This window comes from Manis pentadactyla, chromosome 6, assembly GCF_030020395.1.
Source record: "Manis pentadactyla isolate mManPen7 chromosome 6, mManPen7.hap1, whole genome shotgun sequence".
NCBI classification, from domain to species: domain Eukaryota; kingdom Metazoa; phylum Chordata; class Mammalia; order Pholidota; family Manidae; genus Manis; species Manis pentadactyla.
The window spans coordinates 5,075,546-5,218,910 of record NC_080024.1 but is presented as its reverse complement, the minus strand read 5'-3'; the positions used below and the strand labels follow the sequence as shown (position 1 = coordinate 5,218,910).

Genomic DNA, 143,365 nt, shown 5'->3' with positions numbered 1-143,365 from the left:
TCTCACGGTTCTGGGGGCTGGGAAGTCCAAGATCAGGGCACCCACATGATCAAGTGGTGCTCACAGCCAGCGCCTTCTCTGCGTCCTACCTAACATGGCAGAAGGGGCAGGGGGCTCTGTGCGGCCTCTTTCATAAGGGCACTAATCCAATGCATGGGGGCTCCAGCCTCATGACCTGACCCCCTCCCAAAGGCCCCCCTCCTAATATCATCACTTTGGGGGCTAGGATTTCAACATATGAATTTTGGTGGATGCAAACATTCAGTCTGCAGCAGTGGGTATTACTAGACACTTCAGACTTGCCATGTCTGAAATAAGATTCCTAATTCTCCCCTCAGTGTATACACAGGGTTCTCATGTTGGCGGAAAGGAGCAGGAAGGCTCTTGGCCTCTCCGTTGTCTCATTCCTCTTGCCCATGTCCACTGATGGACAGAACCTCGGGGTCCCTGAGCGCCTCTCAGCTGTGGGCCCTGCCCTGTCCCTTTCCTCCCCTGCTAAGAATGTTTTGGGAGAGAAGTGCCCTGTATTATGGCCTGACTACTCTCCCTGGTAGACTGTGGGGGTGTAAATACAGAACAAACCCCAAGGAGAGGTGCTTTCATAAGCACCAGAAATTTAAATGTTTGTTCTTTGCAAACCTCAAAACTACCACTCACCGTTTGGGTTTTTCACTTTCATTTTACTTTTGGAATCAAACATTGCTCCTTCTCATCCTAGTGGGAGGCCCCTGGCTTTTAAACGTGACCCCATGCTTTTCTTTTCCATGGAGATCCAAACATCAGAACTGTAACTGCTGGCATTTCAACCATGACCTCATTTTGAAATTCAAGTCATCTGGTTTGGACCCAGTGCTCAACATTATTTAGCTACCTGCAGGGGTTGGTGACAGATTTTACACGGAAGAAATGAAAGAAGCATTTGCCAAAACCCGGTTGAAGGGTTGCTCCCCAACCTCTACTCAGGAGGTGTTATTCTATACCCAGCGGCCAAAATTCTTCAATGGCTCTCAAAACTTGCAGGGTCACAGTCAAGATCTTGGGTCCCCACACAAAGATGCCGCCTGCATGGCTGCAATCTTTATTCCTACAGCCGAAGTTCCCAGTACTGGAAATAACAAACCCCTGTCACAGTGGTGTACAGCCTGCTGAGGGGTCTTCGGGTCTTTAAAAATCATTTCATTAATTTTCCAGGGTATTTGATAAAGAAAAAGCTTAAGGAATGAAAGTAATTCCACTTTATTTTAGACAAGTATATTACTGAAGATTTATTATGGGTCTACAAGTCCCTACCCACAATTGCAAAATCCAAAAAGCTCTGAAAAATAGTTATTTTCTACGTTTGGCCTAAATTTGTCTTCAAATCTGACCTTAACTGACATGAAGTCTTTTTCTCCTACATGGTATGAATATTCAGAGGTTTCAGTATAGAAATATTAATGTGCTTAATTACAGCTGCTGCCCAAACCTCCCTAGGGGGGAGTTTACACAACACATGACACAGTGTATTACTTCTTTAAAATCCCAAGAATTCTGAAAACTAAAACACTTTTTTGTTAATATTTCTAGCTAAGGGGTTTGGGACCAATAAAAATGTATTGCAATACAACTCCAATTCTATTTGAAATATGCTTTTAAAAATCTATAGAATCATCCTATGTGAAGTAATGCCAACCCCAACCATCCCTCCTTGTGGTAGCTCAAGTAATATACCCCCAAATCCTCTGCTACTCTTCCCTCCAAAAGAAGGAGATAATTCTCCTCTCCTTGAATGAGGAATGAAATAAGAGTCCCTTCTAATGAATAGAGTAGAGGGATGGCATGGCCTGTGTCAGTTTAGATTATAAAAGGCTGTGCCTTCATCTGGGAGGCACATTATCCCTCTCTCAGGCCACTAGCTCTGGGGGGAGGGCAGCTGTTAGGTTATAAGCTGCCCATGGAGGGGATCCAATGTTGAGTAATTATGGGTGGGGCATCCTTCAGTCAACATCTAGCGAGGAACTGAGGCCCTCCGTGCAACAACTCATGAAAATCTGGGGCCTGTCAGCAACCAGAGGACTGAGCTTGGAATGATCGGATCCTTCAGCCCCAGTGGAGCCTTAACATGAGATCTCAGCCCAGGGCAAGAGTTTGGCTAAAGCTTCATGACAGCCCCTGAGACACAACTACTCAGCTAAGCTGCTCCCAGAATCTCGCCGAGTATGAGAAATGGATGTTTATTGCTTTAAGCTGCTAAGTTGGGATAATTTGTTACACAGCCATAGATAGCTGATAACATCCCCAACCTTTCCACCATAGCACCCTATTTCTTTACTCATTACACTTGATCACAAGCTGAAGTTTTATTTAGTTTTAATTTATTTGTGGTTTATCTTCTTGTCCTATAAGGGATGGGCCAATAGGCATATCCAAGGTCATACTGACACACTTAACACAAGGCCTGGCTCGCAGATGCTGAAGGATGGAAACAGAAGGAGGAAGGAAATCATTCTGGGGAAAGACCAGGGAGGCAATGAGGATTTAGGCTTGAATAACTTTATAATAAGTTTAAAGGTCCAACTCCCAGAGAGTGATGTCCCCTCCCTTCTCCCTTCCCCTGGTCCAGGTGGTCCCCAGGCCCTGTAGACCCTGCCCCTCACTCTCCTTCTGGCATGTCCCCTCCCCTCTGTCCTTCTTCACCAGTCTCCTTATGGGGCCCCCTGTCCCCATCCACCCACCCCATTAACCCATTCTAAACAATGAATTGTGCACTGGTGTGGGGAGGGCAGAGTAAAGGGGAGCTGAGGGTCCATCTCTTTCTCCAGGATCTTAAATGAACCTATAACCACCTCCCCACCAAAAATAAGAGCCAGTGGTCCAGAATGTGATTACCAGTTCTATTGACCCCCTTCAGCAAGGTGACAAGGAGAACATGAAGCAAAGTATTTTCAGTTCTGAGAGTGAAGGCAGCTCCCATCATGCTCAGGAGGGTAAGTCATATAATCCTCCCAAAAAGCAAGGGAAGATTATTTAGCCATCGGTTCAAAAGGACTTAGAACTCTGCCACCCAGTAATTCCACTCCTAAGACTCTAGCCCGAAGGTGCATCCTGGGACTGCAGCAGAGATTTGAATAAAGATCCGCCTACAAAGATGTGCAGTATGATTTGTGTTTACTAAATTAAAGCGACCTAGATACCCAGCAACAGAAGAAGGCTTAATAAATGTAATGAATAAAACCATTAAACGAGTATTATTCACTCAGTAAAACTATCTGTTCACATTTTTTAATGACAGGAGGAAATATTCACAATATAATATAATGAGCTATTCCATTCCATACATGTTATCCAATACATACGCATACGGTGATTTAAAAAATATACATCAAACTGTTGCCAGTGATTATCTTTAAGGAAGTAATGGAATGATTTTTGTTTCCATCTTTATAATTCTATGCCTGGTCTACATTTCTCACACTGAACATAAATTGCTTTTATATTCAGCTAAGAATTATAATTTTCTGAAGTGAAGAACAGGGAGGCATATGGAGGAAAATAATCTGAAACATCATCTAAGACCCTTGTTAGCATTCTCCTTGACACGCACGTGGAGTGGTGTCACCATGACAGGCAGTAACCAAAACCCAGGTGAAGGGGGTTCCACCTGGTTCCACCCGCCCTGTCCTTCAAGCTCGGAGGCAGCCCATTGGTGCTGTGATCATCAGGAGGCTGGCTGGTGGGAGGAGCAATACTGCAACCTCATTGGCTAATGTGCAAAGGTTTATTTCAGCTCAGTCTTTGGTTGGAGAATTGTGGGGCAACACAGGGAACTAGATTCCACACCTCCCTTCATGGGCCAGTTTGCCCATCTTTGGAGTGTGCCATCTTCACCACCAGGCTCACTCCTCAGGGAATGGGGGTGGGGGACATCATGCAGGGGAGATGTTGTGCACCTGGCCCAGAAGCGAGGTTTGCCCTCCTGCCCACAGTCCATCGGTCCCATCTCAGTTATGTCCCTCCTGCAGGGCGGTTAGCCACACGCCCTGAAGGAAGAGAGCACAGCTTTCTATGAGTGTGCTCTTTCTGTACCTAAAGATCCTCATGCAGAGTGGCACCTTCCCCAGGGCCTGCAGAGTTCCATGCTGGGAAAGGGAAGCCAGAGAGCCCAGCGCCGTCACTCACCACCTCCCAGCTAGATACTGCACAGAATCTGCAATCTACGGGGCAGACCATGTCTACTTCTAGGTCCATGGCTTCCGGCAGCCTGGCCCCAGGCCCCTGTCTGGCTCCACCCTGCCAGGGATCCTCTGCTGCAAAGCCAGTCTCCATCTACTGATCTAATATTCAACGCTTCTTGTTGCTGGAAGTGAAGGTGGATTTGGATGGCCTCCCAACAGCAAGGAAGATAGATGACTGGACCTTTCTCACTGCAGCATGCTGCAGGCCATTTCGGGAAGTGAGAAACCTTGCACCACCATCCCAGAGCCCACCTGCCCCCGCCTGTACGTCCCTCCCCATGGAGACAGGAAGATAAGGCACAGGCATTGGGCCCCACTGCTGCTGGCCATCTCATCTGCACACAGAATGAAATGAGCACAATCTTCCCAACCACACAGGCATCAGCCAAGTGAAATCCCAACTGAAACTGATGAAAGAGAAGGAATGTGATGTGGTGAATTAATGCTGAGCCTATAGCAGACTCTTAGGCAGGAACTGGTATCACATTTAAAAACACTTATTGTTTAAACCTTGCTGGAGGAACCTAACATTCCTTCCTAAAGAGAAAGGCTTTAGAAGCCAAGTCTCTCTTTAAAATCTAACTGGGTCCTCAGAGGATGCAGATCTGCTCCACAGAGGAGAGTCAGTGAATGTTCCTCAGGCTCTGAAAGTGATTCCCAGGGCACACGGCTCTCATGGGAGCACAGAGCTCCAGCCCAGGGCAGAACAACCGGAGACCCTGCAGAAAGGGCCACGTTCACAGGACACGGACCCTGAGAAGCCTCACGGCAGCAGCCAGGGCTGGGCTTCCCAAGCAAGCAGGCACGCAAATGCCCAGGAGCGGCCACTGTCAGGCTTTCCCCTGGGCACTCAATGGCAGGAGGCTGGGCACGTGCACAGGGGTGTGCAGCTGAAGCCCTGCAGAGCTGGCCTAAAGTAGATGTCACTATTTTCACTTAACATTCATGGGAATCCTTCATCCAGTTCTGTATTTTATATATTCATATGTATAATAAATATAATATATAAATAATAAGTATATGTATATTTGTTTAATAACACCCAAAAAATTACCATCCAGCACAACAAATGTGCTGTATGTTTGCGACTCCATCTCATACCTTAGCCTAGTGTGAGCCCGGCTGCAAGAAATGCAGACCCCCGGGCCCATCCCAGCCCCAAGAATCAGAATCTGCATTTCACCCAGAGCCTGGAGTGACTCACTTGCACATCAGAATGTGAGAAGTGCTGCTCTGCCGCGTGCTACAAGGAGCTTGAACACCCTCGTCTGAGAAGCGCAGCTGCAGAGGATTTTTGGGAAGTGCTGTTTGTGGTTCTCCATCCTACAGCTCAGTTTAATTTTCTCCAGAGCACTTACATCTGTTTGTGTGCTTAGACTACAAGCTTCATGAGACAGGGTATGTTGCAGACTCGTGCACAGAGAATCTTGACTATGGTAAGTGCTCAATAAAAGAAGCTACCTGGTGGGGGGTGGGGGTGAGGGACTGGATTATAAAGAGTAAATCAGGTGTCAATCTTTTTATGGGAATTTCCATATAAAGAATTATTTTTTTTCTCTTCTGAAAATCAGAAACAAAAAGTCACCCTGAAATGTCCACACAAAAGCCTGTTCCTAAATGTTCACAGCCGCTTTATTCATAATAGCCAAAAATTGGAAACCACCCAGATGTCCTTCAGGAGGTGAACAACTAAACACACAGTGGTACATCCCAACCACAGAATGGTACTCATATAAAAAGGGAAGAACTACTGATACACACAACAGCTTGGATAGATCTTAAGGCAATTCCACTGAATGAAAAAAGCTAGCTTCCAAAAGGATATTGCTCTAAGTAAAATGTTTGTGTTTCCCTGAAAATTAGTATGTTGAAATCTTAACTCCCAAGATGATGATATTAGGAGGTGGGGCATTTGGGAGGTGATTAGGTCATTAGGGCAAAGCTCTGATGAATGGCATTAGTGTCCTTGTAAAGAGACCTCAGGGAGCTCCGTCCCCCCTTCCACCCAGTGAGGACATAGCAGGAAGACAGCCGTGCACGAACCAGGAGGAGGGTCCTCGCCAGACACTGAAGCGGCCAGAACTCAATCTTGGACTTCCAGCCTCCAGAACTGTAAGAAATAAATTTTCGTCTTTATAAGCCCCCCTCACCCCCAGTCCCCAGTTTATGGTATTTTGTTACAGCACCCCTCACACACTAAAACAGGTACATGCTATTTGATTCCATTTACAGCCCAGCAGTTGCATGGGATGGGAAGGAAAGATGGGTGTGACTGTAAGGGGGCAGCACAGGGACTTTTGGGAGGACAGGACAGCTCTGTATCTCGACTGGGGTGGTGGCTACACAGTCTACACAAGTGATATGTTGTATGGAACCACACACACACACACACACACACACACACGAGTGTATATAAAACTGACAAATTCTGAATAAGGTCTGTGGATTACACCTATGTCAATTCCTGATTTGACATCGTACCATAAACATACAAGATGTTATGTTGGAGAGGGCTGGGTGAAGGGTGCAGGGACCTCTACTATTTTTGGAACTTCCTTTAACTCTATAATTATTGCAAAATAAAAAGTTAAGAAGATCACATTGAAGTGTTTATGGTTTAGAGACTATGTCTTGTTTTAAAACATTGAATTAATAAGAGATCATTTTATTCTGCTCGGCATGACCTAACCACAGAAGTGTTTTGATTGCTACTGTACAAAACACATCTCCCTAAACAAGAGAGAGCAATTGAGCTGAAAGTAATTAAGCGTCTATGTTCACGTAGACTTAGAAGTAAATAACCCCCCTGAAGGCTTAGCCTCCTGTTCTCATGCGCCAGCGTTGGGCCAAGAACCTGCAGGGAACTGCCCTGCTCAGGGGGAGGATGGCTGAGCACAGCAGCGGAGGAGGCCGCGCCTGGCCTGGGCGACAGGGCCGCTGCTGCTGTCATCTGGTGGTGTTTGAGCCCCACCGCCAGCCCTGTGACTCAAGCCACGGAAAACGGCCTCCAGGACATCCATCTCCCAGTCTGAGGCGGAGTGGGGAAGGCAGAGGAGGGGTGGTGGGCCTCGGACAGGCTCCACCCTGGAGAATAAAAGTGATGCACCTCCACAGAACGTATCAACACTTGAGTGTTTCTAGCCTCTGTCTCCCCTCATCCTTCCAGTCCAACAGGCAAGGACCCCGCAGGCTGAGGCCTGGGACAAGCTCGGGGAGGGGAGGAATGGGGCAGAGAAGTGTGGGAAGAGGGAAAGTGTTGGGGGGAGGGCAACGTGGGGGAGGGCGGACAGAGCTGGGGAGAGGAGTGTGGGGAGGGAGCAGGGGGGAGGGTAGGGGGGTGCAGGTGGGTGCAGCACCCCTGGGTGAAGAAGCCAGAAGGCCTTGGGGAGATGTTGTCAGGGATTGAGGTGGGACGGTCCTCACTGTCCCTCAGGAGGCTCAGGAAAGTCAGGACTGAGTTTCTGCCACTGTAGGGTGCATGTGCTGAGGCTGGGCCAGTGGGCTAAGGGATCAGTCTGTGTCCCGTGTAGAAAATCCTTCTAAGAATGGAAGGCAAGGCTTTTCCCCAAAGTCTGCAAGTCTAGGGGCTTTTTCTCTAAGATTTCAGCCCCTGGGACCTGCCTGCGGTTCCCAGTGGTGACAGTCTTATAAGTGATGATGTCATTTAGGACCATGGAGGCCAAGAGGAGGCAGGGCATCTGGCCCCTTCCCAGTCTGGGCAGGAGAGGACGTCCTGATGAGTTTAAGGACAGAAGACTGGTGTCGGGAGGGGACACAGCCCAAGGACAAGCTGAACTCACGCTGGCGTGGGCACCATCAGGGCCCGCCCGGAAAATGGTAGGAGCGCCTGCAGAAGCCTATTTTGAGAAGATCTTGCTGAAGAGCCTCTTTGGAGAGAATTTTCCCAAAAGAGATCCCGGAGGGACGGTCAGGCCAGCACAAAGGCTTAGTTATCAGAGGATGACAGATTCCTAGCCCAGATGGCCCTGGTCCAGCCGGCGGACACCCACACGGAATCCTGGGGCAGAGGTTCTGAGCCGAGACAGGAAGAGGGGTCGTCATCACAAGCCAGCCAGCCAGACCTGGGGGGTCAGAGAGGGGAGGGCTTGGCCTCCACTTCTCCCAGAGCAGCGCTGGCTGTGCCTGCACAGGAACGGCCCCCTGGAAGGGGCTGAGGGCGGGGGGTCAGCAGAAGGGACTGTGGGAGAGTAAGGGCCGGGGAAGCATCTGGGTGACCACCGAGGGCAGAGCCACAGGCCCTGAAGTGCGATGAGACCTCTCCTAGGGACTCCCAGAGTCCTTGCGGGGAGGGAGCGCTGCACCGCCAGATAAAGAACGAGGATGAAAGAATGTAGGTTTAAGTGTGAAAATTTCACCCGCTTTCACTTCAGTCTTGGGGCCAAGAAAGCACAGAATGCAGGAATATCCAGATGTTTCACAGTGGCAATCTGGATCATAATGGCCTCCTCTGAGGTTGTAGGCTCGCTGTCCCCCTTTATTGAAGGTTCTCTCCGAGGACTAGGCAAGGGCCCGCTATGTAGTCATGCCAATACTTACCAGTGGAGTAAGTTTCCCGTAGAGTTTCACCACCACAGACTTTAACAGCCATTCTTAACCCGCTCTCTCAGCAGACCACTTTCTGGACACCGAACATCAAGTGGAAGCAAAAAACACAACAGATGAGCCAGGAGCTGCTCTGACTGAAGAGGAGATGGTTCTTGTGCTTGGCCCTGCAATTCCTAAGGCTGCAGACAGCGCGGCTGGACATGCAAATAAGGTCATGCCGTAAAAAGGGAGGCTGACAAGGATGCCCAGGTGACTTACCCCTCAGGTGGCACCTGAAAACCTTAGGAAGAGAGGAGACCCATGGGGAGGCATTAATGGAAGCCTGGCATACAGATGGATGGAGAAGTTACGGTCAGGGTGACCTTTAGTTCATTACACAGTGAGGACGAAGAGCCGAGCAACCGAGGCCAAGACCCGGACCTTCCTGCCTCCGAGAACCCTTTGGCAGGCACAGACTGACACCTCATGAATATTAATGGCCGTGGGCTCAGCATTTCCTGAATATTCCTGTTTGAGCTCAGCATTCATACTTCAGGGGACAAGGAGCTGGTTGAATTAAGATGCAGCTCTTGCTCTTTTATAAAATGTTGCATTTAATTCTATTATTATTCCCTCCTTCCCACCAAACCCCCAAATTCTGCATTTATATTGAGCGATTGATTCCTCACAAGGTCTGCTGACAATGTCACAATGTCACTTCCCCAGCAGCGAGATGAATCTCTTGCTTCCTCACATCAGCATCTCCGACATGTGCCAAATCTAATTCCAGGGAGAAAGAAAATGATGTGAGGTGCTGATGGAGAACAAGCCCCCTCCAGCTGGGCGGGGAAGACCCTGGCGTCGTGCACCTGGGCCAGAATTCTGCTGTCATTTTTGCTGGGACTGCTGCTGATCTGAGCACGTTCCATGGTTTCTCTAAGTGTCACTTTGACATCTCTAAAGTGTGGGAAATAACAAGCCAGTTTCCTATGGCCACTGTAACAAACTATCACAAACATTGTGGGTTACAACCACCCAAGTATTAGCTTACAGTTCTGGCGATCAGAAGGCTTCAATCGGTGAGCAGCAGGGCTGCGTTCCTTCTGGAGGCCCCGGGAGGAATCCGTTTCCTTGCCTTTTCCAGCTGCTCACATTCCTTGACTCGTGGCCCCTTCTTCCCTCTGCAGAGCCAGCAGTGGCTGCCTGAGTCTTTCTCGTGTCATATTGGCTTCTGCCTGATGCCTCCCTGTACAAGGACCCTTGTGGTTACACTGGGCCCTCCTGGGTAATCTAGGCTGAGCTCTCTATTTTAAAATAAACTGACTTGCAATCTTAATTCCCCTTTGCCAAGTCACAAGCTCTGAGGATTAGGATGCGGCATCTTTAGGGGGCCGTCACAGCAGACCACAGCTCCTACCTGATGGCGTGGTGGTGAGGTTGACATGTGGACAGGCAGCACAGTGATCCCATGGAGTGGCTTTCTCCAGAAGCTGCTATGCTGGGCACATAAATACCAGGAACCTGGAAGACAGGCACCTTCCTGCATGGTCTTCAGGACCCGCTTGTCCTGGTAAAGGCTGCAAGCCAACCTTTCCCACCCACCCTGCCAGTCTTAGGACAAAGTAATGATCCATCATGGTGTAGCCAACCCCCTGCAGCCTTGGCTTTCCTAGAATCAAAACAAATACCCTCGCCCGTCCCACCCCTACCCACCAGCAGCAAAGACACTAAGCAGGATCCCCCCTGGAACTCCAGGGTACACAGGACCATACGTCCGTGAACCTCCCCTCCTGGTATTTGGGGACAAAGCCCCAGGATCCCATCTGGAGCCAACACGCCCCTTTTTTGCTCTTGAAGTAACTAAACCCTTGTGCGTGGCCAGTCTCTTCCCCGACACAGCGGGACCCAGGAAGCCAGTCCCCGTTCTCCCTGAGCCTTTCCCCACATCCTCTTCCTTTAAAGCCTGAACCACGATTCCTAGCTGACAGGACGTCCTCACTTCCAGGTGGCCTGTCTGCTTCATATGTGCACCACTCGGCACGCTAACAGCCCGGGCGCTCCCCAGGTGGCGAAAGCTCCCGCTAAAGCTCTCCACTGAAGAGTCTGTGGAAATGGGTAAATGGTAGCAGTCTTAATTATTGTACCCACACAACTTGGAGGGCACAAAGGAAAGAAGAGGCCCATCCACAATCACATTAAGTGGTTGAATTAGAACCGGCTGAGTGTATTTCCGCACGCAGTGTGGTCCAGGTGGAAGGCATGAGTTTGGGCTACGTCTGTGCTGGGTTTGAATCATCAGGCCATCCCTCTAGAACTACGTGATCCTGAGCTAATTACACTCGCTGAACCTGTTTCCTCATCTGTAAATTGTTGAGAAGAACCTACTTTGCAGTATTATCCTTAGGAAGGAAACACAGACACCAACCCAACTTACCACAGCTGGTCCCGAATGCTGTTCTGATTACCTACTGCTGCAGCTCCAACTGTCCCAAAACACAGTGGATTAAAGAGTGATCGTTTTATTGTATCTTAGAATCTGTGAGCTGGGAATTCAGGCTGGGCTTCAGCAGGACATTCCTCTGCTGCTTGCGGTTGGCTGATGACAGATACACTTGCTGGGGAGGGGCTGGCCCGGGGCGTGCAGGACAGCTTCACTGGTAGGTATTGACTCTCCTTATTCACATCAGTTATGTTCTGTAGAATGGTCATGAACCCTGACCTAGCGAATACAGAGCCATTGCTCACAGGGGATGTCAGGGTGAGGTCCTCAAGAGCTTCTGGCCCCCATACTTCTGTCAGCTGGTCAATATGTAACCTTGTTTTATGGGTGTTGCTGTTTAAACAAATGTTAATATATATTTCTTCAAAATAATCAGTGAGATTGGCAGTATTTCTTTATACTAAACACTAAAACGCCAGCTGAGGAAGACATAGGCCCCTGACCCCGAGGAATGTGCCGGTGAATGTCTTGGGCTTTGAGCCTCACCACAGTGCCGTCCACGACGCTTGAGTATTTGTTCTTAATCAGTCATCGTCTCACGAATCCACACATTCAGCCACTTCCATTGCCTCATCACGTCCTGCACGTGTTACCGTAGCACTTTCTGGAGTGGCCTCCCGAACAGGCTGGCAGACTTCCTCTTCCTTCTCTGGGATGTACCAAATGTTGATTCATTTATGTTGAACTCGCGGCCGGCAGCACTAAAACTCACGCCTGAACGAAGCTTCCCTGGCACAGCTGTTTCCTCTGAAAGGCATGTCACAGCCTCTTGAGGTAGGCGCCCCAGACAGCCCTTCAGCGCTATGCCAGGCGGCCGCTCTAGATAACAAAATCGCCAAGAAAAACACAAAAATGTGGAAAAAGTGGCCCAAAATGGACCTGGAGAAGGACACCTACTACATACAAGACAGCTGAAGTGAGAGAGCCGAGCATTGCCTTGTGCAGCCTCGGCTGGGAACGTGTGAGGTTGGGAGACTCGGATTCTTTTGCCCCTCCAGGCAAGTCCATGAACGACTGCAAAGGTACCGCCAGTGTGGATTCTGGGGTGAGCGGGAGAATCACAAATTCCAAGTCTGTGAATAAGGAGGACCATGTGGGATTTTTGTGGGGATGGTGGGGGGCTGCCCACCTGGGCATCTCCACACGGCCTCTGCAACATGTGGGCCCCGAGGTCACTGGCTTCTTAGGCGCCGCTGGCTCCCCCAGAGGGGGCATCCTGAGGACCATGGGGAAGCCGCGTGGCCCTCCTGACCCAGCCTTGGGAGTCACAGCGCCACCCTCTGTTGGTTCCCAGTGGGCCTGGCCTCAAGGAAAGGAGAACCGGTGTCCACATGCAGGTGGGGAGGTGTCGTTATGGCCATCTTTGGAAAATACACTCTGCCGGAGCACGGGAAAACAACCGCTATTATCTGATACAAAACAACAACCACAGAGATGTTTCGACCAAACACCCACAAGGGTAGAAGTGATCATTCGGAAGGGTTGCTTTTGGAATCACTAGTGTACTTTCAGCCCTGGCTACATCTTTAAGGAAAATACAGACAGGAGCTAAGGAAAGTGATAAGGCAGCCTGTCACATGATCCAGGATTTTGAAAAAACTCAGACATGTTTTCATCCAATTAGGACAGAGTCTGGTCCCAGCTAAGTGCCAGGAATTTGCATCTGAACCACTGTGATCTAGAACATACTCAGAAACAAGCTCCTGAAAAGCCTGTTAAAAACACAGATTTACTCAACCCTGCCTTAAATATATGAATCGGTAGGTCTGCAGTATTTTTGACAAATATTCCCAAGCGATCCTAGTGAATAATCCTGGAACAGGCACCCTGCTCCAACCTAGGGACTTTGGGGAAATGGTCAGTGCCGCTCAGCCCCTTTGGGAGATACCACAATCATACATAGGCAGGTGTAGGCCCACCTCACACTCCCAGGATACACTGGGGGTTGGCCAAGGCCCATTTCCCCAGTCGCTATAAAGTGCCCTGGGTGCTGTGACTCTGTGACATGGAACCAGAGAGCAAGACGCAACAGGCTCCCAGGGGACTCGGAAAGTTCTCGCGGGAAGCAGTGTGCTAGCAGACAGGCATTGAGGCCCCCAGTGTGATGCTCACTGCGAAGGATGTCTATGTCCCAGAACCTGGGACTTGTGAATATGCTGCCTTAATTGGCAACAGGGAATGCAGGTTGTGGATGGATTAAACCACACACCATATAGTATTGTCATTGATCTGTTGCGCTGAAAAAAAGACAACACTGTGTCTGGCACATCACAGGGTTCAATAAATGGCACAGCAAATGGCTGAAGGCTTCTTTGTTTTGCTTTACTTCTATCTTCCAATACCTGTAAATAAGCACTCACTTTACTTACTTATATAAAAGAGTAGTTAATGCAAGAGATCTTTAGAAAAAGCATGGAGTAAGGAAATTGACAGAGGGGTTGAGGGTTAATCCGGAGCTCTTCTGTAAACATCAGTGATCTGCCGTGAGCTCCCCCAGTTTCTACAATCACTCACAATCTTTACAGTGAAAAGCAATGGAAACGTATTCAAACATGCAACAAATATTTACAACTCAATATCACAGATCAAGGGCTAATCTCCAGACAATATATATCCAGTTCCTAGAAAGTTTTAGGAAAAATACTCTAAAAAATGATACAGAAACAAGGACTAATGACATGAAATGTATGAATAGATGCTTCATTGCAAAGAAAATACAAAGGGTTGTTGGTACAGTGAACATACACTGAACCTCACTCTTCATAAGAGAAAAGCAAATAAAAACAATACCAGAATCCATTTAATAGCACTCTGCTAGCAAGGTTCTCAAGGAACAAATGCTTCCATACACATCTGGTGAAAGTTCAAATTTGTACAGTCCTCCTTTAGAGGAATTTGACAAAATCTACCAAATAACAAATTAGTTACTTTTGTTCATCCATTCCATTTGCGGAATTTACCTGACAAACCTACAATGAGATAGTTCAGCTTTGTCTGCAATTAGCAAAATATTGGAAATAACCCAAATATTCTTCAGCAGAGGACTGGTCTTATAATGATATATCCATTTTGCAGGACACAACACAACTGTTTAAGAAAGAATAATAAAAATCAGTAGGTGTGATGTGGAAACTCTCCAAAATATATTGTTAAGTGGAAAAAGCAAGAGGAGCAATGTGCATAATATGTCACCTTTGGGGTAAAAATGAGGGGATAGGAAACAAGACTAGACGTTTGTATTCGCGGTATGTATGCAGGCAGGGTCTCTAAATGGAGCCGTGGCATTTGGAAATGAGGGTGGAAATGGGCTCAATGGCTGATGAGGATTGAAGGTATTTCCACTCTGTACCATTTTGGTTTCTAAAGTTAATGTTTGTCACTGCATTGCTCGTGAAAATTTTAGTTAGATCAAGAGCATTGTTCAGTAATTAAACTTTTAATGTTCCACATTGCAAACAATAGATGTCTCCACCGTAAGACACAGGAGCATGATGGAATGGCCGGTAGAGAAGCATCTTGCTCCTCCTGTAAAGTACTAGCCTGAAGCACAGCAGGCAGCTCGTTAGAGGAGAAGCCGGCAAAAAAGTCAAATGCAGTAACTGAAGTTTAGAAGCATAGCTTAAATCATGTCAGCTTTAATTCCTGTTTCTAAGTAAAGTAGATTTTGACTGCAGTATTGAGACATAATGTAAGTTTATTGATGGTTTTTTGTACTTGTTTTTCCTGATTTTTCCTCTTAGGAGAGTCTGTGCGCATCTCAAGTACTGTAAGTAAATTGATGATGTTCCTTTGTACCCACTATTTTCCCCATTTAGAAACAGTCTTTCCTGCTTAATTAATAAAAGGACCAAACAATTTATCATACACCTAGGACACTTTTCAAAAGAGCTGAAAAAGACACTCTTAACTCTGTGGGGACAAAGGCCTTAGCCAGGCCGCCAAGGCAAACAGAGACACTTTACCTGCCGTGGTTTCATAATAAATGTCAACTGCAGAATTTTTGTAAGGCTGGTGTGGTGACAATGACTTCTGTCTTTCCAGTTATGATGCAAATTGCTTCCAGGGGGCACCACTTGAACTCTTTTCTGTACAAACACATTGAACAGGCTTGAATCAGTTCACAAACCCCTCCAAACAATCTGAAAGATCTATCCACCGAAGCACCTCATTTTTGACAAAACTAATGATGTGACCACACGATGAATGACTGGCCTAACGAGTGTGCTGAGGCTTCACTAGTTACTCTTGCTGTGGTTTATTTGAATTCATTGCACATGAGTCTTCTCCTGATCTGGAATTCATGTGTACTTTTTAAGTATTGTATTATATTGCTTTCTAGGAGAATACCTTTAAATTTTAATTTCTCTACATTCAAGACGCAACGTATCTTACCAAATGTATGAAGGCAGTAATACTCTTGACCCTTGAATAACACAGATTTAAATTGTGCAGATCCACTTATATATGAATTTTTTCCCCACAAATATATTGGAAAAATTTTTGGAGATTTACAATTTTGAAAAAACATTTTCTTTTCTCTAGCTTACTTTAATGTAAAAATACAATATATAGTACAATAAGTACAATAACATACAAAGTATGTGTTCTTTGACTATGTTCTCAGTAAGGCTTCTGGTCAACAATAGGTGATCAGTAAAGTTTCAGGAGAGTCAAAAGTTTACGTGGATTTCAGCCATGCTGGGTCAGCAGCCCTCAGCCCCATGTTGGTTCAAGGATCAGACGTTCAGTTCTTACACTAGTATCTCCCAAAGCCAAGTCAATCCATGCCAGGAAAGATTCATTCCAGTTTGCGGTATATATACTAAAGCAATAGTTCTAATTATTTCACAGACTCCGTCAAACCATTCTGATCATGTGGACACACCCCAAATCTTCTCATTCTGTTTGTAAAGGGCAAACAGTATAGCTATCATTTTACTGTTAAGCATCTTACAGGGAGTCTTGGAAGAACTTAGGGCACCCATGAGTCCCTTGAAATTTTCTGCAGCATGTTTTATACTTGTGTGTGCGCATGTTTTTTTTTTCTCATGAAAATGGTTCATAACATTTATCAGAGGGCTTACCTGAGGGCCCAGGAAAGGTTAAAACAGACACACCAGAGTCAGAAGGGCATTTATTCTTCAGACATTTGTGTCCGCCTAGGTGGGACCTTTCTCACTAGGTCTTTCCATGAACGAAGTAGCCTGCGATCGCACACAGTCCCTGGGGCCCAGCACCAGGGGTTACCCCTCAGTGGGCATCCCCTGGCTCACCACCATCCTTAGGCTGTTCATAAATATCCTTAAATATACAGTGATCATTTTCCTCTTCATTTAAATGTTTGCATACTGACCCAGCGTGCGCTTGTATCCCTGACTTAACTGGTGAGATTGAGTCAAGACTTCTTCTCAGTGACCTTTTCTTCCTATGTTCACATTTCTCCTCTACACGAAAAGAAAATTCTCCCTCTCTACATCCCATCAATGCATTGCTAATGAATTGAAATAAACTTTTCCTGCCTATATTAGAAAACATAAGACTTATCCTAATATCTGTTTTGACAGAACATTCAGTAGAGAAAGAAAAAAACTGGCCATTTTACACAAGTGAAATGAAAACAAACTGAGAAATTACTCAGGGGTCTATGAAGTTCTAATCTTCCTTTAAACTTATTGTGGCCTCCGATATAAGTAAGTCTTTATAGGAGGACGCGAGGTAGCTCATTAGATGGGGCAATAAGGACCATCTGGGGACACTCAGGCCTCGGCTGGACTTCGCTAGAGATCTTGACTGACCATGTGCAGAGATTCTAAACTGCGGTGATCCTCTGCCTCCTTCAGAACAGATTCCAAGCCGTTTCCTCTCGTATTTCATTGAAAAGCTTAGACTAAATCATTTCTATGGGGGAGACCTCACTGCACGCCGTGTCCACTGTCTCAGGATGAGATTCCACGAGGCAGGCAGACGCAGCGCCGCCCTTCAGTTGTTCTGGGTCATCGTCTCATGGAGAATGTGCTCAGAAGAGCAAAAGGCCGTCCGCAGCTCTACTGATTCTTCCCCAGCCTTTGACCCTGCACACAGCACTGTTTGTTCTGCTCCATAAGGAAAGTGTCTGTGCATCGTGCAGTGTGACTGTCACCTCTGTCTTGGATTTGCGTGAATTAGGAATTAGAGGCTCAATGAAAGATGCCTCTTTTAGGCTCTGTCTCAAATCCATGGGAATTTGCCCCACTTTGCCTTGCAAGCATCACTTGGCCTTCTTTTTTTAAAAAAAAAAATGACTATAATCAGACCAGGCGTCAGAGCCCTGGAGCAGAGAAGGCTAATTGGTGCTGAAACCCCTTAGGAGCTCTTAGTCAAGAGCCAGCGACATCACCATAGGAGTTCATATCCACAGGCCTGACTTCACTCTGAGGACACAGTCTGTGTGGCTCAGAAGTTGTTTTCTAACAGTAGGATATGAAGAAATGTCTGCCTGAGTCTACGTGGAAAACCGTTCTTTTTATTTCTGGTTTAACTTGGCCATCTCTCAACTCCGCTGAGAGCCGAGGGTCAGAAATCCATCCTCATCTGCCTTTTCTTGTTTCTCATGTAGATGGCCACACACTTCAGCCTCCTATTTCAAAACCATCCTGGTTCCTGCCTCATAATGCCCAGCCATGTGTTGCCCTACATATATTCAATTTCTGTATCTTCTTAAAATATGAAATGTTTCAAAATCAACTGCCTAGATAAACCTCACAGGGTCCTATTTCAAATGGCATAAAAGACCAGGGAATAGTGTGTTTACCTTCTGAATCTGATTACACAAATCTATCAAGTAGGTAATTTGCCACTTTGGATTACCCATGACAACATCAGGGATATGTCTCAGAAAATGCAAATATAATAGTATTTGCCAAACACTATGGTGATTACTTCTGTCTTACAAATAATGATATTTTACAAATAGATAACAGTTTCACATCACAGCTGATCTGACTGTTTAAAGACGGAGGCTGATATCCCTGGGTCCCTGTATGAATGGCCACATTTTTGGTCCCTTTTAGTTCACAGCTAACCTAGAAGTTGGTATTACTATTTTCCTGTTAAAGATGTGGAAACTGAGGCTCAGAGAAGTTCCATACCTGGCCCGAGGTCACTCCAGCTAGCAGAGTCCAGATCTGAATCAGATTTTGCTCCCTGTGAGCCCATGTCCCTGAGTAAGGGACAAAGGACAGCCTCTTGGAACCAATAACTTTAAGAGGTAAACCAATTTGCTGTGGAATGATCTAGAACATGGCCTGGAGACTAGACTATTAAGTAGTCAAAAAGAAAGAATTAATTTTGTCTTGATTCTAATGAGCCTTTTCAATCTGAAAGTCTAATTCTTTCTTTAGCTCAAGAAAGAGCTAAAAAAGTCTATTTATGCTGCTTTTCCATTTGTTCTATACTTTTGACATTGTACATAGGGTCTCCTTGAACTGTCACCTGTGTCCCTTTTCCTCTTATCATTTCCACTTCCTCATCTTTTCATGTTCTTGACTTCCATTTTTTAGGTACAAGGAGAATTTTTCATATATATATCATCTCCTTACTAGATCTGATTTTCTGCAGCATTAAATCTGTTATCACTGCTTCTGTTTAGGATTTAAAATTCTGCTGTTGTGTTTTTTCATTGCAACATATTCTTGCCAGACCTCACGGGTCTTTCTCTATGGCTGCCTGATCACCTTTCACAGGTGCAGAATCTTTCTGAATGTTTTAAGGAACACACAGTAGAAAACTTGTAACAATTCCTCCTATTTCTTCCAGAACTCTGTTTCACTGGAAAACATTTTCTCTGGTTTATTTTGAAGCAGCCTGTTTCTGTAGTTAGTGATTTTTCTCGATAATATTGCTCTATAAAGCTATTAACTTTTTTCTGTCTTTGTTAATTCTTATGAAGGCTAGTTCCTGATTGTTTATTATCATGGATGAAGATGGATTCTGACACATCTTATCTGAATCCTTTCCAATTCTTTGGACTCAGTGAAATTTTAAAACATTTAGAGATTTAGTTAGCCAGATCAGGTATGCAGCACTGTACAGAGACTAAAAAGGGAGCCTGAAGCAGTGACTATAGCAACACAGAGCATCGCTTCAGCTCCAGAGAGCCTCTTCCCACATTCCTTCCGACACCCAGCAATTAATACTAGAGCATAAATCCTGAGACTTATGCTCTAAAAATATCCAAAATATCTTGACTTATCCAAAAATATCTTGTTACAAAAGCAAATTAAAGAATAGCACAATAGTCTACCATATAAACACACTAAAAAAGAAAAATTACATGCTTAAGTCAACAGATGCAAAAAATGTAGTTGACAATATATTTAACACATGTTCACAATGAAAACTCTCATTAAACTAGGAATAGGGGAACTTTCTCAACTTGGTAGACTATCTACAAAAAAACCTACAGCTAACACCACACCTAATGGTGAGAAGCTAGAAGCTTTCCAACTAAGATTAAGTACAAGACAAGTGTGGCCCCTTATACCACTGCTTTTCAACACCATACTGGAAGTCCTTGCTAACTCAATAAGGCAAGAAAAAGAAAAGGTATAGAAATCGGGAAGGAAGACATAAAACTGTCTTTGTTTATAGATGACATGATCATTTATGTAGAAAATCTGAAAGAAATCAACAAAAACTTCTGGAAACTAAGAAGCAATTATAGCAAGGCAGCAGGATACAAGGTTAGGAAACAGTATAGTGCACTGTACTACACTACACTCTAGAGCTATAAAGGGATAACACTGTATGTATGATTTTGTGACTTGCTTTTTTCAGTTAATGGCATACCTTAGATATCATTCCATTGCAGTACATGCAGTTCTCCTTCATCATTTTTTATGGATGTCTAGTATTCCATTAGATGCCGTCAAATTCACTCACCCAGTCCCACACTGGTGGCATTCCGGTTGCTTTGGGATTCATTGGTTGGCCAGTTGGGTTCTGCTTGCAGTCCATTTCACAGACTCTGCATTGCTTCAGTAGTCCCTTAAATCTTTTCAAAACACAAACTGAGGATTTTATAAAAATATCTCTGATATGCTCATTTTATGTCAATAAAATGTTTAAAATGATCCTGTTATCTGGTGGTTATCTCTGAGAAGTGTGATCCGAGAGAAGGGTCATGTGGTAGGAATGTTCTTACAAGTTTCACTTTACATCTGTCTTTACTATTAGAGTTTGTACAACTAAATGTCATGCTTTTCTAATTTTATTTAGAACATGTAAATAAAGAATTCTGTAATAACAGTTGCACAAGCTGCTTTTCTTTTTTGGAGCTATGTCTCCAGGGAAGTATCTAAAAGTTAGCTTCTTGGATTAAATGGCATGCTCTCAAAATTGTGCCAACTCTCATGGTGGAGGGATTTCAGAGATGCCACATTCTGTAGGTGGTTCCCACCATCAGGGAAAAACAGAAGCAACTGTGTACAACTGAGTTTTGTCTAATAGTGGAAGTTTCACTCATGCATTCTAGTGTGGAGGATTTGGTCTTAAAAATCCATTTTAAAAGATTCAGTTAGAAGAAATGCCAGAGCAGGTGCTCTCTGATAGGACTCCATTCTCGCCTAGTTGTAATTCTGCACCAAAGCCCCACGGTGAGTGCCAACGGCTAGCTCTTATGGAAGGGCACAGTAGTTGGTGCAATGAAGGAGGCGGAATGGTTGCATAACCAACAAGTCCAGCTTAGGCTTTATTCAAACAGAGCTCCCACCTATTTCTTGGAGACAGTCCCTGGTCCACTCTTTTCTGTCACTGGCTTTGTCCTATGTCAGGCCTCCCTCAAGGTCACAGAATAGCTTCCACAGCAGCTAAGGTTTCAGCAGCTTTGCTCACATCCACAAGAAGAAAGATTAACAGCTGAGCTTTCTGCTGATTGGGCCGACCCTGAACGTGTCATGGCCAGGTGGCCACCGTATGCTCATCAGCTTTGGCCAACAGTTTTCAGAACCAATCACACAGGCAGGAGGAGGAACAGGTAACCGTAATTAGCTGAGGCCAGTCAAAACCTGTCCCTAGAGCCCCAGAGGAGTCAGTCCCACCAAGGCTCAGTCCCTGTGCAGTGAGAGGGGGCCCGATGTGGGGCGAGAACCCCACTGTGTGCACCACATCAGTATTTTCCATGGATAGAAAGGAGAAAAAGGCCAACGTGTGCTGGGCCTGTATTGTGTACTAGGCACTGAACAAGGGGCTTTTATCATTTCATCTAATCCTCACAACAATTCTTAGAGATAAGCATTGCTATCCTTATTCCACAGGTGAGGAGACTTCAGCTCAGAGAGTTTGAATCATTTGCCTAAGATCTCACAGCCAATGAGCATTAAAGTTTACCTCACCAGTTTCATAGGCTGCTTGGCACAGTCTGCGAATCCACTGAAGCGCATCTGAGTTCAGTGTGATAAATACATTTTAGGTCCTTTTCCCTTGAGGTCTTTTTCTTTTTTTTTCTTTTTTGGTCATTGTTGTTTAAAGTCATATAGATGATTTGGAATATATATATCTGGTTAAAACTAAAGTCTGAAGGAAAAGCAAAGATTTTTTTTTTCCAGTTAAGAATTAAGCATCTTCTAGCAGTTGAAGTATTTGGTTTGTGTTATCAGATTCTGTCCAAGAACCAGATCATAGGAATGAATCACAGCTGATGTAATGCTTTTCTTATACAGCTATTATGTGTAACTAGGTGCACTGCCCTTTAAGATAGGAAATCAGATATCTGCCTTCTTCCCAGGAGAATACTTATGATGTCATGAACCAGGTGCCTGGATGCAGTTCAAAGAGCTGAGACCAAGTTATGAAACCCAGGAAAGCAAACTTATGGATTCCACAGAGGTCATAGTCTCCTCTAGTCTTGCAAAACTGCTAAATCAAGACTCCACAGAGCCTGGTAGGAAAAAGGCTGAATCCAGGTTTGCACCTCTCCCCTGAAATAGCAGGGGTTGTCAAGAGCTGTGTAGCCTCTGGGATGGTGAATCTTCCAGAACAATCTGTTCCCTGGGGTCTTCATAGAAGGGGACATCCCACTTCCCTCATTTCCCGCAGAGTTTGGGCTTTCCACTCTGTTACTAGCATGGGAGGGTGGAGCAGTAGTCCCTCACTACTATTCTGGCTGGGAAAGGGAGTGCATGTGCGGGTGGGCGGGTGGACAGACCACAGACATACACCCTGACATGGCTGGCCTGACTGCCCAGGTCCGGGGACTCCCGTGCAGCAACAGAGGGAAACAGCCAGAGAGGGAAGGTTTATGCATCCTTAATTCTCCGTGCTCAGAAAGCACTCAAGATGGGAATGGCTGCCCGTGGAAGAGTTATTTCACAGATCTGCACATCTAAATAAAAAAGACAAAAAAAAAAGAGAGAGAGAGAGACTTGAAGTCCTAACATTCCATTAAGACCCATTTTTCCTCAAATACATGGACATTCTGTTGTGGGAATAATTAATTGACTGGGTTTCACCTGAAATATTCAAATATCCTCAAACCATTTCATGTTTTGCCTTTACTCAAAAGAATCGGTTACTTCAAATTAATAGGAAAGGAGTTAAGCTGGGCCCAATAAAAAAGGGAAGCAACACCTGTTGTAACTTTTTCTCAGGAGCAGTTAAAAAAATGACACACTTAAGTTAAATAAGCTGAGGAAACATCATGCCCAAAACTTGCCATGATATTGTTCAAAGCAGAGAAAAGCAACAGGTGCCCCACCTGTTTTTGGGGGGAGTGGGGCAGGCAGGGAACGGCACAGCCAAACTACTATTGCTTAAAATAACTGCTTCCCTCCTCACCGAAACTCCCTGGGAACTTGCCCCAGGCTCAGCCAGAGGAGGCCATGGGAGTTATTTTGTATCACGTGATCATTGGCCCACAGGCTGATTGGAGCAGAGGAGGCCACGCCCCATGGGCTGATGGGAGCCAAGGTCAGCCCCCTGTAGTGGAAGCGCAAAAGCAAAATGGTCATGCGGGCTCTCTCCTTCCAGAGGCAGGGCAAAGGGCCGTTAGTATAATGAGATATAAAGTGTCTCCCTTTCTTCCACGGTGCCTCTCTCTCTCTGTCAACTTACCATGGTACTTCATATTTGCTATTTACTGTTGTTTTAAGTAAAGAAAGGATAAAATTAAAAATCTGTACCATTCCTCTGTATGTTGTGCAATTCTTGTTTAGAGTGCAAATACAAGAGTGTTTTAACTCATGCCAAATAGCCAAAATCACACAATTTGTATATTGTAGCTTGCACGTGCATTATATATTTCCTTCTTACCAGAACACTGGAAATACTGAAGAGCATTAACTCAACTGTTCTTATTTCACTTCCTGATATGTGCATTTTCTACAAAGCCTTCAGTTTGGACTTACTGATAGTGAGGAACCACTGAAAGGGGAAAGCAGGCTTCCCTGTTCTGGCCTTTCCTTCTACTTCGTCACTGTAAGCCTGAGCGGTTGGCTGATCCAGGGAAGTAACACAAGAAAGGGAATAATAGGTTCCCTGGCCGTGTGTGTTTCTCACACCGCCACTGACCCCTCCCTGCACGTGAAGCAAGTTCTGGATCTAATGGAAAGTATGGCCTCTTTGGGTCACCTTGTCTCCCTTCCCTTACTCAGCCATAGCTGTAGCAAGATTACCGCTCACCTTTCACTCATTTTGAGTCTTGCTGGATTTCCACACATCATGGGTCCCCCGGAATTCCATGTTCGTGGGACATGACAGATACTATATGTGAATGGGGACACATGTATTGCATGTATCTCCTCTGCTCACACATGTGCTCCATTGTCCCATTGGGTTTCACCTAACAGAACACAAGTTCAAAGGTAAAATTGTTAATAATTTCAAGTAGCAAAGCATTAAACCAAACCCACAGATGCTCTGGGTTCAGGGACCTGTATGGCTGCACAGGTCACCCATCCACAAAGTTGGCCCTGCAACTCGGCAACTACAATCAGAGTGATTAGGTCGGCCAACTCTCTGTTGGGGGTTTAAACAGAGATGTAACAATGAGAAGCATCCGTCACTAAGTTCTTAGAAAAGAAACAAGAAAATACCTGAGCCATACACACAAAGCATCATATTCATGCTCCTCCAGTACTGAGGTGTCTAGAACTGTCCTTAGCCACTGTCCACCTCCTACTCCCATCTCTGGGCTATCTGTGCTCTATCAGTTTCTGCATATCACGAGATGTCTGGACAAGAGGTTAAAATGTTACTTATTATCACACTTATTTTTACAAAGAGCCTCTCATTATTTAGAATAATTTGAATAATTCTATGTTTCTTGCAGCTGGGAGCCTGATAAACAATTGGTAAATGGTTGACAAAAGGAAGAAAGACAGCTGGAGTTTAGATAAATGAACCCCAAGAATGAGTATGTTAATGTCCATAACCCATTAGGTGGTGTGACACCTGTTCAAATAGCAAATTCCCTTCAAGGTAAATGGAGATGAAACAGTGACAGTAGTTCTTAGACAATCCAACTGACATATATATTTATACTTGTTACATATACAATACACATATATAACATATATGCACATACATACATATAGGATTGGCAAAATAGACTGTAGTATTTGCATGATTTTTTTTCAGGCAGTAAAAAGTATATTTTTAAAAGAATATTTAGCCGTGTACATGTCAAGATGATCATAATGCAATTGGAAAAGCAGAATAAATATGTGTACTTAGCTTTGCCAATTATATTGTGAAAGTATAAACAGTTATCTATTTATTTATTAAATGAATAGAACAAAGACCATTAAGTTGCAAGCTGTCTCTGGACTACGGGATGGAGTTTTTTCTATTTTCTGTTTTATTTTTAATTTTTTATATGTATTTTAGACTTTAATTTTAAAAAATTGAATACATTTCTCCAAAAATCCAATGAATTCCCATCAAACCAATTCTGCATTTAATAAATAACTTTTTATAATTGAGATTCGACCTCCCGGGCAGTGAAGTGTGGTGATTAAGAGGATGTGTTTCTGAAATCAAACAGGTCTTGGCTCCAGTTACAGGTCTGCAGCTTTCTAGCTTTCGACCTTGAGCAAAAAACCTCCCTCAGCCAGTTCCCTTATCTATAATATGAAGCTTTTGATAAACAACCACTTTCAGGGTTGTTACAAAAATTAAATGAGATGACTAATTCCCTTTGGCTTATTGTCCATTCTGTCATTTCATATCCAAGTGACTAAGGTGGTGGGCAGCACGTAGTAGTTGCTCAATAGGTCCTGAGCGAGCGACTGGGCATGTAAAGCACACGTGCACATGGCATGAAGGATAACAGAAATCAGAACAAAAATAGGCCCGTATGCTTTTATTTTTCTAGAGTCTTCGCTGATGTTTTGTGTAACTTGTGATACATAGAAATGAATTGTCAACTTTTAAATTGTTCAGCTTTTCTTATTAAAAAATCCTTGTGCTGCTTAATGCCTCATCTTTAGGTTCAGTTGTGTTGAAGAGCTCTGTTGGCATCATAACTGATAATACCTCTATTTTCTCATTTTTAGATTAAATGCATTTACTTACTATTTAAGAATTCACCAATTTATCGGGCTCAAAATTTATACATGGCTTAAAAATGACGTAGAAGCAAAATTCTCCCTTCCCTTCCTGCTGCCTTCTCCTCACTTCCTACCACTCTCTCCAAACAGATAAACCCTGTTCTCTGACAATTTTCCTGAGATTTTTAAATGCATATCTATAGTTGATTAAATTTTGGCCCCCCAAAATATGTCCAAGTCCTAATACCTGTGAGTGTGACCCTTATTTGGAAATAGGGTCTTTGCAGATGTAATTGCATTGAGCTAAAAATGAGAGCGTCGCGTATTTAGGGTGGCCCTGGAATCCCAGGACAGGTGTCCTTTCAAGAGAAGAGAAGGCAGAGGAAGATCTGAGACACAAAGCAAATGGCCATGCGGAGACACAGGCAGAGAGCGTTAGGGCCACAGGCAAGGACGCCTGGAGGCCCCGGAAGCTGGAAGAGGCCTGGGCGGATCCTCCCCTTCAGCCTTTGGAGGGAGCAGGGCTCTGTGGACGTCTTGATTCTGGACTTTCGGCCTCCGCAATTGTAGAAGAACATATTTCTGTTGTTTTTGAGCCATCAAGTTTTTGCTTATTTTTATAGCCGCTCTAGGAAACTAATATAACATCTAAGTGATAGAAGAATATTCGTTGACTTTGTTCATTATTTAACAGTTGCTCTTAGAGTTTTGATGTGTCAGCTACACTGCTGTCACAAGAGTCACAATGCGGAGTAGTTTTTAAACCCTAGGAAAGTTGGAAGAAAAAATTTTCTACTCTTTGATAACGCTGGGGCTTAATTATATGTTTCTTGAATTGCAGCTTCAGGGACTTTCAAAACACATAATTTAGCCTTTTTTACTGTACGAAATGTTTCATTGGCACAAACAAGATCAGGGCGATCACATCGGTTCGGCTTACCCAGAAGGTAGAAGCACTAATTCATACTTTCAGAGTCAGGGAGAGAGAATTTGCCTAAAGTGGCTAATTTTAGTTTCTGCATTTTCTTCTTTTTAACACTGAGGTTAAGCTCTAGTTAATGCTGAAAATAAATGTGTTTGCTTGGAGCCAAAGGCAGAAAATTGTGAGTCGCACGAAGAGTGCCAGGCATTAACCCTTTTGTCACTAGACAGTGGGAATGGAAAGGAAGGGGTAAACAGGGGTGGGGGCAGTCAGAGCAACAGGAGCCCGGGGGACTGGGAGGGGGCTTGGGAAGGCAGCTATTGACAAACAGAACGACTTCAATTATTTGAACAACATGTACTGCGTTCCAGGGCACGTCAGCTGGATACAGGTCCGGTGGTATTAGTATAAACTACACACCATGCCGAATACTTTCACACCCGTCATCCTATTTTGTCTACAGTAACGCTCTCAGATAACCGCTCTCCCCCTAGCACAGACGTGGACCCTGAATGCTCTGGAATGTAAAATGACTCCACCAGGGTGGCCCCAATAGAACGTTGTACACACTGGCCCTGAACCCGTTTTTGGGATTTCAAATTCAGCCCTCTTTTCATTAAACACCAGCCACTTTTAAATGACAGTAAACCTTCTCAGCCTAGGCACATGACCAAGCTGGTTCCATTTCAGGAGAGAGGACCGAAGAAAGGCGCACCAGGGCCAGAGAACAACGGGGGGAGACAAAGTCAAGGATGCGGTGGGAGTTTTCATGAGACCGGCTTTCCAAACGAAGAATTCTTGAGACTGTGTTACCGATGAGAGCTTAAAATCATGACTGGGGTGAATAAGGTGAGAGTCGAGCTCTCCTCGGTGAATTACCCAATAAAGGTCAACATCAGAATAAGGAATAGTGTCTACTTTACCCAATAAGTAGCAGAATGCGATAACCCAAAATGTCATACAAAAAATTTCAAAGGGAGTTTCTATTATTATTCAGATGGTGGCCAAAATAGAGTATTTTACAGGAGAATGGGATTAGGAAGGGCACATCCTTGCATTTGAAACTGACAACGAAGGACACAGTTTCCCTCTTTGGGGGGAACCAGGAGGCTGGCCAGACCCGAGGCCGCTTGGGAGGCAGGTCTGTGATCGCCGCCGCTGTGCCCCGATGCGGGCCTCTCTGAAGGTCAGGTCTGAAGACAAACAACGGGCCTGGCGCTCTGGCCATGGCTGAGGTTTGCGTCTCTTTCTATAGAAGTGCAGGCAGAGAAAATGAAACATCTCCCTCTTTCTAAAACTCCAGTGGGCCTAGAAGTTGCCAAAACTGAAGTATGCGGGGTGCTGCGTGTGCATCTGCGCGCCGCATTTGCGTATCTCATTCCTGTTTTTAAGGCTGAGTAAGAGATTCAGGTTCTGAGCGGTAAAAGCTCTGCGTAAATGATTAGCCAGGCTGCGCTCAGTTTTGTGCTGGGGTGAACCTTGCCCCACTTGGGTCGCTGCTGCTCAGCGAGGACAAACCCAGGCGCAGCCTCTGCGGCCTGAGACCTGGGGGCTCAGCGGGGGAGGGAGGTGGTCCAACCCGCAGGATGCTTTTCCCGATGGCCGGGGAGCGCGATGTCTGCGGAATGGTAAACAGCACGAGGCCGACGTTGCCCCGCTAAGCCTGTGTGTGAGTTTAAGGCCGCCGCGTGCTGGGAAGAACTGCCCATCCGTGTCACATGACACTAGGGTTTCCGTGACCTCCATGGGGCACACAGACAGCGGAGAGATGTAATCACGACAATTAGGAACAAATTAATTTGGAACCAGCTAAGTTTTAATGACATGCCTCGTGCTCTGCAGCACTTGAAGACTGGAGAGCTAAAAAGGGTTTCTATCATAACCAAGCAAAGTAAATTAATTATATGTTATTAAAGCTGATAAGAAAGTTAAATAAGTTGTCAGGACCCAAACCAGCATGAACAAGCCAATAGCGGAAGTGAAGTGAAATCCAGGATTTGCATGATAACAGTTGGACAGAGACGGGGGAGGGTGGGGGGGGGATTAGGTCGGGGAGAGAGGACGGGAGCTAGTCAGGAGTTAATAATTGTTGAAGTCTGGGATTGGCCGCATGACATTTCCCTTGGTCTCTCCAGTTATTTAGACTTTTGGAACTTTCCACTATAAAAAGTTTTTTTTCTTAAGTATCACATTTAGAATAGCAAAACCCATCAGACCATTAAATTGAAACTACCAAGAAATGGGCTCTACCTGAAGAGATCTATAACCTCTAACTGAAAAACCGAAAGTCCTGTATAAGCAAACAGAATAGTCCTGGGTGGGGATTTTTGTTATCATAATGACATCAGTCCTAATGCGTCTATAAATCCAAAGTCATCCCAATCAAAATTCCAGCAGGGATTTACTAGAACTTGATTCTCAAGTTCATATAGAAAAAGAGAATATGCAGGAATAGCAATGGAAGTTAAAAAATAAAAAGGAGAAAGAAATTCCCCTACCAAGTATCAAAACACAGTACAAAGCTGTAATTAAAATAGTGTGATAGTTGCATAAGAAAGGACATGTATTAATAAAACAAAAAGAGATTTCAGAAATAGACATGTGTACATATGAGAATCTGGTTTAATATGGAGACAGCATTTCAAATCCTTCCCCTCCTGATTTGGGACAATTCCAGTTTTTCATTTAGTAAAAATATATTTATGAATACTTATTTATATACCAACACATTTATATATCAATATGTCATGGATCTCCTAATTTGTATTTATATAGTTATACAAAATTTGTGTTTAAATACTTATTTTATATTTTTATGCATTTTCATTTGAGAAATATTTAATTAATACTTGTGTATCTATTCCATGTGGATAAATTTTATGAAGACTCAGGTAAACAACACTGCCTGTGTGGTGCTCACTGCATACATATATAAATGAGGACTATTTTATATATATATATATATGCATGTATAGACTTACATATGTATCCTACATACATGCATGTATATATATTTTTGAGTGTGTAATATACAAATACATATTTGTATGTATATATGACAGCAGGAAAGGAGCTGTGCAGACTCATCCTAACTTAAAGGGGAGCCTGCAAATGTGGGTGAAGGGAGGCTGGAGGGGGACACTCTGGTGGGTGTGGAAGAACCTCTGGAGGACAGCTTGGACATGTGGGGACTGGAGAGACACGCGGACACCTGGAGACCCCTGCAGTGGGTCTGATCAAGGCCAAGAGATTGGCAAGTAGGGAAGGACGCAAAGGCAAGTTCAGGTGAGGAGACTGGCACGCTGGCGGGAGGGGAGAGGAGGAGAGTGCAGACATTTAGGTGGGTCACAACGCTGGCGCCCAGGACACCCACCCTGGAGCTTTTCGGCACGCCAACTAAGCAGCGATGCAAAGACACGACTCTCTCTGTCAGAAGCTCCTCAGGTGAGGACACCAAACAGCTGGAGTTGGGAGCCACTGAGGCTTTGGACCGACGTGGCTGGAAGGGGCACCTACGGAGATAAAGAATCAGGAAGAAGAGGCACCTGAGGGATGCCTGCTGGTCTGAGTTTGCGATACCTGCAGAACATCCTTTCGTCCACGGTGCTGGGGAACCACCCACCCTGACCAAGAGGAGCTTCTGTCTAGGTGAGATGGCACCTGCCTGCGTGAGGTCAGGCCGCTCCAACCGAGTGCCACAGATGGGCAGCTTAAACAGCAGGCATTTACTTCCTTCAGTCGTGAAGTCTGGATGTCCAAGATCAAGGTGGTGGCAGGCTGGTTTCTGGTGAGACCCCTTCGTGGACTGGCAGGTGGGGCCTTCTCGCTGTGGCCTCGCGTGGTCTGCGCTCTGCGCACAGGCCACTTCTGAGTCTCCTGCTCTTCTTATCAGAGCACGTCAGGTCAGATTAGGGCTCACCCAAACAGCTGCCTTCCAGCTTTTACTTCTCTAAGGCCCCCTTTCTAAGTACAGTCACATTCTGAAGTATTAGGGCTTGAATTTGGGGGGAACATACTTCATCCAGTAACAGCATCACAGTGGCAGTGGACAGATTAACCAGGAGGTAGGTAGCTTTGTGCCCTCAGCCCTGGAGGGACCAGCTGCCAACAGGCCCCATGCCATTAAAAGTCAGTGACACTCAAATTTGGGGGCTTTGCAGGGCGTCCACCACTGGCCGCCCTGAGGTCCACCTGTCCAGGTGGGTGGGGAGAAGCTCCAGGAACTCGGCCTCATGAGGGAATAAAGAACATGCTCTCATATCCTGAAAGTCAAAACAAGAAGGAACACACCCCACTTTTACCGGGGGCGTCCTCTGTGCCAACACAGTGAGCCCGATGGGCCGTCCACTCCCTCCTCGCATCAGCCGACCTGCGGGAGGGCTGCCATCGCTGCCTTGGTGTCTGAGACGGAAAACAGGTTTGGCGTGGGGGCGTGAGCGACTGTGGCCGCTCGGCTGGGAGATGGTGGTGCCGGGCCCGGGTCCGGGCCCATCTAGCTGCAGAGCCGGGCCTGTAACGCCCACAGTGCCCTGCTTCTCCTCGAATTGTCTCCCCAACTCCTTTGCTGAGAAACGTTTCTAATTCTTTTAGAACTAAAAGTGCTTAAGGAAACTCAGATCAAGGGGGTGATCTTCGGTCAAGGTTTTTGAGTTGTTTCTTACCCCTGTGGCTCTGAAAGCCCCTGACAGTGTTCTGGGTGTGACTGCTGGGAGCCCCCCATTTTGGAGGTTCCCCGGGTACCCTATGGCCAGAATGTTTGCTGTCTTCTAACAAGGAGTTAGAAAGGAGAGGATAGGAGGGCCAGAGGTGGCACAGAAAGATGCCAATGGCCAGCGAAGGGCATTCTGAGTCCCATCTCCCAGCAAAACCCAGGGTGGGTTCCAGAGAACGGGCCAGGCTGAGGAAGTGATGCAGTCCAGGGGCTGCGAAAGCGGCCCATGCAGAGTGGTGCTGGAATAGACACCGAGCTGAGCAGAGAAGTCCTTCTGGACATCACAGCATGAGTGTCAGGAGAACACAGCACCGGAAGGATCCACATCCTTGCCCACCCGTGGCCGGACTCCGGCCACACTCGCCAGCAGAATTTCACCACTTGGGGCAAGATGGGTGGTTCGCCAACTTCACATAAAAAACACCAGCACCGTTGCACGATGAGAGCCCCCTCTGGGCTCCACTTGCCAAGGGAGGTGTGCAGTCAATATATTCCAGAGAGACTGATCACCTGGGGAGGTTGTTTTTAAAAAACAGTAAATATTATACAGAAATCTGTGCTGCTGATACTGGGCCTAGTAAACAATGATATGTGCAGGGTTTTTGCTGAGGGGAATGAAGTTCTTTAATTGCAAGTCTGTGATACATAAAGGGGGACATGCATACAGCCTATAAAGCTGTTTGCTGAGGAAATGTTATGTTGAATATAATTATTTTCTGAACATCCTGTTCTCGTCTCCAGCATGCAATAAGAAGGAAATGACCAGGTATCTTTGGAAATGATCTCTGAATTGGAAACTTTCGGGTATCACAGAAAATTGAAGGAATTCACTGAGGGGGAAAGTTACCTTACTTATCATATTTTGTCCAACCAGGACAAGTACATGCAAATAAAATAAATTTTCTCTCAGTGGCTGCCACAAGAATAGAAAAAATCTTCAGCTCCACCATAATAGAAATGTTTGTTTTTAAGGGCAAAAAATATGAACTAGGAAGAATAATCCTTATTGCTTAATAGATATGCTCCTTGCCCACACATGGCCTACATTATATGTTTTCTCAGCTTTGCGGATTGTCCATGGCCAAGTGACAGTCCCCTGAGGACTTTGCCTGGCCATCATGCACAAATGTGGTCAAGCACTAGTGTGGTTTCTAGTGGGCGGATGGACAGGGCAGACAAGGCCTGGAAGGCAGGGACAGCCACCCCCAACCTGGACAGCGGGTGTGGGAATGGAGGGAGGCATGCACTCCAGGTTCATTATAAATCAGTTTGAACTCATCTCTAGTTAGATAACACACATCTTTCCAAATGGAAAAGCACATAATACATGATGTAAGTATAGAGAAACATCATTTATCTTGAATTTCAAATAATCTCAGGACAAAAATGGACATATTTTCCTCATTCCTCATTCAAATATATTCTGGTCTTTTAGTTTGATAATTAATTTCTCACTCTGTGCTGACTCATTCTGTTTCCTGTAGTGTTTCTGATTTTCTCCTTCGGCAAGGACCCACTGAGAGCCTGGAATGGGAGATGTCTGGAGGGAGAAGAGGCCACGGAGAGAACACACACGCACACCAGTGGCTTCTTCCCAAGAGGCACTGCACGCTGCCTTCTGGGGCTCCAAGCATCTACAGAGGCCCAGCGACCCAGAGATCACACATCCTATGTCCTGTATCATATTTGTCCTTGTGCCACATTGGGTACTTCATCATTAATGTTTGAAAACTTGAGATCATGAGATGAATAATAATTAACCAAGACAAAAGGTTTGGAGTTTCCCCAGTTGAAACAGCTCAAGTGGAACCTGTAACATTGTCACAGGAGAAGGCAGCCCCTGGGAGGAGAACAGCTCTGCAAACTGGGGATGGACAGGGGGGTCCAGACATGCCAGTGTAGAGGGCTGAGCATTTACATCTCTTTAGCTGCTCCAGATAATAGCACCTAACATTTCAGCTCGACCATCTGAGATGTGCTGGCCAGCCAGCTAGGGAACAATTATTTATTATTTATTATTTATTAATATTATTAATCATCCTCATATGACAAATGAGGCAAAAGAGGGTGAGAAGATTTGGGAAACTTTGCAGAAGTCACTTGCAGGCACCAGAGGGAAGCTGGGACGTGGGCTCGGGTTTCCACAATGCACACGGACTGCTTCACCTGTGCACTAGAAAATACCTTCCCAGAGATCACGCCATGCCCCTCACTCTCCCTGCTGCATTCCCTGCATTTAGTGATGCTCGATAAAGAATGCTGAGTCAGTTGCAACCAATATAAAGACAGCAGCTCACCTGGCCCAGGTTGCTTGGAGTTGCCTTCAGTGTCAGAAAACTGCCAAAGGGAAAACAGAAAAATGCTGAGAAGCAAGCTTTCTTTGATATCCTTTCCCCTTCTCTGTCATTTTTTATATTATCCACAACTGATAACTGCTTCCTAAGCCACCTTTCTCCTCTCCACATCAGCCCCTTGAAAAACTTCTTCTGACACCCAGCCAGCATGACTCCTGACCGTCTCTCCTCCCCTCTGCTCTACCACAACCTGCAGTCTCTTCTGGATAGACACACTTTCTTTTGCAAAATCATGACTATTTTCTCTGGGCTCTGGTCTGTGAACACACACACACACACACACACACACACACACACACACACACACACACACACGTGCATGAACGCACACACAGGAGCCACATTGGAAAGAAGTAGTGGGATTGGCAATAATTTTTCTATGCAGAATGCCGTGGGTCTGCCCATGTGCCCTGCTCTGAGGACGTTATTTTGACCCAGGTCAACCTACCCCCTCTTGGCCCTCAGCCCTAAGGAACTGCTTTTGGGTATTAAATATGCCCATTGTTTTATTTATTTATTTTGTTCTGGATTTGCCTTCCAGAAAGGTTTTTTTGTTTGTTTGTTGTCATAAGAGAGTGTTCTTATGTTCACATAAGCGATTTCTGTTTAATATCTTAATTTTGAAAGTCTTATATCCACCTGTTACAGTATAATCTACATTTATGAGCTATGGCTCTCAAATGCTTTTTCTTAAATGATCTCTTTACTGTCCTGACTTTATCTTTATCTTCTTTATCATTGTTACAGGTTGAACTGTGTCCCCCCACAAAATTCATGCGTTGAAGTCCTTACCCCCAGTATGCCAGCATGTGACCCTATATGGCAGCAGGGCACTTAACAAATCTCGTTATTAAGATGAGGCCACACTGGACCCTATCCAATATGACCATGTCCTTATAAAAAGGGGGAGTTTTGACACAGAGACAGACTTGGGAAAGCTCACAGGCTGAGATTGAGGTGTGCGTCTACAAGCGAAGGAACACCAGGCATCACCAGAGAACACCATCTTTTGCCTCTGCTCCTCTCAATAATTTATCAGGTTGGCTTATTAACATTTGTCACTGTCAACATGATTTCTTCTCACACGGTAGGTTGGATGCAGTGCACAGGGCTGTGGCTATCACAGCATGCACCCCATAGGTGCAGGGGTGTGGATGGGGCTTCTCTCCTTTCTCTCTGCTCTTCAATGTCCCTTAATGGATCGTCTGCCTCCTTTAGTGCTGGTCTTCTAAATATTTTTAACTTTTTTTATCTTGAGACACTCAAGCCAATAAATTCCCCTGAGGATAATTACAATTCTTGCACAGATTGAGTATTTGATTACCAGAATGTGTTGCTTGCGTACTTCCTTTTGGAGAGAGAGCAGCGTCACACGGGGCCCCAGCTCGGCTTCATGCTCTGCCGTGGTGTCTTGAACTTCTTAGTTTCCACAGCAGGCCCTGAAAATTATGTAGCTGGTTCTGTCTAGAGAGGAACATTTTCTAAAATCCATACTCTTTTATCGTTAACCACTGGCTGCTGAGAAAGCTGCATACACTTTGTGCTGGACAACAGCAGGTCCATCAGGAAAGGACCACCTGTGCCAGGCTTGCTCGGGATGTCACTGATTTCCCGTGTCATCCCTCCAAAGCCAGCCAATGTATGAAAGAGCCTGCTTTGAAAGTGGTATGCTTCCAGCAGGACTGGAACTCAATATGCAAAAATATGTTTTTACAATCTCCAGTGTCTGAAAGAGAGAATTAAACAAAAAATAATTCTGAATAATTCTCTACTAGGTTGATGAGCTGTGGATCTCATTCCAGCTCTTACTGGGGCACCAGAAAGACCCACCAGGTCTGTAGCTGGCCTGCTGCTGTCCACACCCCTGTGCATCCCAGCCAGTGGTGCTTCCTCCTCAAGTTGTCTGCCCATTGATCTGGCTCGGCCACAACCACTGGTCCACAGCCCACCCTGGCTCCCTTCCTGCCCTAAGTGCCCCCCAAGATCAAGGCCCATCTTGACCTCTGGTTAGACCTCTCCCTCCCTCCTCACTCTTTCCAGACCCCTTCCCTGTGTGCACCCGCCACAGCCAGACAGACCCCAGAGACACAGCATCACCAGCTCCCCGGTCAGTGGTTTCCTCAGAGACTCTCCACTGCTCTGCTGGGGCTCCCCAGCTGGCTTCCCACTGCCATTGCCTGGAGCCAAGCCAGCCTCCCCGTCCTGATGAGAGTCCCTCAGCCTGGGCACAGGGCTTGACCCCTGACACGATCCCCAGAATGCCCCAGCATTTTCCTCTTATAAAGCAAAGCAGAACAGAACTCATCAAGATGCAAAAAAAAAAGAAAATATTTTTTAAGCCTAATGCTATCAGAACTGTCATGAATTTTCTTTTTCTCTTATTCCCCAAATTTTATAACTATTTTGTTCTTGTTTTAACAAAGAAGAAAACTGTGTTTCACTTGCTAAACACTGTAAAGTTCACCTGGGAAATAAGTTCTTAAGAATGTCTAATAAATTTTTGAGAAATAAGGATAACTAGATGAGACAGATACTAAAGAGTATTATAAAACAACAAACAATAACCAAAAAAAAAGAATTGAAACAGCTCCATGATGGCCCAGCAGCAATCAGACAGGACAGAAAGGACAAAAACACATTGTCAAGAACTGTAACAGATAAAGGAAAAATTATGAGTGAGGAAATGAGAAATTTTTCAGCAAAATCATATTTGTACCCTTGGCTAAGAATTTGGGAGGTACTTTTCATCTTAAACCAAAATGAATTCCAAATAGATTATGGGGTTAATGTAAAAAAAGCCATAAAAGTAATAGAAAGAAAATACCGGTGAAAAGCTTATATAATGTCAAGGTGAAATGGGGACTTAGGAGCTCAACACCAGCATGTCAACAGGAAAACTTTGACCAGGACGGCCAGACATTTACAAGGCCAGAAACACCAGCGTACAAATGGCAGCCTGCATATCACGTGTATAAATAGCCAACACGTTGTCAAATCAATGTTTTATCCTTCCAACTTGACAAACATTCTGTCATAACAAACAACAAAAACAAAATATTTGCATGAAGTTAAGGTTTTTATATGACTGGAAGTTGGCAAAATATCAAATTTAATAATAATTGTGCTATGCCTGGTCTCCTATTGCCAGGTCAGCAACATTCGGGTGAGTCACATAACAAATACACACATAACCAATAAAATGGGTTATACTTACTCTATAGAAATCATGCTTCTGCCTTCACTTAAGCAGAAATTACTATTTTAAAAAAATTTTCGGCATTGTTTGCAATTCATCAACACTAATGTTCCAAAGGATTAAAAAGTAAGATTTAATTGCATTCCATATGTACAAAATTTGAATTATTTTCATAATGGTCAAATAATATTTTTCTTCTAAAATATCCAAGATTATCTATTAAAATTAAAAGGCAAAGTTTTAACTAATAGCTATCTGAATTTTAAGTCACAATTACTTATGCAGAGCTGAGATTTTTTCCATTAAATATTACTAAATAGTTTAATTAAAATAGCACTATGTGCAAGTCCAATATTCACTATCTTTGTTGCCAATAAAAAGAAATGGAATCACACTTCACACCTTTTATGTTTACGCATAAGTGTGTGTCTGTGACATTAACCCTTGTGGAGTGACTAATGTGTATGTACACGTGTATATGGAGACACAGAGACTGAATTATTCACTGTTAGAATATGTTCCTTGGCCACTACGTGCAATTGTGTATGTTGTGATAATTTGGAAGGACCTCCAAATCCAAGAATTCGCACACACGAAGAATTAATAAAATCAGCACTCAATCCAGCCAAGAAATTGCATTTTAATATGAAGAATATATTTAATTCATACCCTTCGAATGGCAGGGTGTGACCAAACTTTTTCTCCACCCAGTTTTTCCCACTCAGGGACAACAGCCCTTCCCAGCTACAGCATCAACACAACCCACACATGATCCTACTGCTAGGACACAGTCACACAGTTTTGTTTTAAGGACTTGGAGAAGAGGTAACAAATATTTTTCCAGGTACCTGAATCACATTAGTCAAAACAGCTGTTAACCTTACCACTACTGGTAGAACCATGAGAGCCATTGGCTTTAACAACATGAAAAATTCATCTTCATATAAAACAAACAACAAAAAACAAAAAAATCCATGAATAAAATTAAAATGCAAACTAGAATATACATGTGCAATATACATGACAAACCATGGATTAATATCATTACTGTGTAAAAAAAAAAACAACACCCCTTATAGATGTTTTCACAAGTGCCCCCCAAAGTAAAATGTGTGAAAATAATGACACCAAACAATTCACAAAAGGAAAACTATAGACAGCAATCAATCGCTCAGTCGATCCATCCCTCCGTATTATTCGAACTTATTAATAGGCCTTATCTTCCAGGTCCAGGATGGAGACCCGGGGCAGCTTAAACACCCGCTCTTTGCAAACTTAGGAGATCCACCTTTTAAGACAGGCGGAATGGGAGCCCACAGGGAAGGGGATGAGGGAAGATGGGTGGGCAGCAGGGAGCCCAGGAGGCAGGGCCAGGTCCAGAGAGATCCAGGAGTGGAGGGACCTGCCTATTTCACCTCTGGAATCAGGGGATGAAGGAAAGGAGAGGCTCTGCTGTCCTCCGGGGTGCTAACTGCAGGGATGAATGACGAGAGCAGCCATCATTACTGCGGCTCGGAGGGTCTGTGTGTCACACGCATGCTCGGCACTTTCGGGGAGCACCCATTTGAAACCTGACAGCTTTTTTCTCAACTGCCCAGAGGCCAAATACAGTTCACGGCTCCGGAGAGGCCACCAGGGACCTCTGAAAGAGCAGCCAGTCAACAGAGGGCTTGGCCAAATGCAGATCTGCAAATCGGACCCTTTGTTATTTTAATGAGCCATGGCCTCTTCTAGCACAGAAATTAATATCACCAGCTTTTGCTTAGTTACTGGACACTACATCTAAAACATGTCTTCTTTTATAAAACACATACCTAAAAATTTTCTGCAGCCTTTACAAATTTAAAACAGCAATACACATTTAGCTGGAATTTCAGGACAAATAGTGAACAGAAAAAAATGTATTTTTATTTGCCATTAACTAAGCTAAGCTACTTTCTGTTTAACAAAGGACTTTATGAGTCATTACTAAGAGGAAATACTACAAGAGCCAAGTCTGGAAACCACCCAATTTGCCACCATATCATGGATTTATATATTAAATAATAAAGGCCCAGATAAAATTATAACACACTTTTTAAGCCTTCATTTTCATAGCCATGTTCTCACTGGAATACTGTGTTAAATAAAGTGGTATTAATTTTATCCTAGATTTAACTAAACTGATATAATTGCAACCCTAGATTTTGGTTTGAAAAAAAAAAAATGACTGTTCTCCATTGATCCGGTAGCTTATTGCATTCTGCTTTTCTCCTGGGCCTCCCACCTACAGACTTCCAGCTTTGCTTCCTAGAGAAGCTCTACCTGGAAAGAACTTTCTGTCCTGGAAATAGTAGACAAACTGCAAATGAAGGTATTCGTCCTTTATCACCTTCAAAGCTGGGCTCTGAAGCAGGATTTCTGGGTTATATCTGAAATTACATGTGTTTTGCTAACTAAGCATTACATAAAAGAACCGGGAAGGGTGCAAATTTATCCCTCACAGAGCAGTGACCTCTGGCCCAGGTCATTGTCCTCTGCTCCCCCAGAGCTTCATGGATAGAGCATCTGTGTCCCCTGTAAGCCACGCAGACTCAAAGGCCACAGAAGAACAACCTTCATTCGTCTGTTGCCCTTTTCTAACTATCATGTCAAGGTTGTATTTCTAGTATTGTATTATGTTGTTATTTGCACTGTTATTTGCCATTGATAAAAGGGATTGAAGAACTTTCATAGAAAGAGCTGGCGTAGTAGAGACATAGCCAGACTACCAAATACATGTAGACAAATGAATAATTTTAATTTCAGAAATTTCCCTAAGCTTACCAAAAAAATACTGAGAACTGGTCCACCACGGGTCACGTGGCTGATGTTCATGTGTGACTACACTTCAGCAATTAGTCTAAATTCCTATCTCATCCAACCCTCCCATTTTCTAAGGGTTAAGGATGATAAATCTAAGAATACAGGCACATAGTCGGCACTTGTTAAGTTGTATGTTTAGTGAATGTTAATGAAACGTACATCACTGGGGAACCTCTGTTTGTGTGACTCTGCCTAAGAAATTGCACAACCTACTTATGACATCTGGAACTGCTAACTGCGTATGGCTAGCTCTGCAGGAGAGAAGCCCTTGGCTTTGGCACGAGGCTGTGCACTGGGACAAGGTGGATGCTGGGGGACCCCCAATGTTGAAGGGATGCAAAGCTATCCGGACATGACTCAGGAAATATATGTCAGGATCAGAGAGGGAAGCTTGTTGATATGAGATGGAAAAGGGTCAGACATCAGGCAGGATGTTAAACACTGGTCTGGGGGGAGGGAAGGAAACACAAAGTCATGTTAAATCTTGGCCTCTGGGCTGGACACACAGCCCCAGTAAGGCAGGGGCCATAACGGAAGTGAGACAGACACCAGACCAGGAACAAAAATTAGGACGAAGGCCAAGGTCCAGGTGGAATTACTCAGACCTCAGTGAGTACAGTGTCTTGGGGCTCAGAAATAAAGGAGGGTTCATTTATAAAAGCCACCTAGTCAGAGTTCAGCTAATTACAAAGTAGAAACCATGCTAAGCCTCTCAGGGTTGTCTGGCCAAGTTTGGCTATATGTCCAAAAAGGAAAAGGGAGGAAGAGTGTCCCTGGGACCCTGGCCAAGGGTTTTTAAGGCTGCGCTACAGAAGTCAGAACAACATAGATAATTACACCAAAACTGAAATCATTCCAGCAAGGCTACAGAAATGATTTAATTTGACCCAACATGATTGTAAAAATACCTATTCTAAAAACATGGTGAAAGGGGAGGAGGCAAAAAAATAGCATTTGTCCCCAAACTTAATCGCTTTTAAAATCAGATTTCTGGTAAATAAGTGAACAATACATACACCAAGGGAAGACAATCAAGAGAAACATTTGCTTAAAAAACTGTTACTATAGACTCTTGATTCTTAAATCACCCCCATCAGTTCCAACTATTCTTAGGAAAAATTGTGAAAGACTTTGAAGTTGAAAAAAAAAAAAAGATACTATGTGTCCTGTCTAGCATACATTTCCTGGGTCCCTGTTCACTGTCTTTGAGCAACTTTACAACTCTGTAAGTCATAGAAAATTGATACCAAAGCAGTTTTCTTTTTGCCTATAAAAATGCAGATTGTTATGTCTGGTGAATACAATTGATTACTGACTGATTTGCATCTGTTTGTAATATCCTTTCTGTATTCCTTGTCTGCCTTTATAGGTGTAGTGCTTCAAACAGGTTGTAACATCTTACTGGTTCCCTCATTCATTAATAAGTTAAATAAAATCTTAGCCATGTGTTCGTTCTATGTCAGTATGTGAGTCATAATTAAACTCTCTTTTAAAGATTCTCTTTTAATACTATGAAAAGGTTGAGAATGCTCAGACTGTTGGAAAGACGTAAGCTTGTATTCAAGTGTACTGGAACAGGAACAAAGTCAAAAGAAACAGCCCCTGTGACAGAAGGTCTGTGATCTGGTCATTTGGAGACTGGGGCTCTAGTCCCAGTGCTGGCATTGATTGTGATGCACTGGGCAAGTACATACTTTCTCTGGGACTCAGTTTCCCCTCTGAGGAAATGAATTTGAACTATATGTGCTCTGATTTCTGTGAATCTATACCATCAAATTCAACTCAATTTGTCTTTGACCATGGGGCTCATAATCAAATATGAATGTAAGATCCTTTTGTACCTTAATACATGGATCGACATCATCAAATATTGAGTTGAAATATACTCAAATTTAATTTTCTAAATATAAAGCAAAAAATCTCTGTTTAACCACCCTAAACAGGAGTGCAGGGTGCTGCCAACAGCCAGACTTTGGTCTGATGCTCATGAAGAAGAGCTGGTTTGGCAGCTGAGAGCTGCCTGGATGACTTTGGTCACTTAAAAGGGCATGTGGGGGGGCAGGGCATGGCTGATGGACCACCTGGGCAGTGCCCAGGCCTGGACTTCAGTGGCTGGCAGTTATAATATCCAGAGGAGAGGTCTTAATGCAATTATCTTAGAGCAGAAAGAGCAGCTGTCCTGACCCACAAATTATCGTTAGCCAATCAAATAATCACAAGATGTGACGGTCCTTGCAAATTTTAATTTGAAATAAAGGAGAGGGCATAACTGAATTAACAAACTGAAGTCCATTAGTTTTGAATGTATATGTATGTACATAAGTGTGTATACATATTCATAATATATATCTCTTCATATATATGTATAAATAGAGTGGCTAACAGTGAAATCTTCCAAATATCTATAAAATTTTAAAAGCTATTCAGTTACAATTCTTTGTGAGCATTTATAGGCCCAGATTTGCCTCAGCAGGGAAGGAGGAGGTGGGATATAAAGAGCTAGTTACTAGCTGGTCACCATTTTGGGAAAAGCTGACTGCTTGTCTCAAAGGACAGCTTTGGAGAGACTCGCTGGGGTGACTGCAAATCCCCCCATCCTCTCAGAGGGAGCAGGGGCAAATGCACCCTCCAGTGTCCACTCCTATTGGTCAAAGCTTGCTCACCAGAGCGTCATGGCCCTGGACTTCTGCATGGGGACAGGCATGCTCCTGGTGCGCCACCTGGCCAATCCTCAGTGCACAGGGATGCTGAGAGGCAAGAGACAAGAGCCACGTATGAGGTGAGATGCTGTCCAGTTCTGCCTTCAGTCTGCACGAAGGACTAGGGCAGCCACTTCAGTAAGACCCCAAAATGTGGTGGCCTGGATCCCCGTCACTGCCAGGGCCACTGTGGTCAGGAAGGGAGGCAGGCACCCAGATGTGGGGAGGCGCCTGCAAGGGTCCGGACTCGCTGTGACAATCCCATGGTCTGCTTACATGACTTGATGTTGGCTTCATTTACCTTCCTCCTTTTTTTTCATAAGAAAAGTATCTGATCACACCTATATTCATGGTTCACATGAGAAGTCCAGATTTTTTAATTCCTTTCACTCTGCTTGAATCAACATGAAATACATTTTAAAACAACCCTTTAAGGAGAGTCACATCTTCAGCACATTCACAATCTAGGAAAAATCACATCTTATATAGGAAAGTTCACTGTCGTAAGTTTAAATCATCCCTAGAGCCAATAAAATCCTGGTCCTAGAACCTGTATAAATTTTACGACTCACTTCCTGTTAACAGGCCCTAAATCTTCCTTAAAGAAGGAGTCATTAAATAGAAGAATGCTAACCAGCAGATGGGTCTCATTTTCTAGTGCCTGGTGGAGTACATATTTCTACTTGGAGTAATGGCAGTCCCTCTGGCTCAGGGGCTCTCTTTCCAAGTTCCAGTTGACATAAGTCTGCAGCCACATGCAGTGGAGGCCTGGCCAAATTTCTGAGTTGTTCCCCATCAGCAATTTTCTTGTCCTTCTTTTGATGTTGTCTTTGGTCTCACATGAAATGTCATACTTATGACTCCTCATTGATGTAAAAAGTGTGTTGAGGAGCAAACGTGAGCTGTCTGGCACCCAGGCATTCATTGCAGTGTGGCAGATGATTCAATGACAAATAAATAGAACCTTGTAAAGTCTAAAGAGCTGAGCAAGGTAAGTGGTACAGGTAACACCACCTGGAGAGAAATTTAATACAATAAATCATTCGCTGGGTTTTGGGTTCCTTGTCACAGATTTCAACACCAACCAGCTGTCAAGAACCTCAAGCTTAGAGTCTTAAGTCACGTCTGAATTGTCAACAGGTCTGAGGATCCCTGAGAGAGGGCTGAGCCTCAGGAGAACAAGAAAGTTCAACCTATAGCCTGGGTCTGCACCAGAGTGAGCACTTTTCTTGATCTGCGTGGGTCATGTCCCAAACTGATTAATTCTGGGCAAACGAGCCAACTGGTCATCCTACCTGCATTTTATGTGTCCTTCCTCCCTGCTTCAGAGACCATGGGCTGATGGTGGGAGGCCTTTCCAACCTATTGTCCCAGAGGCATTAGAATATTCCAAGGAAAAAGTGTATCTTCCCTGGAACACCCTCATCTCCCATTTTAAATCAACATGCATGGCCCTACCACCATAGGAACTCTGTCCTTATACCCTCTTGCAACTTCTAACAAGACAGAAGCCTCCCTCTTCTGGTGGTGTTGCAAGGTATTGCAATAACCAAACTATAACTCTTCTTGGTTTGAAGGCACATTGGGTGTAGCCAAAATCACCTATGCCCCCATTACCCATCCCAAAATTAAGGTCAGTGGGGAAGGGAGATTCCTGCCCAAGCATCATCATAAGACATTGTAAATGACAGATGTAACTCTTGATCCCAACATATCAGCATCCTTCCACCTCAAGCCCTTTGCACTGGCTGTTCTTTCTATTTGAAATAGCTCCTCCCCCTTCAAATCTACATGGTTCACTTCTGCACTTCATTCAGATCTCTGCACGATGTCATCTTCTTACAAAGATCTTCCATAATTAACATGTCTAGAAGAACATGAAGTTCCTGTCTAGAAGTACACTTCTTAGAAGCTCCCCATTACTCTCCATATTCCTTCTCTGGTTTATTTGTCTTCATAGCTTTATTATTATCTGTACTTTGTACATCTGTTTACTTGGCCAGACATATGTCTTTTCCATTAAAATATAATCTGTATTACAAAAGAGACTTTGTTTTCTTCACTATTGTGACCCAATGCCTAGAACAGTGCTTGCAACATAGTAGATGCTCAATTTAAAAACACCAGTTTGATGTATAGAAGTTAGTGTCCCTTGGTTTCTGGGATTCCAGATAAGATTGATTAAATCACACTCCATATACAACAGTCCAGTGGCCTCCCCTCCAAGCCTTCTCCAAGTTCTAGGGATGTCCGGATATTTCATGGCAACTTCTGGTTCTTACCATCTGGGATTTCCAACAGTTCAATTCAGGTACCTTGTCTTCATGCTACTTGGGCTGCTCCTCTTCCAAATGCATTGAGATCCAGCCTTTTAAACTGGTTTAATCTATTGAACATTCAGAAAAGTCATTTAGTCTTCAGGAAACAGAGACTTAACATGGTAGCAGTGCTAGCAACTAAAAAGTGATACTGAAAGGACAATAGGCAGGAGATCAGTAAGCTATAGCAGACCTGAACATGATAGACCAACTTAGCATAACTGATACGGGTAGAACACAATACTCAACAACAGCAAAATACACATTCTTTACAAGTGCATACAGACCACTCACTAAGAAAAGCATTGCATCCATAAAGCAAGTCTTAACACATATAGAAAGAATGAAATAAGATAGATTATATTTTCTAAGCACAATGGAATTAAATTAGAAAAAGAAACCTGGAAAATCTGTGAACTTGGAAATTAAATAACACATTTCTAAATAATCCATGGGTTCAAGAAAAAAGAAAATATCCAAGAAAATATTTCAGAATGAATGATAATAAAAGTACATTAGTATATCAAAATCAGTGGAATGCAGTAAAATTGGGCTTAGAAAAATTTGTATCCTAAGTGCTTATATTACAAAAGTTGAAAAAAATCTACTAACAATGATGTAACCCTCCAACTTAAGGTAAAAAATGAAGAGCATTAGAACCAAAGTAAGTAGAAGGAAGTAAATAATAAATATGAGTGAGAATTAATAAAATTGCAAACAGGTCAGTAACAGGGAATACTAATAAGACCAAAAGCTAATTTTTGAAAAAATTATTAAAATTGATAAACTAAAGTCATTAAAAAAATGAAAACATAAAAATTACCAATACCAGAAATAACAAACAGGACATTGCTAAGGTATTAAAGATAGCAAAAGCATAAAAAGAAATATTATGAACAATTTTATACCAATAATGACAACATAGATAAATTCCTTGAAAGACAGACAAGATTGACAAAAGAAAAAACAGAAAATCTGAATATCTCCAAATCTACTAATGAAATTGAAAAGAGAAAAAAAGAAACTGACTTGGTAATAAAAAAAATTTCCATATGGAAAACTCCAGATAGGGATGGCTTTATTGGTGAATGTCAGCAATACTTCAAGAAATTTTACCAATTCTACAGATTATTTTGGAAAATAGAAAAAGAGGAAACAGTCCCCAAGTTACTTTATGAGGCCTGTATTACTGTCAAATCAAAACCAGACAAAGGCATTACAGGAAATCAAAACTGCAGACATGCCTCCTTCATGAACAGACATACAAAAATCTTTTTTAGAGCATCAAAACCACTATTAATATAAAAAAAAGGAAATTATATCATGATCAGTTGGGTTTATTCCAGAAATGAAAGCTTGAATTTAATATTTAAAAATCAGTCCATTTAATTTACCATTAATACAATAAAGGAAAAAACCATTTGACAATTTAATTAGATATAACAAATAAAAATTATCTAGAAAATTCAATACCCATTAATTATTTTTGTAAAAACTCTCTCAAGAAACTAGGAATAGTGTCCCTCCCAAAGTTGATAAAAGACATCCAGGAAAAAAAAGTACTATTTTGTTTTATAGACCATACATAGAGAAAATCCACAGGATCTTATATTAAAGTTATTGGAACTACTAAGGGAATTAAGCAAGATGATAGGATAAACAAACAACATATGAATATCAATTGTATTTCTATATACTAGCAACAAATAATTGGAAAATTAAATTCAAAACAAAAACACTATAAAAGTACCAAAAAAATGAAATTTGAAAAACATGAAATACTAAAGGAAAAATTACAAGCTCTATGCAAGATTTATATGTTGGAAACTATAAAATGGTGCTGACATAATTAAAAGAGACCTAAGTAAATTAAGAGATATATCAAGTTAATGGACTGGATAATTTAATATTGTAAAAATGTCAGCTCTCTCCATATGATGTATAGATTTAGTGCAATCCCAGTCAAAACCCAAAAAGCTTCTAGAGTAATGTAAAAGCTGATTCTACAATTTATTTGGAAATGCAAAGAACCTAAAATAGCCAAAATAAAATTGAAAAAGAGGAACAAGTAGGAGAACCAGCACTGCCTGGTTTCAAGACTTCAAGTTTTCTATATGTGTGTTATATTTCAAAATTTTTAATTAAATCTTAAAAATTTAATGGCCAATATTCCAGTTCTTAGAAGTCCTTTTACCTGTTTTCACAACTCAAAGTCTAGCAGCATTGCTCTGAATTGCCCATCTCCGATATTCCTCCACCCATTTTCCTGAATATTATAAATTATTATAAAGACCACATGCAAGAGAGTGTGATTTTGGCACTGAGAAACCACTCCACACTCACTGAAATACCTAAAATTAAAAAGACTGACAACACCAAGTGCTGGAGAGGATGTAGAGTGACTGACATGAGTGTAAATGATACAATCTCTTTGGGAAATTATTTAGCAGTTTCCTGAAAAGTTGAACATATACCTACTCAATGGCCCCAGAATTCCACTCCTAGGTATTTATCCAAGGAAAAGGAAAGTATATCCACAAAAAGATGTATATAAGAATATTTATAGCACCTTTACTCAAAATTGCCAAAACAGACACACAACAGTCAAATATCCACTAATATGAGAACTGAAAAAAAGAAAAAGAAAACTACAGTGTGTATACAATGACTATGACTTGGAAATAACATGCAACTGAGTCATATAACATGGATAAATCTCAAAATAGGTTGAACCCAGTTACAAAAGAGTATGTGTTGTATGATTCACTTAGATGAACTTGAGGAACTGGGAAATAATCCAATTATAGAAATCAGAGCTGCAGTGCCTCTGTTAGGTGGAACATTGACCAAAACGTGGTGAGAGGGAAATTTCTGGGGTGATTGAAATATTTTATATCTTGATGGGGATATTGGTTATACATTTGTCAAGCTCATCTTAGGAGGTCAGTGTTGCATCATACATAGATTTTTCCAGAAGAGACTAAGTTATATTTTTAGGGATGCAAAAGTCAAAAACAAGGAAAAGAACTTACCACAAAAGGAAGGTAGTGGGTGTGCTAGAAGAGACACATGGGTGGGTCTTGGGATCCTGGAACATTCTATTGATCAACCTTGGACTTTTGGTTTCATGATTAGTTGTTAAAACACTCAATCATGTTTTATGCTATTTTCTGTATGTATGTCACCTTTCACAGAATCAAATAACTTTTTTAAAGTATTATGGTCAGTGCTACAGTTCTTAGAAATCCTTCATCATTTCTACAATTCACAGACTGAAGCAGCATGGATCTACACCCCACCTCCTTTTATTCTTCTCCCCCATTTTCCTGCATATTTCTTTAAAATGAAGCAGATTACCTATGTTTTTGTCTCTCTGTACCTTACCATTCAACACACTCCGGGGTTAGGTTTTCATCAGGTAGCTTACCACAGTATTTCTTTAATAAAGACGGCTTCCTTTCTAAGACTAATTCTAGTTCAAGTCGTTAAGCTCATAAAATTTACATCTTCCTACACACATGGAAGAGATAGGTGATGGGTAGATAGTGATAAACATAGACATTCCTTAAGAACACTGAATTTTCAGGATTCCAGGATAACATGATCCTAACTATTTCACTCTCTGTTGGAAGCTTCTCATTTCTATGGTGATGCGCCACCTCCAGCCAGACCTGCCTTTTTGTGAGATCCCTGATAATTGGACTATGGCACTTGCTATCAAATCCTTGATGCACAGCTGAGTGAATATAGAACATCATTTTGACAATGCATTTCACAGTAAAATACAAATTGCTATGCATTCAGATTGTACATCAAACACATTTGTGGGGTGCTAAATATTCAGAAAAAGGGAATGCAGGTGAGCACTGTTCAGAGCTGGCTCAGAGGCATCCACAGGAGAGAGGGCAGATGTAAGCAGCTTCTATCTCCAAGTCCATTTAGAGGCAGATTCCTGGAAGTACCAGGGGATCCATATTTAAAACTTGCTTCTCAGCATAATCCCAAATCATAAAGTCTGTTACTAGCACAGCAAGACTCCAATGTACAGTTTTATATTCAGCCTGTTTTAGGACACAAAGTACGAGGAACCCAGTAGCACTTTGTAGCTTGTTCCTGATCTGCTTTGCTACCACTGGGAAATGCTTTCACCTGTATGAGTTTTGTCACTGGGGGGTTAAAAGGAAGACAAGGAACAGCAGAAAGTGTCTGCAGGCAGCCTTGTGAGTCCCCCTGGACTGAGCTGGGCACTCGGACGTTTGGGAGGCCGTTCTGGCATTAAAAAATATGCTCAATGTTACCTGCCATTCTCTGCAGAAACACCTACTAAGCCCAAGGAAGGGGGAGACCACAGAAGGGCCAACTCGGGAAACCAGCTCTCCTGTCAGCATATATGGTTGAAAGCTGCCCCATATGCCCAGCCTGCCCATATCACCCTCAGATACACAGCCGAGCCAGAGCCCATTGTTGCAACAAGGCATTTTACAGGGACACTCCAGGGCTCACTGCTGTTCGGGGCAAACCTGCGAAGAGAGAGAGCTGACCTGCTAGGGGTGGGCCAGCAACGAGCCAAGCCTGGGAACCAAGAAAAAGAGGTCAGTGTGGAGGTGCTCAGCCTCCGCTGGTCTGGGGGACCATGGGTGCCTCAAGTTCCTGGGCTACGTCATCCAAGTGGTTGACGCTAAAAACAGGAGCAGCAACACACCCCCACTGACCCAGCTCAGTCCTGGGCGGGTCTCCAGCCAGCAGCTGACGCTCTCTGACCGCCAGGTCTGGCGGGTGAGTCCTGTCTGTTCAGAGACCATCCCTCTGGTGGTATTTAAGGCTGAGGGAATGCTTTCAGCATGTCAGGTGTTGGTACTCTTCTGTATTTATTAGAACATTCGTTATGGGCTGAATTGTGTCCCCTCAAAATTCCCATGTCCAAGTCCAAATCCCCAGTACCTCAGAGTGTGGGGTACCTCAGAGAGCTCTGTGAACATGTGATCTCAAAATCCATTCTGTTGTTCTGAGAAGAGCGAAGTGAATTAAAATTTGCTGGAACTCTACTCTGCACAGACACTGTTCTCGGCACACCAGAGGGTCCCACTTTTTAATTGAGATGGTGAAAAATAAGCATGTATAAAGCTGAGTAATTAAAATTCTAAATAATAGCTAAAGGTAACAGTTGGGTGGGTGACATATGGCAGTTAGAGAATAATCACTAGATGACTTGAAAGATAACATTGCTATTTGAAGAATATTGATCATAGACAAACTCCCACAGTCATCTAGAAAACATATTTTTCATCAGAATGAGTAATTAGGAGCAATTGAAGTGGTTAGTTTCACTAAATCTTGATAATATTACTTATTTGACAAATTAGGAGATTTCTGTTTCTTTGGACAGTGTTGCTTTCTGTTTGTCTGTTTGTTTTTACCCAACACTCAACTCAAGAAATGTAGATTATCCATTTGTGGATTTCTATAATAAATATTAAGTTCCAGGTTTTCTTCTGCAGCCATTTTGGAAATATTTCCTGCGATCAGCTGAGGCTTGCTCGCTGCACACAGGAATGTGTGCTCCGTGAATACTAATCTAAGAAAAGGACAGTGGTGGGACAACTGGTGGAGTCACGCAGAGACATGCTCCAGAGTTGAACGTAAAGACCATTAGGTTTTGTGCCCATTTTGCATTATCTTCTCATCAGCTCCTCCATTAGCACAAATAATGAAGTTTATAAAGTACATCGAAACTATTACGTGAGCATGAATCTTGTAATAGACTATTTCCTCAGCTCTGCTTAAAGGCTTCCATTTCCAATGAGGCATCAAGTACCTTTCTCAGAACTGCCTCCTTCGCCTTAGAAAGAAAAGAGCTGGAAGCATTTTGGGGAAACAGGTGACATAATGTAGGGGTCCTCAAGCTTGGCGCCCCGAGTTAAACTTGACCAGATGATGCTCGCAGGCGTGACACAGTCCTGGGGCTCTGCTGGGACTCAGAAGCAAGCCTGTGCCTGCTGGCTGCCACTCCAACTCTTCTTTCCTTCCAATAAAGCAAAACGGATGCCCTCCTCGAGGTAACAACTGTAACTCCTTTTAAAGTAGATCATCAGCCAACTTTTTCCTTTACATATTGCCAGTAACAAACTAGAGCATACCAAGCATGTAGAATTTCCCCTTGTGCAACGCCCCACATGAAATAAGCTGACATAGAGTAGAGCATAAAACAACCCCCATTATTTTAAGTAGCACACTCCAAAGAAAATACGAGAGTGGATTTATTTTGCAAGCAACTACATATACAAAACTTAAGCCCAAAGTCTCCTAGAAGAGTTGAGTGTAGACACACTTAAGAAAACCCATTCTCTCTCTGCTGGAAGGAACCCAGTTATGGAAGATCAATTTTCAAGCCAAAAATTAAAATACGTGGTCAGATAACAGACTATTTAAATTCAAGATGATGCTGTAAGATTGAGGCCATGCCACGAATCCTGACAAGGGGAGGACTGTGCTGCTCAGCCAAACTGGGGACAGAGGTAGATAATTAGGAATGGAAGCTCTTCTGGAAAGGCAGAGAGGAGCCTGGGGGGCTGCCCTGTCCATCACGACTGAGGTGTGCACGGTGTGTGACCTGGTGCCTCGCGAGGTGTGCTGGTCTCTGTCCATCAGCCCGCACTTCTGTGAAACAAAAATAGGAATTCTCCCTCCTGACTCTCAGGTTTCACTCTTCTCTTTGGCACTAAGAAAAGAGCCCCTCCCGCAGACGATTTGCATGCAAAAGTTCTTGGGTAACTATTTCTAAACATTAGAACCACAGCACAAACCATGACAGAACCAAATCTATTCATAAATAGCGGTGAAGCCAACGGCCAAAAACTCTCCCCACAGTTGCTAAAATCAAGCCAGTCCTGTGAAGCGATGGTCTCTCTCGCTTTCTCCAGGCAATTTTATAAACAGAACTTTGCAAGAGGATTCCTGAGACGTAAATATTTAGAAGGCATGTTTGCAGATAAAAATATTTCATTAATAAATATTTAGTGAAACCAAAGTGTTTCTGTGAATAGTACCAAGATGAGCAGTCCTTACATTAACAGAAATTACTATCTTTAGACAGTACTAAGTGGTGAGTCTACTTTAAATCTTTGAGAATCCAAACTTACCTAAGGATGTTGAAGAAATTTGAAAATCTTAGGAAACTAAGATGTTTACAAACATTAACCCTTTGGGAAGCAAAACAAAGGGATACAGACAACTGAAAGGTGGTGGAAGGGGCTTGAGGAGATGGAGGCATTCCAGAATGATCTATGTAAGAGAAGATGGCCAAGTGGTACACACACACACACACACACACACACACACATGCAGTTATGTTTTGTCATTTCATACTGATTTTTAAAAAATGTATTTGGAAGTTGCCTTGTCTATCCTGATGCTGTTTCACAGCACAAGAAGTTTCCAGTCCATTCTACTATCATGCATTTATTCATTCATTCAACCAAAGCTGAGTGTCAGACACTGTGAGAGAGGGTGGGATACAAAGCAAACAAATGCAAGTGCAGGCTTGTCCTCCTATACTTCAAGGCAAAGGAAACAGGAGTAAGCCCGGGATCACCATCGCTGGTGAGCATCATGGAGGGAAGCAACAGGGTGTCTCGCTTCTCTGGGCTGAGAGACTCAGGCGGTCCAACCATCCCGTTTGCCTGGGACTGTCCCAGATTAGTATCAAGTGCTTGGATATGGCTCAGGGCTGGGCAGCCTGGAAGAGTCGGTCACTTAGCTGGGAGGCACTTGAGCCACTGCTGGGACGTACGGTGGGCAGACCGCTGCCAGTGAGGCCTGAGATGCCCACCAGGATCTTAGCACATTGAGAGTCATTAAGCTTGAGGGAGAGGTGAAGGCCCTCCCCTGGAAAGAGGCTGTTGATGCCTCCTTATCAAGGTGCACAGACCTCCATTTCTTGGGGATGGTTTCCACGCTGAGCTCTCCATTGATACCCACACACCCTCCCTCACACCCTCACTTCTCATTTACCTGATACGTGTTTATCTATCTCTTCCTTTGTCACCATGTTTTAGGCCTGATTTTTGCATGTAGCATATCATTGGATTTTTTTGGTTGTTTTTAATCAATTTTCTCCCTTTACTTAGAGAATTAACCCATTTATACTCATCTTTAACATTCCATCTAGCTTCTGTCATCTTTTATGCTCTGGTTTGTTTTCCAGTTGTTTGCCTTTGTTTCTATTTTGTTTGGATGGGTTTTTCCCCTTTTTTTCTTTTGCTGTAGAGAGACTTCTAAGTGATTGATAACGCAAATTGCCTTTTAATCCTGTTTGATGTTACATCATAGATTTTAAAAATACATTTACAATGGATTCTTAACCTTAAAGGAAACAAGCCATCAAAGTCAGCAAGAAAGCAGGCATTGTAATATCCTTTAAGGAAGATGGTGAGTTTGTTTTAGCAATTATATAGGTTTATCTCCTTATGTTTAATGCGGCTCAGTGCCTGGTCTTTCCGGCCATGATTTCCTCAGTTTTGCATTCTGCTTCAAGGCTCATTTGATTTCATTCCACTATTACTTTAATTATCAGTTTCACTCCATCTCCATTCTGGACTCTTTTCTGAAATGCTATTATCCGTAATTTTTAGAGCTGTCCTCTGTGTAGTTTTTCTTTCTCTCCTAGATTCAGTCAGCTCAGGCTGCTATGCACACACCACAGGCCGGAGGCTGCACACCAAGTACTGTTTTCTCCCTTCCCGGGGGCTGAAAGTCCGAGATCGGGCGGAGCTCTGGCGAGAGCCTCTTCCTGGCTTGCAGACACCACCGGCCCTGCCGTCTCCTTTATAAAGGCTCTGATCCCACAGTGAGGGCTCCACCCTCATGACTGACTTACCTCCCAAAGGCCCGCCTCCAAATACCATCCCCTTGCGGGTTAGAGTTTCAACAGACAAATTTTGGGGGGACACAAACATACATTAAATCCCCTTTAGTAGAACAACGGGTTGTGGTCCTTTTATTTGTTTCTCTCCATGGCCGAACATAGTGTTTACAAAGGCCAGTTTATCGGAATGCCACCTACGGGAACTCAGGACCTGCAGAAGGGATGCGCCAGGAGGGGACTCTAAACCGGACTGGGCCTCAGACACGTGAATGGCTACGTACTGAAGGAAGACGGAGGTGCGGAGCCCTTCACCCCCACCGTCATGGCCTGTCTTGGCTGTTGCTACTAGGCCAAAGGCTTGCACCTCTGCAGCGGCACTGAACTCCCTCATGATCTGGCTGCTGCACCCCAAACACGGCCACGGAGCGAGCTGAAGAGCACACCTGGCCACCTCTTCATCTCCGTAACCACTTTCTTGAGAAAGTCCTCAGCACTGGGAACCATCTTTGCCTCCCGTTCCTTGCCCAACCCACTGTCCTTTGCCCCTGCACCTCTGTCCTGGCTAATGCTAAGGTGACCCACGAGCAGCCTATTGACAACCCAGGGGAGGTTCTTGTGCATTTATTTTTTGGTCGTCTTGCTGATAGTTGACACTGCTAATCCCTCCCATACTTGAATTTTTCTCTAGCTGCCTTGAGAGGCTCCTATCTACCCTGAACTCCTTCCCATTCCTTTGACTGTTCCTTCTCAGTCTTCTAGTAATTTCTCTCTTGATTTTCATGCATCACTCAACAAATGTTCACGGAGCACCAAGTATCCCCCAGCGGACACAGAGGTGATGAGAGCCTCTTCTCTCATGGAACTTGCAATCCAGTGTCGGGGGTGGAGGAAGAGCGAGGAGCAGGCAGTAAACAGATGGATGAATGAGCAGGGAATCCGTTATCAGAGGACCCCAAGTGTAGGTGGCGAAGGAGAGAGGGCTGCACCTGATGGACAGTAGCAGTGATTGGATTAAGGGGCTCAGAGGAGACGTCTCTGAGAAGCCCACTGTCCATCAGAAATGGAATGACGTGAGAAGGTGAGCGCCATGACCGTCTGGGGGAGCATGGGTCTGGCGTGAGCGTGAACGGCAGGTCCAAAGGTTCTGAGGCAGGGGCCTTGAGACGCGGGGGGAAGGCGAGAACAGGCGTCTGGGGGTAAGCACGGGGGCCCCTGAACACCAAGGCAGGTGTTCCCCGGGCTGCTGACATTAGTCTTCTTTCTCTGTATATTCTCATGGAGGGACTTAACCCACGCCCAGAGCTCCAATTAAGGCCTTCAGCTGATGGTTTCAAATCTGCAACTTCAGCCCGTACCTCTCAGCTAAGAATCAGACCCTGCAGTCAAGGCATCTCTACTTGAATGTTCTGCATGCATCTCAGATTCAACGTGTCCAAACCTCACCTCACCATTTCCTCTAGAATTACTCCTCATCCGGGATTCTCCATCCCACGAAGGGAGACAGGGTCCAATCAGTCAAAGGGGTTGAAACGGAGGCACCTCCACACACCCGCCAAACTCGTTTCCACCTTGTAATGTTCACAGTCTCTGCCTGTGTTCTCTGCCCACTGCTTCTGCCTAGTACCAGCTCTCAGCGCTTCTTGCCCTGCTTTCTGCACTAACCTGACCCAGGTCTGGTCCGCTTCTGGTCCATCCTCCACACTCCCGAGAAAGGGGGCTCTCATTATGCTCCCATTCGGCTTTACAGCTGGAGTTTTAGTTCAAGTCACTTGGAAAAGTGATTCTGTCCATCATTTGACTCTCCCCCAACCGCCCGGCCCACAGTCACACACACCTGAGCCATCTGCAGTTACCCCTGCAATATAGCTTGTTATTCCAGGTCCCCATGCCTTTCCAAGCTGCTTGTAATGCCCAGATCCTCTGCAAGCAATTTATGCCTATCATCCATTAAAATTAAACCCCAAAAGGCTAAGTCAATTGTGGCCCATTCCTACAGTGAGCCGCTAGACCCCTTGAAAAGAAGGAGGCAATGCTCTGAAAATGGCTTCAGAACTGCCTCCAGGGTATTCTGTTTATGCAAAAAGCAAGAATAACACAGAACAGAGTGTATGGGATGCTACCATTTATGTAAAAAAAAAAAAAGAAGAGAGAGAGAGAGAATATTAGAAATACAAAGAAACAAACATTCAGTAGAAAATTTAGACAATAAAATGGAAGTGGTACATCAGAAAAGCAGAGCAGAAGGACAAAAAGATAGAAGGCAGGCAAGAACCAAATAAGGAAAAGATGGTGTCAATCCAGAAGGTCAAATACCCAAACAATAGGACTTCCATAAAGGGAACATGGGCTCAATTTACTTTTAAAAATTCAGGAATACTTCCCACAACTTAAAGACATGTGTTTTCAGACTGAAAATGCTGTTAAATCATCTGCCGTGAACCACAATAGGTAAAAATAGAACCACAGCAAGAACCATCTCTAGAAATTTCACAATCCTGGGAACACAGAGAAGTTTTTAAGGGCATTGAGAGAAAGAGAAACATATCCATGAAGTGGGTTCTGCCCATTAGATGCAAAAGAGCTGGTCTCTCTGGATAAGGTGGTGGGAGTCCTGTTAGCAGATAAGACACTCACCCCTGACTTAATGTATTTTCCCCCTCTTGGGCTCCAGGGAGCTGAATTCAATCCACGCTCAATGGCAGGCACTCTGACCAGTCATGTTTTGATGGGATAAAGAACTCCTACCATCCTTAATTCATATGACAAGTTTCTTAAACATTTATTTTCCTTTTAATGGCTTTACAGTCTATGTATTTATCAACTGTCTAAATCCTCTTGGAGGCACATGGGCAGGAAAAATAAGCCTGAAAGAAGATCTTCCTTCCATCGCCCCTTCCCAGGTGTGGCCAGCCTCGGGCTCAGAACTTACCTGCAGCCCAGGCCATCTCTGCCTATGGTACCTTCCCTTACCTTAAACTGCTCTTCTTCCCTGGGAACCCTGAACGACCTTCTTTGGCAGGGCTTGTCATGTTTAGGGGAAGGAGAAAGGAAGAAAGGCTGGCCTACACTTTTTTATGTGGTTATTTATTGTGTTTACTAGATCTTAAATTCTGTGAAAGCATGCCCACTGGGGCTACGTAGGGATCTCTTCTACTAGCTGCTCAGGCCGCCGTGACAAGAAGCCACAGACTGGGCTTGAACCACAGAGATTTATTCTCTCTCAGTTCTGGAGGCTGCAAGTCCAAGATCGAGATGCCAGCTCAGGATCTGGTTTCTGGAGAGAGCTCTCCTGGCTTGCAGAGGCTGCCTCTGCACTGTGTCCTCACACAGCCTTTCCTCTGTTGGTGTGGAGAGAGAAATCTCTGGCGTTTCTTCCTCTTCTATAAAGCCAGCGAGCTTATTGATGAGAGCCCCTCCCTTTGACCTTGCTCAGCCTTCACTCCCTCTCCCTTAAGGCCCTGTCTCCAAATACAGTCACACTGAGGGCCAGGGTTTCAACGCACAAACACAATTCGGTCCATACCAGCTCTTAAATGTTGGTTAATTGAATCAATGAATCTGGAATCCTGGGGTTTGTGGAGACTTCAGAGTGATCTATTTACTTATAGACCGAGAGAAGAAAAGTGGCCTATCCAAGGTCACACAGGCTGTGTGAGCCCAGCTGCAGCCACCTGGGCCTCCCTGGTCACCGAAGAGGAGCAGGCACGAGAGTTGCTGGTGAAGAGCATCTGGTGTGAAAGAGACCTGGGTTCAAGTCCCTGATGTACCACTTTCTAGCTACGTGTGGCCTTGAGAAGCCCCATCTAATCAGTAAGAATAACTTTTGTAAAAATGAAGATAATGGTGAAGCATGTACCATCATACCCAGCATTCTAGAGGCACACAAATGCTCTTTGTTTAATTTGACTCCCTGTTGCTTGGGGAAGGTGCTACCCAAGCTCATGTGGGATTCTAAGATGACAGAGATGGTCTGTGCCTTTGACTGGCTCTTTCTGCAGCTGCCTGAGAAACAAGATCCACGGTGTGGGGATCCAAGAGACCCCACACTCAGGCTGGGTCTACCTGCAAGGTGCAGAGCAGAATAAATGCGGGAGAGAGCTTCCTGTGGAAACTAATGATGGTGTGGAATTCAAAGGCTACATTTTGAGCAAGTGGGGAAACAGAGTGCAATCACCCAAGCCCTCATCTGAGAGATGCAGTGACAAGGACCTAGCGATGGTGTCCTTATGCCGATGAAATAGGTCAGGTCCACAAAGAACTAAGCAACAGCCCAGAAACCTGCATCTCATTGCATAAATTCCACACCATGCCCTGTATGGGAAGGACCTGGAAGTTGGCATGAGACACCCAGAGGTTTTTCAGTGTGCAATGCAGGGCCACACATTTTTAATGGTATGCACCTGATCCATACTTCTAGAATAAGTGCTTCGTTGCTCTCTAAAAGAGCCTCTCCCATATTAGAGTCCAGAGAGAGACCCCTCACCCCATCTAAGAGAGTTTAGAGTCTGCTGCTCAGACGGGAAAACAAGGAAGCCCCCTTGACACCATTTGCAAGCGTGTCTGGACAAAGAGTCCACCTGATTACTGCCCCATGGTGGCCCTCTCTGAACATGCCCAGTTATTTGGACAGGGAGCAGGGTCACCTCTGCAGGCCAACTGCCCCCTGCCCTCTGCCTTACCTTAACCCTAATACAGACTTGTGGCTGGAGCATCTCAGGCTGATATATTCAACTCAAAGTGGGGCCACTAGAAAGGACTGCCACAATGCCAAGCCCATAGCAGGCCACCTCCCGACACCATCCTCTTCTTCCTTGTAACAGATCCAGAGGGTGCTTGGCTCTCTGCTGACCAGAGCAGGTCTGCCTGACAGTTTCAGGGTCCATCTCCAGGCCTGGGATGTCTGCTTTCAGTTAAACACTAAGGTCTGTCGGCAGCTGGGAAGGAATGAATCATGAGGTCAAGACCAAGATCAAGTCTTAGAGTTGCAACAATCACGACTCCCCTTGACACCAAGTGGTCTGGAGAAATGGGTCCCCGTGCACTGAAGAGTGGCTGGAAGTTCAGATATGGGAGTGGGGAGGACACAGAGTTAAGTTCTATCACTGCTCTAGCTGTGATCTTAGCTGAATCTTTCAAATTCTCTGAACCTTAGTTTCTGTCCCAACCATGTCTTTTATTTTCCGTATTCTCATACACCCCCCCTGTGTTCAGGCTGGATCAGGTAGCTATTCTGTATGCACCCTGACACCTATGTGACTACTTATCACTCTATCACATAATTGCTGGTTCCCATTGCTGTGTACTTCTTAGATAGAAGGATCTAGAATGTACTTATCTTCTTATCCCCAGCTCTTAGCACTGCCTGGCATACGAGCATTCTAGACATGTTTGTGAAATGAACAACAGAATAAATGAATGAGGAAATGAGTATTTATTTAGAAGTATCTCTAGAAGTTTCCTGAAAGCCACAGAATTCCTTCCAGCTGACTCTTTTGTCTGCATCCCTTCTGGATTCTGCACAAGAGAATCACATGCTCCCCTGACGCCCTAGTTATGCCCCTGTGTCTATGAATTAATTAAGGACACCCGGCAGGATGGAGGGCTCAGCCTCACAGCATTTCAGGGTTGGAAGGATAGAGACTTCCCACGATGGCAAAAAAAGTCAGCCAACATTTTCTGACTAAAACAGAGACCCTCTCGTATAGTTAGTTTCTTATTAAATGCTTGGCAGAGCAACTTTCCCTGAGCTAAGGATGGAGCAGCACGTGAGCACAGTGTGATTATTCGCGTCCTGCCCAGTCCTGGGCTCTGGGGGACCAGTACCCACAGACGGCTCTGTCCTCACCTGCGACCATTCTCCACATTGCTCTTGCATCTCAGTCACTAAGACATGAAGCTCTTTCTGGCCTTAGAGTCTTTGCACACGCGGTTCCCTCCGCCCCACATGCCCCGCCCCGGCTTCTTTCACTTTGGGGTACCCTTCCCCCTGAGGGCCCTCTGTAGCCTCCTTCCCAAGGCAGGTGTCTCTAATATCTCCTTTCTCGGCCCCTGGGGCTATCGGTTACAGCACTACGACCCACAGCTGGTCCCTCTTTCTGTCTCAAACTGTCACTGGTCTCAGCTCCAGGAGAGCAGGGTGGGCTCTCTTGCCCTCTATTCTCAGGGCTGAGCCCAGGGCCCGGCACACAGTATGTGTTCAATAAATATTCCTCGAGTGCACAAATGTCATTCTTCAGGTTTGTGAATCATGCAAGGAGGATACAGGGTATTTATCCAAGCTAGGGCTTTCACGTTCTGAGTCAGAGACAACAAATTTGAAATTCTACTCAGCCACATTGATGATTCAGTTTCTATTTTATAGATGCCACTGGAAAAATACCAAATACCTTATACTCTTCTGTTCTCCCTTAGCTGTGCTTTGTATCGTTTTATTCTATTTTCCCCCTGAGTCATTTCACTCCACCAAAGGAACGCTATTCTTCTCATCTCCGTTGAGAATGCCCGTGCACGTATCTCCCCGTAGAGAATGCAGAGATATCTCCATGACAGGCCCACCTGTGATTTCTGAGTGGTTACCTCCTAAGTGAGTGCACTGCATGGATGGCCAGAACGCCACAACCCATTAGCACACTTTGGTAGAGTTCAGGACAGTATTACCTCTCTTAGCAGTCATTCCTGTTTGAGAGGCTGTTCCCAGGGGTGCTGCATCTGTTCTGAGAAGCCCCTAGAATGCCTCTTGGTGGTGGGTGGTGTGGAGCAGCTTCAACTCTTGCTGCTTTAAATAACAGTGGTGCCACATAGACAGTTCAAGCCCTCTCCACACCCTTATTAGTTCCCCATGCATGTCACTTTCCTCCACATGGGAGATTTCCTAAAATGGTGTGTTTCCTATTCACTGCGGACATGCCATGACAGAGGAGCGCGCACTCAGGGCGGACTTTGGCAGGTGAAATCCTTTTCTAAAGTCTGAAGTTCACTTTCTTGGACTGTCTGTTCAGCCCTTTCCCCTCAGGATAGTGTGACCAGCCCAATGATAACTACAGTGGCTTGAAAAAAGGTATTTCTATGTGCAGTGGCTATAAAACCAGGATTGTCATCTTGGGTTTTATGTGAATCAAAAAATACCTTGTAAGTAAGTGTGTGTATAAATAATCATGACAGTAGCTTATATTGATAAATGAAGTATGCACTGCACAGAGCAATTTGTACACATTCTTTCACTTAATCCTTGCCTCCTTAAGAAACCCAGTGGTGAAGTGGCATTCAACCTAGGGCTGCCTGATTTCAGTTCCCATAGCACTCAATCTGCCTGTATTTATTTGTACATATGCAAAAATAGATGAATATGTATATACACACATCACACACATATGTATCACCAATACACACACATGCATGCTAACATATATGTAAATGCTTAGAAAAAGTTTCTGGATGGATACATAACACACACGGTTAACTATGGAATCTTGGAAGAGAGTATGAAATGGCAGATCGATGCTTGTTACTCTACACACTTCTCTAGTCATTTGAATCTTTTGAGACAAGAATGTGTTATTTTGTTACTTAAAAAAAAACCCAAGTTATTGGTTTTGCTGTGTATGTTCCCACTAGAAGTCTTTATTGAGTAATTGAATGTTACGAGTAACTCATGTTTTTTCTTTTTTTTGTCTTTGGAAGGGCAAGTAATAAAAATTGGTGGAATGAGAAAGCATTAATTCAACAGGGAGTGACATCTGGAGACCTCTTGCCTCCCAGAACATGAAAGACAAAACAGTCCACAGATCACTTACCACCTAACGGTGCAATGCTTTCTCCACAGCCCTGGCCAGCCTCAGGTGCAATTTGAGCTATTGCAGTGGGAGTACCCGATAATGCATTCATGCCTTTTTTGCCATTCTCTTGAAACATTCTGACCCTTCCACCCCCCCCCCCCCAAAAGCAGGCACTTTGTTTATATGCATCGTAGCCTGCTTTCCCACAGCACTGTGCTCCTCATGATTTTAATCTCACACCCAAGGAATTCTGCTTTTCCCAGCTAGGACTCAGGCTTTCTGCTTGGTGATTTTGTGTTCTGCCCTTGCTTCCTTCATTAGCATCGTCACACCATCAGTGTGGCTGCCGAGCTCTCCATGCTTTGGGCCATTCGTGACACCTCTCAGAATCATCTTCTCATACCCTTTGTGCATTTCCTACTAGCTTGTCTTCTACAATGCTTTATAGGCATTTTCTTACCCAGTAAGGATATTAGTGATTTGGAAAAGCAGCAGTAACAGTGGCGAAACCTCACAGAAAGCAGCTCTTCACCAGTATGCTGAGCATTTTACATGCTACACTGAATTTCCACACTCATTTAGGAAACTAAGTCACCGGCAAAATAACTTGCAGAGATTCAAGCCCAGCAGAGCTGGCTCCCAGGTCAGTGTTCCTAACATGCGCCTGTACCACTTAGGACTCCCTGGGCCCCCACACAGCCACTAGGTGTCCTCCTCTCCGAGATTCCCCTACCTGCCCCTTCTGGGTGACTGACTCCTCTAAAATCTGCAGCATACATTTTAGGCAATTGTATCCATTTTCAGGAATTCAGTCCTCACAGGGATGACACCAAAATCAGAACACCAACCTCCATGCTTCTAGATCCATGTCTCTGTCTTCCTGTGTCTCCTGAAAATTCAATGTAGACTTCAAGTCCAGAGATAGAAAACCAGACTTTTTAGGTAAAGTGAGGTCTCCAAAACAGAGGGAGCAACAAGCATTTGGGATCTTGAAAATCCAGGGTTTGAATTTAGACTTCCACACCCCAGTGATCATGATACAGTGCATAAAGTCTAAGGTCACCTATAAAATGGGAATAATACCTGCCTGGCTAGGTGATGGTGAGGAATGACTCAGGAGTATCTAGCTCTCTGAACCTGGAACAATAAATGTGAGTTTTTCTCCCCCTAAAGACCTTCGCTTCCTTCTGGTTTCTGCCTTGCAGGGGCCTCCAGTCCTGCGGTAAGGTGGCTGGCAGCCCCCTGAAGTGCTTAGAACCCAGCCCCTGGAGTGCCTCGGGTCAAATTCTGGTTCCACCACTTTCTTGCTGTCAAATCAACCTTCCAAATTTCAGTGTACTCATGTGTAAAATGGACTAATGAGAGCAGCCATGTGTGGGACTTTTTGAGGATTAAGTGCATCAGCCCATGGAAAGTGCTTGCCACACATTAAGTGGTGCATTCATTCACCGAGCATTCATTGAGCGCTTACTACGTGCCAGTCATGTTCTAGGCATTGGGGACCCGGCGGTGCGCAGGCCAGACGAAGTGTATACAAGTGGTTAGGATACTACGTATCCATTTGCATTCTGCCTTGCCCGAAGTTCTCCCTTTGAAACTTTTCACCCGACCGCCTCCTCGGATTTCGGTCTTTTTAACTTCGTTTACCCCCCACAGCTGCGCACCTGCCGTCCTTCCACGGTCCTCGGCTCAGAACCAGGCGCCCGCTCGGTCGCCTGGCCGACGCCCTCTCGCGGATCCGAGCTTCACCCAGGGGTCTCCGAGAAAGGGCAGGGAGGACGGGGTGTGGGGGCACAGGAGCCCGGCCAAAAGGCTGCGATGAAACAAACAGCCGCTTCCAGGTCTGCTGGGCACCAGGGACCACCATCCCGAGAGCCCCCGGTGGCCCGCGCCCCGACAGGCGCCGGCAGGAGGAAAAGGAGCGGCGCCGAGGCGGGTTCCTGACCGGGTTCGGGCAGACTCGGCGCCACCCCCGCCTGCGCGATCGCTCCGGCGCGGCCTCCTGGCGGCCTCGGTTCCCGCCGCAGTCTGCGCTCGCCTCGCCCCTGTAAACACACCCCGCCCCCTGCCTCGGGCGGCCCGGCTCGGCTCCGACCCTGGGCGCTAGCTCCGCCCCCAGCCTCCGGGCTACAACGGCTCGGCCTGGCCCCGCCCCCTGCCTAAATCTGGCCTTTCGGCGGCCTCGGCTCGGCCCCGCCCCTCCCTCCCCGCCCCCTGCTTATTCACACCCCGCCACGGTCTACGGCCCTTTGGCCACGCCCCCACCTTTGCCTCGCCCCCATCCGCCCAGTCTCCCGGCGGCCTGGGCTCGGCCACTCCCCGGCCCCCAGCCCGGCACCCCGCCGTCTCCCGAGTGGCCTCGGCTCAGGCTCCGCCCCTGCCGTCCAGAGCTCCCCCAGAGGCACCGCCCCTCGAGGCCCCGCCCCGAGGCCCCGCCCCGGCGCGGAGACCACCCCCGCCGCCCGCGCCCGGCCCCGCCCGGCGCGGGGACCGCCCTCCGCCCGCGGAGGCGGGGGCCAGGCGCTCGGGGCTCTCTCGGCGGTCCCGGCCGGTCGTCGCTGCCGCGCGGTGATTCCCACGAGCCGCGCGCGCCTCCGCCGGCGGAGAGCCCAGACCGCGAGGAGAGCCCAGACGCCCGCGAGGACGCGATGCGAGCCAGGTAGGCGGACGGCCCCCCGGCCCCGCGCCGGGCCTCGCTCCCGCGGTGCCTGCCGGGCTCGGCGGCCGTGCACACCTCCGGGCGCCGATCGCTGCCCGCCGCCTGAGTTCGCCTTACCGGTGCCCCGCCAGCCCCGCGCGCCTCTCGGAGCCGAGCCGCTCTCGGAGCCCCGCGTGTGTCCGGCTGGTCTGCGTCCCGGCCCCGGCGCTTCCCGGGGCGACCTTGCCGGGTGGCCTCCCCGGCGGCCAGACGCGAGTCGGGGGTCGCGCTCGGCTCGCGGGGCGGTGGGGCCCGCCTAGTGCTACTCTTGGGGGAAGAGCAGGGCGCGCGGTCCCGGGTTAAACTTGGTGACAATGCATATTTCAACTTCTTCGGAGATGCCTTGTTTGAGGATGGAAGTGAAAGACCCTGTGTTCTGGATGGGCGGTCTGGGGGCGCAGCCGCCGCGTCGGTGACAGCGCCGGCCAGGGGCGTGGGGATGGTTGCGGGAGGCTAGTTGCCGGCTGAGTGATGTTCCCAGAAAGCCCGCTCCGCCGCGCGGTCGGCGGCCGGTAGGTCCCAGCCTTGGAGGCGGGCCGGTGGTGCAGCGGGGCACCGGGCCCGCGCGGGCTTCGCGGGGTGCTGGGCGGGAGAGCCGACTCCCTGCGTGCGGAGAGGGGTGTAGAGCCTCGCGGATCAGCGGGATGTGAAAAGGAAACCCGAGGCTGCATTTCATTCCTGCTGTTCTTTCCACGTTAGTGCCGTGGATTGGGACTGTGTTCTTGATCAGGAGTAGTAAGTTCAAGTAACTTTTGTTTTGCTCACAAAAGCAATTTATGCTCTGGGGTAGAAAACGTGGAAATAAAGAAAAATATGAAGAGTGAAACTGACACCGTCCGTGAGCCCAGAGTTCCTACCAGCCTTTAATATTTACATTCTTGGGGTCACAAACTTGCCGATTTCACCCATAATTAAAGACTGGGCCTCTCTTGCCTAAGTCAAGGTGATACCTTTATGCAACTCTCCCCTCCCCACTTTTCTAAATGAGATTGTTTCTGAGCAGAGTTTGGGCTTTGGGGCCTGGCTCCCTTATCAGCTGGTGGGGAGCCCGGTTTCCATCCACTGGTGGTCTCCCGGTCTTCTGCAGGCCTGAGACGGAGAGAGATGGAAGCAGGGAGTCAGCTTAGAACACTGGCTAAGACTGGATTGGCCGCTGCCTCTTCACCCTCCCCTGTGGTTTTGCTTCCTTGCCTTGTAAAAATAAAGGTAATGATTCTCAATCTGCTTCTCGGGCCACCATAAAAATTAATGGGTGGTTGGCAAAGCATTTGACATCCTTGGGTGGACAGCAGCTGTGTACTTGAAGGGGCTAGGGAACATTCTGCTCTTCTGTGTTGCTGTTGTTTTCAAATAAAACAGTCGACCTCCCACCTGGCCATCCTGACCAGGAAACAGACTCCAGGAATGTCTGCTGGAGCCTGGAGAATGTTCCTGCTTCCCTGTTCAGTGTAGTCTGTCCAGGACAAGGCCCTCAGAAAGTGGGGCCCTTGGAAGCAGCCGGCACTCCGAAATCAACATCTCCATGCTTCACTGCATTTGGGTAGATATGGAGAGGGTGAGGGGCATTGATAATGAAGACTGGCCCCGGGTTGCTCAGGCCTGATGCTTGTCCATCTGTGGAATGCGGAGGCCACGGAAACAGTTCGTTCTGGGAGGACTCAGAACGTGAACAGACCTGGCTTCCAGGGATTTGCTTTATGGCTCACTTGTTTACGAAATGAACAATGACCAGTTCAGCTCTGCAGTGCCTGAGAAAGCTTCTATGAGCCTTACTTTTTTCCTGTTGTCCCAAGATTCAGGCACCACACTTAAGTGGCCTTTTAAAACAATTAATAGGGATCGTACGATTTGTTAATTTCAGGTAAAACAAGCCCAGGTCGGGAGAGTGCCCCACTGCCTATGCCCCTTGCAGAGAAACTGATGCAAGAGCCTCTTTCTGTAGCAGGACTTGAGGGCTCCACTTTATCATTTGAGTTTTTTTTTTATTGTCCTCCCACCAGCACTTTGATCTGCACAAGGTCTAGTAGCCGATTCCAGCCCAGATACTGGGAGGTTTCCGGAAGGACCCAGGAAGTAGGCTGGACAAGTAGCTGATAAGTGTTCATACCCAGGTTCATTATCTATTAGTATTAAGCCCTTCATTTTCTCCATGTAGGGAAGAAGGGGGAGTCTTCCTGGATTTTCTTTGCTGTTGTTTCCTAACTTGATTTCTGGTTACCCGGCAGCCTGGAATTGTTTTCCTGCCGGCTGCTGGCACAGACTTTTCTTATTCTAATGGCTTCTAGTCTGGTAGTAAGATATGCTAATGTGAATGGGGTTTACGCCCTTGGGTCTTGGGTGGCCGCTTCAGTCTTTAAATCCTCGGATTTGGGCCAGTTAAGTGTGGGAGGTGTGTGTGAGCTCTTCATCTTTCTGGGAAGCGGCCGCCTGGCTTCTCTCCCGGTTTTAGGAGAGGCCTTGACCCAAACAAGGTTAAGAGGCACCAAGTTTGGCCCTTGCTGACCTCATCCTTGGCTCCCGGCAAACTTCCCTGGTTCCCTGTTTGTGGTACCAGCCTTGTTTTGACTGAGTAGAACTGCTATTTAGTGAGTGGGCCTTGGGCCAACCATGTGGGCTGCGCTTAGCTTTGTAATTTTCAAATTCGACACCTGAATTGGGCCATGTTACGATTTGTCTTCTGAGTGTTGGAGTCAGGCCCCTGGGATATTTCCTAAGGAAGGCCCTGGAGATGGGCACTGGGACTTAACTTTGTCCCAAGGTAGCTGCCTGCCAACCAGGAATTGGGAAAGGTCACCAAGCAGCTAAAAAGACTTCACAGGAAGTGCCCTTCTTGGGAGGGGAGCTCTGCCACCCAGCGCTTAAACTCAGCTTCCAGTGAGCTGGCTCTTCAAACAACAGAAGCCCCTCATTCTGCCATCACCCTCTGGAGGAGCGACAGGAAAATAATTCACTGAACACCCACGGAATGATCCAGCTACTTATTCAGGATTCTCCGGGGCGTCTGAGCCTGCTCAGTGGCCCTGAGGGCACCTGGGTGCTACTTAAATGTACCTGATGCCATCCGGAGCAGCATCTCGGGAAAGCGTGTCATGATTCAGCCTTTAGAAGGCAAGGGAATGCAGGAGGCATTTTGGAAATGAAGGGGGTTGTGATAAGGGCTAAACCACAAAGTAAACGACAGCCTCTGCACTGTGTGTCCACCAGGTGCACAAATAGCTTCCTAAACCCTCACTGAGTGAGTATGATCGGGAGAGAGTAGAGTGGTGCTGCGCTCACCTAACTGAGGTCAAGATTTGGAGTGTTTTAAGGAGTAGGAATAGGTATCGCTTGTTCAGGGTTTACTGTGTGTACCAGGCCTGGTGTGCACACACTAAAATCCTTACCAAAAAAGTTCCGTTTTTTCAGGGAATCTGGGAGGGTTTAGGCAGCATCTCCAACATAGTAGTGCAGTAAGGCTGAAGTTGGGATTTGAGCTTGGATCTGCCTGTGCCCGGAGCTCTGAATCACATGGACCAGTGTGTGCTGAAGTTAAACAAATGACTCTCAATCCTGTGTTTTGGCAGCATTAAGACAGGCGTGAAAATAGAGGGCCTGCTTGCCTTACACAATCAACAAAAAAGCTTGTGCTCTGAAGGTGATGAAATCTTTCAGTCTAGATGCAAGGCAGCCAGTTTGCACCATGGTTCCTGGGGGCCATGCCCTCGCCCTGTCTGCACGGTAGAGGTGGATTTATGTGGGAGTTTGTGATTTTGGAGTTGGGATCCCTCAGGACAGGATTGCCCTTGTACCATGAAAGGAGGGCATTCTGGGGAGATGGGGTCCCAAGAATAAAATCCAGATTATGGGAAGGCTGTTGGGCAAATGTAAGGTAAGGGTTCCACCTTCCACTTAGCAATCTAGTAAGTGACAGATGAATGAGATAATTCTTGTCTACGGGGAACTCTGCCGCGCCTGTTGGCCCAGCTCTTCTGAACAAATTGTAGGCTGCACTTCCTATGAGGGGATTTGGTGGCTGCATGTTCTTGTTGAGTCACCCTCAGCCCCCTCTGTCCTCCCCCAGCCCTCTGCGTCCTCCCCCAGCCCCAGGAACTGAGGGCAAGCCCTGCCTGTTCTTAGGAGCTGGGACGTGTGCTCCAGGCTACAGGCCTGACCAGAATACATGTCTCCTCTGCTGACTTCTCCAGCGGGCGAGGTCCCTGAGCTTGTAGGGGGCCGGCAGACCTGTTCCCTGAGGAACAAGGCAGAAAGCCTTGATGGTAGCATCTGCCAATTGCCATGGTGTGGTGTAAATACTGCCACCGTGGCAGATTTCCAGCTACCAGTGTTGGGACTGGAGGCATTACTAAATACTTAACTGTGTGGGAGTCGGTAGGAGCTGGCTCGGCACCCCTTTCATTGTGCCGAGCCCACCAGGCCGGCCCCCTCGTATAAAGGGTGCAACGATTGCCCTGCTTCTGCGTGGACGATGACTGCCTGGAGCTGTGCCGAGAAATTTCGGTGGCATTGTGCAGCCTGGTTTGGCCAGCAGGAGAAGAGCGCTTCCAAACTTCACGTTCACATCACCTGGGAGGTTAAAAAAAAAAAACAACCCTTTGCAGGCCTTTCCCCAGTGGAATCAGAATCCGAATCTCTCACAGTGGGGTGCAGACATTGGCAGTGTTTAAAAGTCCCCAGTAGAATGGTATTCTCGTGTGTAATACCAGGGTTGAACTCCACTGACGTAGGGAATTCGTGTAAGAGTAAAACTGGAGGTGTAAGGGCTTTGTAAGGTCTGAGCTTGCTTGCACACATGAACTGGTTATTTTTTCTCTGTCATAATTAGCAGTACAATTATTTTAAAATAAGAGAGCTTCCTCGGGAGGCAGCAAGCACATGATAAGGGGAGCGTCCTCGAACTCTGAGCCAATCTTGTCAGCAGGTCTGGACTAGCCACAGGAGAGCCAGGCCCCTAGGGTGCAGAATCCAAGGGTGCGTCACCCTGCAAGTGGTGCACATGCAGGTCCTCTCTGCTGGTCAGGAAGGGACCATTATCACTGGAGGTGGGAGCGTGCCTCCGGGTCACCCGGGAAGATGGGACAGGAGGGCCAAGGGGGGGGAGGAATAAGGCAGCTGCTGGAGGCGGGAGCCACGGCAGGAGGCTGGGGCTGGGGACCAGCAGGACCGTTCTGGATGATGAGTGGTCAGAGAAGTAACAGCTGAAGATTGGGGGCCCCTAGGTTTAGCTTATTAGACCCACATGGTTGTGGTGGGAAGCTTCAAGAACAGAGAACACAGAGCATAGGCCGCTGAGAACAAAGTTAGTGATAACAGAAATAGGACTGTCATTTGAGGGTGTGGTGACAGGGGGGGTCTCAGGTTTGGGTCAAAGGGGATGCTGGGGCCAGAGAGGCCTGGGGAGGGGGGCTGACATGCGTGAACAGGAGATCCCCGGGTGCTGGGAGGGAAAGAGATGGTGTGAGTGGCTGTCGTGGGGGTGGGGATGGTTAAAAGACTTCCCCTAATGCTTTTTCAGGTGGTACACGCGCCGGCTGGGGGACTCTTGTCCCTAAGGCCCAGCTAAGGCTCTCTTCTCAGAAAACCTTCCCTGGCTCCCTGAGGTCAAGGCTGGTCACTGCTTCCTCACTTGCCCTTTACCCAGGCAGGGGCTGCTGGGTGCGGGGCTGCCTCCCACCTCCTTGTCCTCAGCGCAGGGACCTGTCCCAAGATCAAAGGAACTGGCAGGTGGAGAGAGGGGATGGCCCAGGTGAAAACTTGGGGTGGTGACCTATCCTGTAACCACATAGCTACAACGCGAATACTCTTTCCTTAACATCTTAACTGTTTAACTTAGAATGTGTGATGGAAGTAATCTCTTGCTTTAGGAATTCTGACTTATGAATAATAGTCAGCTTCCTTATAAATGCTGTCAGGTGACCATTCTCTGCCATTTCATGTTTCATTCAGCTAGGCCTACCCTGCCTTTGTTTACTCATTTTACACTACTTTCCTTTTTGAGAGGATTTGAAATTTGAATTGGTTTCAGATACAAAGAAGTGGAATGTCCTAAAAATGCACATACATTTAAATTTCTTTAAATTACCCTAAGAATTGTAGCTTTGACAAGTGGTATGAAGTATTTTATGTACCCCTTGCATAAATGGAAAGTAAAGGTACCATGTTCATATGTAACTGGAAATAATGGTGGTTAGAGTTGATGTATATATGTAAATAATTCAGGTAAAGCGCGAGGCAGGGCCTCTCATTAGGCTAAAGCAACTCAGGAGGTGGTGTTGACAGGGGTGGGGGTGGGGTGGGGGTGAAAGCATAGTCTGCTATTGTCCCATCTCACTCTTCCTCCCCATCAGAATAAGTTCTTAATTAAAAAATATATTTCCCTTTGTGGTTTCAGAAATCAGTGTTTAAGATGTTTACAGGGGAAAGCGCTACTCTGGTTTTGTACTGGTTGGCAGCCATTGGATATTTCACCTGTATGACGCTGGACTGGGACACCAAAATTAGCAATTTTGGTAACATTTCATGCCCATGTCAGAGGATGCCAGCCCTGTGTGGCTTCCCAGGAGGTTAGTCTCTGGGCATCAAAAATGAATTCCCAGGAGTTTACTTAGGACACGTTTTGCTTATATTTTATTAGAAACACCTAATGTTTCGGGACTGTTCAGTTGTGGAAGTCTGTTCACAGAGACAGCCGGGCATCTGTTCAGTGAAGAACCTCAGCTGCACAATCGGGCTGCGGCTGACAGTGCTGGGCTCAGGCCTGGGGAGGGAGGTGGCTGCCAGGAAGGAGCCCATTTTCTCCAGGTGTGAACCTGGGATTTGTCTGTCTCTTCACTCACATTTTATTTTTAAATAGTTTAAGAGCCTGAGAAATTCCAGGTTTTAGGTAATTTGACATTTAGATGAGGATCTCTCAGAACCATAGTTACTGTTCGGGGACACACACACCTGAGATATTCATGTGCATCTTTTGACATAGAAATTGTTCCTGTGGCCTCACGTGTCTTTGGGGGCTTTCCCTCTGTGTCAGGCACTGTGCCGGAGTCTTCTGCAAATGGCTATTTTCTGTCAAATATGGAACAGCCCGATTTGCACAACTGTGATTCAAGGAAAATCCTTTTTAAATTAGGTGACTCACCATCCATCATGTTCTTCTAACATTGTTTTTTGTACCTAAGCCATTGTCAGGTGACAGAAACAGCTGACATTCAGTTTCCACAAACTGGAGGAGGGAAGTTTCTTTTTTCAGCGGAGTCCCGCAGTGGCTCTTTGGGACTTTTGTATTTCAGGAGACATGCGATTCTCAGTCCCATACACCTGACTGTGTTTGAATCTTGAGCTTCTGTTTGTTTCAAGTTGTGACCTGGGACAGGTTTTGGACCGCTAGGAGGCTGGCACTCTTATCTGTAAAATGGGGATGGGGTAAGACCTGGCTCCTGCAGAGATGTGGATTTTACTGCGTCATCCCCCTGCCTCGGGCTTTGAGCCCCATACCTATCCTGGGGAGTTCTCCGTGACTGTGGCCTCTTTGGAGTCTTGCTTGCACCATGGATTTTTCTGAAATGTTGAGTTAACAGAGACTCCTTTGTGACATTTCACCATTTGAATTTAACAGGAGTGTGGGGGTTGATATTTTTAGGTGTTTGATCTGACTTTTAAAAAGCATACAGGCAAGACTACTGGCATGATGCCTTGGTAAGTGTCTAAATAAGGACTAGGACCCCCGTCCTTGCCCCAGGCCTCCACCGGCAACCTGGCTGGTAGCGTCGTGGAACTGGCAGCCAGCTGCCAGAGGCCTCTGGGCCTGGGACCTGCCCTGCCTACCTTGGGGGCGGCAGGTGGGAAGCATCTTGAATTCAGTATAAGTACTTTCTAGATGCACAAACTGTTTGGGGAACAGTTTCTTGTGATTTTTCTTTCTTTTCTTTATAAAACCCTTTCCACTTAAGTTTTTCTTAATTACTTAGGTAGTTGCTTGTTATTTTAGAAACATTAGAAAATGCTAAAGGAGAAAAATATTCGTATCAGTGGAAGTCTGCCACTCGTGAGAACCACTCTGGACACTTTTCTGTGCGTGTTTCAGGTATGTTCACACGTAAATGTAGACCTTCCAAACCAAACCGTATGGTAAGAGTGGGGAGGTGTCTTATTCACTGAGTACCTGACACACTGAGGTAGTAATTCTTTAATAAGTATTTGTCAAGTCACTACTATGCTTTTTCAGAACTGTTTTTTATATAAAATTGTTGATGTATTTTCTGATCAGTAAGTACAGATTTGCATCTTCAAATTTACTGTCAGATTTTTATGGGGATGCACCCTGTTTGAACTCGTCCTTGTTTATGGACAGATTCTAGTTACTTTGAAATTGTAAACAGCACTGCAGTGAACATCTTGATACATGGCATCTTTCAGTAGATGTAAGTTCCTCCTTCAAGTGAATCTTTAACTTTTATTGTGCTCAAAGTCTATGAAGAATTTCTAATTATATTAATTGTTAGGCAAAAGTATTGTCACTGCTCAGGAAAGTACCTGCAAGGGGGAGTGACATTGGAGAGAGTTCCTATATTTTTTGTATACATTTAGTGCACTTTAAGAGTAGTCTCAGACTTGCTGGCACCGCTCTGGGGGAATCGAATTCTGATTGGCCAAATCCTAAGGTGCTCTGCATTGTGAGCTTTTGGGGTAGGGGCTTGGAAGTGCACCCCTCGATTTTAGGATGCACATGGGCGTGCCAGTTCCAGAAACATGAACACATGGGGGCAAACCTTGTCTCCTAGGACACAGGAGGTATTTCTGCTGGGAGGTCTTCAGCACCCACCCCCTCCTAGAAAAGGATGGGTGTGATTTCCACGCATTCAGCTTCAAAAACTGTCACCAGAAGCTCCCCTGGGGCTGGGTCCTTGCAGGTGTCTGGAGAGGTCTGTGGGGCTGCAGTGTGATCCGGCACACGACCGTGACACAGACTTGACTTTCCGGGCCTCCAGGTTCAGTGAGAGGAGAAAGTGCTCGATCCCTCCCGGTGATAAGGCCAGACCTGTGGTTCCTGACCATAGCCTGGAATCACAGGACTCTTCTTCCGGGCAGGAGAGGACAACTAAACTACGGACAGAACGTTTCCTGGCCTGTGTCCTGAGTGTGGTTTTGCACAGGGGCCGGTCTTGGCACCCGCAGTGTCTGTGAGTCACCATCCCCTTGGTCACACCAGGCAGCACTTCGGGGGCTGCCGGCAGGGCAGGAGAGCCTCTTTCTCTGGTTATGCGTTTGGATGCCGGCCCACCTCCCGGTTTGGGGGGCGGGGACCCCCTGGATGGGGCCTGAGAGCGAGCCCCTGGGTGACCCTCTGGGACGCTGTCTGGCCCTCTTCTCTCTTCCTGGTCAGCTCCCGTTTGCCTTGGCCTCCTCGTTCCCTTACTCATGCTGAGCCCGCTGCTTGCCAGCTGGAGGGTGGACAGGCAGAGGCAGCCTGTCTGGGGACGGGGTTGCCAGTCCACGAGGAGACGAGGTCTGGGGTCACAGGGAGCATGGGGGTTCAGGACAGGCTCCCCAGAGAAGCCGCACACGTGGGGACTGGAGGTGGCGGCTGGTTGGGTGAGTGCCGGGAGCCAGAAGAGGCACCTGGGGTGAGGGGATGCAGGTGGCCGGAGCCAGTGGTCCTGCTGGGCTTCAGTCAGCTTTGAACTTTTATCCCAGGGTGCCAGGAAGCCTTGAATAAACACGTGAGCATGACTTGAAAGGGACCGGAGGTGGCCTGACACCCACGCCTCCGCCTGGGTCTCCTGCTCACAGCCTTGACAGCCCTGCAGCCACGTTGGGCTCCCCACCTGGGGCTCTGTGACCCACAGAGCTGCTCCCTGCCAGCCTGTTCTGGGAGTCTCATAAAATCATCTGAGTAGATGACCACTCTGTCCAGTTTTAAGAGTTATGCTTATTACCAAAAATGACACTAAAGAAACTAAGACAACTGTCAGATTATTGAAAGCATTTTTGTATTCCAGAAAGGAAAAAGTATTTATGAATCAGATTTTCCAGTTAGAACATCCAAGGGACCCAGGGTAACAGATGGGGGCCCCCTCTCCCTAGTCAGTTGAGTGTCTGCCCCTCTTTGAATGGGGCTGTCCCAGGCCATGGCATGTCCGTGGCAGGATGAGGCCATGTCACCTTCCAAGACTCTGTAGGCTGGGTAGGTATTCCCCTTTGAAAGCCCCTTCTCGGGCCCATTCAAGCCACTGGGAGGTTGCGGCTTTGCTGGCCACCCAGTGGATTTCTGTGTTTAACCCACATTAACCCGGCTAATCCCCTTTCTACCTCTGGGGAAACTTCAGTAGAACCTTCTGCTCTAGGAGGACAGCCAGCTGTCCCCAGCAAGCTCAGAGCAAAACCATTCCTTTTTTAAGGTTAAAAGGACAAAACTACAAGCTAGAAAGTAATGTCATAAACATCGCTGTTTATCCTTAGTGGAATCGTCAAGAAATGGGCTCATTACTAAACTGGAAATCTGATTATTATTCTGGGAAAAGCAGGATTATTGTTTTGATGGGCAGGAAAATGGAGAGAAGAGCAGCGATTCCTGTGGGGAGTGCTGTGTGGGAAGGCCACGGGCAGCAGGTGAGGAAGGCATTCAGGACAAAATGCTGATTTGTGGCTTAGCAGCTGATTGTAAACTAGGAGACACTTGAATGTGTGTGACTTTGAATATGTCAGGCTGTTTGTGGTGGTCCTTTGCCTTCCAATTTTCCTGCTGGGAATTGCAAACAGGCAGCTGGGAGAGCTCCCAAACAGGGCTGGGAGGGAGTGTGCAGAAATGACAGTTGTTTGGATGCGAAAATGGGCAGGCGAGGTTCGGGGTGGTCTCTCCTGCCCTCCCCAATCCCCTCCACTCTCTTTAACAAGACAAAGTAAACTGTACATTTGAAATGCTTTGGAAGAACAGAGGAGAAACAAGTGTAGCCAGTATTTGTCAGGCACCTTATGGGCCATCACATACGAGGGTCTGCCATGTATTAGGCCTTGTGAAAACCCAGTGGGGTGAGTGGGATTTTTCACATCTTACGATGAATCTGAATCCCAGAGGATATTACTGTGTCCATGGACACAGCAGCAAGTACCCGAATGTACCAGGAGCTAAACGTAAACGTAGTGTTTATACCTGGAAGTTAACAGAGGGGGTTCTTTACCCAAAAACTTGAATGCAGGCATCCCCACTGTGGATTCATGGACTGCTCACCTGGAAGTGAATAGACCTGACCGTCAGCAGGGCAGGATTACATCGCTTTCTAATATCAGTGTATTTAGGGTTATTGAAAATCACCCCAAACCAGGCATTTCACTGAAGGGCACGCATTTGTGAGCATTTCTGGGATGGGCCCTGCCATGGGGTAACACAGTTGGACTGCATGCCACATGCCACCCACCGCCCACCTCCTGCCACACTCGTCTTAGACACCAATCTTCTCCATTTTATACCAACTCTGTTTCACATCCTTGAGGATGTCTGTGCCGTTGACTACCTTATCTTCCTTTGAATTAAAAGGATACTCAGCAATTTGGGAAATAAATTTTCATTGACTTTAGATAATCCTGGTATCAAACTAATGTAAACAAGGCCTTTCTGGAAAGGGACTAAAAACACTGCTTCATGGAGCGAACATTACACTGATATTAGAAGTATTAGAAAACGACGTAATCCTTCCTTGCTGACAGTCAGGAGATGCATCGCTCTCCTTTGGATTCTTGTTGGGCGTCCCTGCATAACGCAGATATGATGCTTGCAGTCCTGGCAGATGCCGGGGGCTGGGGACACGTGCCAGGCAGTGTCTTCACTTCACCTGCATGCTCCTCATCCTCATGGCCCAGGACGGGAGGGACTCACCATCTCTGTGTAACAGATAGGGAAACCAAGGCACCAGCAGCTTGTCTGAGACAGGAGTGCAGAAGTCAGGATTTGAGTCCCAGCTGCAGCCGTTAACCCTGGTCTGCCCACACTGGATGCCCAGTGCCCCCCCAGGGCAGGGAAATCCAGGGGCCCCAGGCCAGGCAGCAGTGGGGGCAGTGCTGTGGGGAGGCAGGAAGGCAAGGTCCCGGGTGAGGTGAGGATGCGCAGGGCACGGCCAGGTGGCTAGCCTGAGGGGCCTGAGTCCGCAGCACCGGCGGGGTCCAAGCCTTGAGGATGGAGGTGGGGTCTGGGGACCCTGTTTAGCCATCGTCTTCCCACTGTGCCCTCACATCTGGCACATACCTGTGAGCCCGTATTGATGTGTGGCGCTGTGGCCATGAAGCTGTTATTGCCGAGGTCTGTGCCACGTGAGGCACGTGTGGGATAAATAACCTAGTCGAGATAAATAACCTAGAATCACGGATCCTCAGCCCTGAGACGTTTGAGAGGGAAATCTTTCTAAGAAGCCTGCCCTCAAATACCTCCTGTTTGGTGGTGCTTTCTCTTAGCCGTTGCGAGTCCATCTAAGGACTGGCGCCGTTTGGGAAGCTCTCCGCCCAGAGGGTAGAGGCCCCCTGGCCTTCCCGCCGCCCCCGGGGGAGCCTTCCCTCCATGGGACCGCGGCCGCCATGATGGTGTGATAACGGGGCCGACTGCATGTTCCTGATCTCGGCCCTTTGCATGTTAGAACCCAGGGACTGTTTGGGAACAGCATTCCTAGAACTCTGCGGTGTGTGGGGACCCGGTGACTGCAGCTGTGTTGCCGTGACCAGGGCTCCAGTCACCTGATGAGGACCCGGGTATTGGCCTGGTATTTTAATACCCAGTATGACCCAAGAGGCATTCTTCTAGGTACTTACTTGTTTTCCTGTCCTTCTTAATTTCCGTTTAACTTGTGATACGACTGCCCTGGGGCCAGGAGGTGTCCCGTGCAATTCTCTTCCCCAGGGACTTTGCTGAGGTTTTGGGGATGCGTTCTGTGTTCGGGAGCTTTCCTTGGACACTTGCACAGCAGGTGCGTTTTCTCCAGGCACGGGGCTCGATGCAGACCGGTTAAATGCAGCCCATTGAGATGTGGTTTATGTTGTGTGCCACGTGCCGTCTGGGGCACTGTCGGGTCTCCATGCTGGGCTCATGTTTTCCGACTTGAGTGTGGTTTTATCATTTTCTCTGCAACACTAACAGTTTTTTCTCACGTGTTCGTGGTTCTTTCAGCATGGCAGTTGGATCTGTTTGTCAGTCTACAGTTTTGTCAATGTCAAAATACTCGTTTGTGTGTATTTGGGGTTTCTGGTCCTGTTTTCTGATGCTGACCTTTATTGTCGGCCTTCCTGGGTCATTTTGTTTAGATTTATCTCACGCAGTGTATGAGCGGCTCTTTTCACTGGAAGAAGCCCCCTTGTAGACGGTACTGCAGCTTCCCTAGCAGGGAGAGCTTCTTGGGGGGGCGGGCGGCACCTGCACCCCTCCCTTCCCAGGGTCCGGCGGCACGCTGCTCACCAGGTTTAATCATGTGTTGTGGAATCTCTCAACCCTGTGGCCATCTTTTGTTGCGTCGGATATCTCATTAGCTGGTTTTCGCAGTCTTGTGTGTGTGATTTCGCTTTTGTATGTTGAATGCTTCTATCTGGGGGTGACTCGGATGTGGTGAGAATCTAGGTCCCACCCCTCACAGTGCTTGGAGTCTCCTTCTCTGTATTTGGGAGGTTGTGTGCTGATTGCATGTACTGATGGGTTTCTGTGGGACCCCACACAGTTGTGATGTCCTGTGTGTGCTGACATTAGCTTGAGTGCTGTGGCTCTGGGACCCCAGCCCCTGCTTGGGAGGCTGACCTCTACCCCATTCTTTCCACTCATTCATTCATTCATTCATTCATTCCCTCAGCATTCATGTGCTGGCGGCTCCGCGTGCTGGACAAGGTTCAGTCATGGCCTTTGCCCTTTACTGAGAACTGAAAACACAGTCTGACCACATTTCTTCCTGGCCTGCAGACTTCCAAAGCCTTCCTGGTTTCACTGAGTAAACCTAGGCTTTTCAGCATGGCATGCCTCGGCGCTGGCAGGCTGGCCTTCGAGCCACTTCATCTCTAGCCTGCCCTTCCTTCATCCTCCTGAGCAGACCCCAGGATTCCACGGTGCTCCCTGTCGTGTTTGCACCCCTCCTGCCTCCTTATCCTTAAGGCGCATCTCTAAACCTCAGGGTCCTTCTTGTTCTCCTTGTGCATTGCTCAGGTCCCTCCCCTAGAGAGTCCCTTGGTCTGGGGCTGGAGCCCCTGCATCTCTAATTTAAAAGCACCTTAAGGTAACTACCCAGCAAAGACTGAAAATCACCATGTTAATGTGACCCCCATCCCCCCACGGGAATATGTGTCTTGAGTGGCATCATTCCCAAGATGATAGTTTTTCTAAATGTTTGGTGTGCTGAAATCTTTATGTTGTAAGAATAATAAGCGCTTTTGTAATGATTCCCAGTACTACAGACACATAGAAAGTGAGGAATGAGTCGCCCCTCTCGCCCTGGAGTGGGCTGTCTCCAGGGCCGATGCCACGGGTCGCGCCGGATTCTTCTGCTGGCCTGTACTGCTCAGGTTCCCGTCTATTCCCAAGAGAGGTTTGGGTATGGTTTCCTTTTTTGTTTCTTAGCTTTGGGAGTCAGGGTCACCTTTTCGCCTTGTAAAACAGTTGGAGAGGGATTTTTTTTTTTTTACACTGCTTTAGATGTCTCGTGGGGTACCAGGCCCAAATCGAAAGGCGCCAGGCGTGTGTGTGGCTGCAGGATGTTGCCAGACACACATTTCTTTAGAAACTAAATGAAGAAAAAATAATAGACTAGTGTATGTGACTTCCCTCTCTTTTTAAAGTCTGTATTTATCTTTAATGGTGGTTAAAAACATAAAATTTACCATCTTAAGTAGTTTTTAAGCACATTATTCATTGGTATAGTGTTTTCATGTTGTCGTGCAACAGAATTTCTGAATTTCATCTTGTAAAACTGAAACTTAACAATTGAAAGCACCGCTCCCCAGGCCCCCTCTCCCTGGCCCCTTGCAACCACCTTTCTATTTTCTGTCTCCGCATTAGGCTATCGTAAGTCCATCACACAAGTGGAATCACACAGCGTTTGTCCTTTCATGTCTTAAGTCACTTCACTTAACATCATGTCCTCATCATGTCCTCAGGGTTCATCCCGTTCATCCCGTCATACCATGTGGCAGGATTGCCTTCCCTTCAAGGTAGCGTAATATTCCATTGTGTGGATAGACCACATCATGTTTATCCAGTCATCTGTCCAGAGCCATGTGGGCTGCACTTCTTGGCTATTGTGCATAATGCTGCTTGTGAACACAGGGGTGCAAATATCCCTTTGAGACCCTGCTTTCTGTTCTTCTGGGTACATTCCCAGCGGTGGGCTTGTTGGGTCATATGGTTAGTTCTGTTTTTAATTTTTGAGGAACGGCTACTGGTTTCCACAGTGTTGTACCCTTTGACATTCTCACCAACAGTGTATAAGGGTTCTAATTTCTCCGCAACTTTACCAACAGTTTGTATTTTCTGTTTGTTTTTGATAGGAGCCACCCTGATGGGTATGAGGTGGTATAAAGTGATTTGCATTTAATGATTACTTATGTTAAGCATCTTTTCATGTTTGCTGGCTGGCTTGCTCTTTCTAAACATGTATTGACTTAGGTTTTCTATAGTGTTTTTGATGAACCTTTTGTTTTACTTTATAGGTACAAAAACTATTTGTGGTGAAAATGAAAACTCCAGCAAATTGTTTTAGATATTGTGGGTTTTCTCCCATTACACATATTTTTGGGATGCTTATTCCTGAATAGACCATTAAGGATGCGATCCTTTGTGAAAGTGGGAACACCCCCTGCTGTACTCCCAGAAAGCCACCTTCACCCTTGCAGATTGTTTATAAAGATTTGATGTGGTTAAAGTCCTTTGTGATAAATAACATAAAACACACCTGTCATGCTATAGACCTGAAATCTGAGCATAGAAGCTGCCTGGGACTCTAAAGGTTGTCCATTGATTTCTTCTTCTGTTTGTTTATGAGTAATCTGTGCTTATTATAGACTTAGAAAATACAGCCTGTAGAAGAAAGTAAGTCAGCTGACTACCTGTAATTTCATTACCGTGGCATAAATCACATGGACATTATTTCAGAAAAGGGGTCATTCGTGCTCAGTTTTGCAAACTGCTTTCATTCAGCAGTTGCTGGGAGCAGCCTTCCCTGGCCACACTCCTGTCGCCTACACCCCACCCCACTGCTTAGCCAGCCCTGCCATGTGCGAGGCCTCGGGGGATTGTTTGCGAATCATGGCCGCACAAGTGGATCTGAAGCACCAGTTCCTGCGTCCTCCCAGTTTTAACTCCTCCCACCCCCAGCATCCCCAACCAGAATAAACAGCTTCATCAGCAGAAGCATCTCCAATGCTTTATTGTGAGCTCAAGCCTGCGAGGCACTGCTGACCACCTTTGTGTGACAGGCACCAGTCTAAAAGCCATTGCTCTTTCTGGGGAAGAAATGCATGTTTTAGATCCTCTTGGACAGACAGCGAAAGCCTTCTCTCACTTCCCTCAGCCTTCCTCCCCTTTCTGAAGCCTGAATTTGGGGGCTTTAGGTGGCACTGCCTGCACAGTGCAAGCCCACTGTGAAGTGTTACCCCAGGTCTAATTTGATGGGTGTGGTTTGGAAACTTGGCCTTCCAGAAGGAATCTTTTCACCTCTCTCAGTGGGTTAGCTCCTTGCCAGCCTGGGGAAAACTCATTTAGAGATCCAGAGAATCATGAACTTGATCTCACATTGCTGTCCCCTAAAATGCTGCATTGGGTAGAGTGGGAGGGGTGAGTCATCCTGTGTTCACACAGCCCTCAGCCAACAGTGGTACCCCTGAACCACAACTTTGGGTGTGCTGGGCCCCCAAGAGCCCAAAGCATCTGGAATCTTTAACTTAACTCAGCCCAGAGGCTCCTGTCTTGGAGATGGTCTGACCCTGTGCTTGGCCACACAGGGCAGCCCCAGGTGCTCGGGAGGCTAGGGGCTCAGTTCCCAGGCTGCATGGACCAGCTTTCTTCAGAAGAACAAGTGATGCATTGCTGGGCACAACTTCTTGGGCTTCTCTCTACTTCCTCCTGCCCCTCAGTGCCCTTTCTGTTCTTAGGCTGGTGTTGGGGGGCTTTTTGGCCAATGGTGGGAGCAGGGGGAGACATTAGGTGGATCTGAGCCAGTCAGTGTGCCCACACTGGGATGCAGTCCTGCCTGACTGTGACACCTGGCGATTTGCAAAGGAGATAATCATAAAACTTGCGTGATCACAGTCGTGTGTGCCTGCTCCCAGAAGCCCAGGGCCACTTCGCCTTGGCCAGTAACTGCCCTTTCCTACAAAGCCAGGCATGGTGAGCCCAGCCTGCCCTGCTCTGGGTCAGCATGCAGGCCGTCTCTTCCCATCAGCAAGGTCTTTGTTCTTTCCCAGAGCAGACGCTTAGAGATGGGCTGCTCTCTAGCCAGAGAGAGAGCTGGCTTCTCAGCACAAACCCAGATCATCTTTCGGCCAGGTGGACCTGAGAAGGCAGGTGGCAGAGTGGCGGGGACAATGAGCCCATTTATACTCTGTCCTGAAATTCCGGGTCCAGAACATCAGCTTGGGAGTGGGGCATCAGCTGGTGGGGCAGTGGGGCAGTGGCCGAAGGCCCCGTTAATCCTGTTAATGACGCACACTTGAAGTGTGGAAGGCGGAATGAAGTTGTCCCTTCCAAAGATGGCTGATTAAGGTGTGTCCAGAAAATACACGCCCACAGTGAGGCACCTGCCGCTGTACATGTTTTCTGCTCACATGGCGAGTCGGTGCAGGGGGCGAGCACCCTACGCCCAGGCCTAGGCAGGTCACCAAGCTCGCATTCAGGCATGGAGTTTGTATCCTAGGCGAGAAGGCTTTCTTCAAGGACCCAGATTGAGGAGAGCGTGTGGGTGGGTTCTGTCTTCCAGCTGGTGCCGTCTTCCAGCCCAGTGTTTCTCAAATCCTACATGCTCAGAATCACCTGGGGAATCTTGTGAAAATGCAGGATCTGACCCTGAAGGGCTGGTGTGGGTGCATTTCTGACCAGCTCCCTAATGACATGAAAAGGTGAGGACCACACTTTGAGTAGCCAGGGGCTTTGTGATCAGCAGAGATTCAGTCTGGGCTGATGGCTGGGTAGCCTCCGGAAGCAGTGGGGATCCTGCTCGGAAAGGGCCAAGGGGGTTACAGGTGGGAGGAGCAGTACAGTGGGGGCATCCTTCATGGCCTCTGTGTGCAAGAATAAGAACTGCGTGTGCTTACGCAGTGCCCACTGTGGACCTGGTGCTGTTCTGAGCACTTCACACACATTATTTGCTCCCCACCACAGCTCTTGGGAGATGGGCCCGGTTTCTCCCCCTTTCCAGAGGTGAGGGAAGGTCTGTTACCTGCTCAAGGCCCCGCTGGCAGGAAAGCATGGGAGCCGGGCCCCTGAGCCCTGGCAGCCTGGAGTCTGCTCTACGCACAGTACCAGCAGCTGCTCGGGGGGGTGGACAGGTGCCCTTTCTCAGCCGCTGTGTTTACACTCATGCGTCAAACCGGAGCCTGCAGTGCCTGCATTAGGTGAGCACCCAAGGCCTGTGACCTGCTGGTGTCCCCTTTTCTAAGAGATGAGTGTGGGTGCCCATAGGGCTTGTGTGACGTGATGTAGAGCCGGGACGGCTACGTTGGTGTCCTGACGGCACCGGGGACTGCTTCAATGCTGTGGGCTTTCCAGAAGGTTCTTCTCCTCACCATTCTTTGCTTCTCAAAACCAGGCATGCAGATCTCCAACTCTGACTGAGACTCACAGCACATTTCAGCTAAAAACCACATTCCCTACCCAGCTTTAAAAGAAACTCCTCCAAATTCCTTCCGTGCTTAAGGTATGTTAGAGAAAACACATTTTCTGGTCTTTTCCTCAGTAGGAACAGGCTGTGCGGTTTGTGGAGGGTTTTTCTAGAGACGGGCTGGTTTGTAGGGTGTGGACTTGCAGGGGTCTTTATTCCTTGTGTCCCTCCTTCCCTTTAAAGACATCGCCTGGCTGTGGGACAGGAGTGCATAGAGCAGGGTGCCGCTGTCGCTGTGGGCCTCTCGTGGCTGCCCTGCTGCTGCCCGAGGCGGCTTCATCCCACCTCGGTGACCCGTTTGTTCTCGTGTTTCCTCCCTCCATCTGGAGAAGCACCTCATCCACTCATTCACTCAACAAGTATCTGAGAGCCAGTGCCGGGTGTGAAGGGGCTTGCAAGGTGCAGGGTCCCGGGCATCATGGACCGGACACTTTTCCCTTATGCCCCATAAATGCCCGAGGCTGAGCTGGCATATGCGCGGGCCGTTTGTGCCCACTGACCAGCGCTGACCAGTGTGGGGAACTCGGGTTGGGCTCCTTCCCTGGTGCAGACAGACGTCATGTCTCTTGTAAACCGGCATAGAAACTTCTTTTGTTCACTGATATTGGCATGATTGAATCAATGCTGCAGAGCCAAACAGGATGTGGTCTGGGTGACTCCCAACTTCCAGCAATCGATGGTTCTTGTTTTCAATTTCCTCAAGAGGTAAACCGCACCCCCCCCCACCAACCCCAGAGGCTTCCAGGCCCTGGAGGGGAGGGAGCCCTGGACTCAGGAAGAGGGGCCGAGCTCTGCAGGGTCCATCACCCCCGCCTTTAATTGCAGGGGGAAGGTAAACCTGGAGGCCTTTGAATTTACTTTGGCAAGGAGAGAGAGCGGATTTTCAGGTGGGGCTGGTCTGTTTCTTTGCAGGGCAAGGTGAATGGGGGGCAGTGGCTTTTTCCAAGTCCCCACAGTGTGCTGGATGCCTGTCCACTATTCCCTGGTATGCTGGGGCACCAAGCCATGTGGTCCCTAAATCTTGAATAGATACAAATAATACTTGAAAATATTGGGAATGAATAGAAAATTACAAAAACAGTGAATACTTGTATGGACTTCTAGCCCTACTCTGGCCAAGAAGTGGAACTTTACCTTTGACTTTGAGGTCCTGATGCCTCTCCCCAATCCTAGTACCCTCTCACCTCCCCCTCCACCAGATGTGTCTTTATATAGGTACCGTAAGCATTGAAGGTAGCCCCTATCCTGAATTTTTGTGGTTGTGATTCACCTTCTATTTGTAGTTGGGCTGTGTAGCCAGTAAACACTGTGTCCTTAAGCACTGCCCTTTGTTTTTGGTGTTTTTCACATTCCTGCTCATGGAACAACACGCTGTCTGTCTGTGGCTGGCCAACCTTGACATGGTCCCCAGTGACTCCCACCTCCTAGTATTCATACCCTTGTGTGCCCCCTCTCCTTGGCGTGGCTGCCTGAAAACCTGCTTCTGATAGAATTCATCCAAAGTGATATCCAAAGTGATGGGTGTCACTTCCGTGATGAGATTATGTAAGATTATAACTTCCATCTTGATAATGGACTTTCCCTTTTGCTGACTCGGATGAAGCAGGCTGCCATATCAAGAGGCCCACGGGGCAGGGAGCCGAGGTCCTCAGTCTCACAGCCGGCAAGCGACTGAATGTTGCCGGTACGTATCTGAGCATGGAAGGCCATCCTTCCCCAGTCGAGCTTTTGGATGAGATCCCAGCCCTGGCTGAGGTCTTGGTTGCAGCCTGAAGTAGGTCCCTGGGGTTACTGACTTTTACTGCAGTGTGGTTTTCCCTTGTTGTGTGCTAGCATCTCAGTTTATTTATTCCTTCATTCTCTAGGACCACAGCTTGCTGACAAACTGCACCTGCTGTGCTGTGTGCCTGTGCCCCCCTGGGGATAAGTCCAGTAGTGTGGTGGTGGTGTCCAGCTTCACTGCCCACGGGCAGCGCTCCAGCGCCCAGATCGCTGCACATCCCTGCCCTTGCTTGGTGCTGTCGGACTTCCCATTTTGGGAAGAGGTGTGGTGGATGTGAGAGGACGTCTGATGTGTTTTTAATGTATGCTTTCCTTTTTCTTCTCCCTGCTAGTTTATAGGTCTTTTACTAGAGAAGAAAAGCTAAGACGCACTCTTTTCATTTTTTTCTCCCATTTTGTAGATGGCTTTAATCTCACAAATATAGAAGCACATTGCTTTGCATTTACCTTCCAATTTTCTTTTTCCAATGGAAAACTGACTGAACTTATTCAAGGCAGCAGCCTTGATCTGGCCAAGATGGTGTTTATCCGTAAATACTACATCGTAACTCTAACTCCTAATATCCAACATGACATGCTTTCTTTATTGCTAACCATAAACCAGTGTTTATCAGCCATTCCAGTTTCTTCTAATGTGAAGAGCCTTCCCATAGTTTTTGCCCATCTTTTTTATTAGATTGTAGGACTTTTTAAAATTTTCTGGAAAATAAGCCTTTCTTAGCTGTTAGTGAATATCACCTCCCAATTTGTCTCTTGGCCATATGCACTTTAAAAACCAAGTAACGGCGTTCTGAATCCTGTCCCAGGGGACACCTCACAGAACAGGTTTCCGGGTGTTCCCAGTTCTGGCCTGTGGTCCCAGTCATTGGGTCATGCATCGTGTCTGTGAAATTAAGCTCCTGCTTATCACAGTTATTTAACACCGCCTTCCTGGGGCAAGCCTGCTCGTTTTCTGACCGCCTCTGTGGGTCACCCTCTGCTCTGGGAGTCCCTTCCTCTGTCAGTAGCTCATTTCTGTCTCTTAGTCATTTTGGAGAGTATCAGTGAGTCTGCATTGGATCTCAGGCTTGGGGTGCACCCCCCCAGCACACTCATCGACTCAGCACTTTGTTATGGCCTCTGGAGGTGATTGCTTTGCTGAAATGTGGGGTCTGGGGAGAGTGTGCCCTTCGTGTTTACCACGAATGCATTCCTGGAGAAAGTTAAAATTAGAAAAAGCGGCTACGTTTCCTGCCATTCAGGCGCAGTTGGCTCTTGTTTGTTTGCACAAGGATTCTTCTGGTAACAATCTGTAGTCGGTTTCTGGTGGAATGTGAGGTGAAGTCATGGTTTTTGGGATGGAGGTGATCTGTTTCCATGACGATCTTTGTTGAGAGCCACTGCTTTGTGAATTCTTGCAGAATTATTCTGAGTGGAAAAATAGTAGTGAACCAATCCCTTTTATAGCTAGCAAGAAATATTTTAGGTTACTTTTTTAAAAAGCTCTGTAATGGGAGTTAATGCCATAGAGTGCGCCCCTCCGTAGTGAGCTCTGGGCGTGGAGAGCCTGGCTCCTGATCACCTCTCTTTCTCTTTGAGGCCTCCTCCCACCTAGAGGCTGGCCTCCCTGGGAAGCCCCTCTGCCTGGCACAGCCTGGGGAGGTTTAGCAAATAAAAATGCACAGTACCCAGATGTAGTTGGCTGTTTGTACCATATTTACACTGGTACACCTATCATGTGTCTGAAATTCAAACTTTGCTGAATATTCTGTATTTTGCCTGGAGACCCTAGTGTACCCCTCACCCCCGGCTATGCTTGGCCATCCTCAGTCTTGGTCTCTTTGGTACCTGGGCCTTTCCCAGGTGAGGAGGGCCACCTCCTGCTCTTGGCTGGCTGGTGGCATTTGTGGGCACACCCGTGGCCTCTCTGCTCCGGTGCACTTCCACGCTTGGACCTCTCCTCGTCCAGTGCTGGGCTGGCTGCCCTCACCTGCCACGGGCAGGCAGTGGCGGGTCGCACTGTGCCCGGTTGCAGGTGAGGGATGCAGCGTGTGCCGGAGGGGTCACAGCCCGGCCAGCAGCATGCAGCCTGTAAACGGCAGAGCCGGGCTGGATGTCCTGGCCTGCTTGATGGAAAGCCGAGGAGCTGGAGGGCACTGGGGGAATGTAACGCCTCTTCTTGGAGCTCGTACGGGCTCGTTACAGAGACCCACCCCCAGGGGTCCGGGGCCGCAGGAGCCCACCTTGCTGGACTGGCCAGAAGCGCCATTCTCTAGGTGGGGTGGGGGGCGTCACAGGCGTTGTGGGAGCTGTGGTAGGAGCTGGGCCTTGAAGGAGAGGCCGTTTCTCTAGAGGCAGGGAGCAGGCCGGGGAGGCATCCCCTGCAGGAGGAGGGGGAAGTGTTGGGGGGCACTTCAGAGTGGGCCGCTGACCTGGGCGGGGTGAAGGGGATTGGCTGTGGGTGGGTGCTAAGGAGGCTGGAGGTAGAATAGGGCCCACCTGGGGAGAGCTCCGATGCAGGGCAGGGAGGCCTGGCCTCAAGGTGGGTGGGTGGCCGGAGGAAGCAGGGGCTTGGTGTTCATGAGCAGAGGCGTGATGCATGGACGGTGAGATAGGGGAGGAGATGCAGCGGAGACCTCGTGAGACCACAGCGAGCTCCAGCTGAGTATCCCTGGCTCCAAAGCCAAGCTGCACGTCACAGGTACCTTGAGGGTCTTTCTTTGATGTTTGGGCAGCAAATACGACTAATGGAGCATCTTACTGTACGTGCTAGGGGCAGGCCTAGGGGCTGGGGACCTGACAGCGAGTGAAGGTAGACTCCTGCCCCGTGGACCCTACAGGTTAGTAGCTTGTTGAAACCTCAGCGGCCAGTTCCCGGAGGGGTTGTGTGGAATTTCCTGAGTGCCACTGTGTTATAGGTGGTTCTAGGTGAGCAGGAAGAACCTTCACCTTCACGAAGCATTTATTCTGGTAGAGGAGAAATGAAGTCAACAAACCAGAGACAGAGGCAGAAGTGGAGCCAGTGAGGGTGTGGGCAGCGGAAAGCGTGGGGTGTTGGGTAAGGCTCGGGGTGGGCTGGTAATGTCCCCAGGGATGTCACATCCTTATCCTAGAACCTGTGGCTATTAATCCGTGTGGCAGAACTCTGCAGACGTGATTAATTTAAGGATCATGTGATGGAGAGATTGCCCTGGGTTATCGGGGTGGGGCCCTGTAGATGTAATGACAAGTGTCATTTTGAGAGAGGCAAGGGGAGACCACAAAGGAGGGGTGATGATGGAGACGGGGGTCAGAGTGATGTGCTTGGAGACGGAGGGGGGGTCACAAGCCAGGAATACAGGTGGGCACCAGATGCTGGGAAAGGCAGGAGGTGGATTCTCCCCTGGGAGCCTCCAGAAGGAACCAGACCTGCTGACACCTTCAGCCAGTGAAATTGGTTTCAGATTTCTGGCCTCCAGACCGTAAAAGAATAAATTTGTATCCTAAGCCACCAAGTTTGTGACCATTCAGTACAGCAGCTCTGGGACAGTCACACAGGGGCCTTGGATTTGAGGAGGTGACCCTTGAACAGACCCCTAACGGCAAGTGACTGGACGCCATAGTTCACAGTGCTTCCAGAAGGTGGGATGGGCTCCCCTTCTGATGTAGGCAGGGCCTAAGGGGTCTGCATGGGGATCCAGGCCCGGCTTAGAGTCAGGAATTCCTTGGGAACTGTGAGCTCTGATGGCCTCCAGTCTGGACTGGAGCCATGGTGAATTTATGTATTTTTAATGTAAAATGTCATTTGGGGGTATAAATACCCTATGCTTTTCTCCAGATTTAGCTGAGTATAAATGCATCTTATTGATGGAACAAAATATTTCCTTGGCTTTCTAAATTGGGAATTTCTGACCCTACAAAATAGCTGCTGGCTTTGACCAGAACTGGCCGAGAATGCCCATTCATATCCCACAGCTGTGGTTTTGTCTTAGCCAGAAGGCCCAGGGGTCTAGTGCCAGTTTTATGTTTGCCATCTGTTCCAGGTCGGGATCCCCACAAGCAGAGCCTGAGATAAGGACCCCGTGTCCCGGGAGTCCTCTCTCCACTTTCTTCTGAACTCATAGGAGCAGCTTTAATGTCTCAGTGTCCTCTGTTTTCAACCTTGTACTTAGGTACCTGCTTTGTCTTACTGCCAGTTCTAGGGTGCAGGACCCAACTTTTTGGTTTATCTTGACAGTCCCTCTGTACTTTGCCAGGAGAGGCCGATGGGGATCTGTCAGATGACGGGAGTGGTGGGTCGACACTCTAACCTCATGTCCCTAGAAGCCTAAGAGCACCAGCCACAAAAGCTTGAACTGCATTTATAGTTGTGTTAACCTTTCATGCTTAATTGATGTCTGCTTAGGAAAAGGTAGACCGAACCTACCCTTCATGTCGCATAATAACTACCTGGACAGCTGGGCTTTGACCAGGACCCCATTCTGCACATTTCAGCCTGTAGTTAGAGGACCCGGGGATCATGAGGGAGGTGACTCTCCAAGTAGCTGTACCCTTTGCTCAGCCTGTTGGCGGGCTGGAGAATGGTGTCACCAGCCCTGGGAGCACCAGTGGAAATGTCTCCCAAAGTGCACACTGCTCTCTCAGACGGCTGGCCTCTGGATTGGCTTTTTCAAGATTGCATTTAAAAAAAAAAATTTTTTTTTAAGATTGCACCTTTTTAAATGTCATGTTTAAAAAGTAGGATTTTGCCTGAGGTTGGGGACTGCTTTGCATTTCTGGATAGCATCATGCTTAACTTGATGAAAAGATCTAGGAACTGAGGATTCATTTCAGAGACATATTTTAAAATACAGAATTGTCCTCTTATAACTTTATTCAGGTCTTGGGCTTGAGAAAACACTGGTTCCAGTGATTTTGTTTCTGACGGAGTGTCTACATATTCTTTGAGTGTGTGGCTTGTTATCTGAAGACCCAGGGGTGGTCTGTGATGCACAGTCAGCTTAACGCATCATTTGGTGTCTTATGAAGTTAAGTATTCTGTCCTCTGCTCTGTCACCTTGGCTAGGTTCTCTAAACCGTGTCACCACAGCCCAACAGCGAGACAGGCAGAGGCCCTCTGCCCCTGGTCCCTGTACAAAGCTGAAGGGACGAGGGCTTTGGAGAGCCTTAGTCTGGGACAAGTCAGGCACAGAAGGGAATCTAGGTCAGTGGGAAGGGCTGGTGTGGAGCTCCAGCTGCGTGTCTCCCTCTCTTGCCTCTTTCACTGTTGCCAAGGTGAGAGGTTGCTGGGGTGAAGAATTGACCCCCAGTAAGAAGAATCCAAGAGGTCAGATGACTGGTGGTCCGCATCGGTGATGTCCCTCCCTGCCGTTGGGGAGGTGTGAGCAGAGCACGGGGCCGCTGGAGGAAGGAGCTCTTGAGATTCTGGAAGGAGGGGACCAGCTCCGAGCACCAGTGTGCGGGGTCCACCAGCCCCTGTTCTTCCCTGCTCAGTACCCTGCCCAGCACAGAGGGAACAGGATAGACTCCCGGGGCCGCGGCGTGCAGTGGGCTGCGTGCAGTGGCAGGGCTGGGTTTGAGACCCCAGGGAGCGCAGGAAGTCTGAGGCTTCAAAGCACCGACTTGTCCCAGATGTTTCAGCCTCCTCAGCATTTGCCGGGAGGCTCTTTCCTCTGCTCCCTCCCAACACGCACACACGGAGTCCCTCTGCTTCAGCCAGGAATCTACCTTCTTTGTACTTTCAGAGACGGGCGGTTCTGTACCTTCTGTCCTGTGAGAAGGAAAGAAGGAAGGAAGTGCACCCTCCTCCCTCGGAGACAGCCTGTCCTGCGCCACCTGCTTTGTCTCCCTTGGTTTCTGTGCGTTTGACTGATTCGGTGTCACCACCTCTGGTGCTGGCTTTGCCCTGTGGGTTGGGATCCCCACTGTCCGCTTCCCGGACTCATCGGTCACTGAAACTCTGGGGAGCCTTTGTTCTCACATCTGCTCAATGGGACCAGCGGTGGCAGCCTTGCCCGCCTCCCAGTGTTGTTCTGGAAAACTACCAAGAGGCCAGTAATCAACTCTGGTGTGTAGGACGTCACTGGGAGCGAGTTAGGAGCGCAGGGGTGGCCGCTCCAGGCCTGCCTGATTCAAATGTTCAGGCACTAGGTTCTCAACCATTTATTTGTTGCACAGCGTTTGGTGAGATTTCTCCGACATCATAATTTGGCACTAACCAACTGGTCTTTCATGTTTTGAAGAAGGAAGAGGCGGGGCCCCTCCCCTGAACACAGTCCCATGGCTAATAGATAAATACAGGAAGGAAGCCCCATTGCTCTTGGGTAATATGGGCCCCCGTTTTACACTTGAGGAAACCGAGGCTCAGAGTCAAGTTAGGTCATTTCGCAAAGGTCATCGAGCTGGAATGTGACCCCACAGGTTAGCCTTGGGAGCATCTCTCAAACCCCTCATTTACCGGGCTGCCTCCCGCAGGGCTGTCTGAGAGCCCTCTCTGCATTCACTTGTGGAGGAGGTCACGGGGTCAGCATCAAAAGCCTGGGACCCCACCCTCAGGAAGCTCTTGGGATGCCCACCTCCAACCCCGCTGCTGGAGCCCAGAATGGGGAGCTGGCTCGTGGTGTGGAGGCCCTGAGTGACCGTCAGCGAGTTGGTTAGGCAAAGCCTGGAAGAAGAAGAATTTTTAAAAAATGGAAAGAGCCCGATGTAGATGGATCTTCTGGCCTTCCAAGGGTTGGACGAGGTTTTCTCTGAGTTTGACAGCTGTGTCTTGCACGAGCCGCACATGTAATGTGCCCCCTCTTGGTTTCCAGTTTAAAGCTGAACAATGGCATAAAGATGCCAGTGAAGCAGTCAGGGTCCAGGGTTCTTCTAGAGTTTTATTATTTTTTCCAGAAATGTTTAATGTGGTCTAGTTTGGCAGCCTTTTCTAAGCGACTCACCTTTATCCAGTCTTCCTGAAGAAATACTCCACTTGGCTTCATGTGTTACTCATCTCATGCACCACTATTTGTTCACATAATAAGTAAATAACATAAACATTTCTGTAACGAGGGCCCCCAGCTGCAACCAGAAGCCCAAGGGAGGCGGGGAGAGGAGCTTCTGGCTTTCTCCCACCTGGACACAGGTGTGGGAGTCCGCAGATCTCAGAGGGAGTGGGGACAGGTGACAGCACCTCCCATCTTCATATACAGTGACTAACAGAAGCCTCCAAGCAGGAAGGAAGGACAGCCAGAAATGCGGGCCCCACACAGTGAACTAAGCCATAGACTTGACAGCATGTCCAGTACCAGGTAGGAACCCACAGATGTCAGTGTGAATGGGCGGGTGCGTCAATGGGACCATTGTCATCTGGTGTCTGATTGTTGGACTCAACAAACCCTGTCCCTTTGTGCTTAATATTCAACATTGGCTTAATATTATTTAAAGAAAGGCTGTTCCTTATACTTACTCTATACAATCTGAAATGGTATGTAACTTTAGGAAAGGTGAGTGAACCAGTTCTGTGTTCTGTGGTAAGAAAGTTCCACCACGTAAACCAGGTGAGACTTGGGATGCTTTCCTTTGGCCGCATCACCTACCCTCTGCCTAAAAACTTTTCTGGTTAGTTTGGATAGTGTTGATTTTAATAGCACTAAATGTAAAGGCCGTTGCCAGTCTAGAGAAGTGGTGTTTTCTCCATTTTATAAATGGGTTGTATTGAGTGGAATAATTTTCTTCCATAACAGTGAGAAGCCTAGGGTGAGGTGCACGGCCAGGCCACGAGATCCTGGGTTGTCATCAGCATCACTTGCCTAAGGACCGGTGATGCTAACTGCCCCTCAGGGGCTGGGGACACTGTGCTGCCGGAGGAGGCCAGGGGTGCCTCCCCTCTTGAGATAATAATTTTGAGCTGATGCAGTTTACCTTTGGGGCCATTTCTATCTCTGTGTCTAGCTGCACCTTCCTGTTTTTCTTTCCTTCCCGCTTGCCGTCTCTTATCCCACCTGCTGCGGAGGCCAGCACTTTGGGCGTCCGGCCACACCCCCGTGGGTACACGCCCACTTCCTTCTGGCTTGAGCCTACTACTGCCTGGCCCTTTGCCCCATTTCATATGTGCGCTGGTATCAAAGTGGGGTTGGCAAAACTGTCTCTGCAAAAGCCCAGATAGTAAATATTTTTGGCTTTTGTGCCTTAAGGTTTCCATCCCAGCTACTCTGTCCTTGAGGCACAGCAAGAACTACAGTCAAATGTAAGTGAATGGGTATGGCTGTGTCCAGCAAGACATTACTTAGGGACACGACAATTTGAATTCCATATAATTTTCACATCACTAAATATCATTCTTTTTTTTGATCTTTTTCTCTTTAACTTCTCCCGTTTAAAAATGCAAAACTGTCCTTTGTTCACGGCCACACACAGGTGACAGGCTGGATTTGGCCCATGGGGCAGAGCTTGCCTCTGCTGCAGGACAGGACTTCATCTGGTTCTGCTTTCTGCCCTTGTTTGACTACTTGGGTGCTTTTCAGGTATGGTGGAGGGAAGTGGGGGGGACCCAGATCCTGCCACTGAGAGACTGCCGTCTAGGTATTGGCAGGTGTGGGGTGTGAAGTGTCGTTTGGCCATTGGGGCCATCGTGGTGGCCTGGAAACCTAAGGAAGTCTGTCCCCCACAGCAGCCCTGAGATGGCGGGGCCAGGAGAATTCCTTTCCTGTTTGGCAGGTACAGTATATCATTGCCTGGGACTGCCACACAAAGGACCGTGTTGGGTGGTTTAAGCAACAGAAATGTGTCGTTTCACAGGCCTGGAGGCTAGAAGTCCAAGACTGAGTATCGAGTATCGGCAGGCTTGGCGCCTTCTGTCCCGGGCCTGTCCCCTGCTTCTGGTGTTTCTGGCTGGCAGATCCCTGCCTTCCTCTTCACGCGGTGTCCTCCCTGTGTGTCTGTCTGGTCTGCCTGCACATTGCCCCCTTTTGAGACCCCAGTCATATTGAATTAGGACCCACCCAAGGGACTTCCCTTTACCTGTTCCCTCTGTGGAGACCCCAATTCCAAATCAGGTCACGTGCTGAGGTCCTGGGCGTGAGGACTGCAAGATTTGAATTGGGGGAGGGGACACACCGTTCCATGTGTAATGGGAAGTGCAGGGGCTGGCCAGTGGAGTGGTTGGGCGGTGACTGTCCTGGGGTGAGAAGGTAGGGCGAAGCTGCCACCTCTGTCTTGGCAGGAGTATATATTTCTATCTAAATGTCATGAGCCTGTTACTGTTTATCCATCCCCCTTTCCAGACCTCCTCAGCCAGGGGAATCCCTCTGTCGTTACATCTTCAACTGAGATTGTAAGCTGTTAGAACAGCTCCTAATGGGTGTACAAAGTGGACACAAACAATGCCATCCACAAACAAAGACTCCTGCACACAAGGGAATCTTGTCTTCCTGGCATTTGGACAGCTCCGTCGTTCTTGGAGATGTCCCCCACATTTTGTCTAAGGGACAGCGTTCATATTGAAACAAACAAAATTGGGATTAGGGATCTTCTAGACTTTGGGACTTTATGCTAATTTGACAGACCCACGCCAAGTAAATCTTGTGCTTTTTTTCATGTGGAGGGGACCCGGAGAGCTGACGAGCCCCCTGGTGTCGGGGGTGCTCCCTTGGGGGAGTGGTGCTCCTGGGAAAGACTGTGCCTGCACTCCCCTCAGGGAGAAACCTGGGGCTTCCAGAAAGGGCAAAGCATGGAGCTAGGGGGGTGCAAGGAGCCATCTGGGCCTGGCCACCTAATCCACCCACTGGGACCTCACCGGCATGGCCATTCACAGCCAGACCTGCCTCGCCCCCTGACCCCCACCACTGCATCACTGGCTTGGCAGAGGGTTCCATGTCTGCCACCTATACCTTCCTGAAGTCCAACACCAGCGTCTGCGTCAGCTGATCGGGCAGCGCTGGGTCATCCCCTATCAGGGATGAGGTGTGAGTTTACCCAGTCACCCTTGTCTGGGAAACTGCCAGGTATTTGTGTGATGAAATAAACTCAGCTTCAAGGCCATGGGGCTGGAAGGGAAAGCTCTCTATCCTTAATAATCCTCTGGAAGGAGAGAATGAAGAGCTGCAGAGAGCTTGCAAGGCCCTTACCCAAAAATGCTGAGCGACTGTGAATAAGGATGTAAGCGAGTTATAAAAATGAACAGAAAGAAACCCGGCGACTTGTGGGGCTTTTAGACGAGGTAGCAGCCTGCAGTTGCTCAGCTGTGGGCAGCCGGGGTGGGGGTGACCTGTCCGGAGGACGTAGGAGGCTGAGGCACTGACCACGTGGAGGTGCTCCTCCCGCGCACGCCCTGTCCCCTCGCTGCTGACCACCCCTCACTCTTCGAGGGGGGCCCCAAATGGACCAGGGCAGAGGTAAGAGGCCCAACAGTGTTGGCACTTGTCAGGAGTGTAGGTTAAGATTCCCACAGCCCCAGCCTAGATTTGGGGAGTTGGAGCATAAAGAAGAGGGGCACCCAAGTTCTTAGATAGGCTGGGCTAGTGGCTCTTGAGAAGTGCCTTAAAAATCAGGAAGGAAAAAAAAAAGACACTCTATTCCCTGCAGAACAAATTGGAGAAATTGAGAGGAGTCTGCAGAAGTAGAAACCCTCCCTAAGCCCACTCCTGAGAAGCCATCTCTCAAGTCTCACTTTTTCTGGTCCTTTTTTTGGTAGCTTTTTCCCATTTTAATACGACGAGGTTCTCTGCTGCCCATCTCGGCCCAGACCCTCAGAGCGCTGCCCTTTGGTGGAGCACCACAAGTCTTCCGGGGCCTGTGAGCAGCACAGCAGACGCGTCCAGAGTGAGGGTGGGCGCAGCTTCTTGTTTCCTGCGACTTGGGCACCCTGTCCCTGCATTCTCGTGCCTCCTTTGGGATCAAGATCTTTTGTGCAGTTTGGGTATACTTGCTCACATTGCCGCCTTTCCTGTCGTGTTCACTGGCTCTAAGGGAGCTTCCCACTTGTGCCTTGTGGTGTCTTACACTGCTTGTACATTTAGGTCTGTCTCTACCTAGAGATTAACAACACGCTCAATTTTCTCTTCCCTCCTGGTTGATTCCCTTCCCTGCAAGCCTTTCTGTGCACCTGGAATTCATTTTGCTCTTGAAGCCCCGAGGGGGAAGCGGTGTGGCGAGGACTGGCTAGCTCTCCCGGCGTGCAGGGAATAAGCTTGCCTTCCTGTAATCCTCCTCTTAATTGCATGTGAAATATTTACATGGAAGGGGGACTTTTCTGGGCTCTGTGTTCCGGGTGAGGGGACTTTTGCAGGGAGTGGACTTGATTTAGGGAAGTTATCCAGAATGAAATTTCCGCTTCCTCAGTCACAACCTGGTGGGGTCCAGGATGCCTGCAAAGCCCAGAGCAGGCCTGTTACTGTGTTCAGAACATCAGCCTGGATGCAAGTGGCTAAGAGGGGAGTCACACGGTGGTGACCTTCAATTCTGTTCCTCTTTCGTCATTGTCATTCTTGTTTAAAGAACCTGCATGCTCTAGTTATCATGTTAGTGCTACAGGACTCGAGCCCCCTCTCAAGTGACTGGGAGGCTCCTGGAATGTGTCCTTAGGGTTCAGCTGATAAGATTATTCTGTTGAACTAACAGCCAGTTTTTGCAGCAGAACTGAAAGGAGATGAGGGGAGACACAACATTGGGGGACAAAATAGCAAAAACGCCCTTGTGGCAGCCTGGGCTCCTCCTCTGAGCCTGGCACATATGCAGGAGGTCACTGGGGAGTGCTCTTGGGGTCAGCAGGAGGGAAAGTGGGCACAAGGAACACAGGGCTGCAGTGCAGTCTCGGCAAAGCCCCCTGAGAACCCACAGGAGCTCTGCCCTGGGACAGACCTTTGGGGTTGTCAGGAGGCAGGAGCGGGGTGGGGATCACCTGTTCACCCCTGCACAGCTGCCCAGGGGCTCTCCAGCAGGGCAGCTCTAGCACAGGCCCTTCTGCTGGCCACCCTCCAAGTGGGGAAGCAGTGGGCATCTGGGTGCCCATCACAGTGTCCACCACCGTCCCCACCTTCCAGGTGGACTGGATGCAGCGTAGAGCACAGCTCACTCTCAGAGGGAACCCACAGAAAGGGGTTTTCAGCTGAGCAAGACCTGTGGCCTCCCTTTGGTAATGCAGCTTCTTCCTGGACAGAGGCCGGTTTTCTGGGCTTCTCCTCTGCCGTTGGGAAGATGGTGGCCTGGTGTAGGTGAGCGATGCGTACGGGCTGTCTGAACAAGTAGCCATCCCGGGCCTGCTGCACAGAGGCAGCGGTGTCATGGCCAAGTTGCCCAGACCTGTGTGTGGAGATGGGCCCTGTTCACCTGAAGGAGCAGCTCAGGAGGGAGAAGTAGCTTCTGGAACCCTCTGGTAATGCATCTTAGCCTTTCACATTGCAGTCTTCTTACCCTCGTCATCTCTCAATGTCCCCAGCAGAGAAAGGTCATATGTCCCCGGGGTGCCTGGCACCAGCGAGTTCCCAGCAGAGTCCCTCATTTATGTTTGCTTTTGGACTTCCCTTTCTGTTACCATCAATGGGACATTCTTGCTCTGCCCAGAAACCAGACGGGCAGCTTGTTTTCCACCCTGACAGCCATGGGACAGAACCCAGGTTGGCTGTCCTTCTGTGTGGGCACAAAGAAACTATTCTTATGCATAAGAGATTATGAGCTCCAAACGGTGGCCACTGGTGACAAGATGTGAGTGGAGAGAGCCGCATCCGGTCATGGTCCCCCCCTGGGTCTTGAAAAGCACTGTTCCAGGGATATGATGGCAGAACGTGCTGCAGGGAAGCATTGGCTGGTGTTGATGGAAGAGCCAGAGGCATTTCCCAGCAGAAGAGAAAAGGTCAGTGGTGTCCTGGTGGGATGCTCTCAGGTATCGTCTTGGCTGGCCTTCATCTCTCCTCTGTTGGCTGGCGGTAGGAGGAGCCACTTGGGTAGGATCATCTGCACAAGCTGGTGCAGCCTTCATGTGTTTCAGAACAACAAACGTGTCCTCAGCAGTGGAAGCACAGCTATAATTAAATGGATCATTTGGATACCTGGGCAGAAAGGGGGAGCTTCTGAGAAGGAACAGCTGGGAGGCTGCTTCCTTTCAGGATCATGTTTGAATAATAAAAGCCCTTCCTAACCAAGTGGGCAGCTGCTTGAATTAATCCTTCTAGGTTTTTCTGCAAGTATGCCCTCTGTCGAGCTGAGGGAAGATGATGGGATTTTGTCCTAGCTTTCCTCTCCCTCCACCTTTGTTATCTCAGTCTGTCTTCCAGTGTCTGTGCTTTAGGATAGAAAGAATGTATGGGATGTCTGCATGTTACAACCTGGGGGCTTTTAATAGCGAAGTGAGGAATTCAGGGGCTTGCTGGCCCTGGGATCAGTCCTCGTGCACTAAGGTCTCAGCAGCTGAGAATCCTGCCCCATCCTTCTAAGTTCAGCCCTTGCCTGGGAGGCTGTGGTGTGTTCCGGTTGAAACCCCGTGGAGGCATCTGCATTCCTAGCATTCTTTTGGCCTGGCATTGGCGGATGCCGGGGTTTCTGGAATCCACCAGCAAACAGGCAGCTTGGTTCTCTCTGGATAAACGTGATCAATGCCAATGGGCTGTACCACCTGACTTCCTGGTATGGATTTGGGAGGGAGCTGGGCGTGCCAGCCCCCTGCTGAGCGAGGCAGGAGGGGGCTGATGGGCCTTGCCTGGCACCCCTCTCCGGCCCCAGCAGTAACCTGAGTGCCATGTGTGTGGTTTGCTTTTTCTGACACTTAGCCAGGGTTCCTGGGACAGCAAGACATCTGGAAGAGGAAGCAGAGGGGGTGGGCACCCTTCCTTCTCAAGATGGGCCCTAGCGGCGCCCACAGTCTCCAGTGTGGCATAAAGGGACCCTGGGAGCCAGGAGGGAGGTTCGCCTTTGTTTGTCTTGGAGATGGCAGGTGGACCGACCATCAGGGTGAAATTTGGGGCAGCGGATTCAGGGCAGTTAAAGAGACTGTCCCCGGGCTGTGGCAAAAATGGGATCTTGATACACTTGGCCAGCTGTGGCTTTTTCCTCCCAGAAACAACCGCAGTGTTTTCTCCGTGCCCTTGATATTCATGATCCGATTTGTCTCATTCATTGTGAGGTGGAGCTTCCTAGGGTTTCAATTTCTAGGTCTAGAATTTGACCAGTGCATAATTTTGTGATTTGCATGTGATTCCAGCATCTCGGAGTCCGATGGGTAACCTGTTACTGACCCCACTGTTACCGCAGTCAGAAGTAGTTCATGTGAGCGCCTGTGGCTAGAGTTCAAGACTGGCAGACTAAGCGAGGGAGCAGGAATGATGCCTGACGCACTTCCCTTCACTTAAAGACCAGTGAAACCTGCAAACAGCAGGAGCTGGCCAGCAGCTCCTCAGGGAGAGACCAGTGGGGGGCACCCAGGCATGTTCTCACGGCTCTGCCCGCACCCGGGAAAGCCTCAGCCCACCAGCCTCTGCTGTAGCTACTCAAGCCCTGGCGTGTGCGTTCTGCCGTTTGACGGGTAAGCAGTGAGGCGCAGAGCGTACACCTTTCAAGTTCAGAGGGTTGTCAGTAGGTAGCAAAGCCCCAGTTTGTGTGCCCCGGGCTCTCCCCTTCCCTGGCACCTGGGAAGGCACAGGAGCTACATGGATAAGTACCCCCAAGTCCAGCACTGGCCAGTAGAAACAAATGGCAAGCCACAAACATGAGCCACATTGCTGATTTTTAGAGTAAAAATAAACAGGTGAAGTCAAGTAAATTTACTTAGGATAAAATTGAGAAACATGTTGGGTAATCTTTAAGAATGATGCCAGTCAGGCTGCCTGGACAGGCCAGCTGTCTGTCGGGTGCCTCTGGCCGGGCACCCTCTGCCTAGACCACTTGGAGGATGGCTGGACACGTTCTTCTCTTCAGGGGTGACTTTTCAGACCGGGGTCTCCAAACTTTTCTGATTGTGTGTATGTGTTTTAATTGTTGTTCGGGAGTTTTGTTTTTGTTTTCTTCCTTGAGGTGAAATTCACCTCAAAATTAACTATTTTAAAGCATACAATTCATTGGCATTTAGCGCGTTTATAGTGTTTAACCACCACCTCTCTGGTGTTGGGCCTTTTCACCCCAGAAGCTCCTGCCCCCAGCCCCTGGCAACCACCAATTGGTTTCCTTCTAAAGTTTGAATTGGGCTCCAGTTTGCATGTAGGGAGAAGCCTGGCTTTGACACAGAACAGCCAAGGCCAGCGTCCTTAGTGGCAGGACACCCGGCCTGCTTGGGCTGCCGCTGGCCAGGTGACCTAGAAGCACAGGTCCTAGCCCTACGGGGGCTGCCTGGGCCCCTTGGGGTTAAGGGCGGCCTCACAGCTGTCAGCAGGTGCCCTGGTAGCTGGGAGAGGGGAGCCCCGCAGCCATGCACCAGCCTGAGACATTGCTCAGCTTCTTTCATAACCTCTGCTTTCAATGCCTCTCATTGGTGCTGCCGTATTAAATGAAGGGTGCAAGTGAATCTCACTCAGCGAGGTCCTGAGCCCCTGCAGTGAAGCCCGGGGACTGGGGACCGATGAGAAACCTGAGTCCCACACCCCACAACACGTCCAACTGAAAGCGCTAAAAACGGCCTCTGTACTCTTCAGAGCCTGTGTTGTCGTCATGTAACCTGCCTGCCTTTCTTCTCTTCTGAAAGTGGGCCTGTCATGAGGACAGATGAGAAATTTTTAACATACTTGAGGCTTTGGAGATAAAGGTGTGAGTTGAAGGAAGGTTCCACCACCATTGTTTATTTCAAAAGCATTCTAATCTCTTGCTGAAACCTGCCTAGATTACAGAGACTTCCCAGTCTCTTGGGGACCCCGCATTGCCCTCCCTCTCCAGCTTGAGTTTCCCCAATTCGGTTCATTCTTTAAGGTTGACTGGACAGATTGCAGTTGAGGAAAGGCAGGGGATATATTTCATTCCTAAGTCAGACAAATGCCAATGCAGAGAGCTGGGCGCTTTCGTCTTCTTTTCTAGGTATAGACTAATTTCAGTTACGAGCACATACTAAGCATCTCACATAAATTAACTTCCTTGGGCCTCAGTTTCCTCATCTGTAGAAATAGAGCCAGTGTCTCAGAAGATTCTCAAAGATAAAAGGGAATTAAATGAGCATTCAGCTTTGCTCAAGAAATGAAAACAGGGAGGTATTTAGAAAGATCCAGAGACCAGGTGTAGCAGGGCACAGAGGACCTGGAACCAGGATTTGAGAAGTGGAGCTGCTTTTCAGGAATTGCATGTTCCCCCCGCTTGTGTTTCTCATCCTGTCGCCTGGCCTATGCGCTCACCCAGCCTACTCCCAGCCCAGGCATGGCAGCCAGCCGATGCCCAGCCGCCCTTTTCTGGACCGGCCCCTAGGCTGCCTTTGCATTTCCCAGCTCACGCTTCCAGGCAAGTCCTCGTTGCTGGCTCAGCAAACAGGCTGTGAATTGGCTCACCCACACGTCGCGGATGTTGCTGTCCCATCAGGGAGGGGGCAGTGCTGCAGGGGCGCCCTGGGCCAGGCAGTGAGGGCTTGGGTGCTCCCGGGAGAGTGAGGGAGTGCTCTGCATTCACCCCGACCTGGGCTCATAGGCACGTTCCCTCTCCTTTTTTTCCTTTGGACTCTGCCTCCACCAGCTCACTTGGGGCAAACCAGTTCGCCTCTCTGGGCCTCCGTTTTCTCATGTCTCCATTGCGGGGCCCTGAGCATCAGCCATGTGGCTTCTCTGTGAGCATGCAGCTGATGTGATTGGGGGGCCAAGCCCTGCTCCCTTAAATTTCAGCTCATGCTGTTTCTTAGGCGTGTTGCCTCTGAACTCAGGCTGTCCCAGGGGTCCCAGAGGTCAGAGGAGGGATTAACGTGACTGACTCACTGGCCAGAGTGAATAACTTGGGGCCCCTCTTCCCATGACCTGCGTCTTCATGGCGTGCTCTGATGGGCATTCATAGGATACCAGGTTGAGATGCCCCTCTCCCCATTGGGTGGGTGCAGGCCCTGGAGCCCACCTATGGGTCTCCATGAATATCCTTTCCAGCCTGTTCAAGAGTAGGAGGGGACTTGCAAGGCAGCTGGATCGAGTTTTGCATTTGGTAGAAGAGAAAGTGGAGACTTACAAGGCCAGTGTCTATCCAAGGTCACAGGGCCTTCCCGTTCAACCCACCACCCACTGTCCAGCGGTCCAGGGTCGGCCTGCTTGCTGTCAGCCCCTGGTGAGGGTCTGCCTTGCTCTGTACCTGAGTTTGTGCCCAGCCCCCTGGCTCCATGTGCAAGGGGCCCTTTGGCCTCCCCTGTACCCCCATCTGTCTCCAGCAGCCTAGACTTTGCACCCAGTAAACACACTGGATTCTTCTCCCTTCTTTGTCATCTCCCATAAATCCTGTATACACTGCAGTTTCTCTGTATGGGCTAGAATATGCATCCTCACCTTTGCCTTCAGTTTTTGATGACAATAATTTTCACTGACCCATGTCCTCTGCCGGAGAACAGTGGTCTCAGTCTTGGTCTGCTGACAATTTTTAACAACAGAACAGGTGTGTTAAACCTGGGGTCCGTGGACTCCCAGTGTGGGCTTCTAGAGGGTCTGCAGCTCAACTTTACAGGCATAGGTGATTTTCTAACAAGAAGTCTACAGCTCTTACCAGATTTCTCAAAGGATTTGCACCCTCAAAGGCAATAGCCCCCCACTTCGAGGAAAGCCTAAATCAGGCTTGGAGATAAGATAACTTGGGAGATAAGATAAGCTGGGGCAGGGTGTAACAGTGACAGAAGTGTCGTCTCTCCTGGGCTGGAGTGCTCAATCGAAACCAAGATTAAACTTGACAGAAACCAGCTAAAACCAGATTGGTAACAGGCCACCAGGGGTAGGTGACGGTAAAGGGTGGTCCTGCTGAATCATTCAGGCTACACAGAGTTCAGGTCTCATGCAGCATTTGGAAACAAATTAATGAATAGGCTTTCAAAGGAGGCTGGGTTTTTTAATGAAAGGTGTCTATGGTTCTGGGGCCACAGTCAGATCTGGCAAAGAGGAAGCTTCAGGGAGAGACCGTTATTTAGTGCTTGAAGAGCCCTTCTGTAGGTTTGTTTGATATTTAAATTTTGCATAGTGCTTACAGTTTGCAGAGCTCTCTTAGATTTGCTCTTGGTCTTCTTAGGGAGAAGTAGGTCGAGCCAGGTATTCATTAGTAGCCTTGTTCTACAGAGCAGGAAGCTCAGGCCTCAGAGAAGCTCCACAGTGATTAAACTGCAGTCAGGCAGAACCTTCCAACCCAGCACCTTCACAGAACGTCTCCATAACAAAAGACCTGGCATTGGACAGTGGAAGGCTAAGTGAGGTTCTGGAACCATCCATCAGTAGAAGGCGTCACCTGACTGTAGCAGAGTCCAGGTGGGGTCTGGATGGCAGGAACCCTGCACACCGGGTTCCTGTGCGGTTTGCATCTCTTGATTTCAGAAGGACTCTGTACCTTGAGAACCAAGCCTCCACCCGCCAGGGCATAAATATTTGTCAGGAGGCATAAGTCCCGGGGACATAGTTTTCCCACCGTATGGTGCTAAGTGTCTGTAGAATTCTTTGGGGTACCACACATGAGTGAACCCTACCTACCGAGCCTGAATGGGGCTTCTGCCACCGGGGCCTGTGGACAGGGCGTGGCGGGCACAGGAGCCTGCAGCGCCCTGCCTTTGCCATCCTTCCCCCCAGTAGGCTGGTCCAGGAAGCCCAGCCCGGGGCCGGGGCCAGGGCCAGCATGACCGAGGCAGGCTCTGTGCTGGCCAGGGTCTGGCCCTCCAGCCCCGGACCCCACAAATCCAGGCCAGTTTGAGGGGGGAAAGCAGGGCGGGCTCTGGGGGAGAGGAAGAGGAGCCAGGTCGTCAGTGGGATGCAGCAGCTGAGGATCCGCATCTGGTAAGAAGACCGCCTTTCCTTAGGGAACCTTCTCCTCCCACGTGGCCTGTGTGGGGCTGGCATGTGTGCCTGGACTCTGAGGTGAACCTGTCCGGGCGCTAATCTTAGCTGTGTGGCCCTGCTGAGGCCCCCTCTGTGACTCGGTTTGCTCATCTGTAAAACGGGAGTGAGAAGCGCATAGTGAGTGTGGCCCTGCGCAGTCGCTCTCCCACGTGTGATGAGGCTAAACCCACGGGGATGGTGGCGGGGGGCGGGGGCCATGGGGTGGGGTCTACATCCGAGCGGCTCCAGGGCCAGGCCCACCCCATGCTTCAGCAGCTCCAGCCCGGGTGCCCTGGTTTGTCTCCGTGCTGGCCTAGCGTGTAGGACTTGGGTCTTCAGAGACCTACATGCACCTGGGGGCGGGCGGGGGGGGCATCCCTGTCCTTTTCTGGCCACAGGGCTCTGACGCACTCGGCAGGTGCCTGGCTGGTCCTGGGATGCAGTTTGCCCGGATTCCACCCATTTATGGCCTCTTCCTTCTGCCGGGCCAGCCCCTCCTGACTACATGTAGGTTCCTTTTTCTGCCCTGTAGTATTTATTCCTGATTGTAACAAAAATATGTTTCAGGATGCACACTCCTTGGAATACAGGTATATTTTCAGACTGTTCTCCGTGCATGTCCACATTTTAGCCCCAAATGGGTTTCTGATGGGCCACATTTTAAAGTGCCCCAACTTAATGATATTTACTATATTCATAAACTGGTTGCAACCTCCACCTCTTACCTAGTTCCAAGTTATTTTACTGACCCAAAAGGATTCCCATCAGAGTCACTCAACATCATTCCCTCCCACGGGGTGTGTGACTGTGTGTGACTGTCTTCTCCCACTCATCCTAATGTTTCCAAGGTCGATCAGTGTTGTAGCGTATGTCAGAATTTCCCTCCTTTTTAAGAGGAATATTCTCTTGTGTGGATAGGCCGTTCGTCTGTCAGTGGATACTTGGTTGTTTTTGCCTTTTGGCTGTTGTGAATAGTATTGCCAAGGTGCATTATAATTTGATGTTCCAAATCTCCAAGAGTCAGGGCTTGGCCTGGTGCTGAAGTCACAGGCCCGTTTGGTGCCGTGTGGATTCATTCGTCTCTGTCACACAGCAGTGCCAGGAGAGGTGAGTCCCTGGGAAGTGCCGCTCCGTGAGAGGCGCCAGCAGCAGCCCCAGGCCAGGTGCTTCTCCAGGTGTGGTCCCGTGGTGTCCCCTGTGAGGGTCGGCTGGGGGGCTGGTTGCAGGGAAGCTGCCCTCTGGGCCGGCTTTCCACACCTGCCGTGGGCTCAGCTGGGGCTTGAGCGCAGACGGCTGCATCAGCTGGGACTCCCTTGCCTGCTGGTGGGATTGGCCAGTGGAGAGACAGGGCCAGAGGAGGAGGAGGGAGGGGGTCAGGGTGGCCTCTCCCTGACAGAGGGTCCTGTCGCCCCAGGTTCCAGTAACTGCCCCCCGCCCCTCTTCCCTGCTGCCACTGCTCCTCATGCATTCCCACTCCCCCACCCTGCTGTAACAGGCCCTTTATTACATTTCCTCCAGCCTTAAATGGTGCTAATCTGAGCACACCATCCCCTCCTGCGGGGATCCCAGCTGATACCCCAGTCAGTCCCTCCAGGACGGGGCCCGGAACCTGCACTCCGCAGCCCCTGAGTGCCCAGCTGCCCGCTGGCATTCTCGGCGTCCTTGTGTCCAGACCCCAGACTGACTGCTCTTGTCCTGTCTCTGCCTTTTGGAGCATCCATCAGAGGAGGCAGATGTTTTTGACATCCAGATTTTACCCATCTTCTTACAGGGAAAATGGGTGGGAGACAGGAAGGGAGAAGAGAGACAGAGCCTGTTGGCCTTAAGAAGGGTGGCCTGCCCCAGGGCCCCTCGTGCCAGCACTCAGCGTCCTTTTAGCGACCGTGCTTGGAATCCCGAGGCCCCTTTCCTCTGTGCCCCTGTTCGGGTGGGTGGGGAGCAGGCTGAGCCCCAGCAGCTGTCCAGCTCCCGCCCTCTGGCTCCAGCCACTAATCCTGCCCCGGGATCAGTTTTTTCTCCCTCTTATTTCTTTCTTTCTCTTTTTTGTTTCTCTTTGGGGTGGGCATGTCCAGAAAACCCCAGAAGGACTATTTGCTGCTTTGGGGGTATCACTACTTAACATTCCTAGTTTTTGGTAAAAATGGATCCATCAGAAATCTGTCAAGTGGCATTTTTGTAGGAAAACAGGATATTCCCTTTTATTTTTAATGGATTTTTAGCTGTGATACAGAAAATTTCTGGAAGGGAACCCAGTGGGATGAAGGCAGCCAGGCCTGCAGGATCCTCAGGCCCGCCTTAACCCATTGCCACGTGGGGCTGCCAGCCTGGTTATCTGCCAGCTCAGCACAGAAAGGTGAGCCTTCTATGAATAGGAGCGTGGGTCTGTGCTGCAGCAGGGCTGCTGGGGGGGTGCTCGGCACCACCCTCCGTTCTGTGCTGTGCCTGTGGGCTCAAGGGAGGTCATGGGGGGGGGCCTCGTGGGTCAGTGGCAGCAGCAGAGGGCCCCTGTGGTGTCCACATCACGGGGAGGCTTCAGGGCGCCCCCCCAGCGTCTGTGTCCTGGGACAAGTTTGTTCTTCCAATCCATTTCATTATCTCTACCAATCATACCTGCTTCCGAGATTTAAATTAGTTGATAAGAGCATTTGGCACAGGGCCTGACCTTCAGCACACAGTTATCTTCCTAGTTAGAACTGAAATGATGTCTGCTTTTCTAGGATAAGGGTGGACCCAGTCCTGAGAAATTGAGTAGGGGGTTAGACTGCAGGCAGTTTGGAGGTGGGGGGCCCAGGTGAGTGTTGGAAGGAAGGCAGATGTGGGGGATGGCGAGAGACCTGGCTAGAGGGCAGGTCGGGTCTGCAGCAGGGCCAGCAGAGCAGGGCCTTGGGACAAGGGGAGCACATGCTGTGTCCACCCTGTTTTCGTAAATAAGGTTTTATTGGAACCCAGCCGTGCCCACGCATTGTCTGTGGCTGCCTCAGAGCTAAGTGGTTACACTAGAAGCCAAATGGCCCACAAGCCCTAAAATAGTCGCTGCCTGGCACTTCCCAGCAGTGGTGTCGCCAGGGGACACAGAGCAGTGTCTGGAGACATTTTCGGTGGTGACAGTGGGGTTCAGGGTACTGCTGGCCCCCACGGGTAGTGGCCAGCGGCAGAGCATCCCACTGCACAGGATCCCCAAAGCCACAGTGATCGGCCCCCAAATGTCAGTAGTGCTGAGTCTGAGAAGCACTGCTTCCCAGAAGTTTTCTGTTTCAACCAGAGAATGGGCTAGTTGGGGGAGAGGAGTCCAGGATGAGTGATACCCGGGCGGTGCCCTTTACCAGGCTGGGGGTACAGGAGTGTGAGGCTGGGCGTGTTGGGCTGGAGGGCTGTGGGCCATCCTGCGCAGCTGTCAGGTGATTGTGGTGCTGCAGGGACAGAGGACTGGCAGAGAGACGCGGGAGGCTGGGCAGCCCTTAGCCCATGCCCTGGGGGGGGCCCAGCTGTGGCTGGGCCCCAAAGGAGAATGCCCTGTGCGGTCAGAGCCAAAGGACAAGGAGGGACACTGGGGACATTGGACACTCGAGCTCGGGCAGAGGAAGAGAAAGGGAAGGACTTGCTTGGGGGTGCCAGGAGATAACTTGCTGGCAGGCCCTTGAAAGCCAGCTCAGGAGGAAGCCGCCCCCCCGGGGAGAGCTGCCACCTGGGACTTGCTCCACGTGGCATTCATCATCAGCCCCAGTGAGGACAGTGGCTCCCAGCCTTGAGGTGGGGGCTGCTTCCAGGAAAGGTGGGGAGGATGCTTATAAGCTGGAAGGAGGGAGGCCCGGTTCCAGCCCCATCTCCCAGCACTGGCCGCGTGGAGCCCGTGTGGAGCAGGTCTTCTGCTGGAAAGGGGCCCGTGTGCTGCTCCGCTGCCAGGCCTCTGAGCCCAGGCTCTGCGAGGAGGCCTTCCTGCGGAGGAGGGGGAGGGGCGATGCCACCAGGAGTCAGCCAGCGGCTGGGTGTGAACCGTGACAAAGCAGAGGGCAGAGAAACAGTGGAGGTGGTGCCCCTTCTGCTTGTGATGGCCACTTCTGATCCGCTTTTTCTCACCCTCTGTATAAAGTAATTGTCCTCGGGGAATTTTTATTTGGAGGTGAAAGAAACACAGCTGCAAGCTGCCCTCGTTTCCGCCTTGCCCTCTAGCCGGGTCACGCTGCTCCCTGCCCAAGGGCCTCTCCGGTGTCACCTTCAGAACTGACGGGAAAAGAGGCCGTGACCAGCCAAAGTCCCGGCCTGGAGCCCAGAGCACCATGGACCCCGCTCCCGGTCAGAAGCACGTCGCACCGGTTGAATCCCTTGTATCTCTGCCTGGCCTGGACTTGTGGCAGGACCTCTGGAAGAACAGAGAATGAGTCACATAAAGTGCTGATTTATGCTTTGATTTAAAAAATAAGTGAGAGCAGATGTCTGACTGTCCTGTTAACCCAGGCACCAGCACGACACTGGGGACTCTGCTCTGCACTCCGGGGACCCGACTAATGCTTCCCAGCAAGGCAGGTGGAGGAACGGCTCGGGTTCTCGGAATTGACTGGAGATGAGCTGATCCGTCTTGTCCTTATGCTGAGCTCGTGCAGTGGGCCAGGTCCCCAGTCCTGCCTCTCGGTAGCTGGGAAACCTTGGATCAGTTACTTAGCTTCTCTGTACCTCAGTTTCCTTGCCTGCACAGCGGAGCAGAGATCGTGTGTGTCACAGGGTGGCTGTGACGTTGAAGTGAATGAGCACGTAGAAAGCCCTCGGAATAGTGCCAGACACACACTCAATGTCCAACAAATGTTGGGTGTGCTAGTTTCCCAGGGCTGTGTAACATGACCACAAACTGCATGGCTTCAAACAGCAGAAATTCGTTCTCCCTGTCTGGAGGCTGCAAGCCTGGGATCAGGGTGTCTGCAGGGCTGGGTGCCCTCTGCAGCTCAGGAAGAGGCCATCCTCGCCCCTTCCCCCTCCCGGTGGTTTACCTGCAGTCCTGGACGTCACGGGCTTCAGCTGCATGACTCCATCCAGGTCTGGCTCCATCCTCACGTGGCCTCCCCTCTGTGCCTCTGGATCCAGATTTCCCTCTTGGAGGAATGCCAGTGATTGGGTTTAGGGTCCACGCTAACCCAGTATAACCTCCCCTTAGCTTGATCACATCTGCACAGCCTGTGTGCACAGGACAAATTCCCAGCACCGGAGGTCGGATTTGAATGTGCCTTTTTGGGGGACACCATTCAGCTGACCACAGTGGGCTTGGCTGTTTGTGTCACCTGTACCGTGGTTGTTGTCGTTCGTGCCTGTGGCTCCCACACTTGCGCGTGCCTGCTCAGAGTAGCCTTGCCTACCTTCTTGCAGCAGATAATGCTCATGGGGCACAGCAATGCCGGAAGGCGTGGTCCGTGCCAACCCAGAGCTTCCAGCCTGGCTGGGGAGAGACACAGTTAAGTACAAAGGTCACCCCAGGGCTGGTGACCACAGACATGGCTCAGAGGAAAGCTTATTGGTTAGAGGACTCTGGGCATTCCGTGGACTCTGGCAGCTTCTTGCCTCCTGCCCTGAGGGACAGCTGACCAAGGGGACAGCAAGAACAGTGACTGGTGCAGGAATGTCCCCAGGCCCCCCGCATTGCAGCCCATTACGTGGATGACAGCCGCGGTGAATGACCGGGGCCCTCGCCAGAAGGCAGGTCATCAGACCGGCCCCATTTGTGCTGTTGGGGTGAGGGGTGTGCAGAACATGCTCAATGGAAGCTGAGGGAGAGACCTGGTTACGGGCCGGGTTTCTGCCTTTCCTCTGTTCTCATGTCTTATGTAAAGAAACCTCCAAAATGGGTTGTTATGTCTTAAGTCTGAGTGGGACGTGTGACTCTCTTCATAGAAAAGTGGGATCTTTCTTACCCCGGTCATCCACATGCCCACAAGGCGTGGCCTGATCCCGGGCCACACTCAGTTTTCCTCTTTCACCTCCTGGGTGGGTTGGGCCAAGGTGCTCAGGGGCTGCCCTGCTGGGAGCCAGCCCAAGGCCCACACTCTCACCTGGCCTCCCACCCCACCCTGGTCTGTTCCTCAGTGTACATGGTGCAGTGGTGTCCCCCAAGTCATGACCGCCCAGAACCTCAAAGTACAACCTCATGTGGAAATAGCGTCTTTGTCCAGGTGCTTGAATTAGACAGGATGAGGCCGTGCTGGGGGACCCTAAGCGCGTGATGGTGGCCTGAGTAGACAGCCAGGTGAAGACACAGGTCCGTTCTCCTGTTCTTGCACATCTTATGTGACATGTGCTCTTGTGTTGGGCTTCTTGGGTTCAGTGCAACACTCATGGCATTCCTCTGTTGCATGGATGAGTTTTTCTTATATCAGCAGTTTTATATGAATGAGCCGTCATGTGTTCATTCATTCTGTGGGTGGATGTTAGGGGTGTTCCAGCCAGGAGCATTATGAACAAAGCCAGGATAGACGTCCTACGCAAGGCTTTCCATGAACAGGCACTTCCTTCCTCCTGGGTGCCTCGGGTGCACATGCCATGTCTCATGGACAAGACATGTTCCAAAATTACACTTCCCATCAGGTAGATCTTACATGATTCCTCCCTCTGGGGCAGGAGTGGGTGACACTAGGCAGGGGCCCAGGGAGTCAGATGGGTGGCATCTGGCTCCTCCCGCAGACGTGTCCCCACGCCTCCCTCCCCGTCCCACGGAGGCTGCTTTGTAGGGGAGGAGAGCCTCCCCAGTCTCACCTGCAGCTGAGGGGCACCATTCCCCACCGTCCTGCCATCCCCTCCCCTCCTGTTTTCTAGTGGTTCTAGTGTGTTCTCAGATAGTGAAAGTGGCTTGCTTCCAAACCCCAATGATTTAGTTGCTACTAAGCAGGCCTTTACAAGGATGAGGTGACTTAGCAAGATTTTTGCGATAAGAGCACTTAGGATATAGAGGTGTAATGACACCTTGCCTGCCGACATGAAGCCCATCCTGCAGGAGTGTGAGGTGAGCCATCATCAGCGATAGTCTGGTAGTTGGGGATCTTATGAAGGAATGTCCTGGAAGTGTGCAGGCAAGGCCACGTGTTGCTGTAGATGTGGTGACTGCTTTGAGAGCTTGACTTCCGTTTGCTTCTTGAATTTCCACTTTTATTGGATGTGACAGGAAGAGGAGGTCTGGGGAGAGGCACACGGGGATGCGAGAGGCCTCACCGGCCCAGAAGAAGGGAGGTTCTGAGAAGACAGAAGATAGGTCTATGTCCAAGCCTTTTTCAGAAAGCTTCAGCCTTTAGGGTGTGTGTGCTCTCCTGGGGCCACCCCAACAAAGTACTACACTGTCCCCTCACAGGTAAGGAAGCCCAAGGTCCAGTGGCCCGGAGTCTGCAGCAGGTTGGTTCCTGCTGAGGGCAGTGAGGGAGAGTCCCTCCGGGCCTCACTTCTTGGCTTGCAGATGACCGTCTTCCCTCTGCGCCCAGTTTCTCCTTTCCAGAAGGTCCCCAGTCTTACTGAATGAAGGCCCACCATAAGCACTTCATGTCACCCTGTTTCTCTGCTTTCAAGGTGAGGCCGTACTTGCAGGTACTGGACCCTGGGACTTCATTGTATGGCAGGGGAGCACAGTTCAACTTGTAACGGAGGGTATTGGGAAAATGTGAGCATATATGACTTCTGGCATCATCTTCTCCCTGGCCTGATGGCATAGGTTTTAGCCAAGAGCTGTGTGCTTATCACATGACTTGCCCTGCTGTCCTAAAACCCAAACCCCTTTGTCTGGCCTTAAATAGCTCCAACAAATGGAAATAAGGTGCAGTGGGCATCATTAAACCTCCACTACATACAACCCACAGTTATAATATATAACTAGCAATGGAGGTAGATTTTTGAAGTGATTAGTGGTTTATAAAGAAATTATGCCACCTCATTTAATAAAGCACCTGTAAATGCAACTAGGTTTAAATCTTTGCTGTGGTGAAAATCATAGCATTCCTATACCACAATGGTGCAGATGGGAAGCAGTAAAGCCCTGTAAAGAAAAGGCCGTGTCTTGCAGAGACCTAAAGCTCTTGTTCACGGAAAGTACAGGGTTTGTGTGACAGCCAGGTCATAATCAACAGCCTAACTTCTAATCTGTGGAATGTTTACCATGCCCCAGGCCCTGGGCGCAGTGCACATGCATTATCCATTATGCAAGCCCTGGCTTGGGCACATTATCCCATGTGCAAGCCCTGGCTTCTGTTCTTCCTCTTGCAAATGGGGACACTGAAGCACAGAGAGGTTGGGGTGAGTGTGGCCGCAGTGGTGAGTGGTCAGATGGAGCCTTTCTGACGTCGTGCCTGAAACCTGACAGAAGCTGCCAGCGAGAGAAGTTTGGTGAGGACAGGAAACTGCCAATGCAAGGGTCCAGGGGCAGAAGAGAGTGACCCTCAGAAAATGAGTGCACAGAGACAGAAGCCAGGTCACAGAGGGCGGGCAGGGCCAGGTCCCGCAGTTCCCCGAAGGGGGTAGATCTGTTCTAAGTGCAGGGAGATGCCCCTGGAGAGGCTGAGTTTGTTAAAAGGCTCTGGGCTGCTCTAAGGAAAATGGTTTATTCGTGTGTGCTGGAGGGCGGATGGTGAGAGAGTGGGACCAGGCAGCCCAGGTGGAAGATAAGGTGCTTAGCTGGGAGCAGATAGTAGAGAGAGGGCATCAGATGGACACACTTTGAAGGTGACACTGGCAGGTCTTGCGGGTCTGCCTAGATTTGAGGGCAGAGTTAAGGTTTTTTGAGAATGTATGACCCCCAAAGCTTAATTTACTCCCTGTCCCTTTACAGAGAGAGTTTGCCAGACCCCGCTCCACACTGCCCTGCATCTCACTGTTAAGTAAGTGGAGACTGCTATGCTTCTGGAAGGAAAGTATGAAGATGCCACTTGTTATCAACTCCATGCCAAGAAATCCCAGTGAGGTTACCTTTTTGAGGGACTGAGAAGGTAGGAAAATATTAAATTATTCCCAAGTTCATTGAGAAGAAAAAAAGATATAAAACTAACTGAGAAGAGACTTTGAAATAGAAAGGCACTAGTTCATCCAGGTAGCCAAACACGGTAAAACCACCATAGTTAAATAAGAGCTGATTTTTTTAAGAAAACAGGTAGGCTAATAACAGAGATCAGACCCAGACAATAGTGCCCATACACATTTAAAATTCATCAAGATGACATCATACCAGTCAGGAGGGGAGTAATTGTTCAGGAACTGATGCAGGACTAATTGCAGAGTCGTTCGGTAATTAATTTTGTGAAGTTCCTCATTGCCGCAAAATTACTGCTTTGTACATCAATGTCAGTACACAAGCCATTTTTTTCAATAAAGGAAAATAGATGTGTTTATCTAATGTTTATCAAATTTTTCACTAGGGGAGACTTATCTGTGTTTCAGGGTGAAATCACAAAGGACAGATTGGTATGGTTGCATAGTTGGACTTTATCAAGTTAGGGAATGGATTTGTGGGTGCGTGAGCAACAGGGCAGGGAAGATACAGGCAACTAACTGATTTGCTGACATCTTAGATCGGAATTGAGCGGAGGATACAAAAATGATAGTCACAAAGCAGAAAATAAGTAGTAGCTATTTGAAAATTTTCTGTCTAATAGTCACGGGAAGGAGAGTTTAAAACTTCAGTGTTCTGTCCCCCATCTGTCAAATTAGCAAAGCATTTCTGGGACTGCAGGCAAAGGGGTGGGAGGTGGACCCCATTGCTGCCGAGTATAGATTGCCACAACTTCCCAGCAAACTGTTTGGCATGCTTCCTACTCTGCTAGAAGTCCTCCTAAGAAAATAATCCTAAATGTTGAGGAAGATTTTAGGCATAAAGGTGGTCACTGCCAGGCCATTTGGAACAGCAAAAATGTGGAAGCTGGCTGCGAGAAGCAGGGTCAGGAGGGTGGTGCTCTGCAGAGCTGCCCGCAAGGCGGCTGATCTGGCTGGAGCTTGCCTGTTTCCAGCATGTGTCTGTGTTGACTTGGTCCCTTCTGTGATCTCCTTTCTATCTGGCAGCCCGTGTTTGCTAGTTAGGCTGCTTAGTAGAACCGTAAGGCTGGGAGGAATACACTGAACTAGGATGTCAGGCATCCGCTTGTGTGTGTGGGTCACCATTTGGATTTCCTGTGCTCTCTGCCTGTGGAATTCTGCAAGGGCTGTCACTCATCCATGCCCCATCAGGCTTCAGCGGCTCCTGCCATGTCTTCAGGGTATTAAATTCCTGTTTTGAACTTGAGCCTCAGACGTGGCGTATGTGCGTTATTAAGAATTGTCAGTAGGATCAAGACAGCATTCAACCCTGGAAACTGCCTCCCCTTGCTAACTTGTCTGAATACAGTGTTTTCCTCTGCAGCCCAAAAACAAGGCTCGGGGAAAATCTCTTTCATCAAAAACCACACAAGCTTCCATTTCCTCATCTGTAGAATGAGTGGCACCCGCCAGATCTGCGTTCTCCAAGGGGTACCTAAGATGGACTTTTAAAAAAATGTTTTAAGTTAATGCATGCTGGAAAAGATGCATTCTGTCATTCTATCTAAGGAAGACCTTTATTTTTAAAGGATGGACTTCCTCTTTAAAGCCATAGAAAACCTTTAAAATTACCTCCGTGAATAAACAAGTTGTGTGTTGGTTGATTTAAAAGAGAAGTATTAAATAATCTGGTTTCTTCTCTCTTTTTTTTTAAGAAATACAGTAATCAGTGACTAATGTTTGGAAACCACAGCTCCTTCTAGTGGTGATGGCTCACTGTCCTGACGAACATGTCAGATGAGAATCTGGACTGTGCGCCTAACCCCTGACTGGGCCCTGCCCCCAACTACTCCAGTCAAGTGAGCGAGCTTCTCCTTCTCATTGCTGTTGTAATATCTTCAGAGATAATTATGCTTTCTCTGTCCAGTCACTGGCAGGGGACCAGAATAGGGCAGTATTTCTGGTCTGGGAAGATCACAAGACCCTACCTCACGGCCTGTTGCTGCCAGCTCCCTCACATGGGCGGCTGGCCTCTCCCTGTGGTGCAGGGGACCGACCACAAGCCACCAGACCTCCTGTATCCCGTGCTCGGTGAGCCCACGATGTGCATGCGGCATGCCGCACGCTGGCCGGTCTTTGAACTCCTCCCCATCTTCAGCAGCAGGGTGCTGGGGCAGACGGCCAGCATCCACCATAGCACATTTGGTATGATGGCCAGACTGAGATGTCTGCAGGTGTCCAGTCTCATGCCTGCACAGACGTGGTAGAAACCCCGCCCCCCGTCTTTGTGGGTGGGTTTCGTGCGTGCTGCCATTCCAGCTAAGTGATAGCAGTAGAGGGAAGGGACCAGCTCCTCTGTTCGCTGGGTCTTCGATGGTGCCTCATGCCCTGTGCTACTTAATAAATGTTTGAACAGAACATTCGTCCATTCAGCAGGTGGCACCAGACAACAGCTGGGGCCAAGCACTGTGTTTCGTGCTGGGGAATTATAGGAAAAGCCAAGTGGCCGGCTTTCAAGGAAACAAGTGTGGTTGTTAGGGAATTAGGGAGCCACGCATGACGTTACAGCTGCAAGGCTGAGGATAAAAGCAGTAAATGCCCAGAGAAGACGACGGATGAGTCCCGAGACTGAATTCCATTTGCAAAGGCCTTTTTTGACAAGGGTCCCACTCAAGGGTGTGTTTCACGTAGGAGAGATCGGGAGCTGCCGGGTCCTCAGGAAGGTGGGGAGAAGGACGTGCGGCGTTCGGGGCTGGCCGGGGCAGGTTTAGAGCCGAGCGAAGGGAGCCCTGGCGGTGCTGGCGAGGGGCCGAGGGGAGTGGGGCCCAGACAGGGAAGCAGGCTAGTGTGGGGAGGGTCTGGAAGGGTCAGCCAGAGTTGGGATTGTCTTCTACAGACTGTGGGAAGCCTCTGAAGAGCCCGAGATGGTTGGTTTTACCCAAGGAAATGGTGGGATCTGTCCAGCAGGCCAGGAGGAACAGTCCCCAGCCGGGCGTCAAGTCACCTGGCAGGAGGAGGCCAGGTGGGAAGCGGCTGGCCTGCAGGGCCTCCGCCCTGTCTGTGGTCCTGCACACCCCGTTTTTTAGTTTGTCAAACATCTCTAGTCGCTGCGCAGCTACTGCAGCCAGCATCACACTAGAAGCAGCGGGTGAGAAGCCCCCGGCATGTGTACACCCTTCACAGGTGCACGACCCCCCTGCTTGCCTCACGGAGTCTGTGGCTTGTCGTTTTTGAGTCACTGGCTTGGGGTGAACAGATAGGACTTGAATGTGTGCACGTTCCTAGCCTGGTGTCTGGTGACAGAATCCTTGTTCTCCGAGTTTTAGCTCTGGGGGTTGGTCTCAGACATGGGTTCCTTGAAATCATCTACTCCTGCCTTTCCTGCTGTTGAGCACAGAGCCTTGTTCCTAGAAGGAGGTGCTGAGGGGTCCTCACGCAGGCGATGTGGCGCCCCGCCCAGGGCATGCCCGCCCTTCTCGGACTCTGGGACTGGGTACATGGTTCGGCACCTGGCAGGGGCTCCCAACTGCTTCTGTCCCCGCACTGAGCTCAGTTGTTGAGCCAAAGCAAAGTGCACCCAGATGGACGCTCCACTTGCCCGGTGTGCCCTCCAGTGGGGTCGTGCTCTTTCTACCCCCAAAAGGAGGCAGCACCCCGCTCCCCCGGGGCCACTGGGCAGCCCTTCCTCTGGTGCGTAGGTGGAATCAGAAAGGGCGTGGAGCTCAGCCTCCTGTGCATGAGAGGAAGCGTCCACCAAGGTGACGGGGAGTCTCGCGTTCCCCTGCCAGCTCCATCCTATCCTCTCTGTAACCTGAGCCTGAGGAGAGCCCGGAAAGGGGACCCCAGTCACGTGTGACATCGCACTTGGGTCATTACCCAGACCGGTGGGGCCACGGGTTGGGACACGGACAGGTGCCCATTTGGAGGCCGCAGGATCAGCCTCCCTCCTGGCTCTTTGCGTCAAGGGAAAGGGTGGTTTGAGAGGCTTCTAGATGTGCCAACAGGCCCATTCTTGCCTCGCTGGGTCACCACCAGCTTACCTCCCTCTTGTCTCCTCAGTGGGCCTCCGGGAAAGCCAGGCGTCCCCACGGCCCCCGAGGCTGACAGCCACACACCTCCCTGTGGCCGGCCCGTCGGTCGGGGTCCCGGGGTGCTGCGTTTCAAGGCAGTTGCGTCCGGGAAGGCGGGTCGGCTGGCTGGGGTCTTGGGATGATCGTGGTCCCCCGGAACACGCTGTGTGGGGAGGGAGCGAGGTGGGCCCACCTGGTGTGGTTTCCACCCACAGAGCCCGGGCAGCGAGATCTCCCAGAGGGTCAAAACTCATGCTTTCTTTTTAACACACAGGAAATCTGATAAAATCCACATGACACTTTTACTGCAAAAATTAAAATCAAATGTGGAGAATGAGTCATCTTAAGGCCCCGGCAGAAATCGCCAGGGAGGAACGCAGAGCGGTCTCTATGCTCGTTCCTCCTGCAGGCGGGCTTCAGGCCCGGCCCCTTCGTGGGTCAGGGCCACCAGGACGACACTGTGCCCTCGGGGCTCCCGAGTAGGAGGCCCCCAAGATGCTCGGGTTCTGTCGTGGTTCCTGGTTGGTTGGTCTGGGGCAGAGCGCTGGCAGACTGACCCCGCAAGAATATGCAAGCGGGCGAGTGGCTGAGGGGCCGCGTGTGGGTTCCCAGCTTCGCCACCAGCATCTGTAAATAATTCTGTCCGTGAACAACGATGTCATCTGTTCAGAGGCCAGACTCCTGGTTCCTGGGAAGACGCTGGAAGCAGGCTCTTTTCTCTCTAAATGAATCAGCCTTTTTACTAAAAAAAAAAAAGAAAACTCATTAGCTATGAGTCAGACACAAGTAAGCTTTGATACCCCTTCCTGTCTTCTAGACCCGACTCCGGGCACGGGCTGGGGACTGCGGGGTGCAGTGGCTGCTCCAGCCTACCCTCCTGCGGTGCCCTGGGGGCCAGTCCTGGCTGCCACCAAGGGTGCATGCGGCTGCCGGCTGTCCTGGAGAGGTGACCTGCCTCCGGGGCCTTCAGGCGAGGTCCAGACTCTAGGGGTGGAGATTGTAGGCCTGGCCATCCAGGTACATCCGAGGTGCCATCCAAGGTGACCCGTCAGTGTGTTAGGAGTATATAAGCTAGAATTTCCAAAATAAGATAAAGATTCCTAAATTCAGCCTGCTTTGTGTAATTAAGTCACATGGCCATCTGGGGGAGGGACACTTGACATTTGTTTGAGATTTTGGCTCTTTAAAAGAGATCAGAAATAATTCCTACCAGAACTACCAGAGTATCTCTGAAGCTTTCGTCTTTATTGAGAGGGAATTCATTCATTCATTCATTCATTCAGTCAGTCAGTCAGTCAGTCAGTCAGCCACTCATTCGTATTTGAGAGCTTGCTCTACACAGGTCTGTCACAGCACGGGTACAGAAACGGCAAGTCCCGTGTCCTTAGAGAACTTGCATTCTCTTGGAGAAAAAATGCTAGAAACAAAAGAACACATGGTATATCTAGCGTGGAGAAAGAAAGTAGGGAAAGAGGGTGGCGGAGGGATGTTGCTCTTGCCCTGCTGACTTAGTGACCTTTGAGTGGGCCTGGATTAAGTGAGGGATCAATGCCTAGGCAGTAAATGCCCCGAGCTAGGGGCCTCTCAGGCTGTGGGAACAGCGCATTAAAGGCCCCTGTAGTCAGGGTGGGGGGTTGGGGGGGAGAAGTTCAGGCAGTGGGACCAGAGAGCTAGCCAGGAGGCATATGTAGGGCCTTGAGGGCATTGCAAGCCCACTGAAGTCAAGGTGTCTTTCAAGGGCTTTGAACAGAGGCCCAACTATAAAATGTTCTGGCTGCCAGTTGAGGGATAGACTACCGGAGGCCGGAGTCGGATGCATAGACCGGGTGGAGAGGAGCCAACTACTGCAAAAGAGAGGACCGTGGTATGCAGGTGTTCCGAGGCCAGATGGAGGGCCTGTTCTGACAGTGGAGCTGCCTGGGGTGGAGACAGGGTGTGCACAGGAGGGAGGGGCGATGGGAGGGGTATCGGGTCTTTGGCTGGCTGAACAGTTGACTGAGATGGTGAAGCCTCAGGAGGAGGTTTGGGGCAACCCAGAACTGGGTTTGGACCTGGGAAGTTTGAGGTTCACCATCCCCTGAAGGGGAGCTCTCGGTGGTCTGAGTCGGGTTCAGGGTCACCTGTCAACTGAGTGGGAACCCAGCCATGCCCACTTGACTGTGAGGGCTCAGACTGCCTGTCATGGACACACACACACACACACACACACACACACACACACACACACACGCAACACAGTCACCCCGGACACGTGTCTGAGAAGACAAGTGATGTGTTTCCTGATAATACTTTCCTAATTTTTAAAAATGTTTTATTGTAGACATTTTGAAACATGTACACAAAAAGGAAAATAGAAAGAATTATAAATAATTTTTTAAAGTAATACTTGTAAAAATAAATAATAAAATAAGGAAATGGCAAGAAATAAGTAGGGAACACAGTATAATGCAAAATACGGTATAGTGAACCTTCATGAACTCATTGTAAAGCAAGTCAGAGCATTATGTCACTTACCTCAACATTACTTTTCTAATAAAGCAGACTAATTCCAGGGGCGTGGTCCTTGAGTTGGGTGGCTTGAATTTGAGGCTCGGGGCCATTGACTACAGATCTGAGGCCAGCTCATGAGTCAGTCTAGGGCTGTGGGAGGAAGGTGGGGCAGAAAAGGCTGAGAGAGAAAGGACAGTTTCCCTGGGGGCACAGGTAAGGGGAGTGAGTTCCAGGCAGCAGAAGCAGGCAGGTGCCGCCACACTGGAGAAGCAGCATGTCTGAGTGCGGTCGCTGATGCACTTGGGTGTGGCAGTAAGTGACACACGTGGGAGGGCAGTGAGAGGCACTGGTGGAGGGCTCTCTGCGCCAGGGTAGGGGGTTGGACTTAGCTGGTATAAGTTCCACAGGAGACCCCTAGAGGGTTTTGAGCTGGGGAATGGCCTGGCCACGAAGGACAGCTTCAGAGAATCTAGGGCTCCCTGGAATGGACAGTGGAAGGAATCAGGGACCTGACAGCCACTGACAGTGACTATGTGGTTAGCAGGGCAGGAGAGCAGAGGGTGATTTGTGGGTTGCTGCTGGCGCGTTACCCTGGGCACATTATCCGGGGGTCGCCTGGCCCCGCAGTTAGTGGAGGTGAGAGCCTCACCGTGAACCCTCACCTGATTGTATCCGAGCCAGAGTGGGGTTCCAGGAGGGAGGTCCAGCAGGGGCTGGCTGCCTCTTGCTGTAAGATAACATCCCAAGGGGTGATGGCTGGTGTCTCTCTAGTCCTGACGGGGAATGTACTGGTGGGTGTCCAGACTCCATCCAAGGACAGTCTCCCACCATCCCTGGAGAGCAGGTTGCCATTCTGGCCTTTGCATGGGGCATTGAGCACCACGGGACAGAACGTGCTGCATCCCTGGAAGAGTATGAATGGGATGCTTTGATTTCTGGGAATCGAACTTGAACTCCTTGGCTTCACTCCAGCTGAGGAGTGAGTGGGGAGTTTGTTGGGGCTACACAGTTAGGGGCTTACCTGGTCCCTGAACAGCAGCCTCTATGAGGGTATCTTGCATTTTTAAAGGATTGCTGACCTCTATGTAACTGCTAGCACCCCTTCTGTCTCGCCACTGGGCCAGTGTAATTACTATAAGCCTCATCAGTAATAAACAAAAACTGTGGTCAGCCTCCAAAAATTCCAGTGGCTCCTGTGCTTCTCCTCTGCCCACCCCTGAGGCCGGGGCTCCACCCCAGCTGCGGCTGGGGAGTGACGGGGAGTGCGGGAGTCTGACCGCCCCTAAATGCTTGCTTCCACTTTTACCTCGGAGTCCTCCGAGCGCCCTGCGGAAGCTGCCTCCGTGTCCTCCGGGTGCCTCGGGCGAGCTGTCGGCGCTCACCCTGCCGGCCCTGTGTAAAATTTGCCTGTCCGGACTTCACCCAGCTCGTGTGTTGCAGGCATGGCCTTTGAGGGAGGTGGGCTCATCCTGCTGTCCCCTCCCGTCTCCTCCCTGTTGCCATGTCCACTTGTCTGGTGACTGGCATTCACCTTCTCTGTGCATCTTTTCGGGACCCTCCCCGTCACAGCGCAGGGCTCCCCCAGCACCCCTGGGATCTGTGGGGGCCAAGGCAACACTTTGCACTAATGCCTCATGATAGCACCTGCTTTGACTCTGTTGATCCCCACGCGGCCCTTTCCCACCGCCATGAAATCATTTCTCCTGGCTGAGTGGGAACTCGCAGGTACACCCTCACAAAGGGAGGTGGAACGGCAGGTGCAGGCGCTTTTGATTCTGGGCCTCTGTGCAGCTGGTCAGACGCCCCTCCTGGAGAACCCCTGGGCTCCTTTTTCCTAGAGCACACCTGTGCTGGGCTACATGCGTCCTAAACAGGAGTGCTGGAGGTGCGGGGTGGGCGTGGGAGGAAGGGTGTCCCTCTGTGTCAGGCAGAGTATTTTCCTTGCTCTGTGGGTCCTTGGGGAAGCCCTGGACTGGGCAGGGGGGCCCTTGCAGGATAGGCGGAGTGGGCGGCAGCCAGATTGCACAGCTAACCGCCAGATACGGGCTTTCCCCACGTCCCCACCTCCCACCAGCCCCGATTCCTTTTCTGTGTCTGCTGCTACCCACCCAAGAGGTGCTGTCAGACCTAGAATCGTAGTTGTCATTAAATTTGCGTGTCCATCCTACAAATACAGGTTAATGGGCTTGGAGCCATCCTAAAGCTCACCCTCCCCGCCTCCTGCCCGCACACAATCCCATTTTTTCTGTGTTGATTCTCTCCAGTAAATGAGACTTAGAATTTTAGACCCAAAGGATTTTCCCCTCCTCTCATTTCAGGCATGTAGCACAGTGTCATGGTTCCCCTTCAGAGGGGCCACGCCAGGAGCGGGCCCTGTGGGCTGCCACGCATCTGGTCGGGCAGTGCCGCCTCCAGCCAGGTGCCAGGCCTCTGCGCCCAGCTCCGCACCTGGCCTGTGCACAGCAACCCATGCAGCCACGGCTGCTGATAGGCCCGGGTCCCGTCTGTGCCCCATGTCCCCCTGGAGGGTGGGCTCTGGGTGGGGAGGAGACAGCTCCCCCAGGCTCACAGCCTGGGTCTGGAGCCTGTCATCTCCCCTCCCCACGCTGGAGAGAAGGGCTGGCGTGGCGGGGTGAGAGCACGCAGGTGTGACTTCACAGGGGAAGGACGGAAGCAGTCTGTGATCGCTCTCAGTCGGGGAGGGCCACCAAGTGCTTTGTTCCGTCCCTCAGTTAACTCGCATGCCTGTGAGCCGTGATGCACACGTCATAGTAAATGTCTGTGTGTTTGTGGCTCGAGCTTGGGCCTTCCTTACGCTTCTAACTCCAGCTTGGGACCGACTTCCTGAGCTCTAGGAGGGAGGTGGGTGGGAGGGGCGATAATGCTGGGCCCAAGCTGGGTGTTTTTTTTAAGGGTAAGGGAAGCATCACCCCCAGAATGGCAGCATTGCACCCCCACCCAAGAGGCAGCCCCTGAGGCCTTGCTTCCTGGCATAAGCGTCCAGCCTGGCCCAGGCTTCAGGACGTCCAGGCACTGCTGTCCCCATCCACCCACTGCTCACACACCATATTGGTCATCTCCAGTTACAGTAACAAAATGGTGGAGACTTGGGGCCAGGCTGGGGCTGGGGCTGAGAGGTGGGGAGGATGACTTACACGGTGCAAATGTTTTTCCTTACAGTTCTGGAAATTGGGAAGTCCAAGATCAAGGCGCTGGCTCATACGGTTCCTAGTGAAGGCTGTCTCACTGGCTTGTAGACAGCCACCTGCTCACTCTGGCCTCACATGGTGGAGAGACAGCAAGCTCTCTCATGTCTCTCTAGTTGTTGGGGTGCTGAGCCCATCCCAGAAGCCCTCCCATGACCTCATCTAACCCTAATCTCCTCTTAAGACCCCACCTCCAAATACCACCACATTGGGTGTTAGGGTTTCCATATGTGAATTTGGGGACATCAGTCTATAGCACATGCCTTTCTTCAAGAGCATTCAGGTGCAAAACTGTGGCATTCTGTGCCCAAATGTGGAAGGAAACACACCCTAGAGGCAGGACTGGGGCCGCTCACGTGCAGCTATGGCAGTGGAGGCACGGGGACCAATGCCCGCTGAGCCCCGATCCTTGTTCCAAGTGCTTTACGTGGGTTGTCATACTTTGCATACAAATCAAATCAGGACAGTGCTGTCATTGCCTCAGGTTACAAATACAAAAACCAAGGCCTAGAAGAATTAAATATCAGGCACAAGGAATCCCGTGAGCGGTGGAGTCTGCTCTCTGCCCTGCTGGCGCTCAGCCACACATGCTGCAGGCGAGTCTGGGGGAAGGGTTGGCAGTGGTCAGACTAGGTCACCCCCCACCCCCAACAGGACCCCTGGACTTCCAGGTCCCTCTGACTTGGTACCACACACCTGCAACAGAAGCCACGTTTCCAGCCATTTTTAGATAGAGCAATTGGGGAACAAGAGACGGACCTCAGAACAGGGTCACATGAACCCAGTTAAATTGGGGTGAAATTTTCCTGCCCAAGGTGGCTCTCTGTTCCGAGCGCTGTGGCCCAGCCGTGGTGTCCGCCCAGTTCTGTCGGGAGCCTGTGAGAGTCCCTGCCATGAGATTGGCTCTTAGCCCTTCTCTTCCTGTCCCGGGGCTCTGGGAAGAAGCCAGGCATCGCCTTCATCTCCAGAGCCCCCTCACTGCCTGGTCCCCCTTCCCAGAAAAACCTGAAGGTGTGGTTCCTGTGGCCTTCCTGCATTCACTCCCTCTGCTGGCTCAGCAGCAATACCGTGACTCAGCAAATATCCCATGGTTCCATCTGAATGAGTTACACAAGAATACCAGATACACAAAAATGGCCACTTGTGTGTTTTACCTGTGATTGCTTACTTGGGGTACAGGGAGATCTAAGGAGAGTGTGGAGGGGACGTTCCCTCCAGCCGTGCTGAGCCGCGCTGAGTTCTGCTCTCCCAGGTGCTGGAGTCACAGCTGCGGCTCCTGACACTGTGACCAGCCACTATCTGGGCAGAGGTGGATTTTGCCTTTCCTGAGAGCTGCAACTAGTAATGTGGACTGTACAGATCCTGTTTTGTCCTCCTCTTTGACTGTAATGAATAGGCTGGCCAGGTGCTGGAACAAATTTCACAACCCCATTGTGCCCCAGGAGGAGAGGGTGCAAGCCAGGTGCCTAGGGAACTGGTGAGATGGGCATAAAGTGGGCATAAAATCCAGGAGGGGGTCTCCTCTGCTTTCCAGGACCAGAGAAGATGATGTAGGGCTGCTTTCACTGGAATGTCCTCTGGAAGAAAGCATTCCTAATTCCCATAAAATTACTATTTAACCCATGTTTCTCTTGCTCAAGGAAATTTCCTTCTTTTTCTTTTCCTGCTTTCAGGAAGAAGCACATTGCAGAGCTGACATAGTGCGGCATGGGTCCCTGAGCTAGAAGGATCAGCAATTGCTAGAAAAACTGGAGGAAGAAATATGAAACCTTAGTAGTTTACCCAGGAAGAGAGCTTCAGGATGGCGGCTCAACGGATCCGAGCCGCCAACTCCAGTGGCCTCCCTCGGTGCAAGTCCGAGGGGACCCTGATCGACCTGAGCGAAGGGTTCTCAGAAACGAGCTTTAATGACGTCAAAGGTGAGCTCCTGGGGACAGAACGGCGGCAGAGGGAGCGGGTCGGGATTTACAAGCTCTCTAAGACCCAAGGACCTCTCTCCTGAAAGGCTGTCGAGTTCACGTTCAGATAACTGAAGTTCAGCTCTCTGGAACCTCATCATCTTATAACTGCAGCCCTGGAACTATAGCCACTTGTCCTGTTTTGTTTTTTTGATGTGTTGGGAGGTGGTTTTGAAAATCCCCTCATTATATATAGAATATATATAATTCATTCATATAGAATATGTTTTGTTTTTCTGTTGAGTTTTGGCGACGCTGAGGTAGGGAGCTCGGTGGAACAGAAAGCTAGGAGAGGAGAGTGAGACAAGTCAGTGCAATGTCGAGAGCATTAGAAGAAGGGGGGTCTAGGACAGGGGTCAGCAAGCTTTCTCCATAAAGGGCCAGGTAGGGTCTGTTTTCACATCCTTGCAGGCGCCAGGGTCTGGCCCAGCCACTCGGCCCTGCACTGCAGCTCTGAAGCAGCCGCAGAAGAGAGCAAACAGATGGACTGTGTTTCAGTAAAACACAAAAACACATTTATAAAAACAACCATCGGATTTGGTCCAAGGGGCTACGTAGTTTGCTGACCCAGAGGTGACCCCAGGGTGTAATCATGAGTCTCCGGGTTTCTCTAAGACCTACATAAAGCTGGGAGATGAGAAAATCTACCTTTTGAACCAGTGAGTGAATACCAGTGGGCCGTTTTCTTCCCGGAAGCCTATCCTGACCTCCCCAGGCCATGGCCAGGGTCTCCTGGGTGCTCCGGGTACCGTGTGCCACGTCATCATCACCCGCTGATGTTCTCACAGCATTTGTGACATTCTGTTGAAATTCCCCATCAGGCCGTTTCCAGGACAGCTAACAGTGGGAGCTTTATCTTTACCTTGATGTCTTTAGCCCCTGGCACAAAGTCAGTGCTAAGTAAACATTTCTTGAGCTAAAAGTGCTATCTCCCAGGTAAAATTGAGGCCCTCTACCCCGATGTACTGAAAACTGTGTGCACCATGCTTATCTGTTATCTCTTCTCCCTTCAGCTTATCCTCATCTTCTCCCTCTTCTGTCTATGCTTTATGCTCAGGGCTCTGAGCATTGCCTGAAATGTTCTTCAAAAGTAAAGCCTCGCAAAGGGAATCATGAGGTTTTATTAATCAGAGCAGCAGAGTTAGTGGGTGTTGCTAAATAACTGAACCATTTATTTTTCATAGTCCAGTAATGGACATTATTTTCTTTCTTTCTAGCCAAGCTAATCACAGTTAAAGCTGGAAAATGTGAGCGTAAAATAAGGGGTTTGAGCTGGCATCCTGAAACAAGGGGCAGAGAGCTGAATTTTTTTTTTTTTTACCAATGCTGATGTTCTGGGAGGAGCTGTCGTTCCTGAAAGCACTCCACACTGGGGAAAACAAAGGAGCTGGCCTGGGATATGCCGAGGGGCTGGTCGGTCGGCTTGTATGTGTGCTGGGGGTGGGATGCCCAGAGACCCCCTGGACTCAACTCCCAGGAGACAGTGTGTGTGGCCTGGGCAGCATTCCAGCCCGGCAGCCTCTCACATCCCGAGGGAAAAACAGGCTTCAAGGTGGGAGTGTATTGCAGCCAAAGGATCTGACTGTGAAATCTTGCGGCCCTGATGACTGTTTTGCCTGCCTGAGAACTGAGGCAGAGGACTAGGAAATGTATTTTGCAGTGCACTGAACTAACTTCCTGACACATGGAGTTTTTTGTATTGAAATCAAGGTGGCTGTGAATCTGGGCAGCCGTCTGGAGAATTTGTTAAGATGAAATTCGATAGGGATTTTCCTGCGTTTGGTTGGCTAGAGGCCCCAGCTCTGCTCCCTGGCTGCTCTGTGGCAGCTGACCGACAGAGGACCAGTCTGGAAAGATCACACCCCGGTGCCCTGCCACCTGCACAGCGAGTGGCTCCCCAAGATGAGCCATGTCCTTGAGTGAAGTACATTACGGCTTCTCTGCTAAGGACACTGCATTGGAATTTTAAGGAGAACCATTTTTATTCTTCAAGCTGGTGAAGCCAAAGTTATATTTTGCACTGATGCTGTTTCTTAGGCTATGTGCAAAGCCTGCTGAATGGCTTGGGTTTTTAATGTTAACAATATTACTGTAAGGGGATTGTTCTGAGGGAACATAATAGGGATATAACTTGTGAGGGATCCCAACAAGATTTTAACAGCCAGCAAGCTTTCTTTAATTGTCATTTGGTTTTAATTTTTATGTGACATTTTCATTAGATGCTTCTCGCAAAGTGGTTTATGTTCCTGGAGATGGTGCCTGGCAACCAGAGCAGGAGAGAAGATGTCCCTGTCCCCGACCCCAGCCTGATCCTTCCCCCCTTCTCCCTTCCTCTCCGAACCATTTTCTTGTATGTGGCAGTTGTTCTTCACTTCCTCTCCCTTGGGTGTTAAGTGACCTGTCTTTGGGGTGATTGAATAGGAGGGCTCCGCCTGGGGGACTCCTAACTTTGCCTTTGGTCAACACCTTGACCCAGTAACACGGGGATGGCCTGTCTTGCTGTGTGTGTGTGAGACGACTGCTCATCCCCTGAGTGCTTACTGAGCACCTGCTCTGTGCCAGGCCCTGCTCCAGGAATACCAGTGGGAGCAAAACAGATTTTGCTATATTGCCTAATGGGCAATATAGCCCTCCCCCGAGAAAAACAAAACAGGTATGTAAGGTACATGATAAATGCTAGGGAGGAAAATAAAAATCAGGAGGGGATGGAGAGGTCTCTTTAACATACCTTTTTGTGAGTCCGTACTTTGGGCAAAGCATCATCATGCCACACACGTTATCAGTGTCACTCCGCCTCACCCTCCCCAGAGCCCGTGGCGGAAGGGTGTTTCCCCTCCATCCTGCAGACTCTCCAGCCCCTGAGGCCACAGGGCGTCCAGGGCCTGGGCCGAAGCCCTGCTCCTGGGAGCCCCAGACCCGGCTCCTCCCTGACCTTCCACACAGAGGGTGGGAGGTGACGGCCTTCAAGGCCCAGGTATGCTTCCTACCAAACATAACTCTCTAACCTAATTTGTGTAAGTAAATAGAAGCATCCTGCTTTATTTCCTTAGACTGTGCCAAGGAAATACAATTTAATTTTCATTATTTCCTTTCAGGAGGAAGGAAAACAGGCAGATTTTTTTTGGAGGGCCAATTGGATAGACTAGAAACTCCACTGACTTAATCATATATTGGAGGAAATGTAGGTATAGCTCATCTAAAAACATGGTTCTTTCTTTGCTTGTTTACTTAGGCAAGTAAAAATAGTTTCCTTTCTCTCAGTGTTTGTTACAGGAAGCCAAAATAGCTGCAACCCTAAAACAAGGCACAATTAGGGTTGCCGGGGTTGAAGTATATGAACTTTCTTCGTCTTCTGAATACACTTGGTCGTGTATGTATGAGAGGGAGAGAAAGCACATAGTTATTTCATTATCCATTATTTTCAGAACACACACCACTTGTTCAGGTGACTTTTTGCTGTTCCAGTTGCTGACTACATTGGTAACACACATAGTTGAGAGCCAAGAACCGTAAATCAGCTTGAGTCCCTGTTCAGAGGGTTGGGGTTTCTGAGGCTGTTCAAACACTCGTTAGAAATAATGGGAACCGTGGCCAGAGACACAAACCTTTGATTTTCAAGGTACGTGGGACAGGTGGTTTCCATGTTGTTTTGAACGATCATTTAAACAAAAGTGATGGATCTTAAAAATATTTTTTCATGTAAGTTTGGTAAAGAATGGGTTCATCTTAGAAAGGTAAGACACAGGCTTGATTGTCGGGGAGCCTTCCCCCCATTTCTGCAGTTCGTGTGGAAGGTGGAACAGAGCAGGAGCTCTTCAAACCAGACTCTGCTGAGGTTCATTGCCAGACCCTGCTCACGTGCGGTGGCTCACTGAACTCAGAATATTACTGTTTCTAAGTAAATCACATCCAACTTCTCTACCTAGTAGCAGGTCCACTTGGTTACATAAGGAAATATTTGGTCAGAATGGAATGTTGAAGCACAGGGACGTGTTACTGTTCTGTCACGTTGCTTCTCATTTCTGTAGGTGATGGAGAGATCTCGTGGCCTTTCGCCTGACTTAGACTGTTGAGTGGGACGTGGTCGAGTGTGGCAAAACCAGGGCTCTTATTAGCCAGTTGTGTTGGCCAGTGACCCACCCCCGGGTTGCACTCTGGTTGCTTGCCGGGCTCAACGTCCACGTGGGTGCGCTTCGGGACTGCCTCCCTCCATAGCGTCGGACAGCACTCTGCGGTATCCTCACCATCTGTCCCTTTGTGTTTTGCGCAGTGCCTTCTCCCAGTGCCTTGCTAGCAGACAATCCCACACCTTTCGGAAATGCAAAGGAGGTGATTGCAATCAAGGACTACTGCCCAACCAACTTCACCACCCTGAAGTTCTCCAAGGGTGACCATCTCTATGTCTTGGACACGTCTGGCGGGGAGTGGTGGTATGCACACAATACCATGGAAATAGGCTACATCCCCTCCTCCTATGTGCAGCCCTTAAACTACCGGAACTCCACACTGAGTGACAGCGGGATGATAGACAATCTTCCAGACAGCCCAGACGAAGTAGCCAAGGAGTTAGATTTGCTCGGAGGATGGACAGATGAAAAGGGCTCCAGCAAAACCTACAGTAATAACCCCTTCTGGAGTGGGGCCCAGACAAACCCCTTTCTGAATGGCAACGGGCCGGTGATGCCCAGTGTGGGTGAGCTGACCCCCAGAAGTAATGTGGATTTGCTGCTTTTTGATACAGGCACATCTTCCTTCACTGAATCCAGCTCAGTGACCACAAACAGCACTGGCAACATCTTTGATGAGCTGCCGGCCGCACATCGACTCCACGCAGAGCTGCCAGTCAAGAGGGACAACCCGTTTTTCAGAAGCAAACGCTCCTACAGTCTGTCAGAACTCTCTGTCCTGCAGGCAAAGTCCGACACTCCTGCATCATCGGGGTTTTTCACAGGCTTGAAATCACCGGCCCCAGAGCAATTCCAGAGCCGGGAGGACTTCCGAGCCGCCTGGCTGAGCCACCGGAAGCTGGCCCGGTCCTGCCACGACTTGGATATGCTGGGCCAAAGCCCAGGATGGGGCCAGACCCAAGCGGTGGAGACCAACATCGTATGCAAGCTGGACAGTACCGGGGGTGCCGTGCAGCTGCCGGACACCAACATCAGCATCCACGTGCCCGAGGGCCACGTGGCTCCGGGCGAGACACAGCAGATCTCCATGAAAGCCCTGCTGGACCCCCCACTGGAACTCAACAGTGACCGGTGCAGCTGTGTCAGCCCTGTGTTGGAGGTGAAGCTGAGCGCTCTGGAGGTGAGGACCTTTATCATCTTAGAGATGAAAGTTTCAGCCGAGGTGAAAAATGACATTTTTAGCAAAAGCACGGTGGGCCTCCAGTGCCTGAGGAGTGACTCGAAGGAGGGGCCGTACCTCCCCATCCCACTCACCTACAGCTATGGGGACACGGTCCAGGTGCAGCTGGACAACCTGGAGCCCTGTATGTACCTGGCCATTGTTGCCCATGGCCCAAACATTCTCTACCCTTCCACAGTGTGGGACTTCATCAATAAGAAAGTCACAGTGGGGCTCTATGGCCCCAAACACATTCACCCGTCCTTCAAGACCGTGGTGACCATTTTTGGGCATGATTGTGCCCCAAAGACTCTCCTGGTTAGCGAGGTCACCCGCCAGGCCCCTAGCCCAGCCCCAGTGGCACTCCAGCTCTGGGGCAAACACCAGTTTGTCCTGTCCAGGCCCCAGGACCTCCAAGTCTGCATGTTTTCCAACATGACCAATTACGAGGTCAAAGCCAATGAGCAGGCCAAAGCGGTGAGGGGGTTCCAGGTGAAGCTGGGCAAGGTGAGCCGCCTCATCTTCCCCATCACCTGCCAGAACCCCGGCGAGCTCTCCGACTTCACCCTGAGGGTCCAGGTGAAAGACGACCAGGAGGCCATCCTGACCCAGTTTTGCGTGCAGACTCCCCAGCCGCCCCCCAAAAGTGCTGTCAAGCCATCTGGGCAAAGACGGTTTCTCAAGAAGAACGAGGTCGGGAAGATCATTCTGTCTCCGTTTGCTGCCACCACCAAGTACCCGACCTTCCAGGACCGGCCGGTGTCCAGTCTCAAGTTCGGCAAGTTGCTGAAGACGGTGGTGCGACAGAGCAAGAACCACTACCTGCTGGAGTACAAGAAGGGGGATTCCATCGCCCTGCTCAGCGAGGAGAAGATCCGCCTCAAGGGGCAGCTCTGGACCAAGGAGTGGTACATCGGCTACCACCAGGGGAAGGTGGGCCTCGTGCACGCCAAGAACGTGCTCGTGGTGGGCAAGGCCCGGCCGAGCCTTCTCTCGGGGCCCGAGCTCAGCACCTCGGTGCTGCTGGAGCAGATTCTGCGGCCCTGCAAGTTCCTCACCTACATCTACGCTTCCGTGCGCACGCAGCTCATGGAGAACATCAGCAGCTGGCGCTCCTTCGCCGATGCCCTGGGCTACGGGGACCTGCCGCTCACCTTCTTCTGCCGGGCGGAGCTGGACAGTGAGCCCGAGCGTGTGGCGTCCGTCCTGGAGAAGCTGAAAGAGGACTGTAACAACGCAGAGAACAGGGACCGGAAATCGTTCCAGAAGGAGCTCATGATGGTGAGTGCTTGGCGAGCGTGCGGCTCCGCAGACAGCGGAGGCCAGCCTCCCGGCCTGTCCCCGATGCATGTGGCTGTGGTTTGGGACTCCCTGGACCAGTGTCAGGCTTGTCGTAATTCCTCAAGCACGGGGATCGAGCCTGCATGTGCGCCTGGAGGTGGGCGTTTACTTGGGGCCCTCAGCACCCCAACAGCACAGAAGCCGCCGTGGGGAGGACCGGCTCGTTCTCTCCTGCTGGATTTGTGAGGTGCTCAGAGGTCTCGGGGTGGGTCTCCGTGTGCCCGAGTGTGTGGGGTTGGGGGGGAGGCCTGTGCTCCAACCGCCTCTGGGTAGATCTCTTGGGAGAAGATCCATCTGTGATTGGATTCCCGACAGGACCGGTGATCCGGAAGTCGGGACCCGCTGCCCTGGGTGATTCTGTTGCGAGCTCTTGTTCTCGCCTCGAGGCTTGCGCTGCTCTGGCTCCCTCCTCCTCGTGTGTGTGGGCTGGGGTTGAGGCAGCCTCTTCCTGCAGCACAGCTGGCTGTTAGGATCCTAACAAGTAAGAGCAGGATATTGATGTCACTGTGGGGCACACTGTGGCCCACAAGCCAGCGGGGAAGCGCGTCTGGGGCTTCTCCACAGCCTCCTACCGGCTGGGCCCCACCCAGCGCCCCCCACGGCCGCCCCACTCGGAACTCCTCAGTCGGGCAGCGCCTTGGAGAATTGCCCTGGAGATGCTGCCCGGCGTTCTCCTGGCGTTCCTCCTCGATGCCCCCTCGCCCTGTGCTGTGCGCTCCCTGCTGACTTCCTTCTGCCGTAGCTCCCTTCCCCGTTCCGGTAGGGACACGTCACTGGGTTTCGGTCCTGTGGGGTGGGCTTTGCCTCCTTCTCCCCCGGCTCCAGCAGTGGTCTGTGCCTCCTCGCCTTTGTGCGATGCGGCTCTCAGCACCCCCGGCCTTCCTGCACTTACTCCTCCCACCCTATACCTGCCTCCTTGTGGAGCACCTGTGGGAGCGGACGGGCCAGGTGTGTCTGAGTGAGTCTGAGGATGCCCGTGGGGGTGCAGGCACACAGCTAAGGCCATTTGTTGCCCGCCTGTGGAGCCAGGGAGACCAGGGATACAGACCACTGCGGCCTGGTAGGGAGTGGGGCATGAAGAAAGGCCCCTTGACGGGCCCACCAATACCAGGTGCAGGAGGATGAGGCAGAGTGAGACCCTGGCATTGCCCAGGGGAGGGAGAGGGAGCTGGACTTGGTTGGGGTCGGGGGCACCCTTGGCCACCAGGAGGTGGTTGGGTGTTTGTGGCAGACCCAGTGGGAGGTGCAGTACTGTCGTGGCTAGTGGGGAGCAGAGGTGCCGGGGGCCTCCCGGGCCCTGGGTGTGGGTCTTCCGCAGCGATGACTCAGGTCCCTCTTTCCAGGGCATGCCTGGCTGGCCCGCCTGTGAAATCACTTCCCAGAGCTCAGGTCAGGCCCACCGGGCCCGGCCTCCTCCTCGGGGACCTTGCACAGTGGGCAGGGTGCCTCCCCCCTCACTGGGGCCTGAAGCTGGGCTTCATGCATTGTAGAATTACGTGCTTTCATGGAATGTAAAGGGTATATCCATCGTTCATTCATTACAGCTGTCAAAACGCTTGCCCTGAATGGGCAGAGGTGAAAAATGAGGCCCAGGGAGCAGCCCCCTCCCAGCGGTGGAAAACTGTGACTGAGGCCGTGGCATTTATGTCCGCTTCCTCCTGGATTCTGTTAAAGTCGTGTCAGAATTAAGTGATTCCCCCCTTTTATTCAACTTGGGGCACTCTCTCTCTGAGAGCCGGGTTTTCTGTTGGCTGGAGTTAGTTTGTATGAGGGACGGGGGTCTGCAGCCGGGACCCTCTTCCCGCTGCGCTGCCAGCCCTCCCCCACTCGGCCTACACTCCCAAAAGAAAATGAAACTTGACCTTGGCAGGAACCTTGCCCCAGGTGAGGTTCCCCTTGTGGTGCAAAAGAACTGGTTTTGCAACATTTCCCCCCCCTCACTGCCCCTCCTCTCCATTGGCATCTTGTGAGCAGGCAAATGTGAACAATTGGGCAAACTTTCGACTAATTTCTTCCAGTGCATTCAGGGGGGCCACTGGAAACCGGGTGCTCCCAACACCTGGAGGACAGCAAATAACTGAAGAGCTGAGGGTCCTACTGTGATTTAACCAGCCCCCCACAGACCACCTCTCCCCACCCCTCTCATTTTGAAGAGAGTGTTCTGTTTAGGTACAGTGACTAAATGTCTCCGCTGCTGTCAGAGTGGGGCACAGGCCCCTTCCTCTGCCCCACAAGGCCTGCCCCTCTCACGCTGCTGGGGACCCACCTGTGCACCCTGCACACCAGCCCCTGCCGCCTTTTCTCTCTACCTTGAACATGCCCAGCTCTCCATTCCTCGGGCCTTTGCATACACTGTTCTCTCTGCCACCAATCTTATGTGGCTGGTTCTTCATCTCCTCCAGGTATCAGCGCAAAGGTCATCCCATCAGACCTTTCCTGCTTCCCTCAGTCAGGGAACCTTGTGCCTCTGGGTCACTGACCTCATCGTCCTGAACCGTAGTCTTCATGTGCCTTCTCAAATCCAAAATGGCCTCATTTACAAATGGTCTTGTTTACTTATTATATTCGTGGTACCTGTTACTACCTGAAGTGAACATAAGCTCCAGGGGAGCAAGGACACTGGTGCAGAGGAAAGCCTCCGAGAGCCGATGAATGAATGATGCAGGCAGGCCTCGGCTGGGCCAGGAAGCTGAGCTGGTGGAGTCCATGGGGTCAGGCCACGCTTCTCGGTCATTGCCACAGTGCATGTTGTCAGCATCAGGCCCCATCTGCAGGGCATCATGCGTGACCGTGTGGGCTTCTGTCTGCCCTTCATCACCCAGGGGATTTGTGACCACAGTCAGAAAATGTCCCTTCTGTCCCCAGCCCACCTAGCTCTCCAGTGGAAGCCACGACTGTCCCCGACAGTTTGGCCTTCAGCACCGATGAGTCCCCAGACCACACTGAAAGTGGCCGGGGCTTTGCTGGGTGTTAGTGGCACTGACGAAGGAGAGAACCTAGGGTGGACGGAGCCCTGGGTATTAGAGGGCAGTGGGTGGGGCCCCTGGGTTGGAGGGCAGTGGACGAACTTAGAGGACAGTGGACGGAGCCCCTGGGTGTCAGAGGGCAGTGGACGGGCCCCAGGGGATCTCTCTGCTGGTGGGATTGTGGGTTGGGATGAGCACCCATATTTGAAAAGCTTTTGAAGTCAAATCCTGTTGTCAAAGGCAGGACAGTGGTAATGGCGGGGGAAGGTGCGTCACCGCAGCTTTTAACAGAAGCAGCTGGGAGTGGGCATCTACACGCCACAGCCGTTAAACCCTCCTGCGGCACTCAGGGGCCATGCCAGGTGCTGGGTTTCAGGAACACAGGCCTTTCACGTGAGGAAGACTCAAGTGAGCCACCGCTGAGTGCAGGAGAGGCTTGTAATGAGCTCCGAAGAGAAGGGCCCTCAGTGCGGGCCTGCAGGGAGAGGCCGAGCTGGGGGAGGGTGGGGCGGTGGGCAGGTGCAGGAGCCCCCCCGGAAGGACCAGGCTCAGGTTGGAGGCACAGCGTGGGCGGTAGGGGGGGTAGATCCTGGGGTGGGGGTAGAACCAGAGGCTTGGAGAGGCTGTAGCTGTGGCAGTGCGGTGGTCCATGGGGCAGGGGGGTCGTGGCCTGGAGCCACCAGGGCCGGCAAGTGCTTTCTGTGGTTCTTGAGGGGGCGAAGTGTTGAGGGGATCATGAAGGAATCAAGGCGGGCCCAGGTGTGTCCCTGCTCCGGGGGCCCAGGTGGGCTTGCTCCTTGCCACATCCCACGGCCTCGGGGTCACCAAGGGCAGCAGTCCATGGTGTGCCCAGCTCGGCGTTCACTGCCTCAGAATCCCGGGTTGCCTGGGGCTGGAGGACCTGGTTTTCACACTCCTCCCTGGTTTACTCTTGTTGCAGCAACAAGCGGGCATTTCATGTTTACCAGAGGTTGGAGGTGAACAATACAGGTCCAATCCACAGGCTGCCAGGTTGGCACAGCCTCACGGCGTGTGCACAGATGCCCTTGGACTTTTATCCGCCATCCGATTTTCGAGCCTGGCAGCCGCGGCACAGAGCACACCCTGCCCCTTTTGGCTGGTTTGCAGCCGCTGCCCCCTCCTCACCTGGCAGGTCGGTGCTGGGTGGCTGGCCGGCCGCAGGGCCGGCGGTCGGCCCTTCGCTGCGGTGTTGGTCAGAGGCGCTGTCCGCAGGCCACGTGACACCAGCGCTGACCTTCAGAGCTCCCAGGTATTGGGTTTGCCCACTGCCCTGGCGCATCTAGGTTTTGTTTTCTCGAGAATGAAAATCACCCTCACTGATTTCTCTGTAACGATGGCGCGTGCTTCTCGAATCGGCGTTTTACAATCCTGAAGATGAAAGCAGAGGTCCTCCCAGCCCGTTTGCTCTGCGTGGCCTCTGCGAGCGGGTCAGCGTGAGACGCCGTGGGTACTGTGGGTGCCGCGGGACTTGGCATGCGGCCGTCCCGTGTCCTGCTTGTCCCCAGGAGGGTGGATAGGAGCTGTGCCTGGCGGCAGCCTGCGGCCTCATCCTGGGAGGTGCTGGCTCCTAGGTCTGCAGAGGCCCATGGCCGCTGTCCCCCGTTAGGGACGCTGCTGCCTGGCACCTCCATGTCCGTGCGTCTGCGGGCTTGTCCACACGCCAGTGCCCCCAAACGCGTCCCGTAAGCGGTAGGCCCACCTCAGACGTGAGAAGCTGTCGTTCGCTACATGGTGGCCGGTGCCTGTGGGAAGAGCAAGGCCTGAACGTGACAGGAAGTGAAGTTGTGCCCGTGTCAAGGTCACTGTGCTGAGACCGAGTGAGCCCGTCCGAGTGTGTGCCCACCCCACTTTAGCCTTTGGGTTCCACGTTGGAGTTTCTTGTTTTAGGAAGGGGAGAAACTACAGTCTATTCTTCATTTTCAGGGTGTCAAAGTCCTGTAGTGCTTCTTCTGATGTACTTCGTGGGAACCACTCTGGTGTGTTTGTACCATGAGTTACGAGCGCTAAGTGAGAAGCGGGCGTGGCTCAAGCTGCAGACCCGCGTGTATTCGGGCAGTGTCCGTCGTGTGACTGTGCGTGTGCGTGTGCGCGTGTGCGTGTGTGCATGTGCGTGTGTGCGCACGCACAGGCAGACAGAACCCGGAGACCCGGATTTCCGAGAACTGGGTTTTCATTCAGTGACATGCTTTCCATGTAAGAGGTTATTCCTGGTGCCTGGATCCCCTCTCGGATGAGGCGCCGGCTCGTTGCAGGGAGGCGAGTTGAGTCAGCAGGGTGGAGAGCTGACCTCGGGGGCGGGCTCACCTTCCCGAAGGGGCCCAGGCTGCCGCCAGAACTGATCCAGAATGAAGCCACTGGAGCATAGTGACCCCAAGTCACTGGTGATGGCTGCGGCCCAGGTGGCTTTGAGTCTGAGCTGTGGGAAGGAGGAATAGGGGTGCTGTGGGCTCTTTGCGGAGTCTCTCTGAGAAAGGGAAAGTTACTGCAGCATGCAAATGGGAGGAGTGTTTTTTAGGAGTGAGGTGGGGGTAAAATGACCACCCAGAGCCTGAGAGCTCCTGGAAATAAGGGGTGAGGCGGGAGGGGGAGGTCTGGGTGCCGGGAGAATGGTAGGTATTCATTCTCTGAATCGGCAGAAAAGCCACCTTATTCCCCAGAAGGGAAGGCAGTTAGCTAACCAGTGCGCATTTAGGTAGCACATTCTTGAGGGTTCCTGCATGGCAGCCCCGCAGCAAGAGGCTTGGCAGCCCTTTTGATGTCGGAGCATCATGGGAAGGAAGCAAGGGTGGAATTAACATACGGCAAAACTCAAATTATACTTGGCCGTATTTTCATAAGAATCGCTCTTAAAACAGGAGTTGGTAAACAATGGCCCATGGATTGTCTGCTTGTGTAAATGAAGTTTTGCCGTAACGCAGCCATGCTCACTCGTTCATATACTGTCTACACTGCTGTCACTCCATGCCAGTGGGCTTTACAAGAGAGCTCATGGCCCGCAGAGCCTCTCTTGCCCTTTCGTTGCCCTGACTTAAATCATACGCTCAGTTACTGAAATTCCAACCAGAATCAGCACCGTGCTCTGCTCATTGGGTATTTTTCTGGCCTGTGTGAACTTGTGTGTGTGCAAAAATTAAAAAGGAAGCTGCAGGGGGAGGTTCCAGAACCAGAGCCCAGCTGTGCAATTTTCTACTACTAAGACTTGGTAGGCACCCACGATGCTTAGGCTGCTCCTCGTCGATGGTGTGGGCGCTTTGTGGCAAACGAGACCAGTGCTGGCTCAATACAAGTTGTGTAAGGGAGCCCGAGCTAGTCAACAAAAGACGCCTTCATCCCTACACGCATCCCTACATGCATTGCACTCCCTGGAATGGAGCCGTGGGCTGCCCTGCACAGGTCCTGGGCCCTGTTTCCCCGGGGATAAGGCCCTACTCATTCTTCCTGCCAGGAATGACCTGAAGCAGCAGGTGACTCTGACAGGTTCTGCTACCTAGAAAACAAGGCAGCCTCCGTGCCAGGCAGCTGGGCACACAGACATGTTTGCTTTTGCGCCAGCACCAGTGGCCTGGTCGAGCCTCGTGGTTCATCCAGGAAGCCCTCAGGACAGCAAGCTTGGCTGCAGGGCCCCTGCCTGCCTCGGCGCATCGGGGCTTAAAGCACACCACACCAAAAACATTTAAATCTGGAATTCCACCGATTTATCACACATTCTTATGCCATACATGAACGTACATGCTGTTTATATCTTCTGAAGCACAAATCTAGTAAACATTTAGTTCTTTAAAACAATTTCACTGAATTTATCAAAATCCAAATGGAACCCGACCTTTTTCTGAAACGTACAACTAGTTGAAGTGTAATCCAGGCAACTATTTTATTTGGTTCAATTCCTGGTGTCATGTAGTGTCACAGACCTGGATAGGCCATTGGTCTGAGCACCAGGAATCTGGGTCCGCCTCTGTCTCTGATGCTCACCAGGGGTGGGGGTTCTGAGGAGTGGGTGGGCCCAGCACCCAGCCCACAATAAGTACTAAGTAATACTAGTTTATTAAAAACAAGAAGAGGCCACGTGGTCCCCAAACTCCCTCTTTCTAGCTGTGTTTTTGGTTAATTGTCACCCTTTCAGGTCCAGGGTGGCCTCAGATCGAGGTGCCAGGGCAGTGCAGCAATGCATCCAGAAGTCCCCAAACTGTCCCCGTGCCTTCCTATTGTTACGATCCCCCAATGTAACATAAAATGCGGATTAAGTACTCAGTCTGAAATAGCTGTGCTCTTTAAAGTAAGCAGCCCAGCAGGGGCCACTGGAGCGCCGAGTCAAGGCCATCTGCCGTCTTCACGAGACAGCTGACAGAGTTCTTGCAAGAGCGGCCGGTCAGTCCTCAGGATGGGTTGGTTTGGTTCATTGTTTGCAACACTTTCTCTTCGGAGTCTTGACGGACATGAGGTGCTCGGACAGTGTAGAGGGACAGGAAGGATGCCTGGCCTGGTGACGTTTTCTGCTGCCAGCATCTCTTTGGTTTTATCCTCAGGTGTCCCAGGGCCCCAGGGGGTCTAGTGGTGGCCGTGAGGCCCTTTTCCCAGGAAGCCAGGTCTTCCCCCTGGTGGGGTATACTTGGGCAGTGTTGCTGGATGGCAGGGCTTTGTGGAAGTGTGAGAGGGCAGCCCTCCCGTTGGGTGACATCCTCCTGGCCGGCTCAGACCCACATGCACGGCACATGGCAGCGGTCATGTACACTGGGGCATACAGTGCCATGTGCTCCTCACCATGTGCAGCCCAGGGGTCCTCCTGGCTCCTGCTAGCTGACGATTCTGTGTCTGTAAGCCCGGGATTGCACAGAACACCTTGGACCATCGAGCCCTGTGCTGGAAGCCCGCCTGATCCATCCCCTTTCCCGGATGGGGAATCAAGTCCCACGGTAGCCCCTGGCTGGTTGGGGCTGCTCAGGGACTCGGGCCAGGCAGGCACACACCTCCTTCCCAGGGTGGTGGCATTCCCTTCCCCGCTGAGCCCCTCTGAGTGAGTAACCCTGTCCTAAAGGCACCCCAGAAAACTCTGCAGCTTTGGGGAGAGGGCGGTCCCAGTGACTCTGGAAGGTGTCTGGACTCTCAGTTCCGGCCTCAGCCCTCTGTTCTTTCTCCCTGACAAGAGGCCTTCACTTTGTCTCCCAAACCTGAGCACCCAGCCCATCTGAGCCCCCCACATGCGTCTCTTCTGCCTGTTGGAGCCCCCCACCCCGCTGGCCACTGGCGCTGCATGCCCCCAGGCCCAGCCCTGGCCTCCCCACCCCCCACCCCCACCCACCCCCTGTGAGCCGCAGCCTTGGCGGAGAGCAGCGCTCCCCGCAGCCGCCACCTGCGGGTGGGAACAGGGCACACTGCCCTCCCCGTGTGTCGTGCCCTGGCAGAGGGCCACAGACCAGGGGCCCAGACAGCGGGAACACGCGCTCTCATAGGTCGCCCGCCAGCGGCTGTGTTCTGCTGGAGGCTCTGCAGGGAATCTGCCGTGTGCCTCTCTCCGTGCCCCTGGTCCGCGGTGCTCCTGGCCTGTGGCCGCCTCGCCCCTCTGCCTCCGTCCTTACATGGGCCTCTTCCTTCCGTCTCTGGGTTTCTGGATTTGTTTCTCCCCTTACACACCCATTGGATGAGGGGCCTGCCCTACTCCATCGTGACCTCGTTTTAACTAGTCCCGTCTGCAAAGACCCCACTTTTGAGGGACACATCCTGAGGTTCCAGGTGGACATGAATGTGGGGGACACTGTCAAACACAGGGTACCTGTAAGTCATAGCTTTTCTTCCATCCTGTGAGTCACAGAGGGGCCGGAGCCAGGGTGGGGGGGGGCACCTATAGGGCTTAGTGCTTCCGGGGTAAAGGGCGCCTTGCATCTGTGTTGGAACAGCACAACCAGACCTGCCGTCCATTCACCTCACGCCTGCTCCTTCCCCCGCAGGCCCTACTGAAAATGGACTGCCAAGGCCTGGTGGTCCGACTCATCCAGGACTTCGTGCTCCTGACCACGGCCGTTGAGGTGGCGCAGCGCTGGCGGGAACTGGCCGAGAAGCTCGCCAGGGTGTCCAAGCAGCAGATGGACGCATACGAGTCTCCGCACCGGGACAGGAACGGGGTTGTGGACAGCGAGGTGAGCAGGGCCTGTGCCTTCCCAGCCATGAAGTGCAATCACGACAGGATCTGCTTTATAGCGTTTTGATGGGGGAAAAATGGATTTAAGTGGGGAAGCATGTGCCTGGCACACCGCAGGCCCTCGCTGAGGGCGCTCGGCCCATCTGGGGGGTTGCTGACCGGCGCTGCTCTGGCCGGCGGCCGCTGGGCCTCAGGCAGGATGTTGGAACAGCGTCAGCAGAACTGCCTGCCCTTCACTAAGCCTCATCTTAAATTACCTTTAGCCAGGCTGAGTAGCACATGAGCAGAGCCCTTGTGACCAGTCCTGGTCTGGGTCTCTCCCCAGGACTGGGTGCAACCCAGTGCCTGGGATGATGTGGGCCTCTGGCCAGAGCTGGTCAGGGTCCTGCGCAGAGTAAGAGTCTTGGTCCTCTCACTGGTTTGCGGAGCTCACTTTAAGCTTCTGGAAAGATGGTTCAGGCTTGGGGGCCCCGGGAAGCAGGAAGCCCCAAGAATAAGGGCATCCTCTATTCTAAATAAGTGGCACCGCTAGAAAGGGCTGTGGGACAGGAGGAGAGAGGCCCTTTCTGTTTGTTCAGACACTGTTTGCTACACACCTATGGTTGCACAAAGCACGTTCTTCCTCAGAGATGTGCTGGCCCTGGACAGAGATGGTCCACCTGCCACTGGGTTTGTTTCACTCTTAAAAGAGTTGCATAAACAATGAGCGGAGGAGCTGGAACAGATAACCGGGTTGCATCTCTCACTGTCCCCTCGTCTTTCCCCCCCTCCCTCCCTTTACCTCGGACCACTCAACCGTCTAGGCCATGTGGAAACCCGCCTATGACTTTTTACTAACCTGGAGCCACCAGATAGGGGACAGCTACCGGGACGTCATCCAGGAGCTGCACACAGGCCTGGACAGGATGAAAAACCCCATCACCAAGCGCTGGAAGCACCTCACGGGGACACTGATCCTGGTGAACACCCTGGACATTCTGAGAGCCGCTGCCTTCAGTCCTGTGGACCATGACGACTTTGTGATTTGAACGGGCTGCCCCCTACCTGCTGCTGCTCTGGGGCCCGTGCCCTCCACCTGCCCTGGATGCCCGTGCTGGATGGGGCTGGAGCTGGGGAGGGAAGAGGGTCAGCTGCTCAGACAGACGCTGGGGCCCTCCAGGGGGGCCACCCCCAAGAACCAAGCACACGCAATGCTCCACGGTCTCCTCCTCCCCAGGGGAGGCCCCAAGGGAATTTCTAGTGCAGGTTGTTGCCAATCAAATAGCTTTCTATTTGTTAAGTATACATTTAAATTTAAAATCACTTTTTTTAAAGTATGGGGGGACGCATATGAGAAAGGTAGTATCTAATTTTTTAACGGACCATAAAATTAAAAAAAAAAAATTAAGTAGAGGCAGATGCTGTTGAGGTTTTTATGTTCTATAAAGACCTTTTTAAATTATGTTACAGGTGTATCTATTTAAGGTCATTGGGGGGCATTTCTGATCCCCAGCCACACTGCATTTCAACACTGAGCACAGAAACACACTTGTGTATGTGTTGAACCTTTTTCTGCTCCACACTTATAAAGAGTGAATCAAATAGGAATTGCAATGTTTCAGTAAATGAGTGCAGCCATGGCATTCTTTCTGAGAATGTCCCAGGTCCCACTCACCCCTCTTATTTTATTCTGCTCCTCATTTTTGCCTCACGTTGCAGTAAATGATCAACTAGGAAGCTTGGTTGAGGTTTAATTGGGCAGAGTTCAATCTACCAGAACGATTAGGTGCCCTTGAAATGAGGTGGCAGCTAGGAGTCGACGGTCTTTATAGCCCCTGCCTGTGTGCAGTTAGTCATTCGAAAGAAGAATGCCATTGCCAGTGAGGTAGGTGGTCCCTACTCCTCCGAGATGCCATTGTCCCGTTCCTTACTGGGGCAGGGAGTGTTCCCTGCAAGGCTGGAAGCCCCTCCTCTCTGTGGGCCTGAAGGAAACTTCCCACAAGGGACACCTTCGCTGGTGTGCAAAGGTGCTGGCTGCCATTTGCCAAATCTCTACTCTATTTCACCTAAAATTTAACCCGTCTCTCTTCCTGGTATACCCACGTCTCCTAGGGACTAAATAGTCTAAGGGAAACCATCTTTCTATACAGTATAAAGATGATCTGAGCAGGATGAATGCTACATAAAAATGAAAATGTTTCCCCCGTGGAACCAGGGACGTGGCAGGGGGTTGCATCGATGACCCTTACGGCTGTAGATCAGGGTGGAGCATGCTGTATTGAGTTCTGGGATTACACTCTAGTGATGGCATCTCCAAAGGGCATAAGGGGCAGGATCGAAGAAACATCTGGCAATCCAGGAATGTGCCAGGACATGCACCATCTTTTAGGACATGATGTCAGCCATCTGGGAATCTTGACTCTTCATTCTCTAAATCTGTTTTCTTGAAACATGTCGATTAGTATAGTCAAGGTATAATCCCTTCTTGGGCTGAAACATTGTTACATATCTATTGATTCAGATACTGAAGACCAACTGGCTAAAAACAACAACACACACAGACCAAAAGAAAACACTACGTCCCTTAAACTGCAAGAACCGAGACACACCCGCCCTGCCCACCACACAGATCAACCTTAAACTCTGCTTCTCAACTCTCCGCCTTCATCCTTCCCAGAGATCATCTCACCTTTTCCCCAAAAAAGAAACAAACCAGTTGCACCTTAAACCATGGATATTTTTCCTCAGGGGCTTTAAACAGTTTCCTATGCAACATGTCTTGTAGCACAAATTAAATTCTACAAAAGTTGCAGTAAATTTTATTTGGATATTTTAACCTATTAAGTGTGTGTGTTTTTTTCTGTACCCAACCAAACTTTAAGTAAAACAGTAAGACTTAGTGTCAATATGTAAATACCTGTGCATAGACTCCTGGCCCCCTCCCCTGCCAGTCAGCCCTGGACGTTAGTTGGTTTAACAGGTGTCTATTTTCTTGCTATTAATTTAACTGCTTTGGGAGCACGGAGATCGCCATCACTGACCAGCAGGAATTAGTGCTGCCCAGAGCATCCCAAGGGCACAAGGGGATGAGTTCCCTGTTTCTTGGCCCCACGCACCCGGAACTGGCGATCCCAGGCCCACAGATCAGTTAAGGACTGAACCATTTCCGTGTGTCAGGCATCATCCATTAGGTGCTACTTGCAGCAAACAGGACTCCAGGGGCCCTTCTCTGAGCAG

At 49.3% G+C, this 143,365-nt stretch overlaps 1 protein-coding gene across 2 annotated transcripts; it reads left to right on the top strand.

Annotated features, from left to right (window-relative positions):
- The first annotated feature begins 63,921 nt into the window (after positions 1-63,921).
- SH3BP4 (SH3 domain binding protein 4) lies at positions 63,922-142,968 on the top strand. 2 transcript variants are annotated; one of them, XM_036901049.2, is made up of 6 exons: positions 63,922-64,122; positions 65,249-65,367; positions 124,055-124,300; positions 128,610-130,966; positions 139,959-140,147; positions 140,953-142,968. In XM_036901049.2, the coding sequence occupies exons 3-6, from the start codon at positions 124,183-124,185 to the stop codon at positions 141,175-141,177; spliced, it is 2,889 nt and encodes a 962-aa protein (XP_036756944.2). In that variant the 5' UTR covers positions 63,922-64,122; positions 65,249-65,367; positions 124,055-124,182; the 3' UTR covers positions 141,178-142,968. The 2 variants fall into 2 exon arrangements, with proteins under 2 accessions (XP_036756944.2, XP_036756943.2); XM_036901048.2 differs by lacking the exon at positions 65,249-65,367.
- The last annotated feature ends 397 nt before the right edge of the window (positions 142,969-143,365 follow it).

Excerpts from the sequence above, each read along its gene's own strand:
- SH3BP4 (XM_036901048.2), top strand. The coding sequence starts at position 124,183 with ATGGCGGCTCAACGGATCCGAGCCGCCAACTCCAGTGGCCTCCCTCGG. Across the intron at positions 130,967-139,958 it reads TCCAGAAGGAGCTCATGATG|GCCCTACTGAAAATGGACTG; the intron begins GTGAGTGCTTGG and ends CTTCCCCCGCAG. Across the intron at positions 140,148-140,952 it reads ACGGGGTTGTGGACAGCGAG|GCCATGTGGAAACCCGCCTA; the intron begins GTGAGCAGGGCC and ends TCAACCGTCTAG.